The sequence below is a fragment of the Oxyura jamaicensis genome, chromosome 1, assembly GCF_011077185.1.
Source record: "Oxyura jamaicensis isolate SHBP4307 breed ruddy duck chromosome 1, BPBGC_Ojam_1.0, whole genome shotgun sequence".
In the NCBI taxonomy this organism is placed as follows: Eukaryota; Metazoa; Chordata; class Aves; order Anseriformes; family Anatidae; genus Oxyura; species Oxyura jamaicensis.
This window is the reverse complement of record NC_048893.1, coordinates 138,283,986-138,420,229: the sequence shown is the minus strand read 5'-3', so window position 1 is coordinate 138,420,229 and position 136,244 is coordinate 138,283,986. Positions and strand designations below refer to the sequence as shown.

General features: G+C 39.2%; 4 protein-coding genes across 11 annotated transcripts; all 4 read right to left on the bottom strand.

Moving 5' to 3' along the window:
• Positions 1-17,482: 17,482 nt before the first annotated feature.
• On the bottom strand, positions 17,483-55,438 carry SLC9A4 (solute carrier family 9 member A4). 2 transcript variants are annotated; one of them, XM_035316450.1, is made up of 12 exons: positions 54,532-55,438; positions 50,844-51,307; positions 44,727-44,986; positions 41,223-41,440; positions 37,097-37,299; positions 36,310-36,396; positions 34,951-35,021; positions 32,080-32,241; positions 27,631-27,727; positions 25,338-25,496; positions 24,640-24,727; positions 17,483-20,541 (listed from the first exon to the last, which is right to left on the bottom strand). In XM_035316450.1, the coding sequence occupies exons 1-12, from the start codon at positions 54,794-54,796 to the stop codon at positions 20,240-20,242; spliced, it is 2,376 nt and encodes a 791-aa protein (XP_035172341.1). In that variant the 5' UTR covers positions 54,797-55,438; the 3' UTR covers positions 17,483-20,239. The 2 variants fall into 2 exon arrangements, with proteins under 2 accessions (XP_035172341.1, XP_035172350.1); XM_035316459.1 differs by having other exon boundaries at positions 25,365-25,496.
• A 1,945-nt stretch (positions 55,439-57,383) lies between these two features.
• Positions 57,384-78,974, bottom strand: IL18RAP (interleukin 18 receptor accessory protein). The gene is made up of 10 exons (XM_035335204.1): positions 78,867-78,974; positions 76,133-76,250; positions 70,430-70,694; positions 70,135-70,309; positions 68,623-68,797; positions 66,829-66,897; positions 66,454-66,574; positions 64,048-64,202; positions 58,287-58,457; positions 57,384-57,757 (listed from the first exon to the last, which is right to left on the bottom strand). Exons 1-10 carry the CDS (start codon positions 78,972-78,974, stop codon positions 57,384-57,386), a joined length of 1,731 nt encoding a protein of 576 aa, XP_035191095.1.
• Positions 78,975-79,394: 420 nt separating this feature from the next.
• On the bottom strand, positions 79,395-100,596 carry IL18R1 (interleukin 18 receptor 1). Its single transcript, XM_035316267.1, has 12 exons — positions 100,490-100,596; positions 100,415-100,443; positions 99,320-99,390; positions 98,089-98,326; positions 91,346-91,523; positions 89,923-90,076; positions 89,289-89,351; positions 86,970-87,126; positions 86,660-86,793; positions 85,094-85,255; positions 83,676-83,834; positions 79,395-82,154 (listed from the first exon to the last, which is right to left on the bottom strand). The coding sequence occupies exons 3-12, from the start codon at positions 99,366-99,368 to the stop codon at positions 81,754-81,756; spliced, it is 1,695 nt and encodes a 564-aa protein (XP_035172158.1). The 5' UTR covers positions 99,369-99,390; positions 100,415-100,443; positions 100,490-100,596; the 3' UTR covers positions 79,395-81,753.
• IL1RL1 (interleukin 1 receptor like 1) lies at positions 100,506-131,296 on the bottom strand. Of its 7 annotated transcripts, XM_035316335.1 has the most exons (16): positions 131,131-131,294; positions 129,437-129,583; positions 126,043-126,114; positions 123,889-124,090; positions 123,423-123,591; positions 123,173-123,335; positions 120,559-120,627; positions 120,044-120,176; positions 119,807-119,958; positions 112,864-113,007; positions 112,055-112,213; positions 108,651-108,872; positions 104,295-104,441; positions 102,917-103,249; positions 102,152-102,316; positions 100,506-100,597 (listed from the first exon to the last, which is right to left on the bottom strand). In XM_035316335.1, exons 3-13 carry the CDS (start codon positions 126,107-126,109, stop codon positions 104,422-104,424), a joined length of 1,500 nt encoding a protein of 499 aa, XP_035172226.1. In that variant the 5' UTR covers positions 126,110-126,114; positions 129,437-129,583; positions 131,131-131,294; the 3' UTR covers positions 100,506-100,597; positions 102,152-102,316; positions 102,917-103,249; positions 104,295-104,421. The 7 variants fall into 7 exon arrangements, with proteins under 7 accessions (XP_035172226.1, XP_035172217.1, XP_035172233.1 ...); XM_035316326.1 differs by lacking the exons at positions 100,506-100,597; positions 102,152-102,316; positions 102,917-103,249; positions 104,295-104,441 and having other exon boundaries at positions 108,402-108,872; positions 112,864-113,004; positions 131,131-131,296; XM_035316342.1 differs by lacking the exons at positions 100,506-100,597; positions 102,152-102,316; positions 102,917-103,249; positions 104,295-104,441; positions 112,864-113,007 and having other exon boundaries at positions 108,402-108,872; positions 131,131-131,296.
• Between the last annotated feature and the right edge of the window lie 4,948 nt (positions 131,297-136,244).

The following is a 136,244-nucleotide window of genomic DNA, read 5'->3' as shown; positions in this document are numbered from 1 at the left end:
CAGTATAAATATGTTTATGCACATACGCATATATGTATGTGTATAAATACGTACATATATATATATGTGTATTTATTGCCATTATCAAATGCAGGAAAGGGGCTTCTGCCGAACACGTAAGAGGAGACATTCTGTTCCTGCAAATTAAGAGTTAAATTCTGTTAATTTAGAGTTAAAAGAACATACTCTGTATAACTACGTATACATGTAGGTACATATATACCTATATACATGTTATACAGTATATAACAATATAATATATGAGGTTCATATATACGTATATATAGTATGTAGCATATAATATATATGAATATGTTATCTTCATGTTGCCCCCATCAGACATATGAAAACACACAGTATGTTTACACATATATGCGTATATGTATGCATAAATACATACATACATACATGTGTGTTGCCTATACTGCACATGTCACTGGCAAAATGCTGTTCCTGTAGAAGGCACTGGAAATGTGTCACAGGTTTCAGCAAGGATGGTATTCCCTCACCTAATGCTGAGCACCGGCTTTCCATTTTTTCCTGCAATAATAGAATCACGGTCGCAGTTTACTCACAACTTCAGCACCTATGAGTAATACGGTATTCCAAAGCTCAAACTAATAAAATCTTTATGGCATGCCACTCTGCACACCTTTATGGCAAAGCATATCTTTCTTGACCTCAAATAAACCAAAAGGCAGCAGTAAGAGCTTTCTTTTTGTTTCCCAAATGGCTAAAAGTAGCCAGTGGCTGTAGTTTCTGTAGGGAGTTAAAGCTAAAGCTCTGAATCAATTAGCTGAGTATCTGTAGCTGTCATTTACCCCATAACCTGAATACAGAGCACTACACCTATGGCTTTAATGACAAATTCTTAAACATGATGCCAATTATTTTTTTTTTCTTTGGTTTATGTACAAGGCAGCCAGGAGAACACATCTGAAGTTCTAATCAGGTTACACACCATCTATCCCTCTAGCTGCGTGGGATATCTTCACAAGCCTTTTTCTTTGTTATATTATATTCCTTGAAATGGGGGAAATGGATATTGTCAATTCTGAGGACATTTCTTTTAATGTAAAAAGAAAAGAAGGAAGAAGAAAAAAAATATTTTGTTCTTGAATTTCCTGGTTCCTGGCAGAAGACCAGCCATGAGAAGTCAAGCCCCTGGGTGAAGGAGATGGCATTCTCTCTCACATGCAGATCAGACTGTAAATCATAACTTTAAAATAGCTGCTCTCCTAAGAACATTGCAGACCTCTCTAGTTATCTGACCTGTGCCTTCAGGATATTACACTGGACTGAGATTTATCTTCAATAATGTCAATGAGAATGCATTGGCAAGAGCAAACTGACAGTGTAATTGTAAGTGTAATCATTCAAATATTCTCCCATCCACCCTTTTCTCTAAAATCACTTCATATTTCCCTCCTGAACACCAGGCAGAGCATTTTCAATTTGCCACGAGGGGAAAGAAGGAGCCATTGGGTGGGAAAGTGCTGAAGCACACAGAGCTGATGGAAGAGCCCTTCTCATGGAAAATGTTCTTCATTGCTGCTGTCACAGGCAGTGAGGGGTGACAGAGCCCGGCTGCTGTGTGCCAGCAGAGGCAGAGCAGTGTTTTGGTTCTTTTAGTCACAGTTTATCCCAGACTCAGGAATATGGGCACTTTCCCAGGGCACTGACCACATGTTTGCCACCACTTGTCCCCTGTCCAAAATCAAAAGGGCTCACAACACAGGAATCTTTCTAGCTCTGACACTGGTGTGGGTACTAGACTATTTTATTATTATATTATTATTATTAATAATAATAAAAATATCATGAAAATGAGAAGCTGGTAAATGGGAAGAAAAATCAAGCAAGAGAATGATGTCATTAATCGTGACACTGGTGACTTACACTGCAGCAAAAAGAAGGGAAATTGTAAATACGTTGACACAGACCTCAAAAGACAGGGGCAGTGAAGAAAACTGGGACAGAAAGCACTTACTAGAGTTGCTACTGTTGATTGTTACACCAAAATAAATGGTCTATTTTGCAGATAGATTGTGTAGATGAGGATATCTAACACTGGGATGGGAATTGCCTCTACTGCATAACATGGTACAGCAGGGAATATTTGACTTTGGAGCTTGTTGAAATGGATGCAGTGGAGCCCAGTATAGTGCAAGATGCTGAGGGTTTTGTGGAGTTTTGCTCAGCATTTGCAGCACATGCTTTTCTCATTGCCACCAGCCCTGTGCAGCTGAAGCTCTGTTCCCACAGATGCAGAAGGGCTGAACCACCACTGGAAAGTCATTAAATCAGGGCAGAGGTCTGCCTGAGAGCACACAGTGGGGTATAGGGTATAGCATCCCTTTTATCTCTGCTTCACCCTTGTCATATGAGACAGCAGCATCAGTGTGGGGCATGCAGCTTCACTCCCCTCCACCACCTCTCGTGCTGCACCCAGCCAGGCAGCTCCTCCTGAGGGCAATGACTGGGGACATCATTGCATGGGGAACAATGTCCCCGAGGCTCAAAGCAGCCCGGGGAGGGAGGGAGCGGGTCCCCTCAGCTAAGGGGAGCGGCAGAGGAGATGTGAAGGTGTGTCCCCGGCGCCGCGGTGTCTCGTCATGGCTCTGCCCCTGACAGCTCAATGCATCTGCTCCTGCTCCAGAACAATTTTGTGTCGGGTCGCTCCGCACCACTTCAGGGATAGCACAAAGAGAAAGCACGTAACGCTGCCCTCGCCTGCCTGCAGCTGAGCCACGTTGTATCCCACAGTACGCCCACCAATGCTTCATTGCCCACGTCGGGCTGTGCCATCTGCACCCGTGTGTACTTTCATCTCTAATTCTACTCACAGGCATTGTGTGTTTCAGCAGATACGGTGCTAACACCAATTCACGTGACAAAGGGCACGCTATTTTATACATCGAGACGGTAACTCACATAATTCACCCTGTTTACCCTGCGGTCCATATATTGATTACTACTATATATTACTACCAGAGCAAGGAGCTGCTCAGGATCCTTACTCAGCGTGCTGTTTGGGAACGAGCTCTCGGGGGTCACACCCCATGGGTTTGCAATAGTTCAGGTAGTTCATACAGGTGCTTGGAACCATTCTGGGTTATGAGAGTTTAGTTTTACTTTTGCTGTGGTTGGTGTTGGGACTTTTTCATTGTAGATATGGCTTTGAGTTACAGGGTTGTACGTCATCTGTTAATATTAATCCAGCTTTATCTATATGGTAGGAAAAGGCCTATCTTTATTGCCATTGTCAAAACTGCTTTCACAATGAAAAGAAAATAAAGACTGATTTGACAAATTGAGATTTTTCACTGTATCATAAACTTGACTCCATTTTTAGGGACTTCCTAAAATCACTCAGTCTGTAATCATATCTCCGTACTTATTTTCTGATCTTTCTTTGGTATCAAGGAAACATTTCTGGAAAATACTACTGCGACTATTTCAATAAGTGGTTATCCTAGGAACTACATTATAGGTGCTCTCCAGTAAGTGTGTTCAAAAAGTTGAAATGGCTGTGGGGAAATCATAAATATATTAATAAATATTTGTCCTTAATTTTCATTGCTGTTTTAATTTGACAGACCTTTTCAGCAGATTGAAAAGATAAAAAAAAAAAAAAAAAAAAAAAGACATTCTGTTGTTGACATTATTTGGACAAATATATTAAAATGAACTGAGTACAGAGGAACTTAGAGGTTGCTTCCTACTGAGATTTCTCTGACAGTCCACATAACCATATTATAAATCCATGTTCCTGGTTCAGAAGAAAAGTATACATTTCATCCTTCTTAGCCACTTCTCTAAAAGAGAAAGATTTTCTCCAATTTTCCCCAAAATATAGTACAGGAGATTTAAACATTTTGATAAAATGCATTAGTGTGTTACTAAAATCATATATTTTTTTTTAATTGACAGTATTAGCATGAGAACAAAGAAAGAGGTTTTGGGGTTTCTTCAGGTATAAAGGGAGAATTTTTTGACACCTGCAGCTGCATGGGAATCACAGTATGTACAGAAAAGATGTGCCTGTGATACATGTAACTGAGATGTTCAGAGAGCTATGGGAAAACAAACACCAAAGAGGTGAGAGAGACTTTTTTTACTTATTTAGAAATAGTTTCAATGGAAGTCTGAGGATTATAAAACACAAACATGCTTGACTGAAAGTTGGTTTACTTTGAGGAGGGGCATTGGCAACACATCTGCACAGTTATTATAGCAAACATTTATTGAAATCTCTCCTTCTGGAGGTGAGATTCTTTTTATTATGGCTGCCCCATCAGGGCCTTGACCATGTAACTCTGTCTCTAAATCCATTAATTAGCAAAAGCATATCTCGGCTATCAAGTGATTTATTTTATGAAATCAATAGCCCATTGAGGGTGTGTTTTTCCACAGACTTTTCCAGGGCTGCTTGGCAACCGGCCCCATAAACCAGGTCCACCAAGGTGCTGTGCTTTCCCCAGATAGTCACTTTAATGACAGCAGGTTAGATGTGTGGGTCTGAACTTTGGTAAGCCGCTTTAATGCCCTTACGGCATTAACAATTGTGTCTGCACAACCTCAAATTTAAAGAGGAAAGAATGAGAAAGGGCATGGGTGCCAGCAGCTGCCTAATTTGCCAGAGGCTGGGGAGGGAAAGCACTAGCAGCCTATGTGGTTTCAGGCGGGGAGCATGCAGGAGGGAGCAGAGCTATCTTTTTTAATCTTCAAAAGCAACCCACAGCCAAGCTGAGTCTCCAGGGTCTCCTGGGGCTGCACTGCAAGCCACAGTGCCAGGGCTCCTTGCGTGAATCCCTGAGCAAGCATCATGCTGCACCCTTTGTGGGTTATGGGCAACAACCTCCCCAGGGGCACAGCAAATCTGGTGTCAGGGCAGTTGCACCCCTCTGAACACCCTCCTAAAGACTTCTCCTAAGGCCTTCCCCAGCTGGCTTTTTGGTACTCATGGTTTCTGGCCACCATGAGTAAGCAACTCCAGCAGGTTCAGCCAGGAAGCTCTGAGAGAGCACTTCATGCCTCATGCCAAATGGAGAGAGTTTTGCAGTGCTTCAGGGCATCAGAATTAAATGTCATTCCAAAGAACAAACAGGGGACCCACCATCAGCGATTGCAGGAGGGCTAAGTAATAGTGATGTTTCTAGCTCCAGAGGGACTCTTAAAACCCAATAACCTGTGAAGTATTTTTTTTTCCAGTTCCTTGAAAGAAAAGTGTACTCATTCTGTTCATGATAACACAGGCAAAATTGGGATGACCTGTGCAGGGACTTTCACAGTTTTTCCTTTTTTTCATTACTTGTGTTCTAGGTGACCTTGGTATCACTGAAAAACTACGTTGTTGGGCACATTTGCTGGAAACCCAAAACCAGAGATGACAGGCTGGTCTCCATCCCTAAGGGATTAGAACAATCTCATTGTTTAATAGCTAAACAACACGTTTAATGTTTAAACTGTAAATTCCCTCTTTAGCTCATTCTGCTACAGGACACTTGGTCATTGAATGATTTCTGAGGCTGTGTCCCCATGCTGGGTGTCAAAAGTAGGCACTTTTCTCAAGCCTAGTACCTGTCACTGCCATGAATGCAGAAGTACTAGCTTAAATGTTAAACTTCTTGGTGAAAAAAATTAAATGACAATGAAAGTACCTCCAGTGTCAGTCATACAATGGCATCATAACCAACAGCGAGAGTTTTTCCTGGAAAGCAGAATTTGAAAAAGTTTTAAATATTTTTTTTTAATGTTTTCCCATGAGTTCAAGTGTTGGATTTGGTGACTTCATTGAGTATTTATAGCTTACATTTATAACTCTGGCAACCTTTAAAGCATAGAGGCCACCCTCTGTTTGCATAGGGCAAGGTGAAGGTTGACTCTATCCTAGAGTCTGAGGAAGACATCTGCTAAGCTGCATTTCCTACTTGCTTTTTGCCACCAGGCTGATGGCCCAAGCATGTGAATTAATGCTTCTTTCAAAAATGCAGTGGTTTTTTGTTTGTTTGTTTGTTTGTTTGCTGTATTTGTTGTTGTTTTTTCACCTGGAAAAAAAAATAGGGAAAAAAAAATTACCATGTTTATTAAGCAGTTCTGTAGCAAGCAAAAATATGTCCAAGGTGTGGTCTGTCCTGAATCAAATCAACTGTCTCCTTATTCCCAGAGTCACCCACAATGACCAGTTCCTCTGGCCCAGAAGCTTTCTTCTGTGTGCTGTCACCCAGCTCATAAGCACAGCCTAAAGTCTGTTTCCACCTCCACTGACATGAGATGTTTTGTGTAGGTTAGATTTAGGCCCTTGATAAGTATTTTTATTAGAAGCCTGAGATCTTCAGGAAGAGTTGAGAAACATCTACTGGAGTGCCTTACAGAACATCACACTGTAATCAGCATTGCAGGGTCACTTTATACCTCAGCCTCTTTCTCAGGAAAAGCAGAAGCCTATAGTAGATGATATTTTGTTTACAATATGCATAATTTTCTGTTGGGGTTCAGAAATACGCACTTTTCAAGAGTTAATGAATTCTTACTTCTTTTTTTTTTTTTTTCAGTGGCTTAAGTTTATGCCCTGTTTATCTCTCTCCAATTTTCTTCACTTCTTATTTCTTTTTACCCATTCTACTCATTGAAGTTAATTAGCCGTTTCTTACAACTCTCATGTCACTGTGTTTTCATTGCAGAGGGTTAATAAACTCTTGCAGAACCTTTAACTGTTGATCTCAGCTGATTGGTTTTATGACCAGAAGACAGCTGGTGTGAGCATAGGTTTTCCACATGACTTGGTTGAAGTTTGGCTTTAAATTTTACACAGATTGTTGTATATGCCTTGCTTTCAAAAAATAAAAAATAAAAATTAGTCCAGTTTAGCATTGTTCCAAGGTCAAGTGGAAATTGCATTAGAATACTAGCTTTATGTTGATGATCACCCAGGAACAGGAGGACACCCAGGAACAGGAGGACACCTTAACAGACTGAATACCTTGAAAAGGTAGAGGGATAATACCATTAGCACAAAGAAGAAGAAATATCATGGAAAAGTCCACCCTCCACATTGCTGTATAAGGATGAAGTGTTTGGGTGAGAACATAGATGCTGGGATTGTGAGAGTTAAAATAAAGCCTTTGGTTTCATATCACTAAATGGTAGAAACACCAAGCAATCAACAAGCTGGCAAGCTCAGGGAAGGGACTAAGCAGCTAGGCGGAAGGCAGGGTCCTGCAGATGCAGTGGGGAGAGGCAGGAGGAAGTTCAGGAGCTGCAAGCTGTTCCACCAGTTTCTGCAAAGAAAACTATCCACAACCTGCAGGCCTGACTAGTGCTTTTGTCTGTGCCAGGTGTAACTGCATCGGTACTTGGGCGTAAGAGATCCTGAGCTGAAAATACTCATTGTTTCAGTGATTAGAGATAGAGCCAGCAGTAGCCAAGCATCATTTTTTTTAAAAATATATAAAGAGCTTTTTCTTGTACTCTGAGATGACATGATTGAAACCCATGCTTTCAAATAAAATGTAAAGAAAAATGTAAAATATTATAATGATCAGAGTTTTCAAAAAAAATTAATAAAATTTAAAATAAAATATTAATAGGACAAGTTAGTAATATTATGAAACTTTTCAAAGAATTTAAATAACATTTTAGGGGGGGGAATGTATGCAGGAACTTTCAGGAACAGAAAATGTGGGCACATCATAAGGAAGCTTTCATCTGAGTTGCAAATGTAGTTAACTAGTATTTGCTGGTTATTGTAGGAATGAACTGGGCACACTGGAACCATGAGGAAGATGTCAAACTTCCTTTGAATCAGTGAAATGACTTCAGTTAACTTCAGTGACATTTAATGAACCAGTGAAATGCAAAACATGTAACATAACACTGGAAAGATATGATGAACATTGTTTCAGAATAAGTTTTTATCATATCCTCAGTGGTCAAGATCTTTTGGTTGTCATCAGTATCACCCAGGCTCTCATACCCTCTGTATCTACCGATACTCTGGGTGTGATCTGACAGGCATGCTAATTATAGTTAGGTACAGAACAAGTTCACTGCTTCTGCGTGATCTAACAGTCAGACTTTTTTCATTTTATATATAGATATTTTACATAAATATACATATCTTTACAGTATGTGTGTAAAGTTTTATCATATACATCTTCCATATAATTAGCTCTAATTGACACTCCTACATTTTAAAGGATTCCTCCCTTTCTTCATGAGTGATGGTATTGCAATTGGAATCTCACATTGTATTTTTAAATTATTTAGTTGTGCATAGACACTTAAATGTCAAAGTTCCTGACTTAATCTCAAGCATTTGCAAGTTAAAAAAAAAAGAAAAAAAAAAAAAAAAGAAAAAAAGAAAAAAGAAGCAGTAGGATTCGATCCCACAATTACATATGAGGATCAAAATGTGAGCATACCTTTTAATCAAAGAAAAAACTGTACAAGGAAAAGAAAAATAAAATCTAACCATAGGCTGGAGTATAGACCTGGCCTGCTTGTAGTAAAAGTCAGTTGGAAAGTGAACTTAGAACAAAACCTAAAATACAGTAGCATGATCTTTCCCAGAGAGTAGTCTCAAAAGTATGAGCATCTAGAGAAGAGGACAAGTACTTTGTCAGCTAAGACAGGATAATATTAGACTTCAGTATGAACAAATGTATTTTGGAAGAATTAGGGGGTTTTATAAATAGCTTTTAAACTATGCATATATATATAATTGTGTAAAGGGAAATACTGATTTCTTGTGGATCTCAAGTTTCCTGGCTGTCCTAAAGGTAACAGCATGTGTGTGATGGAATCCCTTGTGTTTTTAAGGAAATCTCAGTCATAATCATTGTTTTAATAAGTAAAACAGGAGTATGCAGAAGAATGGTGCCTTACAATGCTTACAACAAATAAATGTGCTCAGAGGAGCCATGTCAAGACAGTGTTACTTTATTGAGAAGGTTATATCCATTTCCTTGTATTTGACCCTGGTTCTGACTGCTTTCTTGTGCAACAGTCTTTCTTGGAACATTACCTCATGGAAAAAAAGGTGGAGCAATTTTTTTTTTGGTAACTAATTTTTGCCTTTTTTTTTTTTTTTTTTTTTTTTTTTTTTTAACTTCTCCTAACTGACATTCCATTTACAGCTCCTGAGGAAGGAATGTAATGCCAAAAAGAAATAAACAAACGAACAAACAAAAAATGAATTAGTGAAAATTCTAATGGTAAGTTTTGCAAAAGGGTTATTAACTGTTAATATACAAAGATAAATAAACCTAATTCTCCACTAGTTCTCCATTTTCAGGTAGCTTGCAAAATCCCATAAAAATGATAATACCAGTTTCAAAGAAAGGAGCAGAGGCTGCATATCTGTCCTGTGCAATCAACCTTGGCTTGCCTTGTGGGGAAGGAAATCTGTCACATAAGCAGTTTGCTTCTCAGCTAGACAAGCACAGTGGTGCCAGCCCCGTAATGGTAGCAAAAACCATCCCACAGTGTTTGAAATAAACCAGAGCATCTAGTGATCTGAAAAACCTCAGGGAGGAAAGTAAAATCAGTCTGGCCCGTATTTTCTATTGCAGAAGTTAAAACTTAAAATTTGAACCCACATGAAGTCCAGCAGCAAGCAACTACCATTTTTGATCCTACATGTGCTGCAGCCCTGGAATCCTGGCAGAGGGATTCCCAGACAAGCTCAGGACAATTCACATATTGACAGATATGTTCCTAGGGCAAAATAGCTGGGCTTCTTAGATGAACATGAGCACAGGGTCCATAATACAGACATTGATACAGCTGCTCTGGAACTCGCATTTTTAGAGGTAATGCAAGTATCTGGGTACAAGACACAACAGCAAGTATTAACATGCTTTTAACACCTACTTACAAGTCTGGCCCTAGCATCACAGAAAATGTGTACAGATGTTGATCATGGAAAGACAAAAATCCATTGAAGCCTCTTCAACTCATCAGGAAAACATAGTCATAATTTTATTTTCCATGTGGCTCTTTAGCAATGGCATCTATTTCCCAGCTTGTCATCCTGGGCTCTATTTAGAGCTCCTGGAGAACAGCGGGCTCTTCAAAAGGGTCTGCTTATTGCATCCCAGTACAGGCCCACAAACCACTGCCCCTAGATGCTAACTCTTACAGCTGAGATTGAAAGGAGCCCAGATGTTGTGGACATCAAATCATTATCTTTCCTGCTAAAGCTATTAAAATCACAGGTCAAGCTGAATAAGGTACCTCTTCCCTCATTCTTCACAGCAAGTACCACTTTATATATTTTTTTCCTACAGCATTGAGAAGAAATATGAGGTTGGGCATTTGCTAAGAGATGTAGCTATGTACTTTGCCCAGGTCCTATCCAAGAGACTACTCACGAGAGGAGAAAGGAGCCATAGTGAAGGGGTTGGAACGGATGACCTCCAGAGGTCCCCTCCAACCTCAACCATCTGTGACTTAGTGATTAGAAGAGATTTTATGTATCAGCTTTGCCATGGTTGCTACTCTAGCTTTTGAGGAAGCCTTCTCTCACGGATTTAAATCTCAGGTTCCTCTCACCTGGAACTTTTTGAAACAGCATGAGCAGAGAGAAGCAAATTGCCAGAATCACAATGGCCAAAAAATGGCAGGTTCAGATGCAGTTTTTGGAAAGAGGCATAATTGTTAGGGTTCAGAGCTGGCATTAAGCAGAGAAGCTGGCTTCTAACTCAGGAGGTCACTCAAACTCTGGGTTTGGACTGTCCAGTTTACTCTGAGAAATCATGCCCAAATGTTTCTGTGTGAAGCCAAAACCAGAAAGTATGTAAGTCTCCTCACTGTAAAAAATCAAGCAATTGACCCAACTAGCAATTATTGCAGGATAGAGATAATCTCTGCGTTCAAAAAGGAGAAGAAGTTTGGGGCTGTTGGAAAGTGGAAGTCTTGCCTTGTTGAACCCAGTGGCAAATATACCAAATCCAAACATGATTTCACCCTGTATTACACTATCGCCAGTGTGGAGATTTTTGGTTATAGATAAGGACCAGCCAGGGTTTATTGCAAAGTTTATTTTGTAGAAAGTATGTAGCAGCAATTAAAGTTCCAAAACAGTTTTCACATACTAGTAATTTAAAGAAAAGTACATCTCTGAAGATGTAATTTTCCATTTTTAATCTCCATCCAAAGATATTCTTTAACTTTGAGCAAATTCCTGTCAAACAGTTTGAGTTATAATTGTATGAAAAAAGATATGTTTCCAGATGTAAAAAAGATGACTGCTGACATTTTCCTTTCTTTTCTACAAGATAAGCCAGAAGAGCTGGCCTCTGAAGAATGGTATATAAGCAACCACTGAGGAACTTGTACATAAACATACTGAAAGAGTAAACTGCGGGAAAAATAACCAAACAAACAACCCACAACCAAAGAAAAAAACCCTAAATTATAAAGCCTAAATGCTGGGTAATAAGAATGAACAGTAGAAAAATGACAATGAGATATTTAAATTCCTTTTTAGTCACAACCTACCTAAAACATACTTGAGGTAGCTACATTAAAAGATATGGCACTGCGGCTCAGCATAAGCACAGAAATCAGAGTATGAGTGGTTTCAGCCTCCAGTGCAAGTTACAGCTATATAAAATATGTTAATTTTGGAATTATGTCAAGCAGCCTAAAAAAATTTAAAAAGTATCCTATCTCAAGGTAAGCTTAGCAGAAAATAACTATTTTTTTTTATATAGAATGGTTCTAATATGCTACTCTAATATAGAATTAGTTTACTTAACGTATAAACTCTTCCAGGAATAGAGTCTTGGGGTATATTTATAGGAGTGAGTGGGTAACTGGAGACCTCTTACATGTAGAGGTCTTTGCAGGATGCTAAAAATATTGAGTCAAAGAAATCATTGATCCAAACTACCATCTGGTTGTGTTTCCCATCCTGATTGCTCACCACAGAAAAAAAAAAAAATGTCAGACTTATGCAGAGCAAAAGATAAAGACATAATTCCCCAGGAGTCCCTAAAAGTCTTTGCCAGGGTGGTTAATTATATATGGAAGATGCATCAATACTTCCTCGGTTCCTGACAACACAAAGTACTCCCTACATTTGCAGAAATTATTCTTTGCAAGGCCTGAATGAAGATACCATAATGGATCATCTTACTATTAAAGTGTCATTATCAGTATGCATTTGTCTCTTGTGAGAAGGACATTTTGGGATCAGAGGGACAGCACTGGTTCTGAAAAGTACACTAAAAATAAAACTTCTCAGGCTCCAGTAGAGGCACTAAGAAATCAAAATACCTGCACAGAGAAAACTCCCAGCTTTGTTATCATTTTCAGAACTGCCAGAGCACTGGATATAGTGGGAAAATACAAAATCTGTATTGCTGCAGCCCCTGGAAAAGCCAAACAGCGTGGTCTTCAATTGTGTACTAGTCAGCATGGAAGCACAAAATAACTTTTGCAATACAAAGACTTGTTCCTCCTCATTTATGTCTCTGTTTAACACTGAGTAGTTCTTAGCAAAGCCCATGACTAAAAAAAATAAGCACACAATACCCTGATTTCCACAAGCTAATTAGCTCTTAACAGAAGTTTTCTTACTAATTTCAACAACTTTAGTTTTACAGGATCAATTCTTGTATGCTTTGGTTTACTGAGACTACTCCCAACCTTGAAGTTAAGCATTAAGGTTCAGATCCTTCTGGGTATTTTTGTGTTTAATTATTTTCCTGGATCAGAACTAGCAGATAAAGACATGTTCCAAATTCTTGGCCATAAGGGCATGACAGTTCCTAGACAATTCTCTCTGAAACAGGCTGCCTGCCAACTGGAAAGCTTATTTGCCTCAAAATTTCAAGAATCCGGTGAGCCGGGCTGGTACAGTGAGCCGGTCACTAAATTCAGGTCACGTAACACATACAGTCATGGTGTTTTCCTTTTGGTGATGCAAACTACTGGAATGTAATATAACCCTTGAAAAAAAAAAAAAAAAAAAAAAAAAAAAAAAAAAAAAAAAAAAAAAAACACCCCCTCCCAGTGCGTTAAGTCTTCTCTTTTATGCCAATAGTGAGGAGAGTTTTTCATTCCAAACTGAAAAGGAACTAATTGTCTAAATTTTTTTTAAAAGGTAACCATCCTGAGAAGGAATATGACTTCAGGGTGTGTTGGGAAATATTCTTTTTCATGTCCAGCTTGACCACGACACCTCTTTACACTCTTTACTTTTGGCCTTATGCATAAGATTTAAATGTGTCGCTTTTTTTTTTTTTTTTTTCTTTAAACACATTGCTTAATTCCATCAACAGAGGTCACTGCCGCTCTTTTCCTCTTTGGTGAAAGCATGCCTTTTCCAGCAGGTCAAGCAGGACGGTTAATGCTCTCATCTAGCAGAGTTTTATTTTACCCTTTACTGATATGGGAAAATTTGTACATAGTGTAAGGTTGAAAAACAAACCAAATCAAAATCAAGAGGAAAATGATGAAAACAGTGAAAAAAGTTTCTTTTGAGCTTTGGAACTTAACATAATTAATGCAAACTTGATTTCAGTGATATTTTGGGCTTTATCACTACATCTATCTTTCTCTTCATTACCTACGAACAAGACCTGCAAATCTGGTCTTGGCACTGGCTGTTATATCTGCTCTGCAGCTCTCGTTATATCAGTATCAGGCACTTTTGCACCAGGAAAGAATAAGAGAAAAATTCCTTAAATTCATATTGCTGTGGCTTGATTAACAATTAACAACAGCAGTCAATACCTTCATTTGGATCTATGTTTGCATAATTATGAAAATGATGAGGAAAAATTTGGGGCTACTTATCATTGAGAGGAATTCAAGCCAAAGGGTCCCTTTGAGCCAGAAGTAATGTGAGCCTTGCAGTTTCCTATTGCTAAGCCCATTACAGCAGATTGAGCCAAATACACCTGCAGACAGAGACTCCTTTAGAACTGAAAAAAAATACAGGAGTTGTTCACAGTGAGACACTGATAAAAATATATATTACTTTTTTTTGTGTACAAGCAGAAATACCTTAGTTTTTTGAGCAGGAAAAGAAGATTCATCTCAAAGCTAAAGCAACCATAATGCCTGGCTTTGAAAAGGTGATTTTCATTCAAATTCATTCACAGATCTGAGCCATTGGCTGCCTACAGACTCCATCCCCAGGGGTGCAGTCCAGCTGCCCATAAAGGTGCCCCAAGGGGCTTCTCTGGCCTCCAGGTGATGATCCAGAAAGCAGCTGTGCCAACTCTAGCAGCTCCAATGACTTGAGGCACCTGTGTATGACTTATTCCTGAGTGTCTTCATCACTATTTTATATGTTAGACAACTGAGGCGTAGAAAGCTGAAGAGATAGTGGGTTCTTATTTCTGTGTGTGTGTGTATGTGTGTGTTTTTACTCACCCAGTGCAAGCTCCTGTGACAGGAATTTTACCCTTAATGAAAGTCATGAATAAAGCTAGTTAGAAGGCTAAAGGTTTTATTTCAAGATATCTTAAAATAAAATAAACGTTATTTTGACATCTGTGTATAACTCACTATTTTTGTTCCTTATCACTGCCAATAAAACCATAAAGCAAGGAGCAAATGGTGTTAGGCCCCATACCTACTAATGAATCTAAATGAGTACCTGACATACATGCCAGCAAAAAAAAACCTTTTGACTTCAAACTTCTGTTATGATAATTTTGTGTTTAGCAGAATAAGTGTCTGATGGGGAAGCATCAAACACTAAATGTATCTAAAAGCCCACCTGTGTCTGCAAGTGAAAAGTGATGTTGTGAGTGAGTGCTATCTGTGCCCCAGTTCACTGTGGCTGTTCTTGACCTAGCTTCCTCCTGCAAGAAGGATGGTGGGAAAGAAGTCAGGGATAATGTTCAGTTTGGTTATCTCATTTCTTGTGATCAAAAAGTAGTAAAAAATGTAATTGTTCTGGGGGAAGGATGGACTAGGAATAAACAAGAACTATTAATAACTTGTGAATATTCACACCTGTGAAACCAGAGCAGAAAAGAAAAAGGGGTTTCACTTGTGGTTAACATTAAGACAGGTTCTCAAAAGAAAATAAAAAAAAAAAAAACTTAGCTCAGTAGATTTCCAGTCCTCTTAACTGGTTCAGAATATTACTCATGTTACCTTACACCTTTAATTTTAAGGTGAGTCTGACAAAACAATAATGTAATTGTCCTACCTAAAAAGCAAACAAAATATAAAGATAAGGAAATCTGTTTTTCCACTCTTAATGTTTGAGTTCTATCCATATATGTAGACAGAAAATTAGAAAAAGGTAGCTATGAAGAAAGGAAGATTAGAAATATTTCTTATATTTTCCAGACTCTCACATTTGTTTTTAAATAGTAGTTTCCATTCATATGTGACAATAAGAAGTGAGCTTCAGGGTCTATTGCTAGAGGAAAAACCCTGAAAATGTCAAGTCTCAAAATCCATGTACCAACAAGAAAATAAGAATCACTTCACAATTATTTTCATCTTCTGTTAGTTAGGAGTCAACTATTTTAGCAATAGCAATTTATTTCACTTGCAGATACCACTCATACTCTTTAAACTCTGTTTGTGACTATCTTGCTCACAATATAAATAAAGATATCATTTTCATGCAGAAAATGATCAGTTACTTCTCTACCAGTCTCTCCAGCCTGAAATCCTAGCCTACTTTTCTGAATCTCATCTAACCCTCCTTAATTGCTCTAGACACACCCTCACTTACTTTTGTCTTTTAAGCTGGCCTGCTCACTAGGTCCACATGCACAGCACTTTTCTGCCCATACCGTTAAAAACTGCATCCAAAGACCCCATCTGGGCACTCGTTATTTTCCACCTATTACAGCTTTTCTTCTCTGTCCTTGATGAAAGCAGACCTTCTTTAGTTCCCAGCTATGCTACGAAGCAAATTATTCCACCTGTTTCAGCATTTCTTCAGTGATGTCCTCCCCTAGTGTGACACCTAAACCACTTGTAAATCCTTTCCCAGTATCCTTCTCAGTCCTGCTTGCTGGTGTTATTATGCAGCCTGCACCTTGCTTCCACAGGTGCTGTACAAAAAACAGTAGCCGGGATTACACAATTGCAGAAATTTCCAGCAGGCACCATTTCCCGTGGGAGAAGGAGCACTGTGATGTCTTCTTCCAGCACACTCTGTTGAACAATATTTCTGAAAATTGAGAGAGGTCACAGCTTGGGCACTCCTTGCACTCTGCTGTCATGCCTTGATCATCTGTGCACCCCTCACTGTTGTTTCTTTGATTGTAAGCTCTCTATGGAAAAGATTCTCCTTTTACTACAAGTTCCTACTTGCCTAGGATATTAGTTAAGGAGCAACAGCTGCATCAAGAACAGGATCCAACAGCTAATTGTGCCATGTAATAACTATGAAAGTATTGTCAGCTGCTTACAATGTACTATTGACCTTGGAAACTCTCTTCTTCTTTCTCCAATATTTTGTTCAGCTGCTGTTGCTGTTGCTATTATTTCCCCATTATCACTGTTCTGATTATTTCCTTATTTTTCTTATTAATTAGCAAGTTCTGTTCAAGTGTATCTTTTTACTTTCTCTCTTCTGTATAGGGTACATTGTTTTCGTTACTATTATCCCTTTGTCAAACTCAGCTGTTCTGTACTATCCTCCTGCCCCAAGGAAAAAGTTTTAACTCCCTCAGTCTCTGTTCTCTGGATTTTGAATACTGATACTTCACTTTCTGGGCATGTGTTTCATGTGTCAGCTCACCTTAAATCCGAACACAATTTAAATTCCAGAGTAAATAGAGCTGTACCAGTCTGAAAAGGGAGGTCTTGGACTGAACTGAGTTACCTTTGTAAATTTACCAGCACAAATTTCCTGGATGCGACCCAGGCTGGAGTTTAGGTATGCCCACACACAAGAACTTACAAGCCAGTAGTGGGTTTCAACTCAAGCCCTAAACCAGTTTGGTTTTCTCTATGGACCAGGCCTGGGAGTCTATAGACACCGAATAAGTTGCCTGTAATGAAATATTACTGTAGTTATTGCCATTTAAAGCATACATAATCTGCTTCTTTAAAGATATACATATATATTATTTTTTTCCCACAAGTATGAAATACCTGTGAAAACAAATAAGCAGTGCAACGTTATATATTGGAACATATTTTTTACAGGCATCTGCAGCATGGTTTCTTGGCTAACGGCCAGCAAGCCCATTAACAGTGACTAATGGCACAGAAAGAAATTTTCTTCCAGTCCTACTTTCTAATTGCTAGGAAAGCAAACCAAAAATAGACTTAACAAGTTTGGGGGACAGACTACAGAAGCTGGGACAGCTCTATTAACTGCTGGATGCTCTGTGGCTTCACACTCTCTAAAGTTCTGGCTCACTGGTTTCTTAAAAGGAAAGATTAGCAAGGAACCAAAAGTGGGAGTTGTGACCCTACCCATGCACTAGCTTTATTTGTATTTCAGAAAGACTTTTTTTTTTTTTTTTTTTTTTTTTTTCTCCAGTTCTAATACAAATGGCCACTGCAAGCTGAATCCTTTGCTCCCTACTTATTATGTGTAGCTATATAAATACTCAACAACTTTTATGGCATTTAATAGAGAACATGGTAAGCAGTTTTAAGCATTCCTTTCAAAAATACCCTGACAAAACTGTGATTTCACAATGCACGTCTAGTCCCTTTCCATGTCACTCCAGACATTCCATTAGCCTTCCTCATCTCACACAGAGTTTGTATCTGTCCAGTTCCCCCAGACAACCCGTTCATTAAATCTTCTTAAAAAAGGAAGTGCTGAATTTGCAGCTCACAGTAATTCCTCTGTTTAATCTCTCTCCTAAGCCTCCCTTTGAAGACAAAACACTATCCCACCTTTACCCTCCTCTCAGGGTACCACTTTCTGTTCATTCCTGTCTCCAAAGATTGCCTCCAGTCCACATTTCCCACCAGCTACTTTTGGTGATCCCACTGGCTCCTGACTCTGCAATGCAGAAGCAGGTCCCAACCCTCTGTTCCCCCCTTCCATGTATCTACATCAGCTGTGTGGCCTAAGGACCACTCACACAAGAGCTAATTTTGCCCTCAGTTAAATTTAATATGGCAACTGGGTAGCTCATAGTGCAATTTAAGACCTGATTTGGTATGATCACTCTTTTTTCTTAAAATAATATTTTCATTGAGATTTATTGTATGTGATATAACTTGCTATAGGCTTGAGAGCTGGCACAGGGTTTTTGTTCAAAAACTATGTGGAGCACTTCTTTTGGTGGAGCTGAATTTATTTGTTGATTTTCAGGTACAGAACTGTATTTGATTGCTTGCTCACTATCAGTACAAAAGCCAAAACCTATCCTTTCATAAAAGGAAGCTAAATAATTTCTCTGGCACAATGAGGAAAAGCAAACAGAACAGATTCAGAAATCTTTGTACAATTTCAATATAGATGATTTGTTATAACCTGCTAAATATAAAACTTGAAACCTGAGAAAAAGGGAGGAAAGTTATTTTATTTTTTTCCTTTGGTGGTACATTCCTATTCTCTTAGTTTAGATGCTACCTGTCTTGAATAAGAAATCCATTGTATGAAATATGATGAAGTCATCATTTACAACTCAAAGGTCTTCTGGACTAAGACATGCCAAGTGCTCATAACAGTAAGATCCTCCCCCAAAACCAGAAAGGTGGAACTCTGATCACTAATTCTAACCTCTTTGATTCTTGCAGTACCATTTACAAACCTCAAATTGTGCAGTTAAGTGAGCTTTGAGTGGAGGAGAGAAAGTGAAATATGAAGAAAGCATGACTGAACTTTGTGCATTTCTCAGCTGCAGAGCTGAGTTTAGTGCAGCTGCAAGAGTGGGTTTATGGACTTCTGGACTCAAATCATTCCTTTGCATAAAATCTACTCACAGTTTTAAGACATGACGGTAATGATGCTTCTTCCATTTTGCAGAAAGAAGCTCTGTCACAGGCAGTAGGTGACTGGCATTTTTGGCTGGCGTTTTAGACTTTATCCAAAATGACCCAAGCTTCCATAGCTTCTTGCCTCCCACTTACCACTATGGATTTCCACTTCTGCGACTAGAGCATGGGTACAAAGAGCCAGTTGGAAGGGAGCTCAGTCGGCTGGGGAGTCAGGGGATCCAGTGCATATGCCCCTGGTTATTTTTGCTTTTTTAATAAATGCTTCTCTGTGCGACATATAGACAAATACCCTAAAAACCTGGGAGCACAACACAGAGCCCTTGTTTCCTGCTGGCCAGCAGGCTACAAAGTCAGGATCTCTTTCGTCTTTTGTCCCAGTCTCTTGCTTTCCATCTGTAATGCTTCAGCATGAAGAGTGGTCTAGAAATTTGGGCGCCCCACAGCAAGGTGGGAGTGAGGGATGGAAGTTAGATGCTCCATGACTGAAGCCTCCTGCTTCAGCTATACAGCTATAATCGCAGGACTACTGTGCATATTCTTGCAGCCCCATGTTTGCAAATGAAACTGTTGAGCTTTGTGTTAGCCTTCCTATAGCACCCCTGGCTGAAGAGTTCTCTCTGGATTTGTAAGTACCAGGATGCCTCCTTTCTTCATCCAAAACAACTGTAGATGGGTGACAGGTGTCTCCATGCTGAAGTTGGTTGAAGTCACAGGAGCCATGAACCTTCACAGAAACTGACTTGAAGCACTTTTGTAAAGCCAAAACCTGAGATGCCATTCAAGTGCTGCAAATGTCCATTAAAGTACCCGTTTGATTTAAGTACCCTTTTAGGCATCTTCAATGACATTTAGGTGCCCTAAACATGCCTGTTTTTCACTTATACCTGAAATATCTCTGCTAATCTGACATCCAAACCTCTAGGCAAATTGAAGTTACCAATTTGGGCACCCATGTCTTAACCATGTCCTTCAGTGTTTCTTTCACCCAGCTTTAAGTCATAATACAGCACAGAGGAAGACAATATCAGCTCCCAGCTATAGTACCACCTGTGCCCAACTTTTGTCATTTAAATCCATGTCCAAACCTCTACAAAGATCATGTTCCCCTCTCTCCTACAGTGTTTTGTTGAAAAGTAAACTTGATATAAACATATAAGAATTTGAGTCTTCTCTGAGCCACTAAGTACCTTGATACAGTGTTTGAAAGTGATACGAGAATGAGAATTTGAGAATTTCCCAAAAGGAAATTTGTGGTTTGGTTTATATAAGAGCTCCGTTATTTTCTCTAGAGCAGCACGCAGAGGACCCTAGAGATGTGAACACCACTCTTCTCTACTCCTCATATGTCTAATGGCCTGGCTGGTGCCATTGTTTCTGTCTCTTCTTCTGACTCATACTCCTCAACTTCTCCCCCAGTGAGTCGAGTCTTTGGCATTAGAGCTAGATTGTCTGCTCTGGTGAAACAATGCTGACTGATTGAATTTCCTCTTTGACCTGAGAAATTGGATGGGCAGACACGTCTGTCTAAGCGTGCCATTGGAATCAGCTCCTCCTGGCGGTGCTTTGTTTCAAGCGGCCGTAGTCGGGGCTGGGGTCTGAACCTTACTGGGATGCCAGCCTCAGAGTTGCTTCTGGGGTGATCTGAAGGAAAAAGACAAAGAATTAATGCGATGATGCAGAGAAAAGAGAAACACCATGATATTGGCAAGGACAATTGAAAGGTATTCAACACTATTCAGCATTATGGTTTTAAAGCCTAAAATGGAATCATTTTAAATAATTACTATAGAATAAGAGAGCAGTCAAGAACTAAAAATAACCCTAGATCTTTATTTTCATACCAAAGCTGATGTTTAAGAGATGTTATTGATTTTGCCTCTACTCTGAAACCCCAGTGAAAGAGAACATTCAGGTATCTTTCCACACCTCACAAAGCAGCTCATGCCTTCACAGGGCAATATCGCTCCTTTATGTACCTTTCAACCAATATCACAAGTATATCTAGTGCCAGAGTTGACAATCATTGTAAAACCCGCTAAGAAGATGATTCTAGCACCACTGAGAATCAAGATAACCAGTCACCTGTGGTTAACAACTGGGAAGAAAACAGTTTCACCCGAAACTAGGAGTTTGACTCTAGGGCGCTTTGATTACATTGGGTGTGTCAGACCTGCTCCTACCAGCTTGCAGTGCTCCAAGTACACAATTAAAATGTGACTGTGATAGGCCCTAACTCTTTTATTCTGTAGAGTTTACAAAATAGACTTTGTTACTTTTATTAGGGCCACTTCTAGTCTGACTACACACATATTAGTCAGTTAATTTAAGAAACAACTCCTAACAAACTGGGAAGTTTGGTGAGATAAAGACAAAGGACCATAAATAATAAAATTTCGACCATATCCTGCTGCAGGTAAAGCTCACATGTATTGGATACAGTCACACAGTCAAAACTGATCAGGTTATTGCAGATTAATAACTATTAAGTTATTCTAAGCTAGTGTTTATTGCACAGTTGGCACAACGCAAGAACACATGCACCGGCACTTACCTCCGCAGATCACGGGCACAGATTTCTTTAACAGCAGAACCTGCTTCTGTTAGACCATGTAGGCATACCACAGGTGCCCCATGAGCAATAAGACAGGATAGATATTTTCAGACTTGAAGGACTTCTACTTAGTGCTACAAGACACCTGAGAAGGACTTCAGAGTCTACAAGAAGGACATCAGTGCTACAAGCTTTGATTGATGTATACTGCCAAAGAAATCATTCACTTTTATGAAAAGCAGGAAGAGCTGTTAGTCAGTCTGAGGATCTATTTGTAGTCACTTCTGTCCTCTTGGTTACTGAAATTTCTGCACATGCTATGTATGAGTTAAAAGAAGCTCACTGAAGAGTGCTTGTTCCAGGAGGACTTCCAGGCATAGAGAAGTGGCATTTCTCTCTCTAAAGGTATATGTGTTTACATGAAGTTGTCATTCTGTTTCCTGTATTTCTTTTCTCAGTTCTCAACTGCAATTCATTTCACCCTAATATTGATTATATGAGAGGAGTTTATTGTGTCTTCCTCCTGATGTAGACTTTTCAAGTGGTGTGAATGGTACTCTAGGGACCAGAGATGATCATAGAATCATAGAATGTTAACTGAATGTTCATTTCAAAGTAAAGAACACTAAACTCTAAACTATTTGATTTATTTGATTTATATACTTTTATTACTCCCCACCCTGTTTTCCCTTTCATCTAATAATTCACAGCAAGTCCCCTTTAATAGTAGGAAAACCTTGTACTCTGGTAGAAACAAAAAAGAAGCATTAAGACAAGATTTAAATGAGTTCATTTTGAAGTATATGTTGTACAGAGATTATAAGAGAACATGTTCAGGTTTGAATTTGATATATATTTGTTTTTCACAAGAACAGTACAGAATATTTTATGGAGTTTTAGGATGCCAGAAACCAAGCCAAGAAGTCCAATTATTCAAACAGATCACAAGGCAGGTCTCAAATGTAGAGCTGAGTATTACTAAAAATGTACCTACATTCACTGCTTCAGGATTTATGCCTCACCCCACTAAAATAACATGCCTGTTTGTGATACCAGGACTTGGTCCTTTGAAAGCATCTGAAATGCTTTTAGGTCTGAGGCTGCTGTGTAGAACAATGTGAGTCTTTCAGAAAGACTCAAAGACACATATCCCCCACATCCTGACAAACAGAACAGAAAATAACCAGCTCTTTAAAATAAAGAAATAAAAATAAAAATCCCCTTGAGTAACTTTGATCTTCCCCTCTGAATAGATCCTATGAGTTTCTGTTCTGCCTCCACCACGTGTGGGTGCACAGCACCAAGGGGATGGTTTGCCTACACAGATCTGTTTTGCTTTCATCTCTTTCAGAGCAAAACAGAAAGAGAAGAAAGAAAATAGTTTTGCACCTGCAGGAAAGAAACTTTGTTGTTCAGGTTTTGGTACAAAGATGATGATTAAAAATATGCTTTCAATCACTGTAACTAATTTTGCAGAAATGAAAAGTAATTTTCAGAGGTACCCAACTGTATTTCAGGGTCACATAAAAAACTCATAAAGGAGTCAGGAAAATTATATAGGGAGATGATGATGGTCATACAAGTGTCCTAAATTCCATGCTTTCTCTGACACTGTCCTGCTATGTCTCCTTGGGCAATTCAGTGTTGCTCAATCCTTGATCTCTGTCTCCTTATTTAGGGTTTACGGATGGGTGGTATTCTGTAGTAGTAATACTGGTATTTCTGGACAAACTTACCAGCTAGTCTCAGTACCGTTTGAGTTATTCTATGTCCACAATACAATATAAATACAATTACTACGGAAAGATCACAGAGAGCAAGCTGGGAAAGGGAAGAAGAGACCAGGTAATTGCCAGGATGCCAGGGGAAAGTATTTGGGGATCATACAAGACTTATGATGAGATCTTTAGGAAAAGAACAAAAGGTGGGTAAAGGAAGGAACTAGGGTGGTTTGGGGAACATGGGACAAGTGCAGTAAAACAGAAGGAAAAGGGGATCGAAAGGGGATGGATACATTTAAACAGAGGCTGGTCAGGACATGTGTCTGGCCATGCCTTGTGCCAGATCAGGACAGTTTTTTTCTGTCTTCTCATTAAACTCCACATGTGTCTGTTTTCCTGGGTGAGCAGCTCCCTATACTGTGTGCACATGTGCATGAAGGTCTGAATGCCAGCAACCAGACGGACTGGGGCCCACTCATATTGTGTGGGTATATATCAGTGCAAAACCACTAGCAATCATCAAGCCAGAGGAGCCACTTAATAGGAGAAGAGGCTTGGGAAGCAAGTGTTGGAGCAACCAACATGACTATGGGACAGACACTGAAGAGGGCAGGGCTGTGAGTTAGCTATTGGATGGACCAGGAGATCCAGACCAGTGACTGGAGAGAACATGGGGTCTGTGGGTGGCTACTAGTAGGGCTACGGTCTAGACCAGGTACCAGAGAGACTGGTTTGTACATATGTATTTCTGCGTGCAGGGCCAGGGGAGACCCAGGAACCAGCAAGGAGGAAGACTGGGTGGCCAAAGCCAGTTATGGAGGGATCTACAGTGCATGTGTATGCACTTGTGCATGCATACAGTTTTACATTACTAGCTCTTCATCCTGATCAGCCAGAGAAGGGAACAGGACGATGCCGTTGGTGTTGCGTGTTTGCATGTGTGCTGTACTCACTGTGCTGCTTAGGTTGGTTGGTTGTGTGTGTGTGCATACATACACTGAACTACAGTGTGTGGGCATGCTGTTGGGAACTTCTGCTCAGCTTCACTGCCCACCGGCCCTTGGGGCATGGCTCTATGTCAGCCTTGCCTCTGTCAGGCTATCAGCATCAGCATCTCCTTACAGTTCTGCATGCAGCCGTGTCTGTGGGGCTACAGGAAACAGATAATTTGCTTTCTTGGGCTTATGCACATGCCCTCATGACCAGGTCAAACTTCAGGGATCAGAGGAGAATTTGTGCAAGAAGAAAAAAAGAGAAAAGTAGGTGGTGCTGGAACAAGACTGAAACTGCAGCAGTCATGACCATATAAATGGCACAGATAAAAAGATAGGAGAGAAGGGTGTAACTCATTTAAAGAGACCAGGGATTTCCATGGCAGTATTCATTGAGTACTGTTAAATCCACAAAACAATTGGCCAAGTATTTTACACAGATGGAGCAGTGTAGAGTATAAAGCATTTCCATTACCTGTAAAAGTAACGTGCCTGGCTTTTCGCCAAGTGGGCTGGCCGTGGCCCTGCGGCAAGGAGAGGTAGCGTGTGCCCGTGGTGCTAGCCTGCGTACAGACAGACATGGGTTGAACTCAGCTTCAGCTCCAGTGAAAATCTCCCTACCTCTATATGTTGGTTAAAATTTGCATACTATGTCTATAAGTAGTAAAATAATGTAACTTTCATTGTTTTGGCATGTAAAAAGCAAGGTATAATCACACCTATGTGAGCTTGTAGTCTCACAAAAGGCCTGATCCAAAGCCCTTGACACCCTGACACTGTAGTTTGAGCTTTGGATCAGTAAGGTAAGATTTGTTTGACCAAATGTAGGCATTGGATAGCATAGCTGAGATAATCACTGTTAAAGAATAGAAATAAATTCTTGCTGGATAGAATTCCATTTTATTCATACTTGTCACCTGAAATAGGAAAGGTGAATCTTAGAAGAGCATATTTCTCTCTACTGACTGTAAAACACCCCTATTCAGGTGACAAGATGACATATAGAGGTAGGACATAAAAAATGTGGCTGTCCACATGCTAAGTGGAACCCTTTCTTCTTAGGTGCTGCACTGGGGAGAGTACCCATTTTAACTGTTGTAAAAAGCATACAGAAATGTGTCTCTTTCCCTATTTACAGAAAAGCAGAGGATTTTTTTTCTGTGTTTTGATTACTTGAACAGTGGTTTGCATAACAGGTACCGGTCTACCCCAAGGTAAACTGTTTCCCTTCCTGCAACTCTGCCTCAGGCTGTGCTGCCGACGGATGAGGATTTCCTGGGCCTGTTTCTCGCTGGTGTTGGTGGGCAGGTTGTGGCGGTTGTATGACGGTGCCTGTAACAGAAAGGGCACCCTGTTAGTTTCCTTTGCACTCACAATGTTAATTAGATAAAGCTGCACAGCCCTGTCGGGCACAGGGCCAAGGGCACACCACTGACTTGCCACAGGTCCTTTTGGCAACTCATGGAGAAACATAGCCTCACACTAACCTCACTCTGCACAGCAAGGCATGAGGACGTATGAGCACAGCTGTAAGCCCTGGACAATATGACCCCCCTCCCAGCTGACTGTACTACCTCTGGGGCTGCATTTTGATGCTCTTTTTGATAGACTCATACCTTCTTGAACTGCACCATAAAACGTATCCACCTACACTAGCCTGTTAACACCTCTGGGCTTTACCTCCCCCTCAGCCCTCCTCTGATCATGCAGTTGGGAGCTACAGATAGGAGGCAGGTCCCAAGAGACAAAAAGCTGGTTAGCCCACCTCTGAGCCTTGGTACTCATACTACTGAGCCAGAGCAAGTTGCAGACATGACTGGGAGGTAAACACGATGCTAAGAGTACATCTCCAGAAGGAGATGCACAGCTCAGTTTCCTTTCCATATTTAGACAAATTACACCTTAACGTTACCCTAAAGCTCAACAGTTTTTAGGACAATATTTTTAATGTATTGTTTTCTTCTTGTTAAATGAAGGGAAAGATAATAATTCCCTGCCTAAAAGAGAAAGAATCATTTCAGTTTATAAAAGTCTCTTCAAATGCAGAATCTGATCTTAACCTGACTGGAATAGGTCCTTGTAAAGTTGCTCGGATAAGTCAAAGCACGATCAGGCCTTCAAAGTTTAAAGTGAAGTATTAGAAGTAGTATTATTTTACTTCCAACCTTTTATTTCCAAAGCACACAGAACTCAATGCCACATAGGAAGTGACTGGCACTAATGGTCATTACTGTAATTGATTTTGAAGAGAGAGAGGTCATTTCAGCTAAGAGGCAGCCATATATGCAAATTGTTGCTGGAAAGATAAGAAATTAATATCATAAGGATAATTGGCCATGGCAAATCAAACAATATTGGGAATGAATATCATAATAATAGTGACACATTTAAATGAGCAGGGCCCAGCATTTTCTAGCAAATGTGTGTTACAGGAGTTAGCTTGGTTTATCTGCATAATTTCAAGGTTACACTAATATATCCTCTCCCACTGTTTGCTGCATGAGAGCACTGTTACATTGTCAGGGCCCAAGACTGGATTAAGCAGATAGGATAACTTGGTCTGCATCAAAACCAGTACAATTTCCTGCAAAACAAATCTCTGCTAAGCTTTTTGGAGGAGGGGAGCTTGTAAAACCAAGCTCTGGAGGAGGTGGAACTTTTTTTTTTTTTTTTTTTTTCCTCTTTTGGCGAGGGGAAACTGTAACTCCCACGCAGGGGGAGGGCGCACGGGCCTGCCTCTCAGCTGACTTTGGGCCATGCGGTGTTTACCACCTCCGCAGCAGAGTTTGGCGGCTGCTGGCGACCCGCCATCCTGCTGCCTCCCACGAAGCCCTGCCAGCCTGGGAGTGATTGAAGCCCTGCCAGACTGGGGGTGCTGGGAAGCTGCCGGCCCCCCTCGCCTCCACCCCACTGCCACGCCACATGGGGCATCCGCCACCAACCCAGCTTCCCAGGCATTGGCAAAGCTGGGGGTCCCCAAGGGGCCTTGTCACACCTTTTGGTCTTAAGGCTCCACTACGGGTGGGTTGCTTGGAAAATGTGCTGCCTGTTGCTGAAAATACACCGTATGAGCTACGGCGTGAGGCTGTGGGAGCACCCCAGCAGAAGCAGGTCACACGTGATGCGGGGAGAGGACCTGGGAGGCCAGCCTTGTCCAGGGACATCCAGAGGCCTCAGAAAGGCTGTTTATGAGACGCAGGTAGCTGTACAGTGAGGGAAGCCTGACCTCTACAGCTCACTCCTGGATTTTCCTGGATTTTCCTGCTGCTCTCAGGGTGAAAAGCTGATGGAAAAACCTGCTTTTTTTATTTTCCACTGAGTAGCAAGCTCTGAGGCTGGCCTCCTTTCCTTCCTTGTGCAGCCATGGGCTGGTCCCAGCACTAACACTGCCCTTGCCATGAGGTGGGGAGGGCAAACAAGAGCTTTTCTTCTGCAAACACTGCGCAATAGAAGGCGACTCACGCACCCTTTGTCGCACTTGGTATAGGTTATGTGTCAGGACATTTCTCATGGACTCCACCTCAGCAGGGGAGAGCCTGTGCACATGCCGATTTCTACAGCTCCTGTAAATAAAGGAGAAGTTTAATGATGACATTAGGTTGGTTAAATGCTAGTGCTACGAAATGATCCATGAGCTGCTTTTAGTATTAGGACCAAAGACTGTGAAGAGCTGTTCATTAACAAGTGATGGCACAAAATCATCCTAAGCTGCATGAACAATGTCAGGCTTGGCTCCTTCCCAGGTTTTATCAGTATACTGGGCAGTCAGAGTGGACCCACAGCCTTCATAGAGCTGACAGCAGAAATTCTCCCTGTCTTTCAAAGAGCTTTAGAAGGAAGTACATAATTAAGGATTAGATTGGGCAACCAACAGGAAGGTATTGCAATTTCCTCCTCTGTTTGAATCTGTTCTTCACCATGGTGTAACAGTCTGGGCCTTGCTGTCCTGCTGGTTTTAACTCCTCTGAGAAAATGCAGCACATCCTTCAGAAAAAAAGCACACCCTGACTAAAGAGTCCAAAAGATCGCTCGTAAGAGAACATACAGGATTTCCTTGGTACTAAGCCCATTTCTCCACTTAAAATGAAAGAACTACCTAAAAGATAGTAATCTTTGCATTTTTAGCAAACTGGGACAAGAAGCTCACGGTCATTTGTAACTGCCTGGCCTTTTCACTAGCAAAACAATGGATGAAGGCTGCTGTGAAATGTTAACTGGACCTGCTAAATCAGTCAATCTGTGTGAGAGTTAGTGTTCGGCTCAATTCCCAAGCAAAGAAAGGGAAATAGATAGTCATCATCCAGGATGAATCAGTCTGAGTTCATCTTGTTGTTTCTGTTTTTTCCCTTTCTCCATTTTTTTTCTTTTCTCTTGTTTAAAATTTTATTGTAAATCTTTATTTTCACTCAGTGATGTCCTTTAAGTTCTGTCTGCAAATTGTGCAATTAAGGAAGGGATTATTATCAACATACAGTATTGCCAGAGCTTTGTGTACATTTATTTTTTACTCCCTCTAAAATAAAATAACTTGTAATGGCAAAGGAAGTTAGATTCAAACAAAACTAAGATTATACTGTAATCATATGGAAAAGGTTTGATTATTGCAATTGCAGCTAATTGAACAATGTTACCACAATTTTGTGCTATAAGCTAACAAGACACACAGAGAGAAATGGACTCTTTTTCTGGCGTTGACTAGAAATCTTATCCTGGCTTTGAGAAATCCTTCCCAACAAATGTATGATTGACACAGATTAGTTCTCAGCACCAGCAACAACAACAAACCTAGATATTTACCAGAAGGGAAGAAAGATCACTACCACCACAACCACATAATTCCAGTCCAGCTCGTGTTTTTGGTTGGTTAGTTAGTTAGCTTTTTGTTTGCCTTCATCTCTCAGGGTTACCACTGAAAGGATCCAGGGATGCCTCCAAGTTCCCAGGTGAGCACTTTCAATGCACCTCTATTCCATACTGGGTCTGGCGTGTCCTAGGCTAAAGGACAGCCCATGTATGCTACTTTCCAAGAAAGGAAACCAGCCTCTCTGCTGTCAGCAGCCCCTAGCTTCTCTCTTTTTGGACAAGGGAGGGACTGAGGTGCTAAGGTACACCTGGGAAAACAAACTCAAGCATGGCCACTGGGGACTAATGGCAATCTAATTGCAATCAGCTGGTCAACCAGTACTGGTCTATAAAATGCAGCATGTGTAATGCAAATTGAACATCCATAGTCAGTGCACGTGGTGTAAATGTCACAGGGAGTAACTGCCTCTCACATCCTCACTTCACCAAATGTCTCCATATGATATGGTCTTTACACCTTGCTGTTGGTAATAACTAGGAAAAGTGGTGGGCAGAACTTCAGCAAAAGACATCAGAAAATCTCTTTACCTTTTCAGTTGCATCCCTGACCTGTCCACATGCCAGTACAGAAGAGGAGGCCACTCCTAAGTCATTTAAAGGCTTATTCTGTATCTTTTAAAGTGACTTAAATAAAATCAATAAATTCCCCTGAGTTTTGCTGAGCTGGAATAGCAAGAGCATGAAGATAATGTGCCTTGTTCTGAAGCAGAAATAAAAAGTGTGAATTCTTTTCATTGGTTTAGATATTAACCTACAAAATTGATAACAAGACATATGTATGGTAATAAAGAATGGGTTGCTTTGAAATTTTCCACTACATAATACATTAAAAAAAAAAATTAAAGGTATATAACCAAATCCATAAAGCAACCCTTATTGAAACTATTTCTTTGTTCTTATCAAAACCTTTAGAATGTTAATGACAAAGAAAGGCACAGGCAATATAGTTGCAAAGAAAATATTGAAATGATAATATGCCATGGAAACTGACTTTCTCTGCATACTGAGGATCATGACAGTATCTCTTCTTAGACATGGAGATAGTTGATACATGGAGGAAATAAAATTCCTTCCACAATGCTTGTAAAATTATTTTTTATGTATTATATCCAAAATTTTGAACATTGTGAACTCTCCACCAATCTTCACTTAGTCCTATGAAGGAAGTAGCATTCACCAGGCACAGCTCTTCCACAGCTGCACCATCACAAATGATAAAATGTCATTTTATTCTGATCTCGACTGTATTGATACTTTGTAAGATTTACTGTTACACAAGTCAGAATGCAGTAATATGAATCCAGCATTAATTAAATTCAGAGTTGGTTCATCTCTATCTCTCTAATGGGCATTCCTAGGGTGTAATTCCAAAATACAACCATACAAAAAAAGTTTTGATAATATTTGCTTGGCTCTGCTTTTGTCTTCAAAATTCTTAATTTCTAAGGTTAATATTCTCCAAGCCATCATAACATAATGCTCCATTTTCATTTACATGTGTATTCTTTGTCACATGGCCCATGGACAAATTTCCCCAATCTGCACTGGAAATGCTTAGTGCATATTGAATACCCACTCCACCTGCAGGATTCCCACCAGCATGACTGCAATTTCTGAGCACCGAGTTTATCCGCAGTGATGGACATCTGCCTTGATTGTTATAGACTATTTCCCCTCATGTCCCTAAATGCTGCAGAAGTGATCAGAAATGCTGATGAGTTTTTTAATACTATAGCACCACAAATATTGCTATACATGATATAGGTTGGAATATGATTTCAAATCGCCATTGCTCAAGGCCAGGTTTTTGTATGCTGACTGAGGATAGCTTAGTTATAAACCAGCTCAATGGGAAAAATCAAATCATTTATGCATGCTTCCATTAAGAAACATTTTAGCAGATTTACTTAAATCACTCAGGAGAATGGAGCTATAAGAACTGCTGCATTGTCTCAGATCAAAGACACAACTATCTCACTATCCTGTCTCCTCCAGTGGACACCTACTGAAGAACAGAGCTGTGAAAACTTGTATTTTCCTAACACTCTCACAGCCTCCAAGGATCAGAAAGGTTCTGAGTCACAGGTTGTTGTTGTGTTTTTTGTTTTGTTTTGTTTTGTTTTAAGTGACATTTTATTTTTTAAAAGTCTGTCTCAGGAGGAAAATCTGTAAATCAGAGGCTGATGCACAGTGGAATTTTATTACAGTTTAAAGTAAAGATGGCAAAACCTAGTCTGTCATATTCTATTTATTATAGAATATTTTTCAGTCTAAATGCTTATCTCAGGAGAGAATTTCTGAACTACTCTAAAGCAATTTGTCTTATTTTCTCTTTCTTTCAAGAAAAGAAGAGGAAAGTGGTTTGTTTGCTGTAGACTGTCTACCAGCCTTGCACATTTACTCTTGGCTCAGAGCAGTTAAGGGAATACAGCAGACAGAAAGGAGCCTGACAGACATGCAATCTCTTTTAATATCATCCATTCAGCAAAGAATGACTTAGAAAGAAAAGGGCTAGGTCTTACACTGCAAGCTGACATCAGTTTCAAGAAAACAGATGAATTTTGATGTGATTATGCCAAACAGTTTCAAGAGAGATTGGTGTAAAATCCTCATCTCCCATACTGAAAATCCAATAACAAAAACTGCAAATGCTAGAAGGAAAACTGTTCTCTTCTTATTGGGATATTGGAGTCAAGACCTTTTCTCTAGCCTCTCCTTCAGTTCTCTCACCAGCTGGCAGTGATGAGTAAAACCCATTGGCCAGCACACTGAAGGTTACTGCCTCCTTGAACCACTGCTGTGATTCAAAGCAGTGAGAGTGGCCTTTACACCTGGCTTGTTCAGCTTCTTCTGAATTGCCCATCATTAAAAAAAAAAAAAAAAAAAAAAAAAAAGTAATTTTCAATCTGTCAACAAAGGAAAATTCCCATAACTTTTTTTTTTTTTCATGCTTTTCTGTTAAAATTACAAAATTCCTTGTGTGTTGCCTGATTTTTATTGCATTCCCTCTGTCCCACTCTGCTCCAGAAAGGGTGAAGAGGCCAGTACTCACTGTAAAGAAGCTGTGGATGATTTTGAAATTTCCATGGCATTCTCAGCCATCTCAATGGCCAGTTTTATCTCCATCTTTTTGTATAATGACACAAGGCTGGATTTGGGTTGATGCTCCCGAATTAAAATTTTCTTCAAATACTTATTGTCAAACTTCTTAAATCTGCAAAAGAGATGTTAAAATCAAAGTGTAAAAAAATGAAATGTGTTTTAATTTATGTGGGACGTGCTGATCTTCATTCAAATGTGCACATATGTAATTCAACAGTGGAAACTGCATCCAAATTGAAGGCACCTGCGGACTCCTGAAGGACAAGTGAACAGAGACCTTTAGGGGGACATTTGGCATGGTCTGGTGGTCCACAGAGATTGTAAAGCCCACCGGACAAAAGAACGAAACAATCTGCAATCAAAGCAAAGAAGAGGACTGGGTATGTGTTTATATAACACTGCCACATTTGTAAGAAAAGAATATGGCCAGTCTCCATGCTTTCATACAAATGTTCTATTCTAACAGGGCATAACAGCAGCAGCTGCTCTTACAGTAATCCTGGCCTATTCAGCCAGCCACCAATAATGTTCCAAATGGCCCAGTAGTTACAGTAGTTTGGGCCATTATGTTGCTGATAATTTTGAATCCCAACAATTAGGCTGGAGAAAATATATTTCTTTGTATTCTGAATGACAGAGAAATTGAATGGACTACAAAATGCTAAGTGCACGCATGCTGCAGATTGTAAAGTATCTCTGATGTATGACATAATTTGAATGTGAATGTATGTGTGCACTTTGGAACAGGTATCTACTTTCAGGCAGATGTTTAGCAGAAGAGCAGATCTTCTTACAAGTTTCTTTCAAAGCAACAGTTTATCACAGCAAGGTAATGCTTTCCACAATGCTAAGAAAAAGCAATAGGGTTTTGTACATTTTTTCTTAACGTGACTGGTTACTCAAATAACAGAGAGAGGTACACAAATGTTTCAGCTGGGATTGAAGCTCTTTATGTTTTCTTTTTTGTTGTTGTTTTTGTTGTTGCTGTTGGTTTTTCTTTTTATATAGGAAATACTTTTTAATACAATTTTCTTACATTATTTTTTAATATATATGCAATGTGCCATTTGAATCTGCCCGTGAACAGAAACATTACATTTACGAAAAAAAATGTCAAATTTATCTTATCAAAGCATTTGGCTAGATGTGAGATAAGTGGAAATAATATTTTATCTTATTGAAATGTGGAAATGCTGCCATTTCAATTAAACTACTGCTCCAAGAGCAAGTATTTAGCTTACTGACTACACAGGCAGTGGTGTTGCCCCAGTGGCTGCTCTAAAGCTATCTCTGTACTGTGAGAGCCAAGCAGACACTAGATGGCATTTAGCTTCCAGATCCAGGTATGTGCCCTAGATACATCAGCATACCCTGTAGGAATGAGAACTGGATACAGACCAACCTTCTTCCCAGTCCTAACTCTTGATTTTTATAAGGAGAAACCTAGTCATGAAGGGAACTTCCACGTGTCCCAGCAAACACCCAGTCTGGATTACTGGGGCCCAGTGCTGAGTGGTGAGCTGGAGGTCTCAGACACAGAAGTCTAAGCATGACCTGAGGGATAACAGCCCACAGCACCAGAATACGATGTCTGTGGAAAAGATTAGTCTATCCCCACAACATTAACATGTTGAGGTGGAGGCCAACAGGACTGCAGAGCGCCCTTGGGGAAGAAGGTAGCTTAGAATCCCAGTTTGATTTCTTCTGAGCAATGCCTGAAAGATCCCCAAAACTTCACAATATCACCTCATCCTGCTTATAGAAGACAGAGCACAGGTCCTGTATTTTAGGGCTACTAAGATGATTAGAGGACTGGAGCACCTGTCATGTGAGGACAGGCTGAGAGAGCTGGGCCTGTTTAGCCTGGAAAAGAGAAGACTGAGGAGACACCTCATCGATATGTACAAATATCTGAGAGGAGGGCGTCAAGAGGATGGAGCCAGTCTCTTTTCAGTTGTGCCTTGCAACAGGACAAGAGGCAATAGGCGCAAACTGAAGCACAGGAGGTTCTGGCTCAATATGAGAGGGCACTTCTTTACTGTGAGGGTGACAGAGCACTGGCACAGGTTACCCAGAGAGGCTGTGGATTCTCCTTCTCAGGAGATATTCAAACCCTTCCTGGATGCCATCCTGTGCAATGTGCTCTATGTTATTCTGCTCATCAGGGGAGCTGGACTTAGAAGTCCCTTCCAACCTTAGCCATTTAGGGATTCTGTGATTCTGTGATTTTCTGAGTGAAGATCAGCTTGAAAGTATCTACCTATGCTACTCAATATTTAAATGCCAACATTTCCTCCACTGTTTTTGTTGTTGTTGTTTTAATATGACTAATTACAAGGATTTGTAAGGACAAATGAGTAATTATTATTTAATATACACTCACCTACAAGGGACTGTATTTGCCTTGGAGGCTTATAGAGAAAGACAGTGAAGCACTGACACCATACACATCTTCCGTTCCAAATCCCAACGTAAAGGAACACTGCCACAGATCAAAGATTTATGCCAAAGCTATATGCATAGTCTGATGCCTGCAGCACGAGTTTATCTGCTATATTTTTTTTCTTTCAGAAGGTTGGTTTTCTCCCTGTTTGTATAGAAGCAATTTAGCAGACAATATATGGGCACTGCACTCCCAAGAGATAGTGATTACTCAGGAGTTCACTTTTAAAAAAGAGATATTGCACACGTCCCCAATATTTTCATGCTATTTTAGCCTCATGGGGCACAAAATGGATTTCTTATTCTATTTACCTTTTGTATTTTACATCACAGATGATAGGTTATTTCATTATAATAGTCTGCAGTAAGAGATGCTTACTTATCTCTCAGCTGATAATGACTCCAATGTCCACATATGTCTTCAATACCAGCCTTGAAGTGATCCATCAACTGGAGAAACAAACATGGAAGAAATTTAAGTGGCCATTATGAGAAAATAATGTCACCACAAATATGCAACCGTTGACAGGATTTTCTTTCCTTTTTTTTTTTTTTCTTTTTTTTTTTTCAATTTTAAATGGGAAGGGTGAGTTATTACTGAAAGTAACTACATTTTTCTAAAAATCAAGGCAAATATCCCTCTGTGGTTGGCTGCAGTGGCAAAATTTTGATTGAGGTGGCAGTTCTGTCATTCTGATATCTTCTCACCATCACCTAACAAAATACAAAACTAAGTAAAGGACTGTCCCCAGTGGAAAACAATACTGAGCATCCAAATTGCATGGTCCTTTTTGTCTTCTGAGACCCAAACCAAAATTACTGAATCTGCCACCCAAGTCTTCTTTCTGCATGTGTAACATCCCTTTGTGTGTGTAGGGCCAGGTACTCCACACTTTAGCCCTTGCCATGACCTGCAAATCCCCTGAGGATTTTGCATATTGTCATGAGAATGGCAAGTTCATCACTGCTAAGTATCAGAATTTTCAGTCATCTTCTGTCCATTTCTAGCATTACAGAAACAGACAGAAAACAGCCAATTCGTGCATATGTATAGTTGTAAGTGGTGCTCTGGTTTGTTGTAAGATGCTCTGGTTTTGCTGTTTTTTGAGTGTGTTTAATTTTAAGGCACGATCATTTTGTTAATTTCAGATATATTCCCCAGAGTAAAAATGAAAGAGTGTATGTATATTTTGTCTAGTGTTGCTAAGTTAGTTTGAGCAGTTTTCTGTTATTTTATATATAGGTAATTTGAGAGCTAAAGCAAATGTTTGAAAAGGAAAAAGATTGTTACTCAGAATTAAATTTGCAGACCAATGGTTCAACTCATTTCACTTCACCAAAACATGATTGAGACTTTTAAGGTGTCAGTGTGTTTATAATTAATCAAAAGATGGCAACAAAGGTATCTAACAAATCTGTCTGGAGAGGACGATACATGCATTTTGTAAATGCTGCTTTTATGTACCTGTCCCACCATGGTCACAACTATCCAGATGTAAGAGCCCTGCTATGCCATGTCAGTTACAGTACAGTATTATAATATGACAGTCACTATGAATACAAATGAACTATCACATTTTAGAATATTATGCCTAGGTTTCCCTCCAAATGTTCTAAAAACATTATTTGCCCAAATTCACTAAATGCCAGGGCTACCAATTACCTCCTTTAATCCATCTCTTTCTGAACAGCCTACCTTTTCTTTTTAGGGTACTATTTACTGATATCAAAAACTTACTCTCATGTGAATTTCTTCATTGATGGACTCCTTTTTGTTTGTCTTTTTAACATCTAGATATCTGACCAATGGTCCAATTGTGATTCCCTGCATTTGGAACAATAAGTTGAAATGTTAATAATATCTAAAAAAAAAAAAAAAAGCAGAAAGCAAGAAAATAGATTTCATTTTAATCAGTCAGAAAAGCTGTCTTAGGATAATGATCGGTTACAACAGGAGAGGATTAAAACTCAGAAACAAAAATTAAAAAATGTTTATCTATTTTTTAATCAAGACTGTGTTTATCAACATGTTTTAACCACGTAAAATAACTGACTCATTGCCAACTTTCACCAAAATAGCACTCAGTTGGAAGAAAGCATTGTCTTTGTGAGGTCCTTATGGTCTTGAAAACTCTTACTTCTATATTTTCAGAATTAAGCATTTTGGTTTGGTTTGATTTGGCTTGGTTCTTGTTTTGTTTTGTTTTGTTTTTCATGTAGAAACCATTTTCAGCTGTTCCTGATTCACTATTGCACTACTAGAGAATCTAGCATTTAAAAAAGGGAAATAGAAACAAAACTGGTTTTACGAAAACATTCCGATGGGATCTAAATGCCTAACCACTATTATGCCTAAGTGCATAGTGCTCTGTGGATACCCTAGAGTACTGAGTTATTTGTAGGGGAAAATAAAGAGCATGGGACGTCCAGAACTTCCAGTTCCTCCTTGTGCAGCAGTGTAAAACAAGTGGAGTAACCTGGTCACCTTGGTTTTGTGAAAGCAATACATTAAGAAACACGCTTACCTGGATGAACACTGTAAAGTATATAACTACAAGTGTAGCAGTAATGAACAAATTCTTCCTTGGAAAGAGGTTCACTGGGAGCAAGAACGCAAGAGAGAAGCTGCTGGCTCCTCGAAGACCACTGTAGGAAATAATGAGTTGGTCTTTCACGGTGAAGGGATACGTTCGGAACTTGTTACTGATATAGAAGAGAGCAAATACACCTAAGAAGGCAAAACAAACAAACAAACAAACCCCAATTATTATCAAGAAAGCAGAAAAAGAAAATATTGAAAGCAAAGCAAAACACATTTTGTCTCAGGCAGCAGATGACAGACCTTTCTTTTCAATTTTTGGTTCTTGTACCTTCTCTTTGACCAAATATTTAATCTTTGTGGGAAAAAGTCCTAGAAAAGTGTGTGTTTATTAACTGCTTCAAGTTTTAAATTCTCATATGGGTTTAGAAGTGAGATTAGGAAAAATATTTACTTCCTGTCTTTATGTTGCACTTCTCTGAAGTGTTCTGGACACAAAATAAACCACTAGATGAGAGTTTTTTCCTGTGCCTTCCCTTGCAATGTTTCCTGCTTTCACACAGCGTCTGCCCAAAGTGTTTGAACAATTCTTCACCAACAAATCATGTGGACAGGTTCACTGAAAGGCAGAGTAATAACATTTTAATTTTTAATCCTCTGGTTTACTGTCTCTGTAATGTCTCTGTTTATTTCTCAGATTTCGTTTTGCTTTCAATAAATGTTAAAATTAATCAGACAGCCTGTGGCTATGTAAGGACTGTTTTTTTTTTTTTGTTTGTTTGTTTGTTTGTTTTAATGGAGTACATTTAGTTATTTGCTTGATTTTCTCTTAATCTACTTCATCATACTTCATCAAATATCCTATGATTTGTGTGGAAACATTTACATTGCTAAAGTAAACATTGAAAAATCATGATAATTACTGGTGTCGTTTTACTCCGTATTCATTGATAAATTCAGTGAATTATTTTGGGTAAGGCTAGTAGCACTATACCATTATTTAGGTTGTTGAATACCACTTTATATAAGACCTTTTTTGATTATTTATGTATGGTAGTTTAACACTGATGGGCAGCTAAGCACCAAAACACCAAATCTCTCATTGCCTCTCCTCAGAAGGACAGGGGGAGAAAATTTAATGAAAACAAAAGCAAACTTGTGGGTTGAGATAAGGACAGGAAGATCACTCACAGTTACTGTTAAAGGCAAAACAGACTAAGCACAGGGAGATTAATGAAATTTATTGCTTATCGCCATCAGACTCGATGAGTGCAAAGATAAAAGGAACTACTACCACCTTCCCCCCATCCACCCTCTTCTACCTCCTGCCCCAAGCAGCAAAGTGGAATGGGGTCTGCGGTCAGTCCCTAAAGCTTCTCTCCATCGCTCCTTCACGGTCCCTCCCTGCCCCTGCTCCCTATGGGGTCCTTCCCATGGGATGCCGTCCTTCCTGAACTGAGCCCACAGGCAGAAGCTCTTCAGGAACTGCTCCCACACGGCTCCATACCACGGGGTCCATCCCCCAGGAGCAAACTGCTCCAGCACGGGTCCCCCACGGGCGGCAGCTCCCCCCAGACCCCTGCTCCTGCGTGGGCTCCTCTCCACGGGCTGCAGCTCCGGCCCGGGGCCTGCTCCTGCGGGGGCTCTCCATGGGCCGCAGCCTCCTCCAGGCCACATCCACCTGCTCCACCGGGGGCTCCTCCACCCATGGGCTGCAGCGTGGAGATCTGCTCCGTGTGGGACCCATGGGCTGCAGGGGGACAGCCTGCTCCACCAGGGGCCTCTCCACAGGCCGCAGGGGAACTGCTGCTGCGTGCCTGGAGCACCTCCTGCCCTCCTGCTGCACTGACTTTGGTGCCTGCAGGACTGCTTCTCTCACATTGTCTCACTCCTCTCTCCCAGCTGCTGTTGCACAGCAGGTTTTTCTCTTTCTTAAATATGATTCCAAAGAGTCACAACCAGAATCACATATTGGCTTGGCTCTGGCTAGCAGCGGGTCCCTTTTGGAGCCGGCTGGAGCTGGCTCTGATCTGACATGGGGCAGCTGCTGGGCTCTGCTCACAGAGGCCACCCCTGGAGCACCTCCCAGTACCCTGGCTGCATGAACCCAATACATTATGCTAGATAATCAACTACTCAGATCGAAACTGTGTTATGTGTCACCCTCAAACCAGTTTTTTTTTTTTTTTACCTTATTCAAGCTTCAGAGAAAATGATGCAATCATTTTAGCAAACAAGTTCAGAGGAAATATTTTTACCATCGTCTAGAAAGCTCTAGCACTCCCTTTGGTGTTTGAGAGACAAAGGGGCATGTGACAGCAAAGTTGTTTTATATTCAGAAAACCTTTTTTATCTCTTTATTGGAAGGTTATTCCTATATGGACTCCAAAAGGAAGCCTTTAAAAACATACAGGGAACAGATGGTCCAGGATTAGCAAGGAAATATTTAATCATTGCCTTCTTGCTGTCATACCCACAGCAATCACATCACCTTTACAGTTGAGTAATTGTGTTACCACTATGTAACATAACTGTTCCAATGAACCAGAGCCACCTGAGAGATTTAAGAAATAGCACCTTAACCTCAGCTCTTTGATGCCAACACTTAGTTGCTCCCAGACTCACAGTATTGTATGTTGGAAGTGACCTTTGGAGGTCATCTAGAACAAACTCCTACTCAGAACAGATCTAATCAAATCAGGTTGCTCAGAGCACTAATCAAGTCCCTTCAAGGTTGTAGGGTTGTGCTGCTGTTATAATATTGGATCACTCTCATGTTAAATGGGTTCCTGCTATCTAATTAGAATTTCCCATGTTCTACCTTGTGTCTGATACCTCTTATCTTACTGATGTGCACCTCTGAGAAGAGTCTGGCTTCATCTTCTCTCTACCCTCTGATCCGGTACTTGTAGACAGCAATAAGGTATCCTGTGAGCTCTCTCTTTCAGGCTGAGCTCTCTCAGGCTCTCCTTGTATATCCAGTGCTCTAGGTCCTGACCAGTTTGGTAGCCTCTACTGCATTTGCTCCAGAACCTCCATATCTTTCTTTTACCAGGGAGCCAAGAACTGGACACACCAGATACTCTCACCAGTGCTGAACAGATGGGAAGAAACACTTCCTTGGGCCTGCTGGCTACACACTTGCTAGTGTAGCCCAGGATGCAGTTGGCCTTTTTTTGTCAAAAAGGCACATTTTTGACTTGTGACAAAGCATATTCCACAGCTGGTTCATCAACCACCTGCATCAAGAAATTGTCTTCAACATTTTTCAGAAGTCTCCTGGATGTCTCATACATAGTCATATTGCCATTCCAACAGATGTCAGGGTAGTCAAAGTCTCTCATGAGTACTGGGGCCTGTGACTGTGACACTTTCTACAGAGCATAAGGAATGGTTCATCTGCCTCCTTCTGTTGATCAGGAGATCTGCATTAAACACCCGTCAAAACATCAGCTGTACTGGTCTGTCCTCTGATCCTTAAGCACAAACTCTCTGCTGATTCCTCACATTTGCCAAGGGAGAACTCCATACATTCAATCCACACCTCCACAAAGAGCATAATTCCTCCTCCTCACTTTTCTATCCTATCTCTCCCAGCTTTTCATTTTCTGCTGACACATCCTGGACATTAGGAGAAGATGAGAAATTGTGTCCCACATATAGTTTGACATCCTCTAGGCACTCCTGGCCCAGGACCTTTAGTGTTACAGAGCCAGGACCAGAAGCATGCTTATGTACATTTATTATCTAATTAGTAAGTTAATTACAGAATGCGATTAAATTATTAAGTCCACTTACCCAAGGGCATATAGTTAACTAAGATAGCAGCTTCTATATAGGCATAATAATGGTAATATTTTAATTTTGCTTAATTTTCCATTCTTGCTTAATCATAAAGCCTGCACTTGGAGACTGGCATTAAGATTTGTTTGAGTTTATTTTTTCCCCTTTTTCTGCACGTGGGGATTTATGAAATTAAGTTGACTGTAATGCATGCCTAGTAAATTTGTTATTAAACTGGTTATACCAGTCTGCACAGGCTTTACTAACATACCTTTGCACAAAAAAAGTTTTCCCTCAGAGATGTAGCTTGCCCACAAAAGCTGACTTACTCAGTGCTCGCCAAATGAGGCAGAAAAGCAGAGTGAAGCAAATGAAGGCCCAGTTCCACTCATGGTTTTTCCCCACTGTAGACACTCCCATGAACACAAAAATCAGGGTCTCACTGACGCTGCTCAGCATCTTCATGAAGTATTTTATTGTCGTATAGGAATTCTGGGAAACATTCTCCTCCACGTATTTCTTCATAGTCACTGCACATGCTGTCATGCTGTACCAGACAAAACACCATAGATCAGCTACAAATTGCTTTTTAAAATATTATTTTTTATTTTATTTTATTTAAGAACAACTTTTGCCTTCATTACCTGCACTCTCCATCACTGACTTTTAACCTTCCTGATACCATGTAGCATTTTACTATTTCAGTAACACTAGCTATTTCAGTGAGAGCATCTTAATGCAGCACTGTGAACCAATTTTGTGTATAGGAAAAAGGAAGCAAATCAGTCAGCCTCCCTGGGGAGGAAGTGAGGGTATCACATTCCCGTTCAAAGTCCATTTTATTTTGAAGGTCTAACACACAACCACCACACAACAAATATTTGAGTCTCAAACAAAGGGCGGTCAATTTTGTACCAGCCTGTGGGTAGATCAATTAGAGGGACATAACCTGCCTCTCAGTGATCTTCTGCTTCAAGATGATGGTGGGAGAATGTGGTGGTAGTCCTCTGCATTGGCCAAAGCCCCCACTGGCTCCCTTCCAGCTGGGTGTCAGATCAGCAGGACAGTATTAAGCTTCAGAAATTCTCATCCCACAGAAACCCACTGTAGGGAAAATTAATTACCCTACAGATGTGTCCTTCACCCCTTTTAGTTGCTCAGGGTGTGGGGGGATGCTCCTAAGGAAGGAAAATAATCTTTTTCCACATCTTTGCTATTCATCAAGACTAGAGCCTGCTTCAGAGGTACCAGCCATGATCCAGCACAGATGATGGTCACATTCATACTGAGCAGTAGTCTTCAAACAGGACTACTGAAGATGGTTTCTCTTATCCCCTTCGTTTTCCACAGTATTATGTAGATATATTCAGTGCTATGGTAGTAATATATTCCATCATCTATATAGTTTCTGTTGATACTCTTTTAGTCTTTAGAGGCTTCTTGGGATTATATTTTTCTGAACTTGTGAATTCAGAGAATGTTGACTGCTCGTTAAATAAACCTTCATCTAGTTTCTGCTCATTTAATTTCCACTGAAGAAATCTCAAGGGTATTCTGGTAGAAATGAGACATTTAGCAGGTCCAAGAACACTTTAAGACAATCTCATTAAGCATTAAAGTTTAATACTGTTGACTTTCAAAGACACATGCATAATAAACTTTCATGATCCAAGTGACGAATGAATGAATTCCTCAATAATTCAGAAGGGTGACAATAAGTTCCCATCCCTAAAACAAGTAATAATTTCCTCAATGAAGCAGTAAGAATAATGAATCCCAATTATATTAACATTTTTTATTACTAATAATGTCAATACTCTAATGAAAATAAAAAGTAAGAGGAATAAAGAGCTACATAGTCGCATGTAACAAATAGGCTGGGAAACACCATTCTGGGCAGTGCAGGTAGGAAATGGTCCATGTAGTGTTAGTGCTCACTGTACAGCTGGTTGAAGCCTGCTCATCTAAAGTCACCAGTCACCTTAGAGCAAGTGTGCTGGAGATGCAGAACAAAGCCTAAGATTCAATTCTGTTGTCTAATTGTCCAGAGAAACATATTTCCTACCTAAATACTTATTTGATATGGTTAAATATTCCAATCTGGCTTCCCAGGGCAATCCTGCAAAGGTTGCTTGTACAAAGCCAGTTGTGCTCTGAAGCTAACCAAACCAGGGTTTAACAAGTGGACATGAGCAAATGGACCTGTCTGGAAAGCAACAGCTACACACTTTAATTTATTAAGTTTTCACAGAATCACAGAATTGAAGGGGTTGGAAGGGACCTCAAAAGATCATCGGGTCCAACCCCCCTGCCAAAGCAGGTTCCTTAGAGCAGGTTGCCCAGGTAGGCGTCCAGACAGGCCTTGAATATTTCCAGAGAAGGAGACTCCACAACCTCCCTGGGCAGCCTGTACCAGTGCTCTGTCACCCTCACTGTGAAGAAGTTCTTTTGCATGTTGGTGCAGAACTTCCTGTGCTCTATCTTGCGGCCATTACCCCTTGTCCTGTCCCCACAAACCACTGAAAAGAGGTTGGCCAAATCCCTCTGTCTCCCACACCTCAAGTATTTATACACATTGATGAGATCCCCTGTCAGTCTTCTTTTCTCCAGGCTGAACAGACCCAGGTCTCTCAGCCTGTCCTAATAGGGAAGATGCTCCAGGCCCCGTATCATCTTTGTGGCCCTCCGCTGGACTCTTTCCAGGAGATCCCTGTCTTTTTTGTACCGAGGAGCCCAGAACTGGACACAATACTCCAGGTGAGGCCTGACCAGGGCAGAGTAGAGGGGGAGGATCACCTCCCTTGACCTGCTAACCACGCTCCTTTTAATGCACGCCAGGATCCCATTAGCCCTCTTGGCCACCAGGGCACACTGCTGGCTCATGGTCAACCTGTTGTCCACCAGGACCCCCAGGTCCTTCTCCTCAGAGCTCTTCTCCAGCAGACTGTCCCCCAGCCTGTACTGAAACATCCGGTTGTCCGGTTGTTTTAACTGGTTTGTTCTCAATATGCAAGTAAGAGTTTTCTGGAGATCCCTCTCCTCTGGGAGCACCAAAGCCCATGAGGCCTCACTGGCTTGTGAGCTCAGAGCCAATGCAAGCCACACCAGCTCCTGCCACCCACCAGCTGGGCAGCCCACAGAGCGTTTGCCACCTCACTGGGTACTCTTTTCTTTACACTTTACCCTTCTGAGGGGTTGTTAGGTGCAGGATCTTTTTCTCTACCAGTAGTCTTCTCCTGATGTTTCTCACTGTTGTCTCCTATTCCTTCCTTTCTCTTCTTCCAGTGGTGCTGTTCTAACGTAGTGTAATCCCAGTAAACTACATTAGAACTTATGTTCCCAACTATATACAAAAGCATTTTTTTATTTTTATTTTTACAATTTCCACACTCCTTACTTTTTATTCCTGTTGTAGTTTGATGATGATGATGCTTACCAATAAATGCAGAAACACTGGTCTAGTATCATCAGATCTTTCTCTCACTGGTTTTACCAGAGGTAGCTCGTTCAGGCCCCGCGGAACAGAAAACAGCCAGCTGCTGGCAGCACTGTGCAACATTTTTTTATTTTTATTTTTTTCTGGCAGGCAAAAATCTCCCCAAAACGCCAGCACAGATATCCACTCCTCAGTACTACATCTATGCCTACACTGAGTATAGGTTTGCTTTTCCTAATTATCGATGCACTTACAGACCCCTTAGAAGCCATTCAGTGCAGGTCTCTAGGCCAGAGCCTGGAAATGATGGTGTTACATTAACCTCAAGCAAACCACCTCCATGAAAGATTGCCTGTTCCCTCAAGAGTGCATCCAAAAAGCCATAAGGAATACTCACGCCAAAATTCCTGAGATGTAAAGGGTTTCAGCTGACAAGTATGACAGGTAGCTGAACATGAAGACCAGCAAAGGTTCAATAGCAGAAACGTTGTGGGTGAATCGAGTCATGAGTGCCGAAACAAATCCAAAGACGATGCCAAACAGCATACCACCCAGCCCCACCACGAAGAAGCGAGCAAAGCCAGCAAGGATGTCGATGGATTCGATCTCTTCATACCTGTGCATCTGGGTGAAGGCGATGAAGATATTATATAATACCTATGTGTAAAAATGAGGATATAGCAGTTAGATTTCTTTCTGAAACTTGCAAACTTACACATTTTATACATACATACATGTGTATATACATGTGCCAGATATTACTTTAGACAGATCAGCAAACTAGCTGTTTCACGTTGCCTCTAGCTAGATAAATACAATTACTAGAGTTCCATTATTGGTGTTCGAGTAGAAGTCTTATGTAATCTAAGTTTTAATGAGTTGATTTATTGATACAGTAATTATAGCCTATCATGATTGACACTGAAAAATCCAGAGTAAATGGCTGTCACAACTGCATTAACACAAATATTCAAAGGAAGCTTTTCCAACCTGGCTGAAAAAGGCGCCAATCCGGCTCTAAACCTCTTTACTTTTAACATTCTTTTTTGGAGTTTCCCTCCATTTCCTTGCCCACCATGTTCCCTATAAATCCTATGTTAATGTAGCATCAGTGTGTGAAGGGGAAGTTCATAGTCTCTCTAACCTCATATGTTTTGGGGTTCATGCCATTTAAACTCCTTCCCAGGAATTCTGTGACAGTACTCTCAAATTCAAAGTAGGAACTAAAAGCTGTGGGACCATAAAGGGCTTAAAGACCCTCCATACTTATATTCTGACTAGAAAGCTTGAAATGTCAAAAATAAAAAGAAAACAACGTTGGATTACATGACAGATTGAATTCACTATATTTTATAAATTGGTCTGTAAAGATAATTTGATTTATTTTAGATCAGACACGTTTACCATACTTATATTATTAATTTCTCTCATTCAGAAATTCATGATGAAAAATCTTCAGTGTGTTCCTCTTTCATCCATTATTTAAAAACTAATCCAAAGTTTGAATGAATGGGGTAATGATAAAGATTTCTTAGAAGCTGCTGACAGTTGGTTGTCATTAAGTCCTGTCAGATCTATTTACAGGAAATGTCTAATATGTGAAAGTCACCTTTCAGTTTTGAACAGAATTTTAGGAACATCTAAAAACACCACTTCTCCATAGCTGTTGCACCAAAGTATAAGTTCCATAACACAAAACAGAGTAAAATCATTTGTTTTATCTGTTTTTATTTGGTCTTTCTTCTTCATATAGTTAATTTCAGAAGAGCATTAAGAAGATTAAAGCAGGTATTTGCAGGTAGAGGATTCAAGCTTATTAAGATAATAATTATTCCCCAGCTACTGTGCAGTCTTAAATTTCTGCTGGGAACATATAACCCTGAGCTGTCACAAAGTCTGTTCTCCAGGAGGCTCATTGATAATATTTCTGGGGGACAGACACAGCACAACAAAATATTTAATGTGAAAGCATCCCAAATTAAATAGTCATAGCTGTTTTTCCTGATGAATATTTATGAAATTAGGTTCTTCAGTGACACGTAAGGAAAAGAGGGTTCATGTCTCCCCACAGCAAGCAAAATTTCCCCTACTTATCATGCAATGTTTAATTACAAAGCCTGTTCTCTGTTCCCTCTTTCTTGCTGACTTCAACCTCTTTCTAAGACATGTGATTCCTTATAAATGATATGAAGGTAGTGATCCATGCTCACATTTGAAGAAGGTAATTTATCACCAGCAAATGATTTAGTAAGTTTGTCTCTCCTTTTCTGCCTCCTAAAGTAACTATACAATATAAGTGAATTTGCACAAAAATGGTACTTACTGAAATATGACATAATTTCCATTTTTTGTATTGTGCTTTGTGGAAGCAAACTGTTCTTTGCAACAACCTGCGTTGGACATCACACAAGTAAGGCCCCATGTAAATGTTGCTTAGCTAAGTTACCTTGCAGTGTTTCTAGCAAATGAGGTACTATAATTCTTTATAGAATCATAGAATAATAGAATGGTTTGGGTTGGAAGGGAAATTAAAGCATCCACATCTTCTCTGGGCAACATCTTCCAGGGTCTCACCACTCTCATAGTAAAAAATTTCTTCCCTATACCTAACATAAATCTCCCATGTTTTAGTTTAAAGCCATTACACCTTGCCCTATCACTATACACCCTGACAAAGAGTCCCTCCCCAGCTTTCCTGCAGGCCCCCTTTAGCTACTAGAAGGCTGCTGTAATGTCTCCCCAGAGCCTTCTCTTCTCCAGGCTGAACAACCCCAACTCTCTCAGCCTGTCTTCGTAGGAGAGGTGCTGCAGCCAACTAATCATCCTTGTGGCCTTCCTCTGAACTCAGCTCTAATACTTCCATGTCCTTCTTGTGCTGGGGGCCCCAGAGCTGAATGCCATGCTCCATGTGGAGTCTCATGGGAGCAGAGTAGAGGAGGACAATCACCTCCCTCAAACAGCAGTTCACACTTCTTTTGATGCACCCAAGGAAATTGTTGGCTTTCTGGACTGCAAACACACATTGCTGACTCATGTTGCGTTTTTCATTAACCAACACCTCCAAGTTCTTTTCCTCAGTGCTTCTTTCAATCCGTTCTCTGGACAACCTGTATTATTTATATGGAAGGAAAGCCTGAATCAGCTTAGGATGCCTTGGTTTGCTCACAGAGAAGGTATAGATTGATAGTTGACCTCATTTAACAAATTTGTGAATGTCGTGTTTCAGTGGTTTTTTTTTGTTTGTTTGTTTGTTTTGTTTTTTGTTTTTTTGGAGGGGACGTTATTGTGAAGTGGTGTGCCACTGGGTGACTGATAGAGCCAGGGAGAGGAAGACAGAGCATGACACTGTTGCCCACAGGGTACCTCCTCTGGGACTGGGTTCCCTGCTCCAGCTGCTGCTTTGTCAGCCTACGTGACACAGTGCATACAGTGTTCACATCAGAAGCATTGGAAGCAAAGATTTTCAAGTGGCTGCCTTAACCACCAACATAGACAGCCTTGAAAACTATTTCTCTCCTCTCTCTGACCACACAAATTTTATTTTATTCTCAACTTCAATGGCAGGGGCAGAGAGTATCGCCATCCTTCTCCCTAACACCCACACACGCAGTGGTCAAAGCCTTCTCCAGAGACATCAGAGACATGAATTCAAGCCCCTTCAAAGAGAGAAAATAATTTTACTTTGGTCTCTATTATGCAGGAGATTGCTTTAACTGTTCTGTGGCTGCACACAAGGAGGAGCAGATACCATTGGAGAAATGGTCACTGCAGCTTCATTTTGACTGTGGTGCGATATATAGGTGTTCTTAGAGTTTCTAAAATCAAGCCCCAGAGATTAAGTAGTTAGGGGAAATGTTCAGTTTTCTGATGCACACAGGTGCCCAGCTCCTTTCAAGATAGAAATGGTCCGGTTGTAAGCAAGGGCACAGCTTCAGAACCTGAAACACTTTTCAGCAAGATCAGGGTTCTCCATTTGTGTCAACATTTGAATGAAATCTGCACTGAATTTACCAACAACACTGTTTTGGATGGGGCTTTGAAATTCCACTAATGCGTGATACACAGTAGGACCAGTCCTGTTGCTGTCTACACACTGATACTGATGTAGACATTCTAATGATAAAAGTCTGCTCAGGAGAAGCCATTGGGAAAAGAAACAACAGGACCTGGAACCTTCTTTTTCCATTGACAGATATAGCCCATCTGTGGAGAATGAGAAAAGGTACAAGTGGGTACAAGGGTACAATTATCATCTTCTGTTCCAGTACCTGCAGTCAAAGGAATAGTTCCTAAATCTTCTTATTCAATAGACATTAAGTTTAGGAATTTTTAATATTAAGCTAATTTTTAATATTAAACTAAATATGGGAGAGGGGGAGCTATTGTTGCCTCAGAGATAATGCACAAGTTCAGCAACAATGCTACCAGTTTGTCCTGCTGGGGAGAAAGTGTTCAAGCTGATAAGCAGGCTGGACAGAACCAGGGGATATTTGTATTTAAACAATAGACTATATATATGTGTGTATTCAATATATCTTGGTGATATTACCTTTTAAACACATTGAGTTAACTCAAAGGAAACTGTTAAGGGAGAAATACTGAGGAAACAGTAAGATAAGACAGCCAAGGTAAACAGTTTTAAAGACTTTAAAATAGCAAGTGGCGTATCAGGGAGGAAAAGAAACCTATTGGGATCCATCCACCTGAAAAGAAGTTCACTCTTCTCTGACATAAATCAGGTAGAGACTCTGGAAACCTGCATGCCCAGAAAATGTCTGAGAGGTGGCTGATGCAGAGATGCGCCAGCAGGAGCTGACAAACTGATAGCAACATAGCTGTGAGAAGAGACCAGTGATGAGGTGCATGGGGCAAGGGGAACTCATGCCGATGTAGCAAGCCCTTTTATTTCTCTTGCTAACACCACCTTGTACTGTGGAGGAATGCCTAAATACCACTGGTTTTAAAGGGTTTCTGGTACTGCAGATTTGTGCTGTAACAGGATCCTGACTAAAAGCTCATGTAAATGCCATTATGGGTAGGACCCACATTGTAAACACGTGGGAAAAAAAGGAAGTCAGGGTAGAGAGCCAGTCACAAAATGGACCAAAAAAGTTCTTCCAGAGTGAGGAACAGGTATTAAGTTCTGAATTAGATAGATAAATCATGCATTATTTTGTTTGTTTGTTTGTTGTTACCACTGTCACACATTAGCAGTATGTATGCAAAGTTAAGTAACATTTGTGCCTTAATTCTACATCAGCTACACTTCTGATTTACCAAGATAAGGATTTAGTATCAATAGGCTGTGGCTTCAAGAAATTACTTCATTCCTTTTCCTTTTCACATTACTCATAAACTTCACTTCTCCCATGAAGCCTTTCAGCAGTGAACTCTGTACAGATTTAACAAGTCCAGGTAGTGCTGTACCTTATGGATAATAGTATCTGTATAGTTTTTGTGTGTTTTAGATTCCTGTGATTTAAATTCTGTAAAGATCGTATCTAGCAAAACTGCCTAACCTGCAGTTAATGTTCAGCACCTGAACAGTCCTCTCCGATCCTGTGCAATGAATTTCCTGTTTGAAATTTCTTGCTTGAAAAACAGGCACGTTCTAAATGTTTTGGTCAAATGTGGCCCACAGCTAGAATTTCATGTCGCTCCAAGTTTTAGTACAACTATGGAGAAAGTGATGAATGTATTAGCAACAGGAGCTCTGTTTATAAATAAATAAATAAATAAAAATAATAAAATAACAATGACAACAAAAAGAAAATTATTTTCCTATTAAAAACAAATAAATCTATTTTTCCAAAGTATTGTTTCTGGACACTTGAAATGACACTTGATACCCAAGAAAGATGAACACTTGTCAGATGACAATTTTTTTACTGATAGAAATAGACTTATGTGAAGTAACTCATGGTTTTGGAATGGTTTTGGAATTCCTGTCTAAGGTCTCTGGAAAAAATTATTAGAAGGAACCAGAGGAGAGATTGAGGCTGACAGAGATTGCCCACACCTGGCTTTTTTTTTTTTTTTTAATTATTATTATTATTATTATTTTCCTTTTATTTTTTTAAATGAGTGCTCTCTAAGGCATGGAACATGGGAATGTCTCTTTTATTGCTACCCCTGCTCTCCTCAGTCCTTAAGGAGTACAATTTTCTATTTGCTTGCACAACAGCAAGTAGGTTCCTAGGTCTTATACTAGTTCTATCAGCAAAATAAGCTTTTGCTTATCCATTCATTTCAGTGAATGCAAGAATAGAGTGTGTTGTCCAATGTCTAATTTGAAGCAGTAGCTCTTCCAAAAGCTCTAAACCAGCATGTTTTTGTAAGAGTTAATATAAAATGTAGTGTTTACATATATTAAAATTAGTTGTGGGTTGACAGTGGAACATACGATAAATAATGTGTCTAAGATTTCCGCAGGGCTGCTCTTGCCCTGTGTTCAGTAAACCTATAAGCTATGAGGGCCCAAAGAGAGGAAGACAAGGAATGGAAAGAAACTCACCACAGTAATGCCATCATTTAGCAATGACTCTCCAAAAATCATCATATAAAGCTGCTCATTAACAGAGGCTTCTTCAAAAACTTCCAGAGCTGCCACAGGATCCACAGCCGAAATCATGCTGCCAAAGAGCAGGTTTTGCAGCAGGTTCAGGTCGGTCAGGCCAAAGGCTTCAATCTGGCACACACCATAGAGGGAGAGGCCAATCCCAAACGAGTTCAGCAGAGATCCCAGCACAGACCACCACAGGATGGACCCACAGTTTTCAAAAAATGGACGAGTTGGCATGAAATAGCCCTCTTCCAGGACAATAGGTGGAAGGAGGTACAAGAAGTAAATACTTGTGTTCATCACTGGTGGGGATTTGTGATCGGTACCAAAGATGATCGCTCCAACCAGTGCTCCAATGGCAATCAGGATGCAGCTTTCAGGCATGAGTCTTGGTAATCGGTGGTAGAGATGGAAACCTTAAACAAAACATTGGGGTATTACTCAAGTTTAAATTAACCTGGTGCCAGACATGTTTTGCCTGCTTTTGAATACTTTGTCTGCAGATGGCCAGGTTCTGCTCTTAGGCCTGCAGCTGTAATTGTACAGACAGTACCATTCCCTTCAAAATTAAACATGACTTGTATCATTACGTAAGAGGAAGAGTTTGGCCACAAATCTCTTTTTGTCCCCCTTCCTAGCTGCCAATTTCTGAGCAAGTGTGCTTCAGTCTAAGCTTCATTACTACGAATGCAAAAACATCTTCAAAAAATCACTGCACAATTTGGAAATAATGTATTCTTAAAATTACTTCAGGTATTTTTGCTGAACAACTGCTGCTACCACCAAGCCTCTGGAGCACAGTATGTCCTGCCATCTCAAAGAGCCTCTCCATCCCTGGCCATGTGTCTGAAGGCTGCTCCCACCAGTCCTGAGGAGGATTCCTGGCTGCAGAGCTACTGCTGGATTTGGGCTAACCAGGAACCTGGAGGAGCCCAAAGGAGCAGCTCAGATGCCAAGGTCTGTTCAGCCCTTTTCAATTCCAGAAGTCCCCTGAAGCATTTCACAGACTCCAGATGACCCACAGACCGAGGAAGTGAATACTCATGAATACCACAATATACAAAGTAGCTCAGTTATCAACAGGAACCAAGTCACAGCTGCATAAGACTTTCTACAAGCTGATTAACCTTGCTTTTCTGGGAATTGTTGTTTCTACACAAAATAAACAGTACTCTGTAAAGAACCTGATGAGTTAGTTAAGTGAAACAAAACCAAGGCTTTCAGCAGAGCTGAAAGAACTACTGACAGCTATCAAATAACAGAAAAGAATGGATCCTGAGATTTTTTTTTTTCCTCACTAAAAATAAAGCTTCAGACCACACTACAAATGAAGTGGGCCAAAGACTTTTCCACTCAGAAAAAAATTCTACTCCAGGAAAAAAAAAATAAAAAAATTTAAACTGCCTGTGGGAACAGTGCCTGGAAGAAGGCTAGTCAACATTGGCAGAGACTGAGAAGGAGCTCATCAGCAGTAACGTGGTACAGAGAATCACACAGCTTGTTGCCACAGTGTGCCTCCACTTAAAAATATAGATATAATAGCCAGGTTATTTTACAGAGAAAGGTTGATACTTAGCATGTAAAAGTTATGGATGTGAATCTCCTCTTAGCTACCTTGATGTCCTACTACTGTGTGTTCATATAATCCTTCACATTTGACATGGATATTGATACAAATAACATCTAACAATGGCTCATCTATTTGCTGTATCAGGAACTGTATAATCTTATTGTGAATGAGAGATGCCTCATCTAGAAACGTAGGGAGTTTCTCAGAGTTTACAAGAATGAGAACGAGACAAATACACCCATAAACAGGCAGCCAACTTTAGATGGCCCTGCCAAGCTGGGAGGTTGGACCAGATGACCTCCAGAGGTACCTTCCAACTTCAACCATTCCATGATTCTTAGTGAAATCCGATGCCTCTGCTTCCACAACTGAAGCTAGGTCAACTTTCATCCCATAACTCTGCAGCTAATGACATGACTGCATTTCTGTGATGTTAGACTTATCCATGCTCAAAAGTAAAGGAAAATAAAAACATTCTTTTGAATTTTAAAATTATTTATATGGGAAACTGCGTTTTTTACCAAAAAGTATACTATAATCATAACACTAGTTATCTCCTATTTTAATTTAAAGAAAATAAATAAAAATCATGTTCAAGTCTTCTGTCAGTTTTACAAAATAAGGGGATTATTTCTCCTTTCAAAATGTCAGAAATGTTTCCTTCCTTGAAATTCTGAAATCCAAAAAGGAGATTAAACTTGAAGGTGACATTGAAAAAAAAATAATAATAAAAAAAATTTGAAAATCTTCTTCCATGGGACAGCCAGATTATTCAAAGTAATTCTTTCTCCCAAGTAAATTTGAAGTAAGCAGCTCCAAAATTTTCAACAACAGCAACAATAAAGTTTGTTGGAAAATTCCCAGCAAAGAAACAGGTATGTCTGGGAGGTGTCACAAAATTCTAAAGTTACCTTATTTCTTGCTCGGAACAAGAAGATAGAGTAGATGTGCTTTACAGCAATTCCTGTGCTTTTGTAGGTGCTGAATAAAGAAATTAGTCATGCTCACTACTAACACTGTCTGTTCATGCAATAACAACAAACCTGATTTGTAAAAAAAAATAATAAAAATAATTAAAAAAATATTACTTTAGCAGTGAAGATATCTGTTTGCAGGATTTGGACTCAGAACATCATCTACTGTGAAACTTGTGAATCATGGTCAGTGGCAATGATATTTAACAATTGTGTGACTATGACATGAAAACTGTACCTCTTCAGGCCACTTCCAGAAAATCATCGGTACTACCTACCAGCCTATTCTACAGCAATGTTTGAAAATCCCATAGAACTTCAAAGGGGCAGGGAAATCCCTTGTATGGAGCTCTTCACATTATTGACAACTTCTTCATTTATTTCATATTGCTGCATTAGTTCTGAAAGGTCAAATCCAAGTTAAGCCTTGCCATATAGATGCATAAGACACATGGTGAGCCATTTTGCTGTATTAATTACAATCTCTACGTCTCCATGAGCTGTCTCTCTTCATTCAAATACCTACACAAAGCCCCCAGAGAAGCTAGATGTATTGGTATATCTTCAAAAGGCTTTTATGCTACTTCTCCAATGACCTATACCTCTCGGACTGACTCTTTCCTCTGATACTACCTTCTGATCAACTTTAAACAACCATTTAAAACAAAAACTCGTAGGGAAATGTTTCCTATTATTCACATGACAGAAGAGTTCTTCCCACTTTCCTCTCCCCCAGAGTAAGTATGTCTGAAGTTTCAGTCATCTGTTTTTTGATTTCTACAGCTGTGTCGGATTGTATAGTCCGATATGATATTTAATAAACGGAACAAAGAATAGACAGCACTGTGTAGAGGACATCTATTTCTACTAGTTAACATAGACAGCCCAAGAGATATGAAGGTGAGAGGTCATATATTTACTTAAATAAGTTGGAAGCATTCAGAAGGTGAAATTTTGTCATTGTTCGATCACAATCTTTTCTTTCCAGGATGGATAAAAACAATCCCAGGCACAAAAATGCATGCAGGGTACTTGGTTACATGGCGTGTTTTTAAACTTTTGCCAACAAAGAACCCAAGATACCATTTTTACTTACCTATTTTTGCAAGAGACGCAAGAAGTATCCAAAGAGTAACTTCATAGGGAATTTGCACATAGTTATAGTCCACTGTGAAAACTTGTAACCTCTTCTCTTGTAAAGAACCAACAGCATCCTCGTGGTCAGGTTCATAGTGAGGCAGCAAACTACTGCTTGGCTTGAGCTCATCCAAATAAGCAGCAGCAGGAGGGCATAGCAGAGTCAACAGCAGCAACAGCAGCCAATTCAAAAGCTTCGCATGTGTGAGTGCAGGAGAGCCCATGTCTAGGGCTGTGACCCTCTTTTATTACAGTTGTAATGTATGATGGGTGCATGAAGGAATGCAGTACTCACACCTGTCGATTCACACTTCTAATGGACACAGCCACTTCTTCCTCAGGACTGCTTCATTTTCCTATTAGAGCTCATTAAAAAAACCCTGATGTGCCTGTGCTGTTCCCTGTGTTACAGATGGATGTGGAGTTTTTATGAAGATACCAATTCTGCAGCTTCCTCAGACCCAGATAAAGCCCAGACACAGCATCACTGTGTTAAAGTGTAAAGTCCTTCCCAGCTACATCATTTTTCCAACTATTCTGACTTTTTTTAATTTTCCCCAATTAAAAAAAAAAAAAAAAAAAAAAAAAAAAAAGTGCATCAATGTGCATCTTTCAGGCAGTAAGCACAGCACAAGTAAATAGTATCAGATAGGTAGGAGAGGCTCCATGCCTTCCTCTCCTGCCTTCACTCCCCGTCTGCCTCCCCAGAGCAGCTGGCACCTCATGTACCACACTTGGCACCGCTCACTGCTCCTGTCTCACCTTGTAACAAAACCATTTGGTGTGCAAATAAATGTACTCCGCACGGTTTGCAGTAGGGACATCTGGTGGAGGACTAAGCAAATTACGTTCTCATTTAGATTTTTTTTCTCTCTCTCAAATGCACGTATTTAAGTGAACACAGTTAACACACGTATTTAAGTTAGCACATAACAAATTTTGTTCTAAAAAAAAAAAAAAAAAAAAAAAAGAGCAGAAGATAGAAGATGTGAGTCAGATCCCATGCCTAAAACTGGATGCTGAGTACTCTTGTGTTTAACATTTGTTTTAACCACGCTAGCAAGGCATATACTGGACAACCACATTATCCTCCTCCAGCAAGACACTCGTCATTACGGAACATTTTTAAAAGTCAGTACCTCCTCCAGAAAAGCTATCATGTTTAGTGTTAGGCTAACAAAGCATTCAAGCACAGTAGTGCTGAGTAAAATCTGCTAAAGCCTGCATTGCTTATATTAGAAGTGAGAAAATTTCATGTACTGCCAATTACTCCTTTTACACCCACTGATCTGATTGTGTTGGAAAACTATGATGAATCTCCCAGGCTGTCGGGTTACCTCTAAATTAGCATGCACTGCAACCTAATGAGAGCAGAGATGAACCCTAAAGCAACCAGTGCTGAGGACTCTGCATCTGTACCTCGTGTTTTGGAGGGATTTCTTTAAACTAGATCTCAGCTGGTTCCACAGACCAAAGGTTCCCTCATGGGTGGAAAACTCCACTTGATTTTTTTTTATTTTTTTTTTTTTGTGGAAAGGGATCCAGTTTGTGCACTCTGCAATGCTCTGAAGTGCAAAGCAAAAAGCAAAAGGCAACAAGTGGTGGCAACTGGGAAATTTGCTTCAAAAGCTTATCATGATTGGAACTAAAACCCCAATGCAGATACAACTGCAATGTCAAAATTTGCTCCAGTGCAGCCAGTGATACTGGTTGATGCTTTATCTCTACGAGTGGCACTATCTTCTGCTTCTGCCCCAAAGTACCACCAACAATCCTCCCACTGAAAGCTTTGAATTCAACACAAAATTAGATAGGAGAATCAGGCCTGCTTGCAAAACAGTCATTCTTTTTTTTTTTTTTTTTTTTTTTTTAAATAAAATAAAATAATAATTAAAAAAAAAAAAATCCTGATCCTGCTCAGATTTTCTTAACTGCATTTCTCTTACTTAGAGCCATACACACAGACTACAACCTGTTTTGCAGGTAAGTGATATGAATCCTGGTGAGCTAGCAGCTAGACAACTGTAAGGGAGAGGTAACTAATTTAGAGTCCCTGGAAGCCTACTAGCTGTGACAACCATGTGATTTACAACCGTGATGCACCCATAGTACCAACAGGTTCAGTTGGACCCATGAGTGACCACTGCCACACAGTGCAGACATTTCTGAGCATGAAATATTTCACGGCTTGCATAAACACTTTCTCCCATTGCAGGAAGGATGGAGGTGCCTGGGATCATTCCTTACACAACATTCCTTCTCTCAACTGCTTCAGCATACCCAGTTGTGGCAACCTCCCAGAGCTTTCATCCTTGGTACTCTCCCAGGAGGAGGTAACTCCTTTATAGAGTTTGGATTTGTTCCACAGGACTGCACAAGAAAAAAAAAACTGCAAGATTTCTCTGGAGTTCCCTTTTTTAATATTTTTTCTAGAAAAAAAAAAAAAAATATATATATATATATATATATTAAAATGTTTCAGCAGAAATACAGTGCAAAGAGCAAAGCATTCCCATGTCTCAGCATCATAGTAAAAGAATATAATAAATATAATAATAAATTACTAAAAATAGTTCACATTTATGGTTGTGTGCAGTGCCACGTAGTTTTACTGTGTGCTGTAGCACATTCACTCTGTAGTCCTTCTCATAGTTTTGGAGTGAGCACTGGTTGAAGTGACACTTCTCACTGGTTGAAGTGACAGCCCACAATAGTCAGCTCATGTATAAAAAGGTCATGTCATCATGTCATGTATAAAAACAATCATGTCATCATTCCCGAGAGTGCAGTCATCCCTCTGTGAAATTTCTGTTATCGATGTACCAGGCTGAATAACCTTTGGAAAAAGCCCTTTAGGCTGCCTTCTCCCAGCACCTTAGTAGTATTCACAGGCATGTGGTAACACAGATATTTCCAGAACTTCTTGTTCGGAGCAGCAGATGCAGAGGGCTTCCAGGTAATGGCTGGTAAAATCCTAAGGGCCTTCTTAATTACTGGAGGCAAAGTCTCTGGCTCTTGGAAAGCCTGGAACTTTATTAAAACCAGTTTGATCTTTTTGTCTTCCAACGCACAGTTCACTGCTGCCTGCAGTTCAAAGATGCTTGGTCCGCTGACATAGGCTGGGCTCAAAATAATAATTATTCTTCTGCTTTGTCTAATGGCTGTAACAACTTCATCTGTGTATGCTGGAGAAGAAATTATAATAGTTACTGCATTGTATATTGGACTTCTTATGAAAATCAGTTCCTTTAACAACAGCTAATCATCATAAATACGGAAAAACTGAAATAGGGATGTCGAGCAATCACATAACACTTAGAACTGTGTTTGCCATCAAAGGGTACCACTGCCATTTTTACTCAGTGTGGAGAACACAAGTTCATGCTCAAAAGGTGAAAGGCACAGCTGAGACCACAACACATTCAAGCAAGGTCTCAAAGGATGCTTGGATTTGTCTTCATCTCTCCCAGAGACAGGTACTGAGGGCTTTCTAATTACTGCTGGTGGAGCACTGCCTAAGGTTGGTCAGAAAGTAACTACTGAAAATACAAAAATCAAATGTGATATGATTTAATCAGAAACTCCAGAGACAAAATATATCCTTTATTGAACTAGCACGTAAGTTTTTTTGTTTATTTGTTTGTTTGTTTGTTTTTAAGTGAAAAACAATTTTATAAGGAGCAGAAGATTTTCTATCATCCACTGGAAACTTACCTCCTCCTGGAAGAATATCTCTTTCAAGAATACATAACTTGTACCCATATTTGTTTTCAAGCACGTCTGGAAGAAGCTCCAGGGCAAATCTTTCCTCACTAGTAAAAGCAGAGTCACTTTCAGAAGAGTCTGATTTTGCATACGACACAAATGCATCATATTCTTTGCCATCTAAAATAAATAAACAAGTAACAGTATATATATTAACAAGTGTCTAAAGCATTACATTTCTTAAAAAAAAATTGATTTATATTTTATACATTTGCCTGCTATTTAAACAGACCCAGCACAATCTGAAAATTATCACCTGTTCATGAAGTACAGACATTCGGTCACCCAGAGCCAACCCTTTCTCCCCAGTCTCTCTGCAGACATTCAGTACCACAGTGAATGAGGATACTACAGATGACTATTGGAAAGAAGTTTATATCAGGCACATTTTTGTATTTTCAAAAATACATTCCAGCTTTCACCAGTGGAAGATCTGGCCACTTCCAGGCAAATTCCTTGTTGCAGGGAATGATTCCCCATCTTTTCTCTCATTCACCCAAATGCCAATTCCAAAGACAGTCATCAATGTACAACCTACAACAAGGGGAAGGAGTTGATATTCTTGAATATCAACTGTTTGTGAAAGATACACAGTTTTCATACACTTATGTTTCTAGTCAGAGAAGCGGTAAAAGTAGCAGTGATTAAATCTGATCCAAATATCAGACATTGAACACTGACCAGTTCCTGAACTTCGTTCCAGTTTTGTTAAAATAATTTGTTTTTCAAGGTGCAGATTACAAATATATAAAGAACTTCTCTCAGCTCTGAAATACCCTGGTACCAGTGTCCCGAATTACACCCATTCCTAACCACAAGATAAAAGAAACCTTATCTATTTGCTAAAAAAAATTAAACTACACTTGAGGGAACAGGAAAGAAAACATAAGAAATTGCTTATGAAAGCAAAAGCCACACTGGTCTCATTACAGTTTCCCATATGTATGTTCTTAATGCCATTTAAGATGCCCTAAGATGCCCTTTTGAGACTGCCAAATTGTACACAGGAACTATTGGAAACATTTTGGAACAGCAGGATACCCTCAGGCAATCCAAATGACATTGGACACCTATGTTTAAACACCTGAGTCATATCATGTGTCAATACAGACAACAGAAACTAGACATCAATTCAGCTGTTTAGCAGAGGGTCCTACTCCAGGGTCTTTCTGCAGGGTGATCTGAAAAGCTCTCTAGATTTCACTGCACTGACTACATCTACACTGAATGGGAACTGAGACACCTAACTCTGGCACATACACCTAAGTAATGGTACTGAGTATCACCCCATGCCTCAGTGCTGACATTCCGATTTATGTCCCTAGATGTTAGATTAGGATCACAAATCTGAGCTAGACCCATTAGGTTCCCAATAGATCAGAAGAGACCCTCTCCCCAGGAAGCAAAGGGGCTCACGCACAAATGAGAAAAGGTCTCAGTATATATGGAAAACTAATGACATGCATGAACTGGAGACAAAAAACTGCATTCATAACCAACAGGTAGCAGAAAGCACGTCATCAAAAGAAAGCGTACAAATCTCTTTTGGAGGCCGGAGATACGATTAGACAATAAATGTTATATCTCTGCTCCTCCCCCCTGCTCCTTGCCATACACTTCCACCACTTCCTTGTACAAGTGTTGAAACCCTTGCGGTATCAGAGGAAGCTATTACCACAAAAATAGCTCGCTACCTAATTATCTTGTGCCAAGCTGTTTTACTGCCAAGCTGAGCCAATGTAAGCCCACAAGAACGAATCACCAACAGCAGGCATACATGGACTGGGGTGGGGGTTCGTAGAACAGTGGGTCATTAGGCTGGTGTAGCCAAAATGTCCAGCTACATCCTGATCTGGAAGTGCTTTTAAAATGTATTTTAAATGACATAAAATCCTTTGCACTATAAGCCAGGTGTTCCTTATTTCACCCACAGAGGTCACTGCAGTCTTAGTAGACAATGACCATCGATTAAATGCATCACTTTTTTTTTTTTTTTTTTCCCCTTTTTAACATCAATATTAAAACAGCAAATTAAAATCCATTGGAAAAACCACTGTTTGTTTTTTGTTTGTTTGTTTGTTTGTTTTTGTTTCTTTGTTTTTTTTTGTTTGTTTTTTGTTTTTTCAGAATTGTACAGGAGAACCGTTACACCTTGAGAAACTTTTTGAGATAAACATTTAAGATGCCCAAAAAGCTGAAAATGAAAAACACCTCAGTTAAGCAAAGTGACTGCATCCTTTGTCTACATGTGTTAACACCACAGCTTTCTTTGTCTTTTGGGAGAAGGAAAGATTTTAAAGAAGTATATCTTAACTAGCTAAGGAGGAAGCCCAAGGCTTACAGAGGCATGAGATAAAGTATGACCTCACTACTCTCTTCAGTGACCTAATGTGAGGGTACAGAGGAGATGGTGATAGACATCTCTGAGGTACACGATGGTCGGAGAAAAGGCAACAGCTACAAGCTGCAACTAGGGAAATTCTCAACAGATGGTAGTGAAAAAGTTTTCGCTGTGAGAGTGGTCAAATATTGGAGCATGTTGTCCATTTTGTGGATTCTCTGTCCTTGGAGTTACACAAAACTCATCTGAACAAGGTCCTAAGCAACCCAGCCTAAGCTTGCTCTGCTTTGAGCAGAGTCTTGGATGAGATAACTTCCAGGGCCCCTTCCAACCTGTGTGATTCTGCAATTCTGTGGTTCTGTGCGAAGAGGGATAGGAGAGAAGGAACAATGGAAAGGAAGAAACAGTGAAACAAAGTCATAAGTTCTGCTTGCTCTTTGAGCAAGCCATTTCAGATCTCAAGTGACTTGGTATGTACTCACATGAAGTGAGAAGTACATATTCTTGCAGCTGGGAACACCTTCTGTGGAGAGTCGTCTTCAGGCATAAAACTATCCGGATAGGCACAGCTAGTCTGCACATTTCATGCCCCCGTGCTGCAAATGGCACTGTGCACATGTGGTATATAAGAGTCAGGGAGCAGGACAGAGGGTATAAGAGACCCAAAGGTGTCTTAAGTCTCAATGCACAAATCTCATCAGGTCTGTCTCTGTCCTACCGATATATGTTGCAAGGTCTAAGGGGACTTTCCAGAGGTTCTTAAATCAGTTTTCTACCAAATAGAAGGGAATTTTTGAGTGATTTCCCAAATAGTTTTTGCTAGATGCCATAGGGCTTACAAAAATACCAATTGTTTCATTGTGTATGTATTTATAGATAAATAGATATAGCTATTTCATCCTCACGCATAATTGACATACACATATGGAAATGTAAAAGCAGACTCAGACACATTACATATCTCAAGTTGCATCAAGACCCAAGGATTTTTAGAAAAATTTCCTTGGGCACATACTATCAGATTTATTTAAACCCATGCAAGAAAACCAAATGTTAAATTTTTTGAAGTAGGCACTGTGATTTCAGATATATTTTTACACTGCCTACTGTGTTGGAGCCCCATTTTAGCTGAGATGATGTGGCAACGCTTCTAAAGAGATTTGAAATGTGAAAAAGTTGATTACTGATGTAAATATCAGGATGGTCAACACAACCTTTGGAAAGGAAATACTGCCCCAAAGTGCACTTCTCTGCCATCATCTTATTTCACAGAATCACAGCACCACAGAGTGCCTGAGGCTGTCAGGGCCCTCTGGAGGCCACCAGCCCCAAGCCCTGCTCCAGCAGGGCCACCCAGCGCAGGCTGCCCAGGCCCATCTCCAGGCGGCTTTTGAAGGCCTCCAAGGAGGAGACCCCACGGCCTCTCTGGGCAGCCTGTGCCAGGGCTCCTCACCCGCACAGCACAGAAGTGCTGCCTGGGGCTCAGGGGGAGCCTCCTGGGGGCCAGTTTGTGCCCAGGGCCTCTGGTCCTGGCACTGGGCACCTCTGACAAGGGCCTGGCTCTGTCTTCTCTGCATCCTCTCCTCAGATATTTAAACACATTAATAAGAGACTCCTCCAGGCTGAACAGTCCCACCTTTCTCAGCCTCTTCTCATAAGATATTCCAGTCCTTTGACCATTTTAGTGGCCCTATGTTGAACTTCTTCCAGTACATCCATGACTCTTGTATGGGGGGCTCCAGAACTGGACAGAAAGCTTCAGGTGTAGCCTCACCAATGCTGAGTGGAGCAGAAGGATCACCTCTCTTCACCTGCTAGCAATACTTCTTAGCATCTACAGCATATTGCTGACTCATGTTCAAGAGGGTGTCCACCAGGACCTCTAGGTCCTTTTCTGCAGAGCTGCTTTCCAGCTGGGTGGCCCACAGACTTTACTGATGCCTGGGGCTTTTCCTCTCCAGGTGCAGGACTTGAGCCTGCCAAAGTCCCTATGGATGCCAGCATGGCCCTCTGGTGAACCTGTCACTCCCCTCAGTTTTGTGTCGTCTGCAAGTTTACTGAGGATGCACTCAACTCCATTACCCAGATAATAAATTAAAATGTTAGGGATCTTGTAAAAATCTAACTGTGGTATTTCAGTTGGTGTTTAGATATTTCCTCCATATTGCTTGGCTTTTTAAAATTATTATTATTATTATTTTAAATCTGAATCCACTGAGCATCTTGCTAGCTTTAACAGCACTTGTATCAGCTCAAAGAGAACAGGGTTATTAAGAGAATTGAATTGATTAATTCATACTGGATTAACCCAGATAGCAAAAGACAATAGTAAAACCAGAGAAAAGTAATATTACACCATGTTTCTTACCTCCTGTAGTTTTGTTGTGGACCAGATAGCTTCGGTACATCAGCACTATCTCAATCCAGTGCTGGTAAATAAAAGCAGTGCACGAAAGGAATGCAAAGAGAATAGAAATGGCACTGCATAGTACGTATAAGAGAAACACTGTAGAAAGAAAATAGTCTATCAAATTCATTCTTTTCAAAATAATGTTGACACTTAGATGAAAACATCAGCTCACAAATGGGGATAAACCTGCTCACAATCATAACTCTTGCCTCTCTGGTAACCCTTAGCAAAGTCAGGGATTCATTGAGCTGCAAATCTCAGCATAGTGTTTCAGTCTACCACCGGGGACCATGCTTAAATTGCACCTCCCTGATGGTGTGAAATGCCCATCTGTGATGAAAGGCACAAAGAAAATAGTCTGTGGTACACTCAATAGAGCTTAAAGTAGTCATTTCTTGAGATGGAAAAGAAGCAAATAGCTGCACACAATGCCCCGCTGGAGACTTCCTGTGCCACCCCAGTGATGAATCTTCACTGTGAACTACGGTTCAAATCAGAGAGCAGTTTAATTTCCATACTGATTCTGGTTTTGGCCTTTGCTTGAAAGGTTGACACATTAATATCAGTTATGGCAACTTCTCAGAAACACGCACGCTAAAGACTGGGGAAACAAACAGAAACGTCCTATGAAAATCAAAGAATACTATTGCTTTCAGCAGCCACTCTGCCTCAGTTTAAAAGATTGCTTATTACTAGTCAGAGATGCCGCTCTTCTGTTCCCCCTCCCACTTACTCTTCAGCTTCCACCTGGCTGCAGGAAGTCCCCATATATCCCCATCCTTTTGAGCAATCATCAGAATAATGTGTGTTTCTGACAAATCAATCTTTTTCTATCCAGCTTCAAGAAACTGTTGTAGCTAGCTAAAAGGCCATTGACCATGTCAATGGAGAAGAAATCTGTAGCAGTGAGTAAATCAAAGTATATCTATAAGGGCAAATATTCCTCCATCTGGTTTTACCTCTCCTTTTTCTTTTCAGCTGGATCACAGCAGTAGCATTCCCCACAGAATTTTGAGCAAAGCACGTGAAGTTGCTTCTGAAGTCCATCTCAGAAACTTCCTCCAGTTTGGCAACATGAAGAAGTATGTGTCCCTTTAAACCTTTTGGATAAACACTAAAGAGAAAAAATATATATTTGCATGACACCTTTGCTGTTTACTCACACAATCCCCAAATGCCTTAAAGACATTGAAAGAGGAGCTTAGCAACTTCTTCACATTCAGCTTTAAGTTTTAACAGAGATGCGATACTCTGATTTAGAACTTCCATTTGTTTTTTCATTAATATCAAAGGTCTGCAGACTGAAAGGTTTATTCTTACTTCATCAACTCATCAAAATATTTAAGCATTTGTTTAACATGAAATATGTAGGTGTTTCTGACTTCTAGAAGATTATTCAAATTTCTCTAATATTTTAAATATTCCCCCAGGGGAAATGCAGGGAAATGAAGCTCCAAAAAAGAGACAACTAGCTGGGAATAAAATAAAATAAAATTAAATTAAATTAAAATAAAATTAAAATAAAATAAAAGAGAGAGGAGCACAATCCTTTTCATAGGTATAAAAAGTCCAAGGACAGGACAGGCAAACTGAATAAGACAAAAATAAGGGACTGAAGTACAGAAAATGAAAAGGGAACAAAGGAATCCCTTTGAGGGTGGTAGGGAACAGATCTGCATTTGCAACCTCGTGTGAATAATTAGGGTTTCTGAATCTCAGTGCGTCTCTTTGGAAGCCACAGTACAGGTGTTTCTGGGTCATCTGGTTGCCAAAATGGCAACCTATTGTGGCCCTACTGCTCCCAAGAAGCACAGGCATGAGTATCGATATGAACCTGAGGATTCAACCTGTGCTGAAGATCTGTTGGGACTGTTTTATTTATTTGTGGTTTGAAAACAAAACAAAACAAAACAAAACAAAAAAACACACACACACACACACAAAAAAAAAAAAACACATACACACACACACAAAAAAAAAAAAAAAAAGAAAGAAATTGTATGCACAAAACTAAAAACTTGGAGAGATACATTGCAATGTGAGGCATTCAAAAGTTAGGAAAATCCAGAAGTTATCTCCTGAATTCTGAAACTGCAACTGAATGGCTCTGTGTGCATGTGTGTGATACTACCATTTACTATGTTTTCCCCATATGACTCCTATTAAGAACATGACTTTAGCAGTGACAGCAGGGCTTTTGCTTCCCCCAGTGCACAGAAAGATGACTTAGGGCTGTGTAGTAAAAGACATGCTTGCCTTATTGCCTCTACTACAATCCTTCCCCAAGATGAACACCACATAAGTGAACGAGACAAAGAAGCACAGGAAAGAAAGGGAGGTTGGGTTGTCCCATTTGACAGCAAACTTAACATGAGCCAGAAGCGTGCCCTGGCACCTAAGAGGACAAACCCTGGGGTGCATTAAACACAGTACAGCCAGCTGGTCAAAAGAGGTGCTGAGCTCTGCTTCCTGGGCACCGGTGACAGGACACAGGAACAGCACAGAACTGTTTAAGGGGACAGTCAGGCTGGGCATTAGGAAAGATTTCTTTCCCGTGAGGGTGGTCAAACACTGAAACAGGCTTCCTAGAGAGGTGGTTAATGCCCCATGCCTTTCAGTGTTGAAGAGGCAATTGGACAATGAATGCTCTTTTTAATATGCTCTGACTTTTGGTTAGCCCTGATGTGGTCAGGCAGTTGGACTCGATGATCTTTGCAGGTCACTTCATACTATACTATTGTATTCTAGTCTAGTCTAGTCTACTCTAGTCTAGTCTACTGTAATTCTACTCTGCTCTACTCTAATTTCACATGAAACCTTTCCCCCATGTGTCAATTCTCTGTGGGGTCTAGCCTTGTCAGGGAAGACTCCTTGCAGAGCCTTGAAATTCAGTTCTGCACACCCTTAGGCTGACTTGATAAATGCACATAGCTCAATAAACACACCCCAACTTCTGGAGCACAAAAAATCTTTTCCATGTCACAGAGAACTTGTTTAAAGCACTGTGTCACTGGATCTGGTTAATTCCCCACTTGGAGACAGCTTTCAAAGAGAGATAGTGTGAATTGTTGAACAATTCTGCAAAACAGAAAGAGCACAGGTGCTGAAACTGCCCATGAGCTAAAATTTTGAGAAGAGTTAAGATTATGCAGAAAAATTGAGTTCTTGACTTTTGAACATATTGGACTTTGAAGATGTATTTCTGTATGTAAACGTGCTCATGGACAGACACAACTACATGTTGAAGGACAGAGCCTTATATATAAAACTATGTATTAAAGCTGTTGTGGTAAATTTTTTACAGTTGCTGACAGTGTAATCACACTGCTGTGTTTTGTTGTTGTTGTTGTTGTTTTTCTCCTTACCTTGTTTTCTGGTTCAGTTTCTCATTTATATTTTCTTTGTTGTTTCTTTTCCATGTTACACTCCTTATAGAACCTCTTTCAAACCCAAACTGTACTGGGCATTCCAGTTTAAGAGGCTTTCCTGGAAGAAATTAACACAGGAAAACCATGTATGGAGGTCACTGGAATATTCTTCCCTCAAATAGCCTGGGATCTGTAACAATATATAGTCCTGCCTTTAACATTCACAAAGATATGTATGAAGAAAAAAAAAGTATAGAAAATTCTCACGCTCAAAGAGAGCAAAGCTCTTTTGTTTTATCAAGATCTATCATCATCTCTAAATACCTCATTTGAACATTTTCTTTCACTTTCAGAGAAGAAATCAAAACTTACCAAGCTCTGCTTCAAGGAAAACCACTCCACTGGGATACAAAATATTTGGTGGATGGATAGTGTTTCTTGCTGCAATTAACAAGAATATTATTAATATTCATCCTAATATTAATTATTATTATTATTAATAATAAAACTATTGTCAATGCCAATGACCAGAGAAAATATTTTACAGATTTTTCTTTTTCATATGCTGGATCAACTTTAGAAACCTCAGTCCCAGAGGACAATCTATGGCTGCTGAAGCATCTGAGAGTTCACAGATACGAAAGTTTTGATTACAAAATATATGTAGCTACTTAAAGACTTGCTATCTCAGCTGCTCTGATACACTGCCATCTTACCTGAGCTGGGGAGCTCAGCATCTGTCCTGCACGTAAGGTTATCTAGTATTCAGATATTTGGGGCCCCTTTGCAAGACCCCTGAGGGACTTACCCCCCCACCAGTTCCCTGCCAAGCCCCATTCCACACCCAGTAAGCATACATGCAGCATACTGGCCCCTCATTCACACTGTAAATTCACAGCAAGGTTACTTCCATGAGTTTCTTTTCATACCATGAGTTTCTTTTCAAAACGGAGCTTGTCAAAGGGCACAGACAATGACACCCACAATTTGGGCAGTATGCTAGGCAATTACCCAGGCTGGGGGAAAACAGCCTGAAGGGGGTAAAATCCACACTTCTGATATTCTAGGAAAGTCCCATATTGCAGGAAATTGTGCCACAGAGACACTTTTTTTTTTTTTTTTTTTAACTAAGCTGCAGCAGAGAAATGTATGCAAAGTTCAGGTGGAGTATATACGTACATGGTAGCTTTCAAGCGTTTTTCTGACTGTTGTGAACTGAGGAACAAGAACTGAGAAACATAGTTCATTAGTTCACGTTCAGCCAGATCAGAATAAGAGCAGATCTAGTCCATGCCTAGGACCTGTGATTGACTGGAGTGACAAAAGTGTCTGATAATAGTGTCTTATCATATACAATCATATACATGTGTAGAAAAGCATAGTTTTTTGACTACACAACTTATGTAGCTATCTCTGTTATCAAACTAAACACAGGCTCCCTCTTTCCTGATACTGAGTCACTAACGTGCTCCCTTGCACAGTGCTGATGTTGCTCAGCTGCACTCTGCTGCACCTGAAGGACAGTAAATATTATGGAAAAGGTCACCATGATTTGGAGGAGAACACAGGGCCATGCCATATCACTGGACCATAAAGCTCTGTCCAGTTTTGTTTTGTAATCCAATAAAGGCCTAAAAGAACAGGTTATGCAGGCATGCATGATGCTTTTCCCCAAAAAGCATTCAACAAATAGCTTCATTGTTTGATTGCTCACAGGTCCCCTGTTTCCTCTGACATTAAAATATCACATGGAAGATGACAGTGATCCCACTAACATCACCTTCCTCATTATTGTCAAGAGAAAAAAAAAAAAAAAGTTCTCATTCATGCCACAAGAACTGCAGAAGAGGATTCTCTAACTCCTACTTTCACACAAGCCTCTACTTGAAGATTGAGGTACACTGCTTTTTGCCACATTTGTCATGCAGGATTAGCATTCTACCCTCCCGGTGTTCAAATACCTCTCTAACATTGCACATACACTAAGTACATGGAGAACGTTGGCACCGATTGTGGTTTCATGAATTCTACTCACAGACTGAGAGATTTAAAACCTTGTTTTTTTTTCAGAACAAGAGCCTGAATAAAAGACATAAGTTGGGTAGTAAAAAATAGAGGAAACATTTTATTTGAGGCATTTTATTCTTAGTTGTTATTATTACTCACCAATGACTTCTACTGTAACTGCTGTTCTCATTGTCCATTTAGTAGTATTGTCAAATAGAGTGTAATCACATACATATATGCCAGCATCTTCATCATAGGTTGGATTCAAGTAGATGTCATTATGCTTTAGCTTGAGGCTTTTTCTGCTTTCCCTGTGTTTTACACGATGACCATCCTAACGAGAAGAAAAGAATATCAGGGAATTAGATGTCCTTTTGTTGTTGTTGCTGCTGTTAAATAAATTTTATTTTAAGACACTTGGATGGGATTGCCAGGACAGCATGGCTAAGCCAAACTGTTTCCACTGAAACCTAAAAAAAGTTTATTAGGAGTCTGAGGACATTTGCAAGTTACATTAAAATATATATATATATGGCCTATAGTAGGTGGATATCATTGCCTGTAAAATAAATAAATAAATAAATGAAAAATCTTTAACAGTTGTGGCGCATTAGAGAATATGAAACCATGAACCTAATATAAATGAAATTCATGTTACCAAAGAGACAATAAAATGATCAACATTTTATTTATTGACAGACTATTTTTATTTTGTAAATAAGTTATTTTGAAACTAGCTTCACATTCTTTTATGATAAGAAGATTATGGTTTGGGATGGTTTGAAGTTGATAATACTGTTACTATGTTCAAAAGAAAGAATGTTGACTTTTTTTTTTTTTTTTTTTAAAAAAAAAAGCGTCCCTATTTTTCACAGTTTAGTTTAGGCAAAATCTCTAAGTCTATTAAGATCTTTCCTTAAATCAAATTCCTGAAAAAAAATCCACTAATGTAAAATGAGGTAAAGACATACCTCATTTAAAACTTGAAAGTAAGTGAAGAGTAACTTTAGATATCATTCTACTTGATAGAATAAATACTGTAAATAAATCAAAATAGTAAAATACACAAATGAATTTTCAGTCATATTCATCTGCATATATAGTACAAGTTCAGATAATATATTACAGTTCTTATATACAAAATAGGAATAAATTTTAGCTTGCAAGTATTTTAAGTTAGTTGGAAAAGATTAAGTCACTGATTTTCCAGTGGACTACTATTTCATTAAAATCAACAGTCCTGGAAAGAACAATCTGAAACGTTAATCTTGAAATTCTTTTATTTGTAACAAAGCCACTTTTTCTTTCATATATTTGACATTTTCATAATTTATAGTGTCAAAACAAAACTTTCAAAGTTTAAATTTCAATCATATCAATTTTGTAAATAACTTATTTTGATTCTCAATTGCTTCAATTAGTTGAAAAGAAAGCATTTCTAGACTTCTGTTTCATGGAATAATGTTGCAGGTGTTGCCAATTCCATCAAAACTCTTCCTCATAGACTTGATAGAAAGTAATTCAAGATTTTGCTTTCAGCTGGGGCTGAACACCTCAGTCTGTGTTGTCTGTCACAGAAGACATTCAAGAGCCTACGGCACATGAGTATCAACCAGACCTAACGCTGTATCTCCACCGAGCTTTTCAAATGCTTAGGAGAGTGACTCTTACCTTGTACCATTTTACATCTGGCTTTCTTATATGGCTGTAGCATTTTGTCCCAGGACAAGCTATGGAATTCCCGTTGCCAGCAAGAAGATACAGCGTATTTGCATCGTAACCCGAACATTTTGCCTCCTTTTTTGTTTGAACCTCCAGAACAATTTTGAGACATGGGATTTTTTCCCTGAGTGATGTATAAAAAACTAATCTTTTAATACACAAAACAAACAAACAAGAAAACCCCAACCAAAAAAAATATATTAATTCTTACACAAAAATATGAGCCTTTTGCCCCATTGCATACCGTATCATACAGATGTAGACTCCAGAAGCGCTGTCCCTTACTGGTTTAAACCAAAGTGCATCCCCTTGCAGAGCAAGGTTAGTGCTTTCTCTGATAGCTTCCAGATGCTCTTTGTCTTTCTGATGCCAGAACCATTTCACCTCGTGTTGTTTTACAGGTGATTTTTTATAAATGTTAGTGGCATCACCTGGTAAAGCGCATTGTAAAACAAACGCTTTATCACTAATAGTGCGATACCATAATTGAGGCTTTGCATGGAAACACCCTGAAAAGAAGGAATATAAAATATAAGTACCACCTGAAAAGAACACACAGCACTCATGTTAAAAAAAAAAAAAAAAAAAAAAAAAAAAAAGAGAGAGAGAGAGAGAGAGAGAAATACCAAAAAAATAGTTTTGCTTTTCTTCATGCTAAATATTTTTATGTGACCTTATGCTCAGCTAATTACCCACTTTGATTTTCTTAAACACAGAATTGGTCAAAGATTTCAAACACTTAATCAAAGATTGTCAAAGGTTTATTATGCCTTTTTCAAACATCTAATATGAAAATAGTTTACGATTTTTAGCAAACCAAAGATTTTCACATGGGTGCTAACCTGTTAAACCTCAACAATGTAGGAAAGCCAAAGCTCTCCTGGTTTCCCTCATATTAATGGAGGAGAGAATGACATAAAACTGAAAAAGCAGAGGCTGCCTGCCTCACTCCCTAATGAGCAGGAGATTGACAGACATTTCATTATCCTATCATTGCTTTCAAATTTTTCTCCTTGTACATTACAGTTACCGTCTCTAAAGCTAAACGATATTTTGGATTCTGAAAGCTGTGGTCACACATCCTAACCCCCAGTTCTCAATTCTCTAAAGGCTCACCAACCTTGCTGCATAACCCCTCCTGCTAGTCAGGATGTGGTAACCCTTGAAAGCAGGAGGACGGCACGATTTCACTTCAGCAGAAGGGAGCACATGAATTCTTCAGTTCCTCGCCTGCCTGCCTGAGAGTTTCTTTGCTGTTTTGGTTTCTCTCTGCAAAACGAATTTGATCGAGCTCTTCCAGACAGATTGTGTGGGTGGGAGACTTAGAAATATCAGTCTTACTCTGCATTTCTCTTTCACCTCCCACTTGCTTGGAACGGCTGCTGGAGACTTTAAGGAGTCATGAAAGCAATTCATTTGCTCCATTCGGTTATAAGAAATTCTTTATATTTGCCCTTTCCTTTTCACTGGGGAACTGAATTTTGCACTTTATGTAGGGTCAACTAAACTGTACTACCAACAATTAAAAAGGCTTCAGAAAGGCTAAAAAGCAGATATTTGTCTGAAACAGCATTAACAGGTGCAGGAAAAACTCATGAAGGCATGGCAAAATGTACACCCACTTTTCTAAGTTGTCAGCAAGCACCACAAACACCAAAAACAAACACCCCACCAAAGCAGACTCTTACCTGGCAAATTAATCTCTCTAACTTCTGCTCCAGTGACAAACAATGCTAGAATCCAACAAAAAGTGAGCATTATTTTCTTTATCAATTTTGGTTGATATTCTGGGACATTTTCTTTAAGAATCATCTTGCTTTCTGTAAAAGAGGAAAACAGACATTTGTTGCAAATAATAAAACAATAAGATAGGTAGGTAAATATGTATCTCATGTAGCTCTACAAACATTAGCAGACAATATTTCCAAAATATTGTATGCTTTTAAAATGGGGTTTGCAGCACTCTTCCTGCTCAAGCTACTATATGCAAGTTTAGGATAGATGCTATTCAAGAATACACAACCTCTTTAAATACACCTTGCTTACAGTTGCTTACAGCTGTATTTTCTGGGTTATACCTACAGAAATGCAGCATTGCCTACCTGGAGTGGAAATGCAGTTTTTTTCAGCAGCTGTTGCTGTTACAAGAGGAACCTGTCCCCTAAAGTGGGTGATAACATACCAGATAATGAGATGAGCCTTTAGTTAGTGATAACTATCAGCGAGAAAGGTGTAAGTGGCACCAAGACCCATGGAGTTCTGTTGCAACTTAAGGCCAACAGCCCCAGAGTGTGTAAAGTGGTTTCCTCTGGGATTAAACCAAATCAGAAGGCATGCTTATAGCTGCAAATGGCAAATGGTATGGGGCAGGCTGTCCAGCATTCATCTTCAATAACCTTAAATTAGGTATTTAGTAAGAACATATCCAGTGTCTGGGACTGACATGTCTGGACTGCCTGACTCAGGATCTCAGTGAGTAAGGCTATGTCCTTTGCTGATGTTCACATTGTGCAAATGAGACCTCAAGTATTTTTTATTTGTTCATTGGTCTATAGAGTGACTCTGCATTTGCACAGCTGCCAGAGAGGCATTGAGTCAGCCTGAGGGCAAAAAGGGAAAAGGTCAGGTGAGGGCCACTCCCTACTCCGTTGGCATCTCATGTAAATCAGACATGACTCAGGCAGGCAGTAAGAGATCATCCAGTGCACACTGAGCGGGCAACCCAGGAGAGGAAAACTCCCACTCTACATTTTTTCAGGCAGCAGTTCTTTGTAGAGAGGAGCACTTTAGTCACTGTTCTGTTCAGCATGTCTCTGTTCCCTACAAGTGAATGGAATGATCTATTTTTACACTCAGAGGTCATATTGGGTAGGTTAATTTGCTTGTCTTGCCCCATACTGATATTTTCTTACACATTGGCTGCTGCCAACTGTCATCACCCCATACACATTTTATAATCATTCTGAAACTTCAAGCCAATATGTAAGTCTGAATAAAGAGAGAGAGTTTCACTGGGTGAAAAACCTTCTAAACTTTAGAAAGACTGTCTTATCCACTGCAAAAGGATTAATGGATTCTGACTCTTTTGAATCTGGATTTAAGACAGTCACAAAGATCTCTCTCAAGGTACCCATTAGTGCTGCATCTGGACGTATTCACACTGCATAAAACAAAAGAATGCTTTCAGTTATGTCACCCCCCAGCCCACATGGCAAAGGCATACTGGTGCCAGTAGCAAGCAGAACCCAAAGGCCTTGTGTGCGATTCAAGCTGGATTCCCTTGAGCAAGTGAGCTGATTCAGTGTGTCACTGTTGCCAAACAGGGAAGGTCTCATCTGCTGTTCTGTCCTCCTGCTTCTATCTCCCTTGACCCCAAACAAATGGTCCAGCCCCTGTCCAGTGACAGTTTGGGTCCTCTTTGGTGACTCAGATAAACTTTCTGAGCCACCAGAAACTATCTGAAGAGTGCCTGACCTGATACAAGATAAGCTGTGGGACTGTTGACTCTGTTGACTGCAACTACCCGTTTGTGTTCAGGGACTAGAAGCCTATAAGTAGCAAAATTATATTAAGTAAGTGGCCATTCACAAAACATTTAATAGTGCCACTGACATATATTGTCTCCAGTTTACTGCCATGCTAACAAGCTGCTCTTCAAGTTCAAAGGGTCATCATGAGGGGGAAGAAGTGGGAAAGGGAGGGATTACTAATTAATTTAATAGCTTCAGTTAACAATCTGTATAATTGTCTGTTGTATTTTCCTAGCCATGGGAAGACACACCACTGCCAAATTTTGGGGCTAATTTACAACGCTTTTGTTAGAGAGCTGCAGAGCCTTCACATTTTTATAGTGCTTGCAAAATCATTACAAGATGTGAAATTAAGAAGTGTGGTCTTGCAAAAGTGTTTGACGAGAAGAAGGAAATTCACAGCTGAAGCAAACAACAATTACCAAAGGAAGGGGTTACGTGAAATAGTAAATGACCATCCATGTGTATTTGCACTGCAGGTGGACTCAAGGTTATTCAGTGACTCAAAATATTCAGTGATTTGCTTTTATCTTGGTCAGCATCTGCCAAAAAAAGAAAGCAGCCTTTCCCTGGGAAACTTTTTAAAAGGAGTTTCTCTGCCTCCTGCCATGTGTGCACCCCTATTATCATATCCTTAGTCCAGCAATTTAGTATGTCATTTCACTGAAAAGTAACTTATATGCAAATGAGTCTAAAGTGGTCTCAACATGGTAAGACAATGTAAGAACGAAGAACAAGAACTGTCTTATTTTGCCTATGTTGAAACTCCTTCAGGACACTCACAAGGAAATGATAAATCTCCATTTGACAGCATTTGGTGTGCATTTACATAAAATATAAGGAAAAGAAATCAAAATCCTGAGAGCGGCACAAAATTTCACAGCATCTCTGAAATTTATTAAAAATCATCAAACAACTATTTTATGTCTAATATTCTGATGAAGGTTACTTCAGACTCAGAGCTACCAATTTATTTGAGTTATTTTGGATTTACATCCAAAAAAAGGGCAAAGATGATCTAATTCTAAGAGCAAGATTACAAATTGTCACACAGGAAAAGAAAAATAGGTTTACCATGCCTATGAAACAAAAAAAAATATTCTGATGAAACTACTTACTAGGGAACCACTGCTTTGCCAAAGGAATTAAAACCAATTTAATTTAAATTGCATATTCAAAGATAATAAAAACAACTCATTTGTCAATCAGGTAGGGGGAAGACTTAAATTTGAAGCTAAAAGCTAATTAAAAAAAGAAATTATCTGAAAATCTTACCTGCACATCCTACACTACACGATACAAATTGTGGTTAGCTTTAGCTGAACACAGTTGAGTTGTTTCCTTTAGAGGAATTTCCTCTACCTCAGTGTCATCATCCCTTCCTTTTTCAGTTTAGGTGCACTAGGTTCAAAGTTTCCGGGTAATTTTCTTGTAAAAAGATCAGGGGAAAAAAAAAGTTTGCCTCTAGTAACAGATCTAAGCATTCTGAGTTTTAAGTTTTTTTACTTGCTTTGTGTCAAGAATGCATTGGACTTTTTAGTTTGCTTTATTTAAGAGCAGAAAGCTCTTTAATAAAGCTTTTTTTTTTTTTTTTTTTTTTTCCCAAATGCTGCTACTGGATGGTTCATAAAATTGTGCAGTACCAATACTCTGCAAGCTAGGCAATGCACAATACACAACACAGATCAATATTCACTATAATAGGCAAGTTCTCCCTGCCTGTAGTCTCTTTCCACATGCACCTCAAGCAGGCATTATATGAGGGCTATTACTTTATTTCTGTGCCCTCAAAGTTTAGCCTTGTTGGCTACCTTAGTGGGGCTTTGGTAGGAGAAAAAAATGAATAGTCACAGCTGCCTGTGACTTCCCCTTTGGACTGGCAAGGCAGGCAGAGCCTTTCAGCATATACAGTCCCAGAGAGTCCAGCCCCTCTTCCAGGCTTCCTGTATGGACATGAAACCCTTAAATGACAGGTTGCACAGAGACTCTAACTACAAAAAGACGTCTGAAAGCACTTTCTTATTAATTCAGTACAGTTCTCCCCATTTCAATAGAGGTCATGTGGATACACGGGTCCGTCAGATTGCACCAGACATTTCAAGACCAGTAGGACTTGTTTCTCCTTCCCTGGTGAGATCACTCTAATGCAGACTGAGGCAATTACTCTATTTCATTCAGCATCCATAGGAAGAAGCTAGGGAAGGCTTTTTGCTGCATAGCAAGTGAACTCAGTATTGCCCCTGCTCATGTACATAGTTCTTTAGGTAATGTCCAGTATTAATATTTGGCTATGTTGGGTTCTGAGCATTTGGAGATATAGGATGTGTATTCTCAGATTCAACCATGTGGTTATCCCTTTGCTCCTTCCCAAACGGAACCCACAGATGATTACGCTTGCTGACTGTCTCCTCAAATACCTTCAGTATTTTGTCCCAATACAAAGTAGATCTTTGGTTTATAAGTTACAGAACGCTCCAACGTATCTTTGTAAGTTTCAGTATAAAGAGTTAAGCCTTTTGAAGGTGTCTTTTCTGACTGTGGAAAAATAATAATAATAATAGGTTTACTTATCTTGTCCCTTCAAGGAATTATGGAGTGCAACATAAACAAAGTCAAGACTTCAGACTGTTGGAAAGAGAAGATGGATTTTTCCCAAAGACACACCTTACAAAGATAAATACACTTCATTCTTTTCAAGTGCTCATTGTAGTACTCTCTAGGTAATAGGTTTATTAAATAGATTCTAAAACAACTAATAGGTCAGTCCAATTACTAGAGCAGAATACAACAGAAGCACCGGTCACATACAGTTTTGAAAGTCATGCTGCCAGAACCACACCAGATGAAAATCTTGTCAAGTAGAATCAAATATTTAACTGAGCCTCTGCCCCAATTCACCCGTCCTCTTTTGTAAAGGTAATATATATGCTAAAAAAGCAGTCTCACACAATGTACATCCCAGGCTCCTATTTTCCCCTTGCACGTTTACAAAAGAGAAGGTAAAATACTGATCCAGAACTCCTCTGCTTCCTCTCCCCTCACTCACTTGCTCACTCATTCAGCATACTTTATGCTACAGCTACAGGAAATTGCAGGCTCCATTCTCAGGAATGTCTTCCCAGCCCCGTGGAAAGTCAAGGTGGGGGTCCATGTCCTACCTTGTCCATCTCACTTTTGCTCAAACATTTTGTCAGCCAAGAAGCAGGAGGGGAAAAGTACCATCTCGTTAGGTAGTCTTGTACTACTTGGAGGAATTAAGTCTCTTTAGTTTTCTGGTACTATTCTGGCTTAACACATTCACACATACATCCTCCCCTCCCCAGTTATGGTTAACACTGAGTAGGTAAGAAAATTTCCACTCCATTTATTTTCTACACTGAGTCAATGGTGTTGGTTCTGCTATCACAGGAGGTGTTGAACAATATCTAAACATGAACTTCTGTCTGGTTTGTACTAGTTTGTACATTCAGTGGAATGGTATATTGTCAAGTGTGGCTTATAGAGCAGTAAGGTAATTCACCTATTACTCCCCTGGGAAATAAGGGAAGGTGTTGTTACTTAGCACAAATCTGCTTCACTACAGTACAGTCTGTCTTGGGCATTAGCGTGTAATAGTACCAGTGCAACATGGAGGTACTAATAACTGAATAGAATGCTTGCAAACAGAGAAAAGAGCAAAGAAAATGCTCATGACTCAGACCTTCAAAGCCTTTTCACTCCTACAATCTTTATCACTGTTAATTTGGAAAGATTGCTTAGTATTTCAAATTCAATGGCAATCCCTCCTTGACTTTCTTGGTAGTCTAGTCCACTTACTGGAAGCCAAGAAACATAAACCCAAGAAAGATGACCACCACCGTGCTATGAGTTTCCCTTTTCTAAACTCACTGTCACTTTTAAATTTGCACAGTAGTTTTTTGTTGTTTTTTAAATAAAAGTCAGATTCATACAGCTTTACAAACAGTTTTGGATCCTCTTACGGAACAGCATTCCTTCACCATGTCAAAAAAACTCAAACAGCCACAATTTTCTTGCAATATATAGTCAACAGTTTTGTAACCACATATTGAAATAAGGTATCCAGCAAATGACTGAAACTGATTTAACTATGGAAGTTGTCAAAACAATTAGAACAATAGACTGTGAATTTATTTGATTATCTTCCATAAATACTTTAAGCCATTAAAGTACTGAACTTTATTACTTTTGTGTTTGATAGGTAATAAACAATAAATATATTACACTGGACCATTGTGTATCTCAGTGATGTACATGCTATATCCCAGCAATAGAGTCCAGATGGACGATCAAACAATGCAATCTAAGAGACAAAACCCTGTAATGAGATGATTATATATTTAGCGAAATTCAAAAATGAGACTATTGTGGTCTATCTGCAGCTGCTGTCACTGAAGTTCAGGAATTTGCATTATTGAACCACAGGAAGCTGTCAGGAGTTGATCAAAACTGGAACAGATTCTAGTGGGCCTTTTTTCAATTTTGTATCTTATGTAACTTGTGGTTGTTGCAGTAAGCTTAGTAAACACTGTTTCACTCAGGCACCGTATTTAATTATAGTTACTAAACCAGAAAAGTATTTCCCAAAAATGCAGTCACATTTTCTGTTTCAAAACACTGAATACAACTATATCGCAAACATAACACTAGAAAGGCAATGTTTCAAAAATTGTATTAAATAAATATAAGATTTAATGAGTTAAAAGTTGCCTCTTCCATGCAAGCTCATTTCTAAGTAATTTCTAAGATTTTTGTTTTATTTTTATTTTTTTTACTTTCACCAAGAAAGCATGATTGAAAAGTATGACTTTAATATATAAGCACAGTTTTAGAGTACTCTTCCTGGCTAGACTCATGTCTGCCAATCTTTATTTCCTGCCATTTTTTATGGCCTTTAATGAACCCAATAATCAATCTATCAACTTCTGGATGTGACACTTTAAATTCTGGACCTTCCTGCACAAATCAATTGCGTATTTCCTCTAGGCCCTGACATGTCCAGAATACAGTAACCTTGCCTATGCAATAGGCGTGTGCCCACAGTGTGTCACCATGTTGGACACCTCATTTTTGAGCTGACTGCAAAATTTCTATTGAGTTTCTAGCTTGATAAACATGCTACTGACAAATTACTTCTGCACACATCTTCAGTTGGTCTGCAACATAACCAGCAAATCTACCAGGACTCTTGCAGTTCCCTATGTCCTCAATTTGTCCTGAAGCTTGGATACAGGGCGACATATTCTACCTCTCATCATATGTCTGTAAAGAATGCAGATGACAATAGAGGAACAGAAGTGTTTATAGGAAAAACAAAAACAAAAACAAAACAAAACAAAAAAACCTTATGGATATGGAACTAGATGTGGCGTCCATTTGGAGGGACCTCCATTCTCTGCAGACTCGAGTCTCTCCAGACTTGGTGCAGACATCCCCCCCCCTTTTTTTTTTCTTGCCTGAATTGTATTTGATAGATGATAGTCAAACAGGAATGGTAGTCAAACAAAAAATACAGACGGATTACGTTCTCACAGTCAGTATCATGTTGTAGTATGCACAAAAAAAGACAAGAATCTTCAAGACCTCTATCTTACAATAGCTCTCCCATTACTGATCCCATCTGCATCCTTCTTTAGGAAATTAATTATTCCAATAACTTGGTTGGATTAGGTTTGGTTTATTTATTTATTTATTTATTCGTTTATTTACAGTACAGAAGAGATATTTTTTGCTCGTGGAGAGCAGGTCTAAGCATATTTTTGCTCCTTGCATTATTTTTCTTACTAGAAGTACATTTTTTGACACTTGCCACTGTCTAACTGCAGCAAAAACAGAAGCCACTGTTGTGTGGAGGGGCAAATAAAGTTTTATTTAGAGCAAAGAAATGTAACAGAAATGCTATAGAAATCACTGAAATGACCCCTTACTTCAAACTATCATGTGAAGTCACTTGTAAATTGACATATATATGATTAGGCAAATCAGCACAACTACAGTCTATAAAAGTCACATTAGCAGCTTCTTTTCTCTAGAGATATGCAAAAAGAAAGCAGGCATTTCCAAGCCCTGGTTGAAGTCAGTCAAAAATCCAATTCTGGATATAAGAGCACTAAGAACAACATTATTGTAGACTTAATTTCCTTTGTCTCCTTTTACCACTGCCCAAGGCATTGGGCAGTGAGGATTAGCTATACCACCTCTCCAAGCTGAGGTAGGGGAGTTAACAGAAAATCTAATCTTGCTTTATAATAGCTGATTCTCATAGAGGGCAGGCTCAGTCCAAAGCTTTAAATAGACTCTGTGCACTCTTCATATTCACATTTGACAATTTATGCTGTTAGGCAATGTGTTGATGGCAACATATGGAAAACAATGTGGCTGAGGAGCAAAAGTAACATATTGGTTAAGTACCAGGAAGTTTACCACCATTTCTGTTAGTTTCATGGCCAAGGAATGGAAATGCACAGTACAACCAATGGCATTTCTGAAGTAGGAGCAATAATTAGTCCTGCTGAAAAATGTTAAAAAGGAAACATGTTAAATGTTAAAACAGGAAACACTGGTGGAAAAGAACTGAAGTTTGAGAAAGATTTAGAAATATAAAGGCACACTTATCTACAGAGTAGAAACCCTCTTTGGTGAAAGCTTAAGCCAGAGGAAGGTTTTTGCCTAAGTCCCACAGTTTAACAGCTCTTTAGTTGCATGACTGGAATAGGGAGACCTCTTGGAGCTGATATGAAGGACACCAAAAATGTGTGTCTTATTCCTCTATTCCTTCTCATTTGTGTGATTAGGGAATATTTGAAAAACAACAAGGTATTTCATTCTCATAAATCCTGAGACAGTTGTAACATCCATCACTACAACTGTACTCTCAAAAGCACCAAGAAGATAACAGAGCTGCACGAATTAAGTGTCAGTATCAAAGATATATCTCCTCAGAACTAGCATTAGTTGAATACAAGACAATGATGAGAGTGGGATGAGCTTTGATGATCTCCTAGCAAAGTGACTGAAGTTCTTCCAAAATAATTTTCCAATACTTGTTTCCTATTGATATTAGGAGGAAATAAAGTTCTTTTGTTTCCAGGAACTTGTATGTCCGATTCTAATCTTCTGCCAGGCAGCTAATAGTAACAGAGTATGATTATGATTTTGAATGGCATTGCTAGGTTTGTTATTGAAAATAAGGCTAGCTACTAATGTTCTAAAGCATTAGGAATAGATGTATGTATACTGAAGAGCTCATTTTTACAGCTCTCAGCTGAATGTAGCTCAGGATATGATGTAGATAGTGGTGTCCATGGACAAAGTATTATTAGCTCTATCCCATTCCTCTCCTCTCTCTGCCAAAATGACAATTTACAGTACTCTCAGCTAAATTAGAGGATGAAAGCAGACTTTACCATTCCTCCAAATCACTGCCACTTAGTTTGTCTAGACCACACACAACTCAGGAGTGAATGCAGTTAGCCTGACTAAATATCTGATTCCTTCTATCCTTCCTTGTCTCGATTTTCACTTGACTTTTCTGCTCAATGCTGCCTAAACCCTATATGCCAAAATCCCTGGGGCAGGAGCCATTTGGGTCAGCTCCCAAGCAGGATTCTTGGGAAATACCAAAACACAAAACTGAGAGCATCTGGATCATAATACTTTGTAAATACTGATAAATTCATTGAGGGGTCTCAAGAAGTATGCAAGTGTAACTAACATCATTCCACTAGAAGGAAAATATGAAACCAAAAAGTTATGTGCTGTTCTTGGTGCAAGGTGTTAGGACCTATGCAGAATCAGAGTTCAGCTCCTTGTGTAGACTACTGAGGAAACTGTCTCTGGAATAGCATTTACCACTGGAATTAACATCATCTTAGCCACTGTGACGTTTCTTATATTCTTCTTAAACCTCAGACTTGGCCTCTTATGAACACTATCTCCCAAAAATAAGCACAGTTTGTGTTTTCTATTTGAATTTAGCAAAACTGGCAATTTTCTGCAGCATCTTCCACCTCCATAATTTCTATATGACTGCATTACAGTCACAGTTCCCAATCCATGGTTGAGTCCCTTCTGAACCTAGATATAGATTGTTACAGTGCCCTTTGGTGTTTGACTTGGTAGATTTTGCTGGCATCAGGTACCGAAGGTTCTTCCAAAACCTGGAATTCACAGGAAGAGATTTATCCTTTTTCCACTTCACAACCCTCTTTGATGGTAAAAGAGACAGCGATTCTGGCAAGAAATTGTAGTCACTTATAGGCATATATTCAATTAATATGATCTTAGTTTTCCTTTCAACTAGAGCTTTATGTAGTCCACTCTCAAGTTCATATATGGCTGTGTCAGAAATGTAGTTTTGGCTCAGTACAATGATTAATCTTCGACTTTTATCAATGAATGAATGGATATCGTCAACAACAGCTGCAAATTAAAGATAAATGTGTTATTAAACTAAATTGAAAGGACAGGCATTGAATTGATTTCCTTTAACAATTGCGCATGTACCAGAAATGCTCCCCTTATAAAGTGACAGCAAGGAAATATCCTGCCCTTAAGAAGAGATTAATGTGCGTTACAGATCATGAGTCTGTGAAAAAGAATTCTCACAGGGCCAAAGCTTGTTCTCTGGGACAGATAAAAACCTACAGTCTCCAGCTACCTGAGACAGCTATCTGTTAGTCACATGGACTGAAGGTGACAGCAAAATTTATTCCTCCTCCAGCAAGATGTCTCTTTGTCCTTTCATAATGGATACCATTAGAGAGATTCCACACAAAGTCACCAGCAGCCGCCTGAATATTCAGTAAATCTCAGTTTACTCCTTCCTTTATTTCACTGAATCCCCAAATCTATTGCCAGTAATCCAAGGCTGAGAAGACCATCATGTGGTGACAGAATGAGTTCCAACTCTGTCTCCACAACCATGGGACAATGAGATCTACAGAGACAACAGGTCTAGAAGACAAGCCTTACAAGGACAGAGAAAGTAAACTGTAGTAGTAACACAATGAAGAGAAAACAGAGAGAAGGAGGCTGGCAAGGGTATTGAAATATACCAATGGCTCCTGTAAACAGATGGAAACAATCTGTTTTCCGTATTCACAGTGGATCAAACCAGAGAAAAGGAAATAAGCTAGAACTACTGCAAAGAAGAATCAGACTGAACACTTAGAGAAGCCTTTTTTAATACTCAAAATGGATTGGGAAAGTTGTGGTATCTCTCTTAGTTTAGAAGAACATGTCAGGAAAGGACACATGAAGAGAAGATCCTGCCTTAGGAAGGAGGGTGCCTAAGCTTATTGCTCTGAGTTTTTAACAAGGAAATCCAATTCTCCGAATAGGCCTCCAAACTAAATGGAATCCCCCAGTATCTTTTTTTAATTTTTATTTTTTTTATTTTTAAGCATCTGTAAAAGGTCATTAGTAATATAGGGAACCAAAATGCCATGTTCTCATATATATATTCTTACCCCTATAGCTCCCACTGCATTCACAACATTCTACCAACTGCGAGACTGAAGAAACAGACAAACATGCGAGTTACCCGAGGGTCTGAGTAACAGACCCATCAACTGCTCAGTGCAGTAAGCATGAGTTCAGACATAGATGCCTGCCCTCAGCAAAAGCAGAGCAAGAGTTTTTTTCCATGAAGCACATTACGTTCTCTGTGTTCTCACCCTAACTTTCTCCATGATAACTTTTTCACCTTATCTTGATTGTGTAATTAAAGGTATGTGTGCATGTATATATGCATTCGTAAAAATATATAAGATGTATAAAATGTGTTTATTCTGCCTTTGCATGCAAACACAGCCTAGATAAAATGAACATGTAGCATTTCAATGCAAACAACTTCTGCCAGATTTCCTTCTCATTGCAGATTTTTACATATTCATGAAAAGAATATGTAAAAATGTCTTAATGACAAGAATATTCACTTACCTCCTCCAGGGGAGACATCTCTCTCAAATATGCATAACTTGTACCCAAAATTTTCTTCTAGTATCATTGGTAATATCTTCAAAGCAAATTCTCTCTCTTCTTCACTAGTGGAAGCACAGTCTTTCAGATAAGACACAAAAGCATCATATTCTTTTCCATCTGGAAAGAAATCACCGATTTTTGTGTTGTTGGCAACCATTAGAAATACAGTATCTGATCCACCATTCTGGCTTACAAAATTATTGTCTCAGTATCAAAGCATCCAGAAACGTCTTCCTTATTACAGACTAGTATGCTCAACATGTCTGCAACTTGATAAGAAAGTTATATAAGCTCTATTGCCCATTTTCACAATTATTTTACCTTTCATCTAATGCTACCAAGTAGTTCTGTAGAACAGGTACTGAAAAAATACACTAGTTTATTATTTTAATGACTTAGAGTTATAAGAATATACCGTGCCTGGTCATACATTGGCCAGTAATTTATAAACATAAAATCCAAGACCTATTTAGAAACCAGGCTTACCACATTAAGCAATCTCTAATTGAAAGTTGCAACAAAACTGTCTGGATTGATACAATAACACACATAGTTTTGAATCATAAACTACACTTCTTCCCTAGCATGAATGGAAAAATAAATAACCCTGGCAGGCATAAATGACATTCACACATTACTGAGAGAACTCCAACCACTGCAGCTCATTCAAGGTATATTTAAGCAGATTTAGAGACTGAGGAGGTCTAAGGAAATCAGGTACACATACACAGCAAAGTTTTTTTCACTACAATTCTCAGAAACACAGTCACAGAGTGAAAATTATACCCAGAGTTAGGTAATTGTCAGGCTTGCTCCTTAAGTCAAGGTCCCAGCAAAGTTGCTTGGTAAAACACTGGCAGTGTACTCTCTTTAAGTGCATTTAGTGTCAAATCTATAAACACTGCAATGACCTCTACAGACAAGGAAGCATTTTAACCTCAAGCAGAAAGGCATCAGTGAGGTGAAAACAAATTTGAAAACAAATTTGACAAAAAATGGTCTGTCAGCTCCAGGGTTTTCGTCTTGCCTCCAGATAGATTACCTCTATAATTCCACACCTTTGCCAACAATTCTTCAGCTTCCGGGATGAAGAACATTGCACAATAAAACATGCTGGAACAGCAGCCAACTATGTCCCTTCCACTGTCTGTTCCAGGGGCAACTTCCTGACTGTGTTTATCTGCTTTATTACCCCAAGGTGGATAACACACTAACTTGACAATCAAGTTCTCTTTTGCATATTCCTCACTAATTCTACTTACAAAACTCCTGGACTTATTTTGCCCCTTCCTCTATGATGATTGTTTTTTAGAGCCTACCAGAAGCTATTTTTTAATCAGCACTCTCTTTCAACACCAGCATTATCCAAGTCATACCTCCAGCAGTGTCATCTCTTCTGCATATGTTCCTGTAAAATAGAACTAAGTCTACTCTGAACATCACACAGACAACTGTCATGGCTACTACAACACATGGAAGTAGTACAGCAAGAATCATTCCAGTTGTAAATAGGTGCACTGGCAGATCTCGGGTGTTTCCTGTAAAAGAGAAGCCCAGGAAATTAAGGCCTTAACAAAGAGTATTATAGGACGAGATTAATTTAGTAAATTCTCATGGCATCTTAAAATTACCCAAACTGAAATGTTTGTGTGAATCCTTTACTGCCAGTATTTCAAGTACACACGCATCCCATTAATCCTGAGATGGAGAAAAACTACAGAACATAGATTACTCTAAAAACTGGAGAATTAATCTTGCATGTCTGCACACATTCTGCACATAAATAAATGAGACGTATGTGGGATCAATACTGAGACTACAAGTCCTCAAAGATGTACGGCATCCCAGAATGGAGGATTATACTGGGTCAACCACTTTTATGATGAGTTCTCTTCAGGATTTCTATTGTCTTGTGTTATTCTTTACCCTTTTCTCAGCCCATCCATAACAGCCCTTAATGACCCATTTAATCTCTTTGCCCAAGATCTTCTTTTGCTTCTGTCTCTACCCTCTTTCAGGCTTTTTTAAAGATTTATTTTACTTTTTTCTTTTTTTTTGGTTTGTTCTATTACCCTCCCCTTTTCAATTCCAAATACAGGTTTTTAAGTATTAAACTTTTGTTAAGTCCTTTGTGAAGACATCATGTCATGTTCAATGTAGCCTGTATTTCATTTGTTTTATTATACACTACATCTTTTAAGATCAACTAGTCTACTTTCACACTTGCAGAATTAAATATTTCCTCTCAATAAACCTCGAAAAGATCTAAGAGAGATGGAAAACAAGCAGAGAATGCCAATTTGCCATGAATCTCCAAGCTGTATGGACTATAAATGTGAAGTTTTATTTCAAAGCAGAGCTCAGCTTTCCAAAGCTAGAAAGATAGAGTCCCTGACTGTATCCTTCTGAGAAATTATCAACCAGAATGTGTGAGGCATTAACAGGAATATCAAAGACTACCCTTTCCATGAAAGAAGAGAGGAAAAAAAAAAAAAAAAAAAGAAAGAAAAAAAAAGAGCTGTTTAATAAACAAAGTGGCCCAAATAACAGGCTTTGGGCTGCACTGAGGTTTGCATAGTCAACACCAATGATCCCACCAATGTGATGTGCTGGAGAGTACGGGGATGTTTTATCATGGAATCTAACAAACTGCTGCAAAGGGATCTGTCAGTCAGAGCTTAGCTCAGCCTCCCCCACCTGTATCCACACCATCATCAGTTTAACTGTGGAGCCCTCACACAGCTGATGTAGCAGAAGGAGCAGCAATCCCCACTGCCCATCTCAGAGCATAAGGAATCACCCAAAGAGCTTATTAAATCAAACCCCAGAAGAACCAGGGTCTTTACCAGTACACACACATATCTGGATCAGTACCCTGCTTCCTCTGTTGAGAGGCAGGCATGATTAGTAATTAAAAATGAGAAGTGTGGTTCATACTGTACCTTTCTTCAGTTTCACTATTTTTATTTGCATTGCTTCATCAGCTTGAAGCTTGCAGGTGAAATTGTGATGCAAGTCCTCATCTCTTACTTTTTTAATCCGTAGTAGCCTTGTGACATAAAACTTGTTTCCCAAACTGCAACAAGGAATGGTGTTAGCAACACTATCTGCATAGAAATCTACAATAAGTTGAGAAGCAGATTTTGAGGAAAAATGTGTAGAAGAACCTCAGACATTTTAATGAGTTTGCAGTCCACAAAATGTAGGAATTGATCACATACAACAGAAGTTCAGTATTTTCTGGAAACCTACTGTAATTTTTTGAGTTCTTCTTCACATATCGAAAGGTCATTCTTGGGGATATCTGAGCATTTTTCTGGAAATGTTTCATTAATCAACCAGTAAAGGCTGGCATCTTCTCGCATATCATAACCCAAGAAACCTGTGCAATTGAGTATCTCTTCTTTACCTACACAAAGCATAACATAAGAAGATGTAGTCAAAAGTGGCATTCATGTTCACAATGCAATAAAATGTCAGCTTTCCAGGTTTCATATCCAAGCAGCTGTGTTCCCTTGTGGGCTTAGTAGCCCCTTTCATATGTGTGCCATGGCTTTGGCAACCACGTACAGGGCTCTGTTGCACTCCACTGCAGAGGGAGAATCATCCACTCTTTTATCTCAGATTAACTGTAACAGCCAAAAAAGTTTAAATAGGCCAAAGCATTTCAGACTTCAGAGAACAAACCTGTGTGCTGCCAGCAGAAAACAGGAGAGTGCCACCCATCACCAGTGCCCCAGGGGCATGTAAAAGTAAGTAACTGGTAAGGGGAATTATAACCAATTGATGATGACAGCTAAACTGTATATTACAATGTCAGAAGGAACAAAACCTGCTAGCACCCGTGCTGACATCTCACAGAGAAATTTTCATCCCAGCACCACACTTGGAAATCAGCATAATCCTGAATGCATGAATAATTTATTAATCCAGTCAGCTACTCTGTACCACTCCAAAACACTATTTGGAAGAGTAAAGAACCACGCCTTAGATTCTAGTTAATTATAAGAGCAAAAGTAAAAAGACAACAGTGCACATGGGAAAAGGCAAAGGGAAAGGTCTGGAGCTGTGGAGTGCGAAATCTGATGATCTGCAAGACATTTAAATTTAAACATTGTCATGGAAAGCTTGTCCTGAGGTTAGCTACAACATTACATCACCATTTCTAGGTTATGCCAGCACCGTTTCCAGGGAACACATCCAGAACACATTTCAGAAAACCCCAAAAGCCACACACTAGTTCTTGTTCAGGACACTATGCACAGACGCTTTCCAGTAAGTAAGCCTGTCCAGGAATACTCTGAGAACATACACTATAAATGGACTTCTCATGATTTAACAGAGTGGATGCTTCCAGTGAAACTGCTTAAGAATCTTTAAAGCAAGGTTGAGCTGAAAATGTGGCACCCTTAGATTTAGACCTTACAAATCCAAATCACAATTACACAGATTGAAACATAGAAACTTTTTTTTTTTTTTTTTTTCAATGAAATCCTATAGAGGATTTCCATGAAAGGTTTGAAAGTCCAAAATTCCCTTCTCTCTCCACCATGCCATCAGTATAATCAGCCATCAGGTAGTTCAATGATCTTATCAAATGATCTGATCAAAGCAAATAAGATGTAGAAGACTTATGGTTCATAATCATTTGATACTAAACCATGTTTCCTTGTAAGGGTTGGGACGAGCAGAGTAAGTGATAAGAACTGTGTAGGAACAGCACCCTGGGAGACTGGGAGACATAAGGCAATACAGAATTGGAGTGTTGGCATTAGAAAAAGGACCTACTAGCTGGTCTTTGTGGGGTAGAAAGTAAGCCAACATCTGGTGTCTTAGCTGAGCAAATGAGATACACATATCAGCCACAGAGGTGGTGAATATGTGTTTGCTGAATTATGCAAGGGAAGACTAGGTAATCAAATTGGAGAATCCCTCACACAGGAGAGCAAAAATACAGGTGAAGTTATATTCTTAAGAATTATATACAGCCTTGTGGATGCTTTGTGGTCAAAATCCTGGATAGTTTTCAACACTGTGTGAATCCTGCAGACCATGTTATCTAATATTTTCCCAGATAAGAGGACAGTCATATTTTTTGCTTTTGACAATACAACAGATTCTTTGAAGCAGTAACAGATCTGCATGCTTGCATTGCCAGGACTGTCATCCCTCATGTTTTTCATTTCTCTGCAGAATGATGTCCTTGACTGCATCAAATATTAAAGAGATTACTTATTATTGTTGCTCACTGGACAAACCAGACATCTTTCACACATCATTCTGTGTGGTTTGCTGTCTAAAAAGGGAAGTCGTGGTTTATCATCACTTTCACTTTCTCTTGCTGGTCATAACAACAACCTAATCTTTGGCCTCTGTAATGGTGAATTTAATGTATATCAATCATGGAATCCACTAAAAAAATCATAACCAGATGTGAAGATGGATCAGATCCGGAAGGGTACACAGACAATTAGTTCAATCAGTCTTAACCAGACAATCAACTATAAAGAGATCTGAACAAAATCATATATACATTCAGCTAAAATAAAGATTCTTGAACAAATTTGATACCTATTTCTGTTTCAATTTCTTCATCGCGTCCAACTATCTCCAAAGTGACAGCCTCTGGTGCATCTAAAAAAAACAACAACAACAACAAAAAAAGAATTACTGATATTGAAGTAACAGCTTTCTTAAATTCTACCACAGTAAAAATGACACATTTGCATTATTTCTAAAACAAACCACATAGATTCCATTTGATTCAAGGAAGAATATCTGGACCTGTCATTACCAAGCACTTTAAAAAGCAGTATGTCCTGTTGAATTTTTTGCACGTGCATACATATCTGTATATGTACACAGTTTGCAATGGTTGGAAAGGCTCTCTCACAAAACTCTTAGTAGGTTTGTCTGACCTGTAGCAACCAATTTTGAAAAGAATAACAATTTCAGGGAAGACATACTAAATACATTTTTCCAGATTGGAAATGTGTAATGTAAACTTCTGCTTTTTATTTTTAAATTATTACAAAATAGATCAGATTTCCTGATCTGATCACCTTTATATATTTATTTATTTATCAAATAACTGTAATCAGGAAATAATGAACCATATCCATAAACAAATAAGTTTAGCAGGGATTTTTTTCCATAGTAAGGAGAACCAAAAGCATGCTTCAAAGTTTTCAGAAAGTTTTCTTACCTTCTTCTACTACCAGCTTAATTGTACTTGTGCTGTGGTATATCCTTCCATTATGACTGATCAAAATTTTACAGGTATATATACCAGAGTGCTGAACTGTTAAGGTTTTAAAATCCAGTTCCCGTTCTGTTTCGTTTTCATAGTTCTTACAGTCCTACATCAATAAATCCAGAAAATATTATTCTGTAGCAAAGATATATTCAAAACCTTAAAAAAGACAAACATTATTTTTGAAATGAAAACCATCACTCTTTTATTTTCTCAACCACATTTACCAAAAGGAGTTGGGGCCCAGTGTTCAGTCACGGTCATTTAAACACAGTCTCTGAATATTCAACCCACTAAAAGTTGAGAGCACTGTAATATGGTTCTGGTCTGAATTACCTTAGATTAAGAAGGGAAATGGTCACTGGTGGGATCAGGGCATGAACATTTCCTCGATGTATACATTTATTACCAAGCTCTTGTACAAAAGGCATGTGTTACCATCCTTCTTTTACCTCAGCTTCAAGTGTAATATGAAAGCTTTCAAAAATTTCACCCAATCAAAAACCCAAGGCTATTTAAGTCTAAGAATGGCTGTTTCACCTGTCTCATACAATATTAGTCATAAAAGTATTAGGCATCAATACAGTCAGCCATGAGAGAAGTCAGTCCAAGGCACGCCCCTTTACTGAGGAAAACACATCCATCAATGGTCTTGCTCTCTCAAGGACAAGGAAGGAGGGTTGTGTCAGGCAGAATACAGATGCCAGTACTTAAGACACCAAAATCCTTTTCCGAAGCTGATTCAACATGTACATGAAGGAATGGTGTGTGTTACTCCAAGCAGGACACACGGAGAGGAATAAGGAGCACTGCTCAACGTGGTGAGTAGGGACAGGGTAGAAGAAACCTAGTCAGGGTGCTTAATCCAATGGCTGAGCACACCAACACTCAACAGTTACAAAAGCTTATACAGCTATTGTCTATGCCCTGGCAAAAACTGGTCCAAAGACCAATGATTCGCCTAAACTGAACAGAACTAGATCTGCTACATTTTGGAAAAAATGTTCAGAAATGGCAAAATTTAAAAGTTTTTCAATTACTTTACAAGCACATGCCAACTGTAAAAGAAATATCTTGGCACTTAATTTAATGTCAGAATAATATATACATTAACAAAGTAGCTAAATCAGCCAACAGATGTGCACATCAGATCTATTACCATTCCAAACTAATAGTAATTTCTGACTGCAAGTTCATTTTTCTAACAAATCTGAGAGCAGATAAAAACTTTCTTCTCTGTATATGTCTAAAGGCTTTTTTCACCAAAAACATGAGAAATTAAAGTGTTATAAGATTTGTAGATGCTTCTAAAATCTTTAAAATTCATTTTTCCCGCAGATGTTTTTGATCTACAGCCAATGATTTGAGCGATTACCTTGTACCATGTTACGCTGTCATTTTCATTGACAGACAAATCACTGCATTTCAGTGAATGACCTGTTCCAGCATTCTGAATTTCGGTTGTCAAATGATTTTTGTTGAAACAGCTGCTTTTATTCCTTTTAAGGACATTCAAGGTCCACTTCTGAATTGTGAAATTTTGTCTTCCATTGCTATGAAAAAAAACATTTGTAAAACACCTGTGTTAGAAGCTTTTTAAAGGAATGTAGCTCAGTGAGCTATACAGCAAAAGAAAAACAAGTTATTTAATACATCTGATTATTTACATTCCCCTTCACTGCTTTTCCAATTCCAAATGCATTATTTCTCACAATGAAATAGGTTATCCAAACTAAATCATCTATCACAAAACACTTGACAATAAAATTATATCTATGAAATATGACAATATATTCCATATCTACCAGAACAAAAATTTAACTATCTGTGACATCATATATAGTTACAAGTGAGAACAAAAGAGTTTTAGTAGCTTAAATCAGCCTGTGATCTAGCAGGTTTAATCTCTTATGCTAAGGTTTAAAGCAGTAACTAAGAAATATATACTTTAAACATAAAAAAATAAAACAGGCTACTGTGTTATTGTTCAGAAAGTCACATTTTTAATAGTTTGATGCTGTGTAGATAATCACCAATATTTTGGAAATATTTCCAAACTATGCAATTCTCATGAATTAGTTAATCGCTTCTGGATTCAAGCATGATACTTCTGGATTCAAAGTTGACACTAAGATGAGTGGTGCAGTCGATACAACCGAAGGAAGGGATGCCATCCAAAGGAACCTGGACAAGCCCGAGAACTGGGCCCACATGGACCTAATGAGGTTCAACAAGTTAAAGTGCAAGGTGCTGCACCTGATTTGGGGCAATTCCAGGCATGAGTACAGACTGGGAGGAGAACGCATTGAGAGAAGCCCTGCAGATAAAGACTTGGAGGTTCTCATGGACAAAAAGCTTGACATGAGTTGGCAGTGCTTGCTTGCAGCCCAGAAGGCCAATTTTGTCCTGGGCTGCATCACCAGAAGAGTGGCCAGCAGGGTGAGGAAGGTGATTGTGACCCTCTGCTCTGCCCTTGTGAGGCCCCACTTGGAGTACTGCGTTCAGGTTTGGGGCCCCCAGCACAAGAAGGATGTGAACCTGTTAGAACAGGTCCAGAGGAGGGCCACAAGATTGATCAGAGGGCTGGAGCACCTCTCATGTGAAGAAAGGCTGAGAGAGCTGGGGATGTTCAGCCTGAAGAAGAGAAGGTTCAGGAGTGGCTTCACTGTGTCTTTTCAGTGCTTAAAGGGGGGGTTATAAAAAAAAGATGGAGAGCAACATTTTTCTTGGGCAGACAATGACAGGATGAGGGGGAATGGCTTTAAACTAAAAGAGAGGAGATTTAGATTAGATTTTAGGAGGAAATTCTTCATTCAGAGGGTAGTGAGGCACTGGCACAGGTTGCCCAGAGAAGCTGTGGATGCCCCATCCCTGGAGGTGTTCAAGGCCAGGTTGGATGAGGCCCTGAGCAACCTGATCTAGTGTATGGCATCCATATCAGTATGGGAACTAGATGATCTTTAAGAATCCTCCCAACCCAAGGTGTTCTATGATTCTATGTCTGCCCAAGAAGTCATGTTGGAAGGGATTAATCTCTTTTTCTCTCATTCTCTACTAATCAGAGGTCTACAGTTTAATGGCCACCCCAGGTTGATGGAAAAGCCATGAACTCTTTCTTCTAGAACATGTTTATCACATCCCGTATCTATAAAAAGTCAGGTGAATATGCTCCAAAAAGGCCTCTTCTGACTCTCTAGAAGCTGTATGTGATCATTCAGGTATCTAATATTTTCTATCCACATATTTCCCTAATGACTCAGATTATAGCTGTGAGTTATTTTATTGCTGGATATGTCCAAATACATGGCTACAAAGGGAAAAGAACCTGAAAGAGTTTGGGCTTAAATCTGGTGAAGTTAGTCTCACTTTGGCAAAGTTAGGGCTTAAGAGAAAGTAATTTTTCTACCTGTAAATTAATGGGCGAGATTTTACAATTAATGCTCAGCTCTCATTTTTACTGAACAAACAGGGTCTGACAAAGCAAAAGTAGTAATCACAGAACACTTCCTTCTGGTGTCAGACATGTCTTCATAAATACGTTTGAATCTTCCTGCCTCCAAGAAAAAAAAAGGAATTGCTCCCAGGGGAACTGAAACAAGCAAAGAACTATTTCACTGAAAATGGCTAAGGGACAAAGAGGTTGAAATGGAGGAACAAGTCAGACAAGTGTATCGGCTTTCACACCATTGTCCTGTGGTACACCTTTTACTGTTAAAAGAGTAAGAAGAACCATTAAAACATCACTTATATGATGAATTTAGCTTGAGATTTCTTTTTTTTTTCCCTTATGAACTCCCCAAAACAGAATTACTTTGCTCACCCTCTTCACATTGCAGTCCTTTTTCAGCCTGCAGATTCTTATTCTCCTTACTCACTTGAGGTATTCATTATTCATAGTTGCAATTGACTAAATCTAAACATGGTGGTTTGGTTTCTTAATCAGTTAACTGCGGTGTCATAAACAGGAAAAACCTTATCAGAACATTTCCATCAGAGATGTAGTCACAGCGGGTGGAGTCCTTCTCATCTGTTCTTCAACTTCACATTTACACATTTAAATCAGACCTACACACCACAGTCAGCAGTGGGATAACACTCGGTAACCTCTCAGAGTGCAGTTTACATGACCTATTTTACAAGTTTGTTTTAGGACAAGATAATCTGATAGTCAGGGAGACTTCTCTCTCTATGACAATAAAGGCACCTAAGGTAAATAGCTAAGGTGTAGTCATAAATATTAGTTCCAATGAATTTCACCAAGTCTGTGTGCTCTTTTAGACACCACACTTGTATCTGAATAGTGCTGGAGATGCTATTATGGATCTGGCCATAAAATAAATATAAGTCTAGTACCTAGATTCAGCAAATGGAAGAAAATGATCAATAAAGTCATATGTTCTCCTCAGCACCATCACTCCATAGAGGCTTTTTTCTGTCGTTATTTTAGTGAAATAACTTCAACAAATACGGGGATTTCAGCCAAAGTGGATCATGATATTCTAGCTGATGAGACAAACTCTGGCAAGGACCAACTCTCTGGAAGGTGGCAAAAACATAGTTATGCAAAACTGAGATGAATTTGGCTTATATAATTTCTACTTGTCTGCAATATTCATGATTTTCTACACCACCAACAAAAAAATGCATTAAATTGTATTGCTTAAACTGCTAGTGTCTGAGCTGTTATATTCCTGTCTTGATCTTCACTTGCTGCAATTCTTCAGTGATACTTTTGGGGCTACAAAACTGGCTGCTGGCTTAACAGCCTTTCAACTTCACTCATAAAACCCACCAAGAAGGAACAACAGAAAATAGCTTGACTCAGGAGATTATACAAGGAAGTGAAAGCTCTTAGAGCATATAATCTGAGTTTACCGTAAAGACTGCACACATATTCTGCCATCCCTTAGTTATTTCACTGCACAAACCCAGTGCTGTATTTCTATCTACATCAAGAAAGTGACAATCTGCCTTCCAGTGCACAATATTATTGTCCTCTCTATTTCAAGTTCAAAAATACAGAGCAACAACATTTTCAATTTCACAAATACAGAGCAACAAGATGACCTGCTTTTTTTTTGGTTGGTTGGTGGGGTTTTTTTGTTGTTTTTTTTTGGTTGTTTTTTTTTTTTTGGACAACCACAGGATATAGGTTATGAAAACCCATATAAATTAGAAATCCTGCCAAATATGTGTGACACAGTTTTTCTTCTTACCACTCCCACACCAAATACATATGAAATCCTTCATTTTAAAGATATTTTGCTGAACACGCACACACTCAGGCTTTCAGGTGAAATCTATTCATTCCTGAAATAATGGCTAAAGTCTACTCTACTAAGAAACATGAAAACACATCATTGTATGCATCTTTGGCTATATATGCTATGTCTCAGTGAAACACTTCTACTTTAACTGGAAAAATTCTTATTCTTCTTTAGGTCAAAAATAAAAATAAGTGGATAATACACTATACATCGTTACATGATTTTCACCTCTTTCTTGTTGCACATTGTCAGTTACAACATAGCAGGAAAAAATAGTTTGCAAAATCTGTCAGTGCTATGTTGTCATACACTTCCTGAAAATCTGCAGTAAATTGGATTGACACTTTGTTCACTAAAACTGCCTGAGCAGCTAAAAAAATAATTTCCTATATTGTTTACAAATTATCATATATAAATTAAATACTTGAAAATAAAATATATAAACAACACTATCTTAGAATGTCTACTTTAAAAGAAAAGCCTATTATTAATGCTCTGAAACAAAACAAACTCCATTCTGTCAGTCTAACTAAGTCTTAAACCAATTCATTAGTCCACAATATTTTCCTCTCCATAGAGACTAATAGATGTCCTCCTTCACTGCAGGAAACTGATTCTGCAAATAATCTTCTATATTTGCTGAAATGTAACAGCTTTAATATGTTTGCAAACAGTGGGAACCAACAGATAAAATAATCCCCAAGATCCCATGAAAAACCCTAGGGAAATAAATAAATAATAAATAAATAAATAAATGCATATTGTTCCAATGGCCTTCATTCTGCATTCTGATTCCAATATATTTTATTTCAGAAACTTTTATCTTAATAAAAGTCCCTTTTTTCAAAACGTAATTTTATAAGATAGTATCATAATATAGCATCTTAGAAAATGAAAATAGTTTCATAACTGGAAATCAAAACTCTTAGTTGCATATGAATACTTTGATAAAATCAAAAACTTTCTTTTTTCTGTTTCTTGCTTAGATGAATCAGCAAATCCAAACATTTCACAAAGGATCAGATATTTTTGTGTTTTCTAACAACTAATCATTTCAAGAAATTTATCCTAATAATTTTACTTGGGGTCTTTTCCCTCATCTTCTTCTAAATATAAGACTTTTTCCCTCAATATTGAGTTTATATTTTTATCATACTAGTTTTATATAGTTCTTGTAATTTGCTGTAAATTTACTACCATTATTCCAAATTCTCAAAAAAAAAAAATCACAAAAGCACAAGAATTAAGGTTAGGATTATCACAGCTTTCCTCTGTTGTGTCTTTTTTTAGACTTGTTATGACAACCTCCTTTTGCAGCCTGGTGATCCTTGCTTCATGCCAGAGCATGCATTTTGTCCTGTTATTTAGGTGCTGGCAGCAGAGTGAATTTTTAGGTTTAATAACTTTTTGTCACCATATTTGGTGAAGTCACTATATGGATGACTGCTCAAGGCCGTCAATGAAGTAATAAAGCATTAAAGCCAAGTTCAGACTTCATATGAAAAGTATAGGTCCATGACAACCCACAAGCCTATGTCAGGTATTATCTAACCCCGAAGTACCACAGCCAGGCAGCTGGCTTCACCTCTGCTAATTTAGACAGATATCTGTACCCAATAATATGCTAAATCTGTACTACATTGCAGAACAAAGCGGCCAGACTACCGTAGTCATGACCCCTAAGGCCAATTCTGTTAATATCACATTCAACATACATTAGGAAATTTTTCCTCAAGCTTTCTTTACTAATTGGAGAAAGACTGACCTGCCATTAATAAGAAATCACATACATCCAAGTGAAATATTCATGTGTGCCTTAGCTCTACCTGTAGGCTTTTCTTTTATAGCATTCAGCATTTCAGATATGGTGACTCATTATTTTTTAAAATAAAATCAATATAACAATAAAGATGCATGGAAAAATACAACATGAGGTTTTCAGCTTCCAACTTGAATATTAACTAGGTAACAGGTTAACAATTAAAGTCTAACTTAAAACTATATACTATCAAAATTGTGTATGCAATGTTGCTGGAGAAGTGTGGATAGCATTTTACAGTATATGAAGCCCCATAACAGCCAATAACCTTTATGAAACAGGCGAGAACCTTAAAAATATTACCTCAAGAAAAGCACAAATCATTACATGAAAAATCTTTTGTTTAAAATAAATTGTTACTTCAAATGTAAATCCTGAATTACAGTTGTGGTGCAAGTTAGTCATAAAAACTTCATAAAACAAAAATTTGATCTAGTCCTTCTGTCATTCCTCATGATCAAATGAGGAATACCACCATCAGTTGAAGCCCACCCTTATTTTCGCTTTTGCTCCGTGATGTTCTATGATGGTAAGGAATCAAATAAAATGATTTAATGTGTTCTTTGAACAGCTCCAAGAATGTCAGGCTGTGCAAAGAAACCAGAGTTCAGCTATGTCACCATTACCTTACTACATTTGATTTACTTGGCAGGCCCCAGAGAGTGAATTCCACTCAACAAAGTAAGGAAGAACAGGTCTGGTTGAGAGGACAAGCAAATGTTTCCTTCTACTTGGCCATTGACAGGATTGCCTATCTCTCATTGTGCTTAGAGAATCAGCCATGAAACAGCAGAAACGCTACCTGTTTTATCAAAAGTTTACAGAACCTTTAAAAGGCTGTATTGGCCTGTAGTAATACGTATGTATTACGGGTCTGTCTGGGTGGTTATTGTGAAATGATGTGGAAAGTGACACCATAAATAATGTAGTTCCCTGAGCTTCGTTTTTATAAGTGCCATGAACAAGACAAAGGCCACCTTTATAGACAACTTTAAGGGCAGCATGTTGTTCATCCACTTCCTGTGTACCCACCTGTGAATGACAGAGTAATTCCCAGAGTCACTGAGTTCAGCTGGCCAAAACTCCAGAAAATTCATTTGGAAAATAATTCTCTGTGTTTCCTTTATCAGCTTCTGCCTTCCAGCATTTTCTTTGTACCAGTTTATTTTGTATCCTTCTGTCTCAAAACGCAGCATTGACTCAGGAAAACAAAGGAAAAAATATTCCCCTTCTAGTACATCAATGGACGCTCGAAGGGGACACAGCTTCTCTTCAGAAACAAACAAACAAACAAACAAACAAAAAAGGCTCAATACTCTTTCATAAAATGCCATTAGCCTGACTTTAAAGTGACTTGCTGTGTAGCAGGTCTTTTATATAAAATGACTTTTAGCAGCAAAATGTATTTCAGTCTGAGAACTCAGTTGTCCAAGTTTTCATTCTACCTTACCCAAGCAAAACTAGAAGGTATAGAAAGATAAAAAATGGACATTTTGCTAAGATTTTTTTTCATGTGGGTCCACAAGTGTACAAATCCAATGAGCACAGTCAGTAGAACTTTGTAAAAAAGCAGCTGTCACAAATGAAAGGGGGAAAGAACATGCATTGACTTGACAAAGGTGGCTAATCCTCAGAACTGATCAACTGTCATAAAAGCAGAGATCCTATGAATTAATGTGTACGTTTTCTTCTTAATTAAAACTAAATTGTTACATGGTAAGATTTCTTAAAAACTTCATATATCTTTAGAAAATTTCCCTTGGAACAAGGTTCTATATGAAAAATTTAGCCTCAAAGTCTGCTTTTTAAGTCTAACTTTCTAAATGCACCTTTACTTGTGGAAGTCATATAAAATACAGAAAAGGAAACATGGTCTAGTGCAAATATTCAAGAACAAAATAAGCCTTCAGTCTCTGTCCTAGAGATTATCTCTGTTTAGCAACCATTCTGACTACACTTCTGAATGTCATAAAAAGATTTGTGATCACTCTTTTTCTTGCTGTGGCTCTCTGTACAGCCATGCTCCAATACAACATAATCAGGTGTTTCCACATAGCAACTTGGTTCTATGTATTTAATAATTTTGTTACTTTGGACCAAATTTTCAAAGTCTGGAACTGGTCTGAAATTGGAAAACCTTAAAGATTTTGTTCATAGATGAGAAATACAAAAGTTTCACCACTCTGCACAACTGTCAAGAAGGTGTCGTATATTTGGCAAATATTTTAAAGGTTCTATGGTTGAAATGGGGATTTATACTTACCTGTGGCAGATTCAGTGATAAACATTACTAAAAATATCATCAGAGACATTTTCTTGAGTTAATTCTCACTTCTTCTCCAGAAAAAGTGATTTTTTTCTTGGTTCTGAAAGCCTAAGAAAAACAGATTCACATATCATCACAAGTGCAATGAAATAGACCACTTTGAGCACTGAGAGCAGTGTTACTAATGCCTGTTACTGAAGGAGGTTTTCCAACTGGGAAGTTACTCATTTTTATTGTACCAGGTATTTTCATGTGTCAGGCAACATATTTTCATGTGTCAGGCAACATATCTATATTTTCTTTGGAAAGTTCTATTTCAAACTCAGAAATCAATGCATGGTCTTCTCCCTCCATTTTCATGCTCACTAGAGGCCTTTTGTACTCCTGAGTAAACTGGCAATCGTATAGAAGCATCTAGACTTAGATCCCAAGTGAACGCCTACCAGTGAGCAGGACAGTGCTTATTTATTTATTTATTAATAATAAATTTAATTTTTTCTCCACAAACGGTACTACCTTTGCAGGACTGGACTTTAAAGAAACACAGCTAGTAGAATTTTCCCTTGCATTTCAGGAGAACAGCACAATGTTGATGGGTCAGACGTCTTGGTGTATGATTTTATCCTGTTGGAAAACAACGAGGTTTACAATTTTGCCTCACATTTTCTATTAATTTCTGCTGAACACGAAAGTACCAGCTGAGATTGCCAATGTTTCCATCTAGGATAAGAAGATAAATAAACTAATTTTCAATTGTTCTTTCAAAGACAAACGCAAAACTTTACTAAATAAAACTAGTGTGGAGTATCTCTTCTGAGATTTCTCTGAACAGCAGGTTAACAACCAAGTGCAGAGCCAAACCTAAAACCATGCCTCAGTTTTGCTAACAAGACAGACAGCTTAGATGCATGATAACTTGAGTTCAGCCAAGACAGATGTCCTTACTCAGACACCTATCTGAACGTGAATACACAAATAGGACACACACTTAAAAGAGAGATTTCACAGAGAGCTGTTCAAAGTAATCTTTTTTAGCATTCTCTTTCTTTGGTTTTACTACATAAAACTTGCAATTTGAGAAAACATACTTACTGTTGAAAGACACCTGCCTGAGACTTATGATTAGAAACTACCTATGATATAAAACAGCAGTAGGCTGAAGTAGGCTATTGCATTTCAAGCAATATTCCGGAATGACAGCAAGACGTGTGGCTGCTCCCCCTCTTTTATTGTTCTCTCCAATTCATTACAAGTGTGCCACCATCCTATAAATCACTGTAACAAGTTGAAAGAACTGTTTCACATCCCCTTTTTTCAGACTGACTGGTAGACAGATCCCGGTTTAGAAAGCAGCTAAAGAAGCAACTTTAAGGGACCATACATTAAACTCCTCAAACCTGGTTTCAGTTCCCTTCTGCACATGGAGATTCAAACTGCTATACTTTACAGGGAAAGAAAGCCCTCTGTCTCTATTTTCATTTCTTGAATTTACTTTTCATTTTTCACCCTAGCACATCCAGAAGAAATACAACTGCTACAGACCATGAAACTACGATCCACTACATAAGGATAAAATTACATATCATCAGATGTTAATTCTAAATCCCATTCCTTGTTGGCACATCACATCAGCACAAAATAGATATTTCGGTGAATGGAAAGCAAAGCCCTTGATTCTTTGAACAGGGATTAAAGAACAAAGTCTTATGCAAGCTACTTAGTGATAGCCAGGTTTGAGATTGGTGGGTACAAATAAGCAAGTAAAACACACAGCCTTAGTCTTACTCTCACACTGCTATTGAACCTGATCAATTTGTTTGAAATTGTTCTACTCCAATTGTTCTACTAGCAGTATTTACATTTGAGCAATATGGTTTGTGGTATTCTTTAATGAAATACCAGGAGGGGAAAAAGCAAACAAACAAACAAAAAAATATATATATATAGTTTTTGGTGAAATTCAACTACTTTAAAGATATTCTTCAAGGACTGGAATAAAATCTTTTATTTTCAAAAAGAAATGGGGAGATAATTTAAAAGGCAAAGATTCTGTCTCTGAAGGAATACAAAAATATTCAATGGACAAAATGCTAAGGCAATAGCAGCGAATGACAGTTTCAAAGACAAAGGTAAATTTAGAGTTGTCTATTAGTTGTCTAAAGTGACAATAGCTTTAAGCATGTTTTTCAAATTTCATACATGCTTAAAGCTACAGTTGAATTTTTAATTATTAGAAATGTTTCCTAAAAATCATTGTGCCATTGTGAATCCAAAAAAATCTTAAAACAAACTGAATATTTTAAATTGTACAAACTGCATTAATGATATCACATAAAGTAGACAACTGAGTACGTTTAATGATCATTAACTTTGTTAGGAAATTCCTCATTTTCCTAGAATGACCAGAAGAATGAAAGGGTGCTGATACACTTGAGTGATCTTCAGTTTGGTCGAATCATTCATTTTGATCAACACTTATGGAAACCTGAATTTCTACCCAATGTTGTGACTTCCTTTTTTAAACAGAAAAAAGAATTAAAAAATCAGATTCTTCTGAACCTCAGATTGTTTGAACAAACATTTTGGGGTTAAGTGAGGAAACCACTAATCTTACATCTTTAAGGATGGCTTCTTGTCAAATTAAGTCTTTTTCAAGTAGGACTTGAAAGTCATACACAAGTCAAATAAGATTCATGCAGAAAAGCAAAAAAGATCTAGTAAACAATTATCTTAACCTTAGTAGGTCTAAGCACTTTTCTGCCAGGATATCTAGTTATTGGTTAAAATAAAATTTTCCCTGCATTTCAAACAACATAAGTGTTTACTTACCATGCAGGTTTTGCCAAGTTGAAAGTGGATGCAGAGGTAACCTTCCAAACTGCAGATGGTCACAACTTGTACTCACGAATCTTCTGAACCTTCATTCATCACAGAAACAGAAAGCGATCACTCTCAGTAAGCGAGTCATTGCAAAGACAGCTCAGTCTGAAAAACCTCCTGAAAAAGCAAGAGCAGAATTTGTCACTTTGAACTGTTGACTGCAGGGAGGAAAATGGAAAAGGTAGAAGTGAGAAATTTACAAGTACTGATTGCAAAAGTATAGCAAACAACGAATATTAACTTTTTAAAATGAGGCATTTGAGGGCTGACATATAAATGGTTTAGGAATCTTTTTATTATTTATTTATTTATTTATTTATTTATTCTCTTCCCACCTAGGGGTGTAGGAAAGGGCCAGGGCAGCCTGGGGAGGGGGGGGCGACCTTGTAGTGCCAATGAGGGACTTATTACTAATGTAATAAGCCCTTTCCAGGACTAAATAATACTAAATTATTGTAAGGAAGAAGCACATCAAGGTCCTGTGTGGGGGGCGGGGGGTGGAGCCCGGGGGGCCTTAGGGGTGATAAGCAGTGCTGGGGACGACGGCGGGGCAATGCTGGAGCCCCCCAGCGCACACATCCCCGCACAGAGATGCGGCCAGAGGCTCCCCCGAGGTGCATGGGGTGGGGGGAACAGGGGCTGCCCCTCCCGACCCACGCCCCCCAAACCCTGCCGCCCTTCCTCTGCTCTCCCCTCGCCGCCCCCGGACCCTACCTGGCTCTGCCAGAGCCGCTCAGCACCGCTCAGCACCGCGCCGGAGGGGTTGGAAGGGGCGGGCAGCAGCAGGGGGTTCTTCCCTCTCACGACCTTTGTAGGAGGAAAGGGCACAAGGAAGTGATGGCTTTGGTATTCGTAACCGAAACGCTGCTTCCTCTGCTCTTCTGCTGGCGGCGGGACGCCTTTCCAAGAAGTGTGATGGAAGTGGGATGGAGATTTAAGGACGTAAGCTAAATAAATATTAAGCCAAAAAAGGCAGCTTTTATCTTTTTATTTCTGCTACAAATTCCATCCCCCCCTATTGAGGATGGATGCTGAAAAGCTGATACTCTGCAAAGATTAAAAAAAAAGGGGGGGGGGGGGGGGGGGGAGGAAGGAAAAAAAAGCAAACCTCACAAATTATGACCCGCAGCAAAAGAGAAAAGGCAAAACACGCAATCCTATAAAGGATCTACTGACACGTGGATCTGATTCTTCTGATTTCACTGCTGTCTTTTCTGTGCCAGCATCTGCTTTTGGGGGTAGAGTGATGCAAGGTTTGAAGACACACAACATTTTATAATTCCATTGTTGTGAAAGGGGTGTGGGTAGTTACCTCTAAAGAAACCCTTGTGCCACCAGCTGGCCGGTTTTAAACCAGATGTTCCAGCATAAATGAACGTTTGACACTGCTTACTTCACACAGATTTATTCAATACTTACTGCACAATGACTCATTACACTTGTAAATTAAGTTATTTTGATAGCAGCAGCAAAGTTTTCATCACCTCAGAATTTCTTTTATTTCCAGAGGTGTCGGAACTGGATGGTTTTTAAAGCCCCTTCCAACTGAAGCCATTCTGTAGTTCTATGGTTTGGCTTCAGAAACTTGTCTGGTGACGGCCACTTTTTTTTTTTTTCTTTTTTTTTTTTTTCTCCTTTTTCATCCAGGACAGAATTTCCCAGTAACAACAGGAGATGTCGCTTTGGAGGTGAAATGAGCAAGCTGCACTAAAAAGGGAGGGATTCCACAGAGCCAGCAGTTTTCATATTTTGCTGCTGAGGTGAAGCAAAGAAACCCTGGAGAGTTTCACTGCCTCACCTCATTTGTTTCCCTCATCACAGATTTAAGCAATATGCATATAAACACAATCAGACTGTTTGCTAATGTAAATCAGTGCAACTTTAGGAAAGTCAGCTGAGAATCTGAACCAGTGTAACTACTTTTAAAATGTGCACAAGGTGCTTCACAGTGTTTATTGTTCTTATGTGGTTGATTCTAAAACATATATATATAACACATATATTCTAAATATGACAATGATTTTACATGAGTTTGAAAGCAATTTAGCAGACAACAAATAAACTGTACAGTCAAATATCATCAGTTACTTACTTTAACAAGCTATGACTTGATAGTGACAGTTTGGAAACAGCTATTCTGTTTTATTCTCTCTTTCGCAACAACATTTTCCATGACGTGTTCTCATATTCATTTGCTTTTATAACCTTTTAAAATGATCTTAAGTTTCTGAACTTTCAGCCGCATTGCAGAAAGCACCGTGTTCAATCAGTCATTTCAACTAATGTCATAGCTCGCTTTGAGATGTATGAATGTACACAGATGGAATCAAGTTTACAGTTTTTAGCTCAGAATAGTACAAGTTTTATTGGAGAAGTAATAGCCTTGAAATAGCGATGTAACTCAGTAATGAAAACAACTGCTGCTCAGTGTGTCACCCTGCTCATGATGAAAGTGCCATGATGACAATGGAAACACACACTAAGATTGAAAACAGATTTTATTTTATTTTAATTTATTTTTCTGTGAAGCTTGGACTACCTGACCAATCAGCTGTGGAAGACCAGTTACTTCTCACAGTTTTTCATATCTTACTTTTCCATCCACCATACATGACTCACAGGTGCTAAATGAAAACCTGAACTGTGAAACTGTTTCTGTCTTAAATAGCAACACATCCAGCTCTTGTCATCACAGTCTGAGTGTTCTTTGAGTCTATCTGGTCTTTCTAAATCTACCTCTGATATATCTGCATACCAGCCACATTAATTCTTAGCTGACATTAAGTTATAGTCCATCGTTTTTCAGCATTATCTGTCCCTGTTGTCAAAAAAGCAGGTTCCTAACTGATACCATGTCTGTAGGACCCTCATAAGATTTTCAGAATCACTGGAATATTCAGGTTGTAGATTTTGCAAACTTTCCTCCACATCATACTATCACAGAGTAATTCAGGCTGTAAGGGACCTCTGGAGGTCACCAGGTCTGGACAATGCTCTCAGACACCTGATTATTATTATTATTATTATTATTATTTGGGGGTAGGAGGGGTGGTCCTGTGTGGAGCCAGGAGTTGGACTTGATGAACCTTGGGATTACAGTCTGGTCCAACTGCATTGCTCAGGCATGGCCATCTAGAGCAGGTTGCCCAGAACAGAATATCTTCAAGAAAGGAGACACCAAAACCTCTCTGGGTAACCTGTTTCAGAGCTCAGTAACCACACAATTGTCATACTTCATATTAGCAGGAACTAGTTTTCCTACCATAGAAGCCAAACCAGGAGCTTCACCACTGACATCAAGAGGTTCACAAAGTCAATGCTCATTCCTGACTCTTTGGTATTTCCTTATTGCCAGCAATTCACCATACACTTGTCAAATATGAAGTATCCAGAAAGCAGTTATATGCTACATTTTTTTTCATTACATTATATTATAAGAAATTCAGCACTGGATTTTCAGTGCCAGATTCTGAGATGCTCTTCACAGGTATGGGTGTCAGGAAATTATAGCAGTATGCAGGTTCTGAAATTTTCACTGTGATTATTCCTAATGTTATTCTTAAATTGATTTATTTCTAGTTGGCCACAATCTTTTGATAGGTGTTCATCCACTAGATGGCACGCTGACTCTTCTCTACTGCATGAAAGCAAACTGATAGCCTGATTCATTTTTTTAACGGTACCAAAAATAGGGGAGCACAGAACAGAAGTTAAAAAGTATTAAATATCTAGGTAGAAGTTCTAATTATGCCACAAAATTATTTTTATTCTATGTAGTTTAAGTTTTAAGCATCCAAACTGAGTCTTTTATAAGCTTTTTACAGTGAAATAAGAGATTTTGACACAGGGCAGAATTCTCTTTTGATAGTCCATAAAAGCAGGTAGCCTGGTGTAATTTGTGTGTATCCAACACAATATGAAATAAAAAATGCCAATTTTAATTTTGTGTTTTTGAGAATTTAGATATTAAGCTGCTTATATTGTAAAAATATACCACCATTCTTTTTGTACTGCCTCTTTGACATTACAAATGTGAAAATAGTTATAAATAGATGTTAATTTGAGTGTGTATCTCCAATTTCTGTACTAATCACCAAGGAATATAAAGGTAATCAACAACTTCTGCATTTCTCTGTCATTACTGCAGTGACATATTCACCCCTAGGCTTGGTAAAAGGTCTTTGCCACTCTCAGAATTTACCCCTTTTCTTTCTGTCAAGGCTATAATACTGTTCACTATTGATAAACCACATTAAGAGTTCTCAGGCATTTTTGGTATTTTTTTCTTTTTATGTTTTATTTTTTGTAATTTGTTGGCCGTGAGGTTTAATGCAAAAAGATTGCCACCACAAGATCCATTTAGGGGGTTTGTTTTTCACCATCCTAACCACAGGCCTGAAGTCAACAACTGAAGAGAAGTCAATAAGATATCCCCATATTTCAGAATAATCCAGTTATTTGTAGTCTCCCTGCATTTCCTCATCCTACCTTCTCCTCCACAACTCTTTTCCAGGTTCAAAATTCACCCCAGAATTTGTTTCCAAGATAGATAACTGGTTATTTTCCTTTCTTTCTCATAAGTGCCTACTACAGAATCTCTATTAAAAAATTGTAATAGTATTGAAAATGCATATTTTGTCTTGATCAGAAATTCCTATGAAAAGTCTTCATAGTGAAAACCAACAGGCTTTCCTGCCTTTATACATGACTTAGTATTAGTATTCTTTTTGTGAAAGTTCTTACCATAAGAACTATCAAAACCCCAATTGAGTCTGTAATAAACCAAATCTCTTACGTTACAAAAATACATTTTGTGGATCTTCCTAAAACAGTGAAGGGGAAATAGAGGGCCCTTTAGGAATGGGTCCCAGTACTGCAGATGGTTTAGTAAGGCAGTAATAAAATGCAGCATTATATGTTTTACAGTTGTGGTGCAGTGAGTGATGACTTCACATTCACCAGCATTTGAAAATATAACAAATCAATGAAAAGCTCTTTAGTTTGCCATTGACCTTTATTTCACATTGAAAGAAAAATGTACACATGTATTTCATACATGTTCTTCCTATTCCAAATAGCCATCCATAGGTCTGAAGTTTCATATTCAATAAAAACCTACAAGGTACAATAAAAGAACTTGGTAACATTAGATATTCTGTATCTGATTTTCTCTTTTCAAGTCCATCTCTGCAGCTGATCTGAAGCTCAAAAACAAACCTTCACTGACTGTAAGAAAATTCCTGTTTTTAGAACCCAAAAACATTAAACTTCCCAAGGATATATGCACTAGAATATGCTTTGATCATGCACCCCTGCACTCAGAGGGGATTTTACTCTGACCTTTGCATCTCAGGCCATTCTCTGTCAGAACAAAGTAAAACCAGGCATAACATCAAAGCAGGAAAAAAAAAAAAAAGATACTGGCAGTTATAAAATTGCAGTAAGTCTCTATTTTTTTTCAGTAGCTTAAAGGAATGCTAGCCATGTACAATATATATATATTTATATAACATAAAATTTAAAATGTTATTTGCATCAGGTAGTACTAGTAACAATACGGTCTATCATGCCTGAAAGATTTAAAATACTACTAGCTATAAGAATTTAAATATGTGTATCTTTAATCTCAAAATCACTTTCTAATAGCTCTATAAGATAACTTCCCCTTTGTATGAGATTCATTTATGTATACATAAATGTATTTATGTATATATAAATGCATATATATGTCAGTCAAACAGTATGTATGCACTTTCTTTAACACTGCACTTTTTAAAAACACTCTATTCACATTAATCTCAAAAGAGCTTTTACTGAAGCATCCCTACTAAAGAAAAAAATATATATTTTTAATTAAAAATTTAAAAATTTTCGTGATAGAAGTATGACTATTGAAGCAAAAACAAACACATGGTGGATAAAATGAAGAAAACTGTAACATTATACTTTCTAATCAAGTAATATAGAAGGTGTTTATGTTTGATCAACCACATTAGAAAGGTAAAGTAAACCTACAGAATATTCAACTATTGAGAATCAAAACTTTCAGTTATATATCCAAGTACATATAGGAAGAGTAGAAGTAGGTTTGTTTCCAATGATATGCAAAATTTTGTACACCATCAGGAATAATTCATTTGCAGAATTCTCAAAGCCCCACGGACTTCCCTCAGCCCCAAAGACCTTCCTCCACAAAAAAAAAGGTGAAAAAAAAATGCAGCCAGACATCCAAACTGCAAAATAATGTTCCTACTGAAAGCAAAAGAAGCTGCAGGTGTAGGGTTTGACCTGACAGCATACTAGAGCTTTCTTAGACAGACTGTTCATCCAGCATTAACTGAGCATGACGACCTGAGTCTCAGTGGCATAAGGTACCTCACACGTTTCCAGAACTTAGAATTGGATGACTGTGGGTGCACAGTGTACTGCTCTTTCCATTTGACAGTACCTTGTTTCTTGATTATATATTTAAGAGATTCCTGAAGAGTCTCATACGTCTCCATCGTCTCCATTTCCAGCAGGATCACCTTTGTATTGTTTTGAATGAGGGCATCGTATAAAGCCACATGTTGATCATAAGCGAATTCTTTACAATTAAGCAACTGGTGTGTTAGAAGGATGATCAGCCGTCTGCTCTTCTGTATCCTCGTCTCAACTGCACTGGCTTTATCTAGCAATGCACAAGAAAATGCTGAGACTGAAATTTCTTTTATAGACTCTTTTGTGCATAGGCATTTCATTTCCATTGCTTTTCAACCAAAAGAAACCTGTCTCACTTCAGTCAGATACGGTTTATTCATTAGAAAAAGAGCTTGAAAAACTCACAGTAATCAGTTTCCTTTCAGACGTTTTCTTTAGCTGAAATCTTAATATTTTCACCACTGTTAGGAATTGTTAGGAATTTCTAATCCACGGGTCAAGCTCAGTAGATCTGTATTACATCAAATTTGTGCTTGGACAATAATTTGCATGTAAGGAATCATATTCTTTCAGTTTAGTGCTCTAAAAAACAATCCTTCAATACTTACCCATGAAAAATAACCATTTGGAGCCATTTGGGTGATTTACTTCTAAGAGGCTTATTTTCCTGTAGAGGGAGTGCTAATACTCCTGAGCTATAGCGTGCTCATTTATACGTTAACCCAACAGGGCTGGATACAGACTTGCAGGGCATCTGATCATCATCATGACTAAAGGTGTTTTTGTTTCCCACTGAAAAGCTGTTAGGGACAGTTGGGACTGTGATGTTGGCTGTGTTGTACCTGCGAAACTCAAGCTCTGGACCAGCTCAGAAAGCTCCACATCTAGGATCTGCTTTTCTCAATGACCTGCTGTCCGTGAGAAGAACACTGCAGATGAGTACCTATCTGGTGAAATACTCGTCCCAGTTAGAAGAGTTTCCTGCGGTCTGCAGAAGGGAAATTGAATTGTTTTACTGGAAGTATGTGCTGCTGGGCCAAAGAATCCCAAAAGTGGTAGCTGAGCTAAGGAATTTTGATGTAACAGCCATTTAATAAAGGCACTCTTTAAGAGACATTATCTATCACCTGCATATGTGACCTCTTTTCCTTTGCTAGAGGTTGCCAGGCCATTTCAAGGGTCTTCTCAGACTCAGAGAGGCCCAGCACTTGCAATTCCTGGGTCAGGAAGAGACTTTTCTTAGAGTCTTTTCCAGTCATTTGCCCGTGGTTACTGCTGAAGATAGGGCACTTGGCTGCACAGAACATTGGTGCAGTGAACTATCATCATTCTTATGATCATTTTAATGTTATTTTTTCTCTTTGTGTGTGTGTGTGTGTTATAGATACTGCAGCTCTGACAGTGCTCTGACAGTTAGATTCTGTGTCAAGGAATGTAGTTGGGGCAAGCCAATGGGACCATGAAAAGAATGGAGCAGAAACCTCTTCCTTTTGCTGGTTAATACTTGCATTTACACCTCTTTCAGACAACAGATAAGTCACAGAAAATGCCTTTAATCAGTAAGAACAGGAAACAACAACAACAAAAAGTGAATTTAGGAAAACCAATGGGAGTCCAACAGCTGTATAGTGCTGTTTGTCGGTTGAGTCATTCTCTTCATCTTTTTTATTACTGGAAGAGCAAAAGTTACAAATTACAAAGCTTTGCTCTGGAACTAAGAGTCATGAACTCTTCTTCAAATAACAATCCCATTTTATATCCTTGCTGCATTTCTTTTTCTGGAAATACATGGAGTTTAACAGTGAAAAATATGATTCATCAAATGATATGATACATATTCGGGTAAGTTTGAAGTAACTCAGTGGTATTTGCTGATAATACTCCTGATTTACTCTGTGTTCAGCATATTTTAACTGTAAGGTTTTGGATTTGGAAATCTGATGATAAAAGTATCAAGATCAAGATCATGGTAAACAAGAGTGGGGATTGTATGTATAAAGTCCATCTGCCTGGAAGCAGGGAACTTTTAAGTGCTCCCCATGACAGATTGATTCTGAACAGATTTCCACCCAAGTGGAAGTATTTGGGGACTTGAAAGTGGACAAGGAAGACAAAAGCAGAAGGCTGTGAATATAAACATCAAGAGAAAAAGACAACAGTGCTCAGGACACTTTTAGTAAAATCAGTCTGAATGAGTCAAAAAATGATTTATTCATTGTCCAAGGCTGGCTCAGTGAGTCTCCATTCTGCCTGGATTACAGGCATTCATTCATGCCTTTGCACAATGAAAATGTCTTTGTTTTCAGCCAAGAGAGTCCCTGTTAGTCCCAGTCTGCATTTCAGTTGCATGCTATGCTCCATTTCCTCCAGGAAAGTTTAAGAGTACCATCCCAAAACAAAATATCCCCTGAGCAGGTGGCATAAATTTTTGCCATTAACATCTTTGTGGGCCAGTGTTAGTTCCTTATTCTGAAACTGACATGCTAGCTATAGTCTGGATCAGTAGGTTTTTGTTGTTGTTGTTTTGGTTTGTTTGGTTGGTTTTGTTTGTTTGTTTGTTTGTTTCATTTTTGTTGCAGTGTTTTTTCTCAAGGCCAGGCAGAACTTTTGCCACTTGTCAGAAGAGGACATCAAGGATCTTGGCCCAGCTCTGGGCAGATGAGTCACATCTGATCCAATGCAGATGATTTTAGAAATGCATAACTCAGAATGGGCTATCTTTGGTTTCATGCCTGTTTCCTGATAAGAAGAGAACATGTGGTCCACAGAACAGCACAGCACAAGACAGGCAATTAAGCCCTGGAGGAAAGCAGGTAATATCTAGATGACAGCTAATATAAGAGAGAGTGTAGGGTTGTCCATGTGAAAATTAACACAAATTAATTAACACAAATTCATTTTGGATGACAAGGCCATGGGAACAGAGAACACAGATTGTCTTTTGAAGTAGCACTGGGAATTGTACAAAGTGAAAGTAGGTCACCTCTGTGAACAGAATCTGAACTTCCTGTAACTGTGACATCCTTTGCCACAGGTTGAAAAACCCTGAGTGATAACAGCAAGGTTAATTCTTCAACTTTGTGGTTTTCTTCTCTTTGGTATCTTGTAGGCCTACTCGTGCATGGTTTGTCATGGCTTTGTCCAGATAGTGGCAATGCAGAGTTACACTACCCAAAGAGCAGGTGTATGTCTGAGAGTCACACTTCAAGTCACATTTCCTGCATCACCCAAGAAGTTGATAAACAATTTCTGTCCCCAACCTACAGCTTGCTTTTCATAGAAAACCAACAAGCACAAAGTGCCATTGTGTCACCCTGCCTGACACATTAGACACACAGCTGCTGGGATACTCTGTACTCCTGAAAGGGTCTTGAAACACAACTTGTTCCAACTTAACAAGTAATGCAGTACATTATCTGAGTTGAAACTCACCTTCTCCAGGATATGTATCTCTTCCATAAATGCATAATTTATATCCACATTTATTTTCTAGGATATCTGGCATAATTTGGTGTACAAAATATTCCACAAAATTAGCTTCATTGCCGTAGCTTCTGGGGTAGATCACATATGCGTCATATATCTTCCCATCTGCAAGGTAGAGCAAGAGGAAAGTGCCTTCTGTTAACATGAATTAGAGTTGGCTATTGTAAAAGCTGAGTAAAATAACAACTATACAGTTTTTGAAATAGATTGAAGTAGATCTTCCTGATAATTATAATGATGTGCATCTTTGGATACATGTTTGGAAATCAGAGACTGTGCTCTTTTTGTGTTTTCCATGCATTTGCCGCTTTGGAGAATTTGACTGTTGCATTCTGAAAGCTGTATCTTAAGCTGTATAAAGTAAGAGTTAAATTAATCAATGCATATTAGCATGAAATAGAGATAAGTCTCATTGTTTGTTATTTCAGTGGAATAATAGGCTGTTAAGTCAGATTTTCATTGTCACTCAATATTTTGTGACAAATATTTTTATTAAAAAAAAAAAAAAAGTGAAACCAGGATTGAATTCTTTGTTTATGCAATACATCATTACAGAACCAATACATGGTTCTGCAGTGAATGCAAGGCACTACTAGAACTATGCTTGTTCCCCCTTATATAAATGATTTCAAGAAGCATGAGAAAGTGAAGAATAAGGCTCAAGTGTCATTTGAGTTAGTAAACAACTATCAGATTTATCTGTTTCCACGTGATTTGCCCTTTCCTTTAAACTTTCTTGTGAAATGCTTACTCACCATCTTTGACTGAGTAGGGCTGAAATATCTCCCGATAAAATAGGACAATATCAATTCGGAAGAATTGATAAAGTACAACAGAGACTGCTACTATCACTAGCAGTACTAGAAATCCAACAATCATGAGGACATTGGGATGATCTGCTGCAAAGAAGAGAAATGAAGTGTTAGCTGCAGCCTTAGCTTCTCATATCTTTACATCTGCTATGGTTTTAAGGAGTTCACAACTGAGAAGACAAGACCTTTACCTTCCCCAGGTGATGTAGCCAGCACAGAGGCCTGTTGAAACCCTGAAGCAGAAGTGTACCGAGCAGTATACAATTAATATCTATAGGTGTTGCACCCAGACCAAAGTGCATTAAATGCCACAGCTGGCAGCAATGTTTATAAGTATTTTGCTCAACAACAATGTTCAATCACTTTGCAAGGCAGTTGAGCCCAAGCCTGACACTAGTAAGTGTCCACGCAGGGGCAAGCAGAGGCTTGGGGCATTGTTGTACAAACAGGGTATGGAGAAACATGTGTAAATAATAAAATCTGCAAGATAAGAACAAAGTACGCAAGACAAGCAGGAAAACAGAACAAGTCCGGCTGTAAAAATAAGATAAATTATGGCGGTGGCAGATGAGATTCTCCTCCTCCTTTTCCTTTGAGGGTCAAAGAGCATAAAAAAACAATGATGAGTAAGGAAAACTGGGAAGAAAGAAGTCACCCGCTGCAGTTCCAGCTTCCCTCAAGGAAGAGCTCCTTAATCTGATCACCTCTTCCTCGGAGATGAAAGCTATCAAAGATGGCTGTCATCAGCTCTGTGCTATCGTATGCTCACAGTCTAGGATAAGATTGTGCTAAAGATCGCTCTTCTAAGGAACAGCTATATTTCTATAGCAATCCAGTCAGATATTTTCCTGTAATTGCCTGTTTCTCCTCTCTCTCTGTGATTCACATAGCAGAAGTCAGTCTAGATGTGCACAGCCTCTAGATGACATCTGGTTCTGCTGCAGAAAAAGATGATGGGAGGTAGAAGTGAGGTCATTGTGTGCTCTCTCTAGTTTAGAAAGCTGGAAGCTTAATCCTCGGATTATTACAGCCACAAAGCTGAAGAGATATTTTTGACCTATGTCCCAGACATACTGAATTCACACAGTATTTGGTATAGAAAACACTGTGAATTCTAGATAGCCAAGTTTGAAATTCAAATATCAAGCAATTTATACAGCAATTACTCAAAGAGGAAACATTATTCTCTTGGATGGAAGATTAACAAAAATTGCGTCATAGTAGAAATATGCTTCAAAGCAAATAAAAGATACCCAAACTAATTCCACATGGTTTTAACATATAGATTCAGAGCAGTTCCATACATATTTTTCTCTGATAGATAAACCAGTTAGGAGGGTTTCATTTGCAGTCCACCTTCTTAATCTATTTATTCCTGTCCATCATGATGATTCATTGTCCTATAGCTGTAATAATGCAACCACTTTGGGGACTTTCCTGTGATTCAAATCACTAAAAAGATTTGGATTAAAAAATGTATACTTCCAGAAGAGTCAGAGTGGGTGACAGACTTTTACCCCAACAGAAAGGCACATGAAAAAGTCCAGATAGTCTATCACATAAAAGTGACTTTTAAAGTGCATAAAAGTGACAACATTAATATATTTTTTAGTACAATGTAGCAACTATAGCAATTGCCTGATGCAATAACTTGGTTCTGTGTATGGCTAGAACCATCCCTTCAGTCTTACAATGAAATTTGAGGTATGCTGCAATCTCAGGCTACCTTGGCTGAGGAAAGGAATACTCCATTGAGTGTTGGCCACACATAAATTGAAATACAGGCATTCTGGCAGTACTAATTTGGGGGTCTGGCTCTCACACTGGAGACACCCTTTACAACATCTCAGCTGGTGGACGGTGCTCACATGTGCTGGTAGCAACTCTACCCAGACAAGCCTTATGCATTCAGAGCAGGGATCAGATTTTCAGGGCTTTGCCTCCCTCTGCCTACAAAACATACACAAAACACATGTGGCTGCAGCAACAGGCTGTTCACCAGCACCTGAGGAGCTACACGTCACAGCAGTCTGTTGGGCCAGTCTCAATTTCCTCTACAAAAGAGGCAGCAAGACACAGTGGAACTAGTTGCAGATTTCATGCAGCCAGCAAGCTACCAGGTGAATGCACAGACTGCCACCACCAAGAAGCAATTCCAGAGCTTCTCATGGACTTGCCCTAAGTGAATGAAATAGGATTAAATATATAGCAGTGAAGAGTCTCATATATTAAGATTTACAGGTTCCCTGGCTTCTCTAGGATATGGTGAATAAGGTAGTACACGGAGCAGTATTTCTGGAGACAACCTTAAATTAAAGCATTAATTAATAAATCCCTGAGAAATGACACTGAAAAGCTAGATAAACAAAGGTTTTGCAAGTACTTTTTCCAGTTCCTGTAGTAGGAAAGGAGACAAATCTGACATGATTTTCACTCTTCTTGTTTCTTTCTTTGCCATTTAAAGGGAGAAAGAAACATCCAGCCATCAGGCACCTGATGAAAAATACCCCCACAAGGACTAGGAGATCTGCAATTGTTTAGAAAACAAATAGAAAAGAAACAGGTTCCAACAACAACAATTATGAACCTAAAACGAGCTGTTTACATTTGGCCTTGCAGTGATTAGACCCAAGTCTGGAAAAAAAAAAAAAAAAAAAAAAAAAAAAAAAAAAAAGCGATAAATTCCCTGTGCTTATAAAACTTTTAAAGCCTCAGACAAGAATCCCCACAGGAGTCTTTCTGGAAGAGCAGTTTCAGTTCCCAGTAAGGCTGACTCAGCCTCTCGCTGCTCTGGAATAAATCAACTATATTCAGTACAATGGGGACAAAGGCCAGAAGCCACTTTTGGAGGCCTTGAACAAGACTGACCAAATCCTGCTGCTTGATTTGACTTCACTGCGTCATTTAGTAGCAGAAAGTTCATGAGCTGACTGTATTTTAATACTATTTAGTGATATTTAAGAGCAATGGGAACACAGAACTATCAGATCACAAGAAGCAGTATTTGAGAGGCCAGGGAGAACAAGTCAGAAAAGAATATTTGAATGCATCTCCTGACAGACTCTGGAAGAACTGCATCTTTTTGTAAATTTGGTTTCTAAGGAAAACACACTTCCAGATAGTAAAGACATAGGTTTGGATCTGGAATTCCTGTCCACATCTTTTTATCTCATTTTATCAGGTAAAATGTTAGGTACAGCATCAAATAACTTTGAGAAAAAACAGACCTGATGTGTTGGGCTGAACTCTATTTCTGCCCAGAATGACTGGAATTTCAGGCATTCTCCAGAGCAGAGTATTCACACCAGAAGGATTTGTGGTACCCCAGGCATTTTAGTCTTCTTTGCTGATGAGAATTGAGCAATTCCCAGGGGGAGATAAGACAATATTTGTGTGTCAGGCCCATGAAACACAACCACAGATTATTTAACTAGCCCTGAATGAAGAAGAATCTCAACATGAGCCAGCAATATGCACTTGCAGCCCAGAAATCCAACTATATCCTGGGATGCATCAAAAGAAGCACGGCCAGCAGGGCAAAGGAGGTGATTCTCCCCTTCTGCTCTGCTCTTGTGAGACCCCACCTGGAGACCTGTGTTCACCTCTGGGGGCCCCAGCACAAAAAGGACCTATAGAATGAGTCCAAAGAGACACAAAAATGATCAAAAAGCTGGAGCACCTCTTCTATGAAAAGAGGCTGGCACAGGTTGCCCAGAGAAGCTGTGGATGCCCCATCCCTGGAGGTGTTCAAGGCCAGGCTGGTTGGGGCTTTGGGCAACCTGGTCTGGTGAGAGGTACCCTTGCCCATGGCAGGGTGGTTGGAATTAGATGATCTTTAAGGTCCCTTCCAAATCAAACCCTTCTGTGATTCTGTGATTTTATGGGGAACTAGAAGCCAGTGGCAATTTATTTGTTAATAAAAAGGTAAACACTTGGGAGATATTCTGACTGCCTCTAAATTCCTGAGAAGACAGATTAGATGTGATGCTGAGGTAATGTTCTTGTCCTGATTGAGCTCTGCTGGTAGAAAGAGTTAAAACTTCCAGTGTTTCTCCACTTGTCATGGCTTCCCTGTCAGGGGTTAATGGTGTCGTGCCACCTCCCACCCCACCCCTGACAGCAGTGCTACTTTCGTAAGCATTTACCCACTGCAGTTATCAGTGATCTGAGCTGGCTTGGACACCAGCACTGTGGTGCAAGGAGGTGGTATCTTCCAGCATGAGAGATAAGCGGCTGTGGAGGGCAACCTAGTTTAGATGCAGGCAGAGTTGCTGCCTCTTGCCAGGTGTCCAGCAAGACTAGCTACATCTTGGCCAGGAAAGGAGGAAGAAATGTAATGAAAACCTTTTGCAAATTCCTCACACTGACCAGAGAGAAGTTATGGAGATGATCTCAGAGCACATCAGAGATTGTGTCCTGTGGCAGGGGGAGAATGTAAAACATGGGATGATCACCATCTCTGGAATTATAAATGGAGGCACAGGACTGAAAGATCTAGAGGAAATGAGACAGCCCATATCATTGGCTAATAGTTTCAGGTTGCTTCCAAAAGTATTATGAGACTTAAAAGTATTTTTTATGAACGAGTGTTAATAAAGGAGTTAGAAGATACCAACAGCCACAGGCAAAGCCGGGAGAGAAAAGACAGGAAATAGTTTTGAAGGAAGGGTTTCGTATTGTCCTTTCCTGGCAGTATTTAGTATTTTTGTTTGTCATGGAGACAAAACCAAACAGCTGACTCTGACAGAAACCCCGTATTTTCTCTTCACTCCTCTCTGGCAACTTTTAATTCTTATGTAGATGACAACTGTTAACAAATCAAATTGCTAAAATTTGTTATAAAGGTACTGCTAACAATGAGCTAGGACTTAAAGTATTTGATTATGACTGAGAAGATTGGATTTAATTCCTGGTTTCCCAGGAAAATTTCTATGTGGTGAGTTAAATCAGTAATTCAGCATTTTTGAAGACTGTAAGACAGAACAGATTCAAGCAGAGGAGCTTAAATGCAGTTACCTACAGCATCTTTTCATCCTTCTCTAACCTGTCACCTGTGCTGCTAAGCACAATTTAACTAGTCCATGCAATGCCTCCGCAAGTAACTTCAGTAGTAAATGCAACATCTGTTGGTCTCTTACTTCCTATCACAGATCTGTGCTACAAATAACAATGTAACCCATACTAAATACCTTTGGGGAAAAAAAAAAATCACAATACAGAGTGGAAACGTGTAAAAAGCACACTAACAGGACAGTAGCTAGGAGACATGATTTATGCGGTAGGAAAAACTAAGAGATGACCATAGATATTAAAAAAAAATCATTTAAAACAAAAAGAAACAAAAAGAAGAGTGCATGTCTTTATTACACATTTACAAGATGTGAGGCACAAGACATCTATGCAGCATTTTTATTATATTTAGAGGCAAGCTGTCATTGTTTTAGCATAAATATTGCTGAGCTATATGAGGAGCAAGTAAAGAAAATTAACGTAGCACAAAGCCATTTCTGGATTTAGCCTTGCTTACACCAACAGTGATGAGGAGTAGCAGAAGCAGGCATCCTGACAATAGCAGCAACAAGAATGGCACAGACATCCACATAAAATAGGCGGCAGCAAAGGCGGTCACAGTCAAGAGCTTTCCTGAACATTTACTGACCACCTATGGATAAAAATAAAATAAGATTTGTCTGCAGCAGAAATAAGATTTCATGAATCACTTCACAAATATGGAATATCAAAGATACTTGTTCCTTCATGCAGCCTTTCCTACTTCTAGTTTGCAGTATAGGGTCTATAAATGATTGCATTGCCTGAACTAGAGTGAACAGGAAGTGTTACTCAGTTTCCTTCCCCTCCGTGGTAAGTACATTCCCACACTCATAACTTGGCACAAGGCTGACACATGCCCAGCCTCCTGAGAGAAGCCACGCTCTCACTCACCTGATAACACCCAGCCAGCACATCCCCTCTCACCTTTCCTTGGGGAATTCTAGGCTATCCTCCTCAGTGATGCTCCCTTCTTTGTTATAAATCAACTACCTCCCTTCTAGTCTAGGCTGCAGCACAGAAATATGACTCTGCTTGAAGCCATAATCCTGTAGACAAATATCAACAGTCAAGAGTACAGTAGGACATGTAATTGTGCAAACCCTGTGATCACAATAAACTTGATTTTGATCTTTCCACCATTTTCTCATAGAAAACTAAACCCTCTTAAAGGCTGTGGATTTCTTCTCAAGGTGGTTTGGCCCACCTGAAGGGATAAAAGAGGAAACCATTGACCACCCACCATTCCTTCCATAAGAATCCATCTCAAGGATTTGGCAACAACACTTTTTCAGGGATCTGACCATCCCTATCAATCAATCCCCGTAACTGATAAAGACCATCCCACCATTCACTGACCTTAATTCTCCTTCTCCAGCAGAAATGACTAGAACAATGCATTTCAAAATGAAACCAAGAGAAAGCCTTCAAATTGTTACTCTCATCTCTTTGTGGCACAGAGTGAGCTCAGTGGCACTTAGAGGGAAAGGGCAGGAATATCCTATAAAAGGTTATTCTTGTCAATGGGCTGGTACACTGTCCTACTCTTCACATTTAATCTCTCCCTGGTACTGTTTTCCCTCCCCCCCCAGCAGAATTTACACCAAGGCCTTTCAGAGCCTAAGGAAGCCACAAGAACTGGGCCACTGATTTGAAAATGTAGGGAGGAAGAAGATTGGTTTTAATTCTTAACAACAAACTTTCTTACCAGAAGAAAATAAATCAAATTTAAAAATAAACATGCAAAATGAATTAAAAAGAAAAATAAAATCAACAATGTATTTCAAATTGAGCATTAAGCATGTAAGAAAACAAAATGAACAAATTCTACCCTTACATTGTGCTTTGAGTTGTAATGTCACCGTGGCCCTTGTATTTCCCATTTCATTCACCACCACACATGTGAAATTTGACTGCAGATCCTCCTCTTTTATTTCAGTGATGTGCAAAGTTGCCTCTCCGTAATATTCTCGTGCTTGTCCTTCAAAACTAATAGAGAGAAAGAGCTGGTACTGGTTGCTCTTAAGCACAATTTGCATTAAGAAAAGAATTATTACACATTATATGTACTTACAAATGAGTTTCTTCATGAAATCTTGAAGTATCTGTGTATATTTCTGGATTTTTATCCACATCCCATGAGACAACATCTATAGGCTGTTTCTTAATCCCCAGACGGGCCTGACATTTCAGAGACAAAGAAGCACCTAATCAAGATGCAGAGAGTTGTAAATATTCCTCAATGAAAAATATGTATAATGTATAACTTTATTTTCCTCGTAACATCTTTTTCTACAAATCTTCATATCACTTTTGATTTTACCTTGGCAATTTTGACATATTTCTGAGTTAACCTAGAGAAAATGTTGCATAGGAGGGACTTGCTGCTTAATGCCTGAGCAGTTATTCCTATCTGTTATTCCTAACTTCATATCGCTGTGCCTGGGATGCATTAAATCTGGTTAAAATTACAGTGAAAAAAAAAAAAAAAAAAAAGTAATGAACATTTCCATCATTAATTCATCAAGATCCCCATGTTCATTAGGCCATCACAAACTGTTGTAAAAAGAATTTAAGGTCCATACTTACCAAGCTCTACTTCTATCACATCTTTATCTTTTGGAAACAAAATTTGAGCAGGTAGAGACAGGTGTTTTGCTTTAGAAATTAAAGAGAGAAGGAAGTATAGATTAGAAAGTTGTAAAATTTCATTTTGTAAAATAACGATTATCATTTGTACTGCTAATGCTTTAACATCCTGAAGAAGATTTGCAAACATTACAACAGTGCTTCACATTCCTGTCGGTATTACCTGATTTTATTGCTATGACCAAATATTTCTGGTGAGACGGTACATTCATAGTTTAAATATTTTCTACACATTTCATTTTTACATTTGTAAAAATTACCTAAAAAGCAAGGAAAAGTTTCAGTTTCTCAAATACTGTTTTTAGATGCTTAGATAGGGAAAAAACAAACAAAACAAAACAACAACAACAAAAAAAAGCAAATACAGTTAGTGAGTTGTGTGTTTTCTCAGTTGTTTATTTTGTTTTAAAAAATAAATTCCTTCAGACTTTTGAGAAATGACTCCTACCCATGATACAGAATAGCTAGAATATACACTCCCGTGCAATATATGACACACAGCCCCACTTCCCGTGCTGGTTGCCTTTGCTGATCTCTGTTCCCTATGTTGAGCACATCCGGCTCCTGGGCTTCCCTCCACACTGCTGCTGCACACAACCACTCCGTTACATCTGTATTCCATCACACTGAACATCCCTTGCCACTAGCTTTTAGGAATGCTGCTTTTCCTCTGATATTCTTACATTCCATCTCCAGTAATAATTGATATGGACAGGTTCCAAACTACATCCAGATGCTTGAGTTAGGCATCTTTTTCCCCTGTTGCATTTTGCTTCTTTTCTTACCATTCATACTGTTGCATACGTCCCACTCCAAACACATCGCTTGTTACCCTTTCCCTCATTATAAGCTTTTCCTTCTCAAGGCACCTCTGTAAATCTCACAACAATATTTCCCTAAAAAAATCTGTAAGAACTTATTTAGCACCATTTTCCCAGGCTGCCAGAAAAGCCATTCTCCTTACTTATCCTAACCGTGTCTAAGTTTCATTAGCTGGATCTGAACCTGGGAGAAACGCAGCAATTTCCTAGCTTGCTGACAGTGCTAAGCATTTAGATGCTGGCATTCAGAGGCAGAATATCCCCTGGGTCAGTGTGGATCTGCAAGGCAACAGGGATTTACATCATAAGCCAATATTACCAACACATAACATCTTTACTCATACAGCATACTAATTTTAAGGGCTAATACGAACGCAGCAATGTTGCTGTTAAGTATTTTGAATAGTAAAATCTAAAGCAGACTCAAAAGACCACTCTGAGATTTAACATGTTATGTTGCAATCCTTTCTTTCCGAATGATTTAAAAAGCCAAATTATCTTTGAAATGAAGTAATCTGTCTGGATGTAACAAAGGTTTCTGTAATTGTAGATGGTTTTGTGCCAAATAAGCAATAGCTATTTCCATTATAACTCAGGCAGAACAAAATTCTTGACTGGTTAGAAAAGTTTTAATGAAAGTCCTTTCAAAAAAAAAAATTGAATGTTAGGCAGAGATTGTCATGTAGACCAACAGGGTATTACATGGAAGAGGGAGAGAAAAGGCATGACGCCTCCTAAGCTACCGTACTAGCTCTTGGCTCAAATCTCTTCTATCCAGCTCAGAATAATTGGAACAAACTCTGCTACTGAGATCTGGGTACAGCAGCAAAAGCTAATTGAAGCTTCAACAATAGGTCAATATCTTTCCCATAAAGCTGGGCACTTGCCCACAACAAAAAGTTGTGATGTCAGTCTGCAAATGAACAGTATTTAGTTTCACCAGAAAAAAAATAAAATAAACATTTCTATTGACCTGATGGCAGAATGAAGACACATTTTGAAGTCTTGTAAACTGATACAATCTGGCACTGCTGATTGCTGGCATGCTCTTCCCCTCTTCCCTGACTGCCATCAAAATTCAAGGCCTCCCTGAGGACATTGAATCCTAGAAACACCCCTAGGTCCACACCCCTCAGCTATGATGGACACTTTCAAATCAACAAAGACAGTGATCACTGAACTCTATTAATTTTTCCGTCTATTTATATTCCTCATTTTGCCTCAGTCAACAGAAATCTAAAAGTCTTTTTTTTTTTTTTTTTTTTTTTTTCAGTCCAACTATAAAATAAGTGCTAGATAATCAAGATAAGGCAGCAGGTATTGAGTTGTACGCCATCAGCATATCAATCTATCAGTGATCCAGTGATCACCAGATGATTGTTGCTAGCTAAAGGCCTTCTTCCTGCCAAACAAATATAAAGTGGAGATTTGTAGTAAAAGAGACTCTTCACCTCAAAAAGACAAGCCTTACCAACTGCAGCAGGCAACCAGAGCGCTCAGAGAATGCTACCAAAAAACCAAACGTGGACAGGTCTGACTGTATCTCCAGCTTGCTCCTTTGGAATTCCCTCCCACAAAATTCATTTAAAAAAAAGTTGAGCTAAAGTCTCATTAAGAAGATACAACTAACCAACCAAAAACCTTTTTTTGCATTATTGTACAAAGGAGTTTATTTTTCTTTAAGGAGATGATAATCTTTTTTACTTTAGAAAGCTAGAAAATGATTGTCTTACCTTCACTTATAAAGATCCTTGTAGCTGATACATTGAACACGTTTCCTCTGTGAGTGTAGGTAAAATGACAAGTGTAATAACCATCATCCTCCTTTGTCAGGTTGCTAATAAAAATATATTTATCTTTCTTCAGGTATCTCTCTCCCTGAAGAGGTCTGCAATCCTGGAAAAGAAAGTTTTCTTTATGTGGCTGCAAATAGCTTCTCACAGTTATCTGATCTACAGCTGGCACCATCAGGGTTTTCTTTACCTTATACCACTGGATCATAGTAGCATTCTTATAATTGTCAAATGTAGGACAAACAATTCTTCCTCTTCTAGTGTCATTAGGATAAAGTATCCGGCTTGGGAAACATACTCCTTCCTTGTATGGATGCACCATCACGCTCATGTTGAACTCTTTTGTACTATTATTTGGGCTTTAAAAAATGAATGAAGGTATCTTAATGACAGTGTTATTATATGGAATAGAACAAATATTTGTAACATGTGAGTCTTGTTTTAAAAGCACATGGATGGTTACTATATTTAGATTACTTACTGATTTTTAATTAGCCTGTTATAAAAATAACAACTGTAGAGTGAAAGTTAAATAAATTTCTGTGCACCATAAAAATAGCATAATTTGCACAGATAATAATCAAATTGTATTTTTAAAACATGTATGCTTTTTTTCCCCAAATCTTAAGTTTTTCTCTTTTCAGTATTCTACTTACAAATGTGTAACACAAGTATAGGTTCCAGAATCTTCTACAGAATTTGGCAGAAACCAAAGAAATCTTCCTAATGAAAATATTCGTGATCCCTCTTCTTCTTCAGGAATTATTTTCTTAGTGTCTGCGTGATACCAGGTGACTTTCACAGCTGAATTCCGCAGGGGACATTTTACAGCTAAAGCCTCACCTTCCATTGCATCATCTGCAAATGAACAAAATATTAAGATCTCAGATGAATTAAACCTTATTTGCATTGAAGACTGAGGAGACTTTGGCATTTCTGGATCAGTAGCCCATTCAAATGCCTCTAACTACCGTCCTCAAGCTTTCAGAGGTAACGTAAAGCAAATGAACTCCCAGTAGATTTTTTTTTCAAGGAAAAAAAAAAAAATGTTCCTCTTAAGTTATGAAGTCATGCAAAAATAACGTGTGGGACAGAAAACAAACAAACAAACAAACAAAATCACCTACTTTCAAACCAGACATATAGTTTAAAAAAATAAATAAATAAATTGGAAAATATGATTGGTTGAAATGAACTCATGCAAATCTTTGCTTGAAATACTGTATTTATTCAAAGCAGAGTTTGAAACATGAATCTTTCACAAAGAAAACTATTGGTTTTAATAGTGTTTATTTATAAAGTTAGCTTTCTGTACTTCAGTAATAATATTTATTTACATAACAGAGAGGAGTTTTTGCTTTACTTTTTCAATGCAGAAAATGGATAAAAACAACAACAAACAGAAGAGCTTCTTTCTTAAAATCATAAAAATGTGAAGAAAAAAAAATGCAACAGACTGAAAGGAAGAATCAAATGAAAGGTTGACGACACCAGAGAGGAATGAGGGGAGTAAGCAGCTTGGGAATAAAGAAAGAAAGAAGAAGAAAAAATGTTGAGAGTAAGGAACTAATTTTTATTAAAGCAACTGTGTGTATTTCTACTTTCGAATACTGAAACTGGTCCAGAGAAACATGAAACAGGCAATTGTGGCAGCTATTTAAGTGCCCTGGTATCTGAAGAGTAAACTGATTCCTGAACATAGAAACTCTGGTCTGAAAGTCAAATGCAATTTTGGAGAAGAGAAACATGAGAAAATTGGCAAGGATAGAAACTGGACAAATCAGTACAGGAGCTACAGTAAATGAGGGAGCAAGAAAATGAGATGATGTAACCAAACAGCTAATCAAAACAGAGAATCTCTTTCAAAAATGACACTTTGGGGGAGCACTGCATGGCTTTAGGTGCATGCATTGATCAGGTCATGGGTGAGTCCTTCTGCATGGTGAATGCTTGCCTTCTCATTCTTTCTGAAGTGGTCTTTCTCCATTGACATTACATATAGACTCATTTACTCAGACACCTAAATTATCCACATCAGTTATAAGCAACCCTGAGTCCATCATTGTAACAGCATTCCCACCCATTAGTCCTGCCTTGCCCCACCAAAGGAGGAACACATTGGAAGTACAGCACTCTCCAGGAAAAAATAAAGGAGAGGGAACAAAGACAAAATGGGAGGCTTTATCTAAACTCAGTGACATCTGTGGAAATTATCTTGGTTAATTCTTCAGCAGAATTTGATCTCTTAATAGATCTAGTTTGTTCTAAAAATTATTATTCATATCATAAAATTGAGAATACGGGGAAATATTTAAAGATTGTATCTTACACTATTTTTCAGACAAATATGCAGTGCAACTGGAGGCTAGGTACAATGTGAGTGCTATATAATGTTGTTTCACTGGTAGGAAATGATTGCAGGGCCACTAGAGCTGATGCAACAAAGTACATGTGTTAAACTTGCTCAGTGTGATTTAAGCATGCTCTTGGAGAGTTTGCTCAGCTGGGGCCACAAATATCAGCTACTCCAAATCCAAGCAGCCTTTTCCTTCTGCTTGCAGAGATGCCAAGGAGCAAAAGTCAAACCTATACTTAATGTCAGAGTACTTGTCAGAGTAATAATGTCAGAGGACACTACTCGGTGCATTTTAATATAGGGAGAAAACAACATGTAGAGCTAACTTGTAAGCTGTGATCAATGGTTTGAGATAAACTAGCTAATTTTAGGTTAAAAAATACTAATTCAGTACCAGCTTAAACACTCATGTAGAATAAAAATAATTAGAAAACAAATTTTAAATGAAACTCACATGATTCTGATGTCACGGAAACCAAGAGGAAGGTAGATAGGAATATCGAATGTACATACCCCATCATATTTCTAAACCAAAGTAAAAAAAAAAAAAAAAAAAGATATCTCAGAATATGCTCTCACTACATCGGTTATGTTATTGCCACGTTGCTGATGTACATCTACTAGTAGATAACAGCATCATGCAGAGATAAGAGCTGAGTCATGTGGGCTATTCTGTACAGAACGTGTGTGTGTGTCTGTAGCAGCAATTCTACAGCTTTGAGATGGTGCTCTTTGTGCTATAGTCAATGCAAAAACTGATGTTCCATCGAAACTACTGTTATGACTTAGTTTGATTTGAGGGTGGGGGAATTACTCTGCCATAGCAGGCCTCATACAGAAGCCTATTCTTCCTCGGTTGTTGATTTTTATTTTCTTATTTTTATTTTTAAGGCATATGTACTTCGGCACCTTCTTCATAGTCAAGTGTGAAAAATTATACCTTGATTTAGAAAAAGACAGACCCCGGATTTGAAAACACATACCTTGATTTTGAGTTAAGCTTACATCCAAGCTATTGCGTAGGTGCACACCACCTGCTTTGTTTTCTGTGGAGGTATCTTCAGAGACAGCTTCTCATAGGTAAGCGCTTAGTGGCAAGAACAGAAACAGACGAGCACCATCAGCAATGCAAACCTGAAGGGGAAGTGAAGAAATGGACTGGAAAGGTAGGTAAAGGAATATATATTATCCTCACATAATAGTAGTAGGGCAGATCCTGTGCCTCACTGATGTTTTTATTTGTGTTTATTTGACATACACCTCCTGTAATTAGGTGTATGCAATTAGCAGCTGGCAGTGTGGCTTAAGAACCCTCCAGAAAACCACTTTATCACAGAAACTGGTTATTGGTTTGTGGATATTACTTTTGACCTAATCTGTGAATATCTCAGGAAACAGCAGACATGCAATTCAGATCTATTAAGCAGTCATAAGAATTCTACTTACCATTAATAAAGACTTCACTGGAATGCTATCTTTAACAGCAGATTACAGAGTGGTAGCTATTGCTATCACATATAATGAAGGAGCGGGTGCAACAGATGGCAGATAAGTTTTCAAGAGAAAGCAAGTTAGCAGCGAGTTATAATTTATCCCACGGATAACAAGCACAGGAACACTACTGAAAAAATAGGCAAAAAAAGCATACAGGCAGCGTAAGTACTGTCGTCACATTAACTGCAAGGAATCTTTATTTTGGTGCCAAAGATTTCCAGACTAAACAAACATTGACCTACATTTGTGCCAAGTCTAAAATTCAGAACAAACTCAATTTTGAGCTTTCAGAAATGCCATTGTTTTTATATTGATGTGGGAAACTTCTTCTGTTTGAAAGTTTAATTACAGCCAGGGATTTATTCTTAAACTCTAAAAAAAAAAGTAGTGTTGGAAGAGAAAAGCGTGAGTGTTTCAGTGTAGGTGTTTTGCAGGGATACTCACAAAATACCGAAAATATGAGGTTTAGACCAAAAATGCAGCATCCCAGCGAGGTTGTTGCCATGCCTGTTATGGGAAGCGAGTGACCATCCAGGATCTCCTAGAAACAGTTTGTGTGAGGAGCTGCTCATTCTCATTAGAGCTGCAGAAAAGCACCACATACAAGCACCTCCAGTTTATTGACTTCTTTAATTTTAAGGAAATCTTAGGCCAGATTAATAGATATTTAGAAGTTACTTTTCAACACAACAGCTCAGGAGTCCAGCTGGAGGGTTGTAGCTGGTGGTGTCCCCCAGGGGTCAGTACTGGGCCCAGTCTTACTCAACTCACACATCAGTGACCTGGATGAAGGGACAGAGCACCCTCAGCAAGTTGGCTGGTGGCACAAAGCTGGGAGGACTCGCTGGTACCCCAGAGGGCAGTGCTGCCATTCAGAGGGGCCTGGACAGGCCGGAGGGCTGGGCCGAGAGGAACCTCATGAAGTTCAACAAAAGCAAGGGCAGGGTCCTGCACCTCGGGAGGAATAACCCTGTGCACCAGTACAGGCTGGGGGCTGGTCTGCTGGTCCTGGTGGACAGCAGGTGAACCACGAGCCAGCAATGGGCCCTTGTGGCCAAGAAGGGCAATGGTGTCCTGGGGTGCATTAGGGGGAGTGTTGCCAGCAGGTGGAGGGAGGTGATCCTGCCCTACTCAGCCCTGGTGAGGCCACACCTGGAGTGCTGTGTGCAGGTCTGGGCTCCCCAGTACAAGAGGGACATGGAGCTACTGCAGCGAGTCCAGAGGAGGGCTACAATGATGAGTAGGGAACTGGAGCACCAGTCGTATGAGGACAGGCTGTGAGAGCTGGGACTGTTTAGCTTGGAGAAGAGAAGATTGAGAGGGGATATCATCAACATGTATAAATATCTGAAGAGAGGGTGTCAAGAGGATGGGGCCAGGCTATTTTCAGTGGTGCCCAGCAACAGGACAAGAGACAACAGACACATACTGAAGCACAGGAAGTTCCCACTGAATATGAGAAAACACTTCTTTACTGTGTGGGTGACAGAGCACTGGCATGGGCACACCAGAGAGGCTGTGAAGTCTCCTTCGCTGTAATTATTCAAAACCTGCCTGGATGCCATCCTGTGCAATGTGCTGTAGGTGACCCTCCTTGGCAGGGGGTTGGACCAGATGATCTCCAGAGGTCCCTTCCAACTTCAGCTATTCTGTGAGTCTGCGTGATTCTGTGAATGCATGCAGCATGCCAAATACATGATTGTGTATATGCATACGCAAACTTGATATGCAAAACCTAGCTGCAGCAGGGCTAACTCATACGGCTAAGATTGGATACATCCATATGAACGGTCTCCACAGTGAAGTTTGCAAACGGACCCTAAGAATCAGCTAAGTGAAAAACTGAGCTGAATAATAACTAGAATTTAATATTATTAGATTATTTGAGTATTAGTACTAATATAGGCATGGGGAAAGGTACTAATATAGGCATGAATTTCCATGCTGCTCTGCTGGGAGTTTTTTCCCTCCAAGTGTTTTGTTCTGTTCCATTAACTTGTTTGTCCCAGACAAAATATACCAGTTGTATTAACTCTCTGACTACTTTTTAGAGTTATTTTAAGCAAGCACATATTTAAGCAAGATGACAAAAAAGTGAAGTGAGTGATTTTTAAGGAAAATCAGTTTCTCAGTTGGAGAGTGTCTGAAGACATATTCTTTCTCATTTGATATTTTATTTCATATTTGTCCCAAACTAATAAGACTACTGGAGATCCTGTTGATCCATTTATTGCTGATGCTGTTTCCAGTCCAAGAAACTGAAGGCTGGTGATTAACAAAAGATGCAAGGAGTTGTTCTTCCTTTGTTTTGAGAGGCAACTTTGTACAGGGATGAAGAAAGCCAATTACTTAGCCTCACCAACTCTTCAAACAAGTGCCAGAACAATACAGAGTAAGAAATTGTATTTACTTATTGTTGTACTTGCTGATTGTTGTCTTTAACCTTCTGTTTCTTGAAAAAGTATGACTTCAAGAAACCTTACACATACTGGGCTACCAACCTGTACGAAAACAATGCAAAATAGATGTGCTGAAAGAACACATTCTTCCCCCATAATTTTGATGATCATTTCACTAATGTCTCTCCCATTTTAAGCAGTTATGTTTTGGCAGCAGTTTAAGTAGAGTTTGTGTGCAAATATGGGCAATATAAGGGGCTCTACTTAAAGACAAATGTTCCTTGAAAACAAATAAATAAATAAAAACTTCAGGCAATTAAAAGAACAATGCAATTCTGTTTGCAATTCCCACTTCGGTCAGCTGCAAGCTACCCAATTGCCTCAATAAAAACAGGCAAAAGTTGCAGTTCTAGACAGCACATGGCAAGACAGGGACTGATTTACTAGTGCTTCAGAGTTTGTGGCAAAGCAAAATGAAAGCATCCACGCATCTGTGATATTAGGATCAAATAAAAAGGCCATTAGGAGGCACAAGAAAAAAGCACTGACACTTTATGTCCCACAAATAAAAGTGTTTCCTGCAGCTCAAAGCACCATGAGACAAAGGCCATGACTTCTGAAAATACTTATGAGAGGATGTCTCCTTCTCTCTGTTTTTGCTTATTTATTAAGAACTTATATATATATATATATATATACATTCGTCTATAGTAAAATCTGCATTTTCAGGTTCTCAGTGTACCGTAAATTTAGATTGCTAATATTCAGGGATAAAAAGAAAAGGATGCATTTTCCATAAAATTCTTCCTTCCTTATAGTTCACAGTAGCTGTATGTAAAAAGCTTAATTCATTCTGTTAAGGAAAACTTCAGTCTGAGGCTGAAAAAGCACTAGATCCAAATTTTTCTTTTTCCAAAAGTGTATTTAGCAACAAACTGTAGTGCTGTTCATAAAACTGAACAAACATTATAAAAGTAGCATATCTTGCAGACCAACAAAATTTGAAAATGCTATTGTAATTTATACTTTAAGAAGCTTAACAGATTTCACAATGGAAAAATACCATGAAAGAGCAGGTGTGTGAGGTAGGTTTACATAGACATAGAATTCACTCATTCTCCCTTTGGAAGTTATTTTCAGTCTCTTATCAAACCAGAAAACCCAGTCTGACTGAAAATGAGCTATGAAAGTAGAAAAAGTAACACTGAAATTATTCTAGAACAGTCATGATAGTTAACACCTACAATATTTACAGCTCTGAATGCAAAATTTAGGAATTTCAATATTAAAATATGACAATGCTAGAAATAATATATACATTATTTTTATAAAATATTTTGAAGCAAGAACTTACATAAATATACTGAACTGTATAATGAATATTTTCTGTTGTTGAATAATTGGCAAAAACATCTGTCAGAAAACTGAAGACAAATCCATTTCCATACACATCATTATAGATAAGATTTTAGGTTGGCCCCCAGATTATTTGTCTATCACAAGTGTATCCCCCAATTTTAATCTAGTATTTTTTCTTGAGATAGAGAGACACAAGTGAACTGAAATAAAGTTTCTTATAAAATACTAGATAGTACTTCCAACTGCTTCACTTGTTTTTGGCTAAATGATAAAATAAAGGTTTGACCTACCATTTGGAAAATTCAGACAGCAGAGAAGTAGTTTATCCTGTGACTGGATCCTTTGCTTGTACCAGAGACTACTGGGACCTCTTTTTAACTGGCTTCTGCAACGCGTATCTAGAGAGCATGATTTACAGCTTCATCTAGTTACCTCCCACTGAACAGAGTAGAACATGCAAATGACTGTAGTAACCCTAGGTACCTATCAGAGATGGCATCTTCTAGTTACAGTTAATCAGATCTCTTCTACTGAGAGCATAGGTTTTCCATTAATCACAAATTATGCCATTTTAGTGTGATTGTACTAAAAATAAGCCTGCTGCCTAATTAGGGGCTTTCTTACATAGTTGATGGGAACAAAGGGGAAGCACTCAGTTGGCAGAGGGTGGTTTAAAACCAATTTGCTTTGAAAACAAGTGGTATCCTTGATAGGGCTGGTCAGGGAGCAGTTTCTGCAGAACAGCTGTACACATCATTGGAGCACCGGGAATGGTTTTTAGACAGGAAACTGCTTCACGGAAGGTAAAATGATAAAAGAAGGCCCCTGAGAAAACAGTTGTCTGCACCACAATGATTAAATTAAGTCAGTGAGGGAAAGAAGGCTGGAAGAGCAGGGCAGTTTCACTAGAAATCCAGGAGAAAATCTGGGAGAGCAAGCAGGAGTGGGAGAAGTCCCCACAGGGATGGAAGTGTCCCAGTGCACTGTGACAGCCATGAGCAGGTACTCAGGAGGCAGTATGGGCTACCTAATGTCAAAAAGACATTTTAGGAGCACTGTGCAAGACTGCTGAGCAGCCTTTCAAGCATCAGCACTAAACCTGGGCCCATCAGACCAAAGGTCCCAAGCGGTCCCCTTCATGTGTATCTGCTATTCTAAACCAGTGATTTCAGTAACAAATCAGCCATATTTCAAGGGATGAATCAGCTTTGTACATCTTGGCAGAATAACTCCTAAAGACATTTTGAGAATCAATGTTTCATTATTTCTTGAACCAAACAAGAGCATTTTATACCATAGTCATTCAAACACTTTTTTTTTCCCCTGACAGAGTCGCTGATACTCTTTATAACTTCCAGTGTTTCTGGGAATCTGCTGTGAGCTGCAGTCACTAGCATTGTCAGCAACTTCGCATTAATATACAAAGATGTAGCAATTATATGCCAGTAGGCAAGTATCTTGCCACTGCCCTCCATACCCATGCTTTCCCCCGATCTTGGCATGTCACTTCCTCTGAAGTGGTCAAGGGGTTGCACTTTCCATATGACACAGAAAATGCAAAGTGTCATATGGACATTCTGCAACAATGAAATCCCACAGTGCTTTGGTCAACCAGTCAGCGTCTGTTAAGATCGATAGCTTGAAAAGCTGACAAACCACTTCCTGCTAAGGTTCGTGGAGTTTCATCAGCATCAAGGCCTTCCCTGCTTCCTCATGCCATTCCCTAGAGACTCAGGCAGAAAATACAGAGTAAATTGTCTGCATTCGGTGTATATTCAGCCTCCTCTCACCATGACATGTCAGGTCACTCTAGGATAAAGTTAAATACCTTCAGTTGAAGTTATCTTCCATTGCCTGAATGTAGAATTAAATCTGTCATAAAGTGAGATCAGAGACAGTCACAATATTGCTCCAGACCTCCGAAGAGTCCTTTATCGCATAGACCATTCTTCAAGCCCCGTGCATTCCCAGATTATGATGCAGGTGTGGAACTGAGCTCATGGCTATAGATTAAAGTTAGGAGCTGAGCAAAAGCCATCTTGCAGCTTTTGTAAGAAATTGCAATCAATGTTGAATGCTATTTTTGTCCCAGTGTCCTGTTTTTGGCTGGGATAGAGTAAATTTTTCCCCGTTAGCTTCTATGGTGCTGTGTTTTGGATTTGTGATGACAATATTGCTGATAACACAACTATATATTAGTTGTTGCAGAGCAGTACTTACACAGAGCCAAGGGCTGTTCAGCTTCTCATGCTGCCCTGCCAGCCAGGGGGCTGGGGGTGCAGCAGGAGCTGGGAGGGGACACAACCAGGAGAGCTGGCCCAGGCTGACCAAAGGGATATTCCATACCACATGGTGTCATGCTCAGCAATAAAGCTACATGGAGCTGGCTGGGTGGGGGTGGCTGCCATTGCGCAGGGACTGGCTGAACATCAATCAGCTGATTGTGAACACTTGTGTTGTGCATCACTTGTTTTGTTTTCTGTTTTCTGTTTCATATTGTTTTTCCCTTCCTTCTTATTAAGCTGCCTTTATCTCAACCCACGAGTTTTCACATTTTTTCATTTCTCTCCCCTGAGGCCAGTGGGTGGTGAGTGAACAGCTGTGTGGTAATTAGCTGCCTGCCAGGTTAAACCACAATCCCACAATCCCCAGCTTGGAAAAAAAAAAAAAAAAAGAAAAAAAAGAAAAAAAAAATCTGTTCAGTATAAACGTGGAAAAATGTGTTTACAAAAAAAAGGCAAAAGTTTCTTTGAGGAGTTACATGCATCATACATACCCCTTTGGTAGACTGTATGCATAGCAGTCCAATGAGCAAGAGAATCATCTGTCCTCCAAAAAAAAAAAAACACAAATCAAGAAGTAATGGGCTTAAACTGAAGCAGGGAATAGTTAGGCAAGACAGCAGGGAAAAAATGACAAGAAAGATAGCAAAGCACTGGAATAGCTTGCTGGGAACCTTGTGGAGTTGCCATCAGACTTTCCTTAAAGAAAAATCTGGGACTGGTAACAAGATGCAGTAGACAGCCCCACCAGTCTCTACCAACACTAGTCAATGGCCTTGTGACTCAGCTGTCCATGATCCAATGGCTGTTTTGATGTTGCATGGCTGTATGAACTTAACTCAGTTCTGCTAGCACAATTACTCCTGAGCTGTGAAAAGTATACAAGTTAAAGCCATGTTAGATAAGAAAAGTGAAAATATAGTTGAAATTATGTTATTGAGATGATAATAGTTAGGAGCTCAAGAGTTCGAGACAAAAAAATGATGACATGAGAAAGATAAAATCCTGAGATAAAAAGCCAAGATAGATAAACAGCAACTCAGCAACACCAAGACCCACTCTGCTCCAAAAAAGTGTGCTTAGCTTACAGATGTGATCTAATACCTGTGTCTAATACCTGTCTGTATATATACAGGTGTCTAATACCTGTCTGTATAAGCCAGGAAATAATTTGAGTGTACTTTTTTTTACAGCCTGCTTGCAGACAGTTATTGCCCACTGTAGAGGACATCTGGACAGAAGTGACCCAGGCAGAGAAGGTTATACTACACAGAGTTCCTAAGGATGAGTCAGAAAGCACTGGTGGAGTCACCAAATGGCAGGGGAAGCTGCTGTTAGGTGTACCCATACCCACAGTAGGTCTCATGTTTTTTAGTTGGTGGAGATCCAACCTACTGAGGGTGCAGTCTTTCTTGTTCCTGTGCATTTTGGCACCTTGCCTGGGGCTAGCATGTGCATGTGGTGGTTTCACACTGATGGGCATCTGAACTCCACCACATTGCTCTCTCACTCCCCCTCCTCAAAAGATCAGCGGGAGAAAATAAGATAAAAAAAGGGTTCGAGGTTTGAGATAAGCACAGAGAGATCACTCAACAATTACTTTCATAGGTAAAACAAACTTGGCATAGACATATTAATGAAATCTTTTACCTATGGGTCACAAGCTAGGGCAGCAAGAAACTAAAAGCAAACAAAACAAAAACAAACAGCAACAACACACACACAAAACAAATAAACAGCAACAACAAAAAAACACCTTCCCTGCATCCACCCTCTTCTACCTCCTCCCCCAGAGCAGCAAAGGAGAATGGGGAATGGGGGCTGTGGTCAGTCCCTAAAGCTTCGTCTCCGCTGCTCCCTCACGGTCCCTCCCTGCCCCTGCTCCCCATGGGGTCCCTCCCACGGGATGCCGTCCTTCCCCAGCTGAGCCTGCGGGGGCTGCCCACAGGCAGCAGCTCCTCAAGATCTGCTCCCACATGGCTCCATACCACAGGGTCCATCCCCCAGGAGCAAACTGCTCCAGCACGGGTCCCCCACGGGCGGCAGCTCCCCCCAGACCCCTGCTCCTGCGTGGACTCCTCTCCACGGGCTGCAGCTCCGGCCCAGGGCCTGCTCCTGCGGGGGCTCTCCATGGGCCGCAGCCTCCTCCAGGCCACATCCACCTGCTCCACCGGGGGCTCCTCCACCCATGGGCTGCAGCGTGGAGATCTGCTCCGTGTGGGACCCATGGTTTGCAGGGGGACAGCCTGCTCCACCAGGGGCCTCTCCACAGCCCGCAGGGGAACTGCTGCTGCCTGCCTGGAGCACCTCCTGCCCTCCTGCTGCACTCACCTTGGGGGCTGCAGGGCTGCTTCTCACTCCTCTCTCCCAGCTGCTGTTGCACATCAGGTTTTCCTTCAATCTGCTCTCCCAAAGGCCCACCTACTATCGCTCCCTGGCTCAGCTCTGGCCAGCAGCGGGTCCCTTTTGGAGCCGGCTCTGATCTGACATGGGGCAGCTGCTGGGCTCTGCTCACAGAGGGCACTTCAGCACCCCCACCACTACCAAAGTCTTGTCACATAAGCCCAACGCAGTTCACCACATTATTTCTGCAAAAAGGGAAGTAAGACTCAGAAAAAAGGGTTGTAGATATTCTGATGGGGCTGGACTCATCTTTCCCCAAGTTAAGAGTTGTCCCTGGTCTTTATCATTAATCATTCAGTTCTATCATGACTGCCATTGTGATAAAGATGAACGAGCTGCTCCCAAAACAGCTCTGCTGGTTCCTTTCTTTGAGAAGTTCAAGGCAGTTTGTTGTTACCTTAAAAAGACACTTGGGGGTACATATTCTACCAGGGACACGTGCCCTACCAATGAAGTGAGACATCAGAGCACACCATCCCCCTTCCTGCATCTTGGTGTTTGTGGAAAGGTTTTGGGACCAAGATGGGAGTCCTATGATGTCTGAGTCAGGGGGCTGCTTTGTGTGACTGATAAACCACATGGTTATTGCATAGCAGGGTCCCACACAACAGTATATGAGGATATGCATGTGGACACTAAAGGCATAATGGCAATTTAAGTGTTACAGAGCCAATAGCATTTTCATCATACTCATCGACCTCCTCCATCCCACTAAGGCA

Bases quoted from the DNA above. Each gene is read 5' to 3' on its own strand.
- SLC9A4 (XM_035316450.1), bottom strand. From the start codon at position 54,796: ATGGGCTCTCCTGCACTCACACATGCGAAGCTTTTGAATTGGCTGCTG. The intron at 51,308-54,531 runs GTAAGTAAAAAT...GTTTTGTTTAAG, and splicing joins TGCGTCTCTTGCAAAAATAG to GTTTCCATCTCTACCACCGA. The intron at 24,728-25,337 runs GTAATCAAAACA...GTCTGTACGCAG, and splicing joins TTATGCAAACCACTGTTCAA to GCTAGCACCACGGGCACACG.
- IL18RAP (XM_035335204.1), bottom strand. From the start codon at position 78,974: ATGTCGCCCTGTATCCAAGCTTCAGGACAAATTGAGGACATAGGGAAC. The intron at 66,898-68,622 runs GTGAGTAATAAT...TGTTAATTGCAG, and splicing joins AGTTACAGTAGAAGTCATTG to CAAGAAACACTATCCATCCA. The intron at 57,758-58,286 runs GTAAGTTTCCAG...TTTCTTCTCCAG, and splicing joins AGATATTCTTCCAGGAGGAG to CATACACAGATGAAGTTGTT.
- IL18R1 (XM_035316267.1), bottom strand. From the start codon at position 99,368: ATGTCTCTGATGATATTTTTAGTAATGTTTATCACTGAATCTGCCACA. The intron at 91,524-98,088 runs GTGGGTACACAG...TTTTTTTCATAG, and splicing joins AATTACTCTGTCATTCACAG to CAATGGAAGACAAAATTTCA. The intron at 89,352-89,922 runs GTAAGAAAACTT...TGTTTTTTTTAG, and splicing joins TAAGCTGGTAGTAGAAGAAG to ATGCACCAGAGGCTGTCACT.
- IL1RL1 (XM_035316310.1), bottom strand. From the start codon at position 126,109: ATGATGGGGTATGTACATTCGATATTCCTATCTACCTTCCTCTTGGTT. The intron at 123,592-123,888 runs GTAAGTAGAATA...CATTTTTTAAAG, and splicing joins TATACTTGTGTTACACATTT to CCCAAATAATAGTACAAAAG. The intron at 123,336-123,422 runs GTAAAGAAAACC...TTTCTTTTCCAG, and splicing joins CTATGATCCAGTGGTATAAG to GATTGCAGACCTCTTCAGGG.